The 144179-nt window shown below is 40.7% G+C and overlaps 2 protein-coding genes across 3 annotated transcripts; both read right to left on the bottom strand.

Annotated features, from left to right (window-relative positions):
• Nucleotides 1-51381: 51381 nt before the first annotated feature.
• Nucleotides 51382-60133, bottom strand: FASLG (Fas ligand). The gene is made up of 4 exons (XM_033092012.1): nt 58421-60133; nt 57805-57850; nt 53654-53710; nt 51382-52548 (listed from the first exon to the last, which is right to left on the bottom strand). The coding sequence occupies exons 1-4, from the start codon at nt 58757-58759 to the stop codon at nt 52154-52156; spliced, it is 837 nt and encodes a 278-aa protein (XP_032947903.1). The 5' UTR covers nt 58760-60133; the 3' UTR covers nt 51382-52153.
• Nucleotides 60134-83789: 23656 nt separating this feature from the next.
• Nucleotides 83790-143661, bottom strand: SUCO (SUN domain containing ossification factor). 2 transcript variants are annotated; one of them, XM_033092760.1, is made up of 24 exons: nt 143458-143661; nt 127767-127875; nt 125996-126106; nt 123766-123920; nt 122204-122341; nt 121830-121980; nt 120629-120752; nt 119773-119909; nt 118628-118695; nt 117495-117602; nt 115321-115426; nt 113363-113383; nt 113099-113154; nt 112531-112622; nt 111641-111706; nt 106502-106570; nt 105647-105740; nt 101807-102970; nt 99186-99273; nt 96428-96532; nt 94581-94735; nt 93923-94014; nt 87046-87101; nt 83790-85799 (listed from the first exon to the last, which is right to left on the bottom strand). In XM_033092760.1, the coding sequence occupies exons 1-24, from the start codon at nt 143517-143519 to the stop codon at nt 85356-85358; spliced, it is 3771 nt and encodes a 1256-aa protein (XP_032948651.1). In that variant the 5' UTR covers nt 143520-143661; the 3' UTR covers nt 83790-85355. The 2 variants fall into 2 exon arrangements, with proteins under 2 accessions (XP_032948651.1, XP_032948650.1); XM_033092759.1 differs by having other exon boundaries at nt 119773-119897.
• Between the last annotated feature and the right edge of the window lie 518 nt (nt 143662-144179).

Raw genomic sequence — 144179 nt, 5'->3', positions numbered from 1 at the left:
AAAAGAGAAATCCCTCTTTTGAAAATCCTCATCTCATTTCATCTTGTACCCATCACATTTCTTACTGAGGTTCAGGAATGAATTATCTCTGAAGTTGCAAGAATGGAAAAAAAGAGAGAGAGAGAGAGAAAATGACTAGTGATTACATAACTCCAACGAGAAATGCAGTAAATTTGAGAGACCAATTCCCTCTCCCGACACACTACACCCTCTCCCGACACACAGAATGAAAATCACTCTAATGTCCACACTGGAGTATTATCATTTGCTTGTTATGACTTTATGTGGTTTCTTAAAAGCCAAGGGACAGTCATTGTGTCACAGTACTTGTAAAAAATGGGGAAGAAAGAAGAGGAAGCAATAGAACTCCTGGAAAGCTACAGCCCAAGTGAGGAATGAAACTCAGGGGACGCTGGGACGTTGGGGAAATTCCTCCAAGGCTGGAAAGCAACTGAGACGACACCAGATTGCAAATTTATGGTTTACAGCCCATTCGAGTTAGAAGTTTAAGTTAGAGGTAGAAAAGAGTGCTGGTATAGGAGTGAAATATTTGTGATCAAGAGCCTTCTCTTTGACCAATTTGCTTCTTTGGAAAGTGTTGCATCAAAGATAAGATGTTCATCGCCCTGTTTATAGTGGTGCTATCAGGTGTGCGTAGGAAGCAATAAAGATGGAGAAATCATAAATCATCGTTCCAATGAGAGTTAAAGCTTTGATAGACCATTTGAATGGGGGTTATCAATGCCTTTCACGCTTCTAATCCATTCTAGCAGACCTCAATGAGATCACTGATTTCTCTCTGGAACAGAGAGGTCAACGAGGCAAAATATCAAGAGCTCCGCCCTAAGAATCATAACCTTCTGTACTGTCTCTGTGAATAGGAAGAGCAAGATTACAACTGTCCCTTCTCAACCTTTCAAGAATGTCCTCGATTCAGGTCCTGCATCCCCGGGAGGTAGCCAGCCCAACTGCTTCCTACTCAGGTCTCTGGGTACCCATGTTTTCTCCATCTTCTCCTCCTAGGCCTCTGTCTACTCTAGGGAGCTCTATGCTGTGTTCCAGCTAGATAACCAGGGTTACTGATGTCTCTGTACTACCAGGCATCTCCTCTGAATTCCCTGTGCTCCTTTTCAAATAAAGAGGTGTGAAATAATCAGATACAAGGAAAGAAAAGTCACTCAGTGAGGATTAAGCAGCCAGTTAGGGTGAAGTGAGACAGTGTAAGGGCGAAACAGAAAACAATCTAAATTGGTAGTTCTCAATCAAAGTGTAAAAACACCCAAATCACTTTGAAAGCATCTCCAAAATAAATGTGCCCAGGTATCATCCCAGATCCAGTGAAGAAAAATGGTGGAAGGTGGAGAGAAGAATGCAATTTTTTAAAATGTTCTACAAGTGATTTTGTTTTGCAACCCTGTTTAAAGCTGTTGGTTAAATACAGAAAGGATGTGGAACTGACCAGAGCATTTATTCTTGGGGCTGTTTTCTTTGTGTTGGCTTTGAAATAAGGTGTGAAGTAATCAGAAACAAAGAAATGAAAGTTATTCAATGAATATGAAGCAATAATTTAAAATATCATTCTTGTGCATTTGTTAATTGAACAAACTTTCTTTTTGGACCTGTGAAACACTGCTTCTAAGACTTTCTTTTTAATAAAGAAAATATGTAAGAATGCATGAAGTTTTACAATAAAAAAAAATCAATTAACCCAAATATATAGAAGATAATTTCCAAGTTAACGCGATGGTTGTCCCCTTTTTGTTTTAATTTTTATTGCTCTAATATTTCTGGCACTCAGAAGTACACAATATCAACAATCAAATTTTTTTTCAGGTCATCAGTCTGATCATAATCACATATATCGAACTATAGATATAAGAATAGAGTTTTCAGAAAATAAACTGAATTTGGATGGATCCCCTGGAAGTTTAATTTTTGTCATTTGGCTTTTTCCCAAAAAACTAAAATGTCTCAAAAATGAGTCCATTAATAATTCTTTTCAGTTTTAGACTTCTTCATGAGCATTTACTGCACATGAACTTTAAAAGAAAACCGCTATACATGAGGAGTGAGAACGGGTAGAGGACAATTGGTACATATCTATGGGGGTGTCCCCCATAGGTGTTTTGACACCCTATTAAACACTCTGAAAATCCCATAGGGCTCTAAGCCTCATATACAGTCGGATCCTCAGCAGGGGTGAGTTTACTGGCATCACCCAGCAAAAAAAAAAAAAAAAAAAAGGGCAGGTCTGTGTGGGAGAAAGGGTAATTGACAAGTGTGACTGGAGACTTTGGGGGGCGCTGAGTAGTCAAAGCTGTGGTTTAACTACCAATTTCAGTTTTGAGTTGTTGGGGCCCCCCTGAGAGCTTGAAAAGTGATATTTGGTGGAGAGAATCAGCCAGGCACTTGCTCTGAAGACCTCCCACCAGAACCTTCAGATCACCTAGGAGCAGGAAATGCTCTGGCAGAACCGTTGGTGCCCTGGAGTCTCTAGCTAGTCAATTTCTTAAAAGCCACATTTTAGAGATGGAGTCAAGCTTCTCTCTTGTTTCCCAGTTCTCAATCTAAGTTTTCTCCCCGCTCCCCACATCTAATTAAGGTCAGCAGAGGAACTAGTTTAATCTATGTGACTTCTAGCGGTTATTTCTTGGAATCCATTCAGTTTGAGTTTTTAGTTTATAAGTTTAAATAATCCACTCTTAAGACTTTTACTCATTCTCCAAGACTCTGTTCCAGTTCCACCTACAGTACAAATCTTCCTCTAACTACTCCCCATAGCTAGGCACTCGTGCTCTATGTTGCCACTGAATTTTATGGACATCTTCATTATACCAAAATTTATAACATGTCTAGCTCCTTGAGGCAAAAGCCATGTTTTATTGCTATATCTTCATCCGTTGATTGATTCTAAACCCAATAAACATTTCTTGGGAAAAATAATGTAATGCGAGAGAAGATAGGAAAAAAGAAGGGAAAAAAGAAAGCAAAAGGAAATTACTTCTCTACCTTAGATTCAAACAATTATTTCTAGATGACAAGAATTCAGTTCATCTTGTACTTGCATAAAAAGTTACTGGAATGAACCAAAGTATACCTATACATAATATAGGACAAAGAGTAGGTCAACTTTTCTTCCTATAAAGCCATATCTCAGAAGTTGTTTATGTCTTAGAAATGCCTCAGATTACCATGTCTGGGAATGCTCTAGTTCCTTTCCCAGGGAAAAAAGATCAGGCTGTCTTTCCAAGCCAAAAGATCTTAGGAATGGCCCAGGAGATGCACCCCAGTTCTCCAAGTAAATAAAAGTATAAGACTCTACATATAAAGCATCTGCTCAATAAACACTTACCAAAATTATACAGGAATGCCTTGAAGAAAGAGACAATTGTGATGAAGCACATTATATTTTCACTTGAGGGAAAAACAACATACACCAACTGCTCTAGAAAGACAGTGCAAGTCTGGGCTCAGCTCTCCCAGTTAGAACTGCTGGCTGGTGTTCTGCCCAGGAACCATGAATTCCCAGTGAATAAGTAGCTGGTTTTAGCAGAACTGGAAAGGGAAAAAAAAAATGTTTTGACAAGGAGACCACACAGGAGTGATCTTCAAAAGTCACTTGACTATGAATAGAGACTTGTGCCCTTCTGAAAGAACTGGCTACAAGTTCAGGAACCTAGAATTCTAGCTACACTGTGGACTAAAAACAGATGGGTGACTTTAACCTAGTTATTTCAGTGTTCTGTGCCTCAGTTTCTTTATCTCTTCAAGAGGAATCATAATAAACTCCAGTATATCTCAGGGTTGTAATTCCAAACACTTGTGTGATCCAGTTCTCACCAGCTGACTCTCCTAAGAGTTCTCTAGCAACAATTCTTAGTGCACAGACAATCAAGACAAAAAGTGGACTGAATGGAGTGGAGAGGGACAAAATACATTTTCTGAATTTGAAGCAACTGAACCAATCATTTCTGATCAATGAGATGCAAAGCATTCAGCAAGACTCAATAGCTTTTCAAAGCTCGGGTCATTGTGAGAACTTCTTCTTGTTGCTGTTGTGACTGTTTTGAATCAGCCAGGTATTTTAAGGAGTTTTTCCCTATGACACATTTCGATATTTGACATGGGTTTGTTTCCCCATATTTCACTCTGAGATAAAGATGGCAGGAAGGAGGTACATAAAAATGTTCCATCTGTTAAGTCATTTCTGGTTCTCATTTTCTCCTGGCTATTAGATCAGGTCACTAAGTCATAAAAGAGGGCTTTGGAGCAAAAGCATCACAGATGCAGATTTAAGGATCCAAGTAACAGGCGGTTGGGTTATTAAAGGGACAAACAATACTTTAATTCATCAAAAGAAACCCTTCAAATATTGGCATACTGAACTTTTATTGAACACTTAATAAGTACGAGTTGCTCAATTCAAACTTAACAGTATTATAAACAAGAAATAATAGGCAGCTGGAAGACTGAATAGCTGAAGATGGACTCATGGGAGATAGAAAGAAACCCTGTGATAAATGAAGGAAAATGACAGAAATACAAAGACAGAAAATAATCGTGACTGCCTGGGAAGGAGTTCTTTTCCTTTCCTCAGAGGAATGTTTGTTGGACAATGGCTACTGTAAAACCTGTGTCCTTCCAGGGGACAATATTAGAGAATCACTACCCATGCCATTCAGGAGAGGAGACAGTTCCCCTCGCGCAACCACAGAAAACATGCTCCCTAGCGTTCGACCCATGTGACTGGGGAAAGGAATAGAGTGTAATGATTGCAGAAGAAGCTGAGTGGGTCTTTTCCATTCAAAAGTAACCCAAGAATCATCAGTATTGAAGGATTATCTGCCCAATGTTGGGATCTGTTGCTCCATTTTTCAGATACTTCCATGAATGCTTGGACAAGGGAATATTGTTCGAGTCAAAGAACCCAACCGCCTAGAGGAACATGTAGAGAACTTCCATAAATGGAGATAACATACAAAGCTAAACAAGGTACAGATCCCCCCCCTTTCGAGGAGTTCAAGGTCTAAAACAGGAGTTTTTAACCTGGAGTCTACAAACAGAATTAAAGGGAATCCATGAAATCAAATTGAAAAAACATACACAATTATTTTTGCTAACTTCTAACTAAAATGTAGCGTTTCCTTCCATTGTGAAGGTAAGCAATAAACTCACCTCAATAGTATTACCAGTAATTGTGATCTTGTCCCCAACTGAAATCACAGACATTTTTATATTCTTATTGGCATTGCGGACGTTGTAAGCTATTGAGCTAGTGGATATCCAAGATCCATTTATGCTCATCACTCCTGAAGTGACATTAGTAATTAGAGCCACCGGTTAATTTTATTTAATGTATTAGCAAAGAAGTACATGTATTCCTATGGCACATACTTGGGATTTTTTAAATAGTTGATAATTATATTTTAATCTAATTGGTTTCTTTTGTAATCCTATGTGATTTATTTTAACACATACTGAGAAGAGGGTCACAGGCTTCATGCGATGGCCAAAGGGATTCACGTCACGAAAGATTAAGAACTCCTGGTCCCATGAGAAGTCAGACCGGCACACAGTTCCCATACCAGCCTGGCATAAGTACGGCGAGTGTCTTTTGTTGACAATCTGGTTTCTAACCTTCGAGTTGTTTCTCTGAGCTACTCTGGGTCCCTCCAGTAAGTCCCTCTTCTACTTGTGTAAGCTGGAGTTCATATCTATTAAGTGCAACCAAGACTCTCAGCTGACACAGGACATAATTAGTATTTTAGTAAGTATATTTATAGAATAGCATAAGTAGCTATCACATGCCAATCTAAAATATTACCAGTTTAATAAGTTTTCTTAATGAATATAATCTGCCCTCCTAGATGCTACCGCCTACCTTACAGCAATTGTCAAATGACAGACAGACCTAGTACCTAACAAGAACTGAAAATGGAATTGCTGTGAAAATTCAGCTCCACATGGAGCTGTGGTTTGGCAGTGATTTTTACATACTTACAAAATATAAGCTGTCTGGAATGATTTATCTTACTAATGATTTAATGCATCTTTCTCTACTACTAGGCTTTTCTTGTCATTCTCTTACCCATTCTCTATTGCCCAAATGACTAAGCACGGCAAGAGTTCGTGATTGATGGCTCAGTGATGCAGAATCAAGGAGTGATTTTTTTCCCCACTTTCTTCAACCCAGAAGGATTTGCTTATTGAGGAAAGAAAGGTGATCTCCTCAGTGTGACACTCCCCTGACTTGGATACCCAAGAGCAAAGTTCAATTGAGATTCTGGCACAGACATAGAAATGGGCCCCCTGGGATCTGGTGGCAGTGGCAGCCTGGAGCGTCTTGAGACTGCCACAATTAATGTCACAATTAATTAACAACAATGCTGCTCAAGGGCACAGAAGTGGTGACATGAGAGCTACATATCTTCCACCCTAGCTCGACATGTTTTCATGAAAAATTACCCAGATGGGACCACACAACAGAGTTAGACTAGAAGAAAGCTCTTCCTCTGTGTATTGGCTGATTCTCTGTGAGTTCCATTTTGATTCTCAACAGGTCTGCTGCGATTTCTCAGGGACTGGGTTCGTGGTCCGCTATCATGAGCTCATTAGTAGCCGTGGGAATCAAAGACAGTAATCGCAAATAATCCTCTTGGGAGCTTTCCCATCATGCACTAGCTGACCAAATGCAAATGTGTTGGAGTCCATCTATAGATCTTGAGCTCTTCAGCCATCATCATCATTCCAAGTGATGAGAATAAAGAAAGACTTCAAACCCTGGCAAAGATTCAAAGATTCAAAACCAAATGCCTCTTCCTAGTGTATCGTGCTTACAGAGATGACGCATACGACTCCCAGAAACCAGTGACTACCTACATTGTGTAAACACTCCGGCACTGGTGGCCTCTGGTGTTTCTTCTTTCTAGTCAAGTCATGTAGTCCTCTTGAGCAAGGGTCACTCTTACTCCCAAGAGGAAAAGTCAACATGACTCACACTCAGAAACCGAAAGCACGCCATGTCCACATGAGCAGGGCTGTACACTGTATAACCACAAAACCACATCAGAATACGTCAGCTAGTTAGGAAGGAGAAGAGGCAGGTGGCTGAGCAAACTCTCCCCTCCCCCTACCCCCACCCCCGTTCCAGACGGCCAGTCTTCCGGAAGACCCGCTGAGCTAAGCAGAGACTTAGAGCAGAGGACAACTGTCAACAGCAAGTGTAGTCAAGGTCCTTGGCTTCTGATTACTGAACACATGGAGACAAGGGCCCTCTCGAGACCTCGTGTGAACAGTGAGGTTTTGGCCTCATTCTTCTTTCCCTTCCTCGGCACGTTTTCTTAGTTTATCCTCTTCCTAAGCATCCAGTGCTCTCTTGCCAAACCTGGTGTTAGGTGATTTGGGGGAGGATTTAAGGGGCCTCATTCTGGATGGAATGCTGCCAGGGTTCTAGGATTGGGTACCCTAATCATTCTTACTTAGAAGGTATGAGGAATGAAAAATAGCTAAAGCTTTCATTGGGAAAGCAGCAGCAACCACTCATATCAATCAGAAGGGGAGCATGCTGGGTCATTTTTGTGGTCACTTTTGGATAATGGCCCCATTTTTGTGTTCACACATGATTATAGAGTAGTGCTGTTTTGCCTCACTGCACTGTGGTCACAGAGTGGTCTTGTCAGATGTCCATATTCTGTCAAATGGTTTCTGTTTAACAGGAGAACACCAAGGCCTGGCCACGAGTGCGGGGCCAGCCCAGCAATCCAAGGCCAGATTGTGCAATATAGACTCCTATCCTTCCAGTGTAGACACTTCCCCTCACGTTTAGCTTCAAACTATTGTGTTTCCCATCCCCTCCTTGGGGACAATTCATGCTTTCAAAATGGTAAAAATTAATCAGAAGAGTTCTTCTCAGTTGACAAGGGTTAAAATTTCGTCCCGAAGGAGTTGGAGGGGTGTCTTATACTGGCATTATAATAGTGGCCTTCTAGAGACAAAAGCTGACCCCCAGATAAGCTATAATGGCGAGACTGAGCTAAACTGCGAAGAGAATACATTCAGGACTTCTCCAGTTAAACGAAACAGGCAACTGGCTCCACCACTACCATACAAAGCTGGGCCTGCATTTCATATCCACCGTCGAATGTCCAGGTAACCAACACAATGAGACACACACAGTCCAGCCATCCCACGGCTGATGTGCACAGCGATGGGCGTCCTCCCCTCACTCAGAGTCTCGTCTCATCTGGCTGACTGGTCTGTACTAGTTTTTGTATGGAGGTGCTATCTCTGAATTCAGACTGAAGCTTGACTTTCCAACCCGAATGAGTTGCTTTCAGAATGACAATGACTGTTCTAAGCAAGACACCTTCTCCTGCTTGTCTGTCAGCTCTTCCGTGTGCCCCGTAGGACACCAAAGTCTTGCGACTTCTCTTCATAATACTCTGTTGCCACCTGGTGGTAATTCGTAACCAAACAGACCTCTAGAGTTGCCTTTGACTTGCAACTTGTACACACCCTCACAGGGACAGCAGCCAGCACTCATTCACTGTCAGTCCAAGACACCCCAGGCATCCAGTGCTCCCAGGGAAGTCCGCAAGGACTTCCAGCCAAGCCCTCATCCCCTCCTCCCTGTCCTAAGGCCATAAGAAGGAATCCACTGAGAAGAATGCATTTCTTTGCTAAGAGTCCACACTGAGACTGGAAAGGAAATGAGAATAAAAAGGGTCTGCACCTCTGCAGGGGCCACAGTCAACCCTGAGAGGGTAAGCACAGCTAGAATTCTTGAGGAACTGTCACTGACCCTACACAGTTTTGTCTATGATTGGTCTTAAGAAACAAATGCTATGGCAACACTCATGTCAAAAAAAGAAACAAATACCCCTTGGTTTATCTCTTGCTTACATTGGGCCAGACATTTTATTTAATCTTCAGAATAGCTCCTTGAGATAATATATTAATATCCCCACTTCTCAGATGAGGAAACGGAGGCCCAAAGTCACCTTATTAGGGGGGAAACTGAGATTAAACCTCAGAGAGTCTGGCTTTGGAATCTGTCCTTCGAACTGCTGGCTTTTCTGACTTTCACTCTGCCCCCTAGAGCACTGATCACGGGAGAAAAGAGAAAGAGAAGGAAAGACACGTCCCATTGTCTTCCTGAGCCTGTACCCTGCGCTGGTCCGGTGTCCACGTCACAGGTTCCCTTGTACCTTGCAAAGTCCCAGCTTTCAGGGCCTCAAAGAACATGGAATACCGATCACCCTTTTTCTGTGATCCGGAGAGCTGTGTGTGATAAAGAATCAGCAAGAAAAACACAGACTATAAATTCACACTCAGCTCTAACTACTAAGAAATAATAGTGATTAAAATCTGGATGTAGATATGTACGTAGAATACAATACTTGACACGAAAACCTGAAAGCTCAAAGAAACCATATTTTAAAAGACAATTAATTTTGAAAACCAAAGGAATTACTGAGTGGTATTTTCTGTGCACCAACGAACCATATTTGAGACATAAGAAGGACACGAGGAGTGGAGAGCTTGGATCCCAAAGGTCCAATACAGAGAAGGCAACTGGGAGAGCATGCTGGTGAGAAGGGCTAGGAAGTGTCATTCTGTGTGACGCTCCCAGGGGAAGCTTTGCACACAGAAGGGGGAATTAAGAAAGGAGGAACTCCCTCGAGGGACACTTAGGTCTGGACCTGGGCCACCGCAGAGAGCAGGAAAGGAACCCCCAGATGACTCTGGAATAGAGGTCACAAAGCGTCTGCCAAACCCACTTCAGCCCACAGACGCCCTCTGATTGGCTCATTCAGGGCTTTCTGAGCTGTGAGTCAGTGCTGGCACTTAGGAGTGAGGAAATTTCACAGAAGTGTGTATTTCCGACTTTTCTTGCAACATGGGAAGATATAGTACTTTGGGGCTCACATGCCCACGTGGTAACACCCTGAGGCCATCCAGGCCCTTCACAGGGGCCCTGAGTCTGGCATTGCGCCCACCAGGCCAAGGGACTCAGTCAGCCTCTTCTGGGAACCTAGAAGCGGTTGAATTTGTGGCTTCTGATGCAGTGGTGGCCATGCAGGCCTCTGGGCCAAGCTACACCTCCACAAAGGTCACTATACTGTAGCTAACACTGCCAGCCTCCCGGAACACTCAGCCCTCAGACAGGGGCCTGACCATAGGAATTAGAGGCGACAACAGGACTATGGCCCTTCACCCCACTTAAAACTCCCATAATTTGATGCCAACTGAGCTTCCCAACTTAATTCCCTGTTATTTCTATCATAGAGCCTGCATTCCAGCCACACCTCAATATTTACTGTTCTCTAAACATTCTTCCCAGACTTGGACCCTCTATTTGAAATGCCTCCTCTTCTCCCGGCATCCCATCTCCAACTTCAAGGTCCAGTTCAAACTCGACTTCTGTGAAGCCTTCTTCAATTTCTGAGGTCAGAATGAATCCCTCCCTCCTGTCTTACTGTAATATTAGTTTATAGTCCAACTGTAGGATTACCACAATCTAATTCATATTATAGTTAATCTATCTTTCTGTGAACTTGTGAACTCCTGAAAGGCAGAAATTGCCTTTTATTATCTTTGTGCCCCATTCCTCTCTCCAATGATTCTAACAAACTACCTTACCCACAGTATCCTGTCAATCATTATTTAATGTATTTTTTAAAGATCACTAAAGTGGGCATTTGCGTCTACTGCCATCTAGTGGCCATAATGTAGAATTATGCCTACAGACATTGCCATCTTGTAGGAACCACAAACATTTCAAATCCATCTATTTTCTTTCTTTCCTTTATTGCTTCTTCATTCCTTCTTTTTTCTCCTTTTCTTCATTTTCCTTCATGTATCCATTCATTCTACAAACAATTTTTGACCATCTCCTAGGTGACAGACACTGTGAGCAATTAAGAATTAATGTAAATGTGAATAGTTACAAAGGACTCTTACTGCCAGCCAAGGTAGAGCAAGCCCCTTACAGCCTACATCTCCCACTGATGACCTTCCAGTCCTGCACCAAGGGCAACCTAAATCATGAACCGTAATGTAGTCACCACGTTGCAGCAGTGGCTTTAACACCTACAACTCTGAGGAAAACAAAAATCCAGATTTCTGGCCAGTGGAAACAGAGAAAGGGAATCTTGTGGTTCAAAAAGAGGAGAGGAGTCACTTTTGTTCCCCTCTCTCTTTGCTCTCACCATTTTGCTCTGCGGGTTCACCCCAGTGGTGCAAAATTATGGGTAATGTGGTCACTAGCACTTCAAGTTAATCCTTATCTTTCTAGTTAGATGATCCAGGAAAAGGAGCGGAAGTCAGAGGGTTTGGGGGAAATATAGACGAGGAAAGATTTGAAGAAGTAGGTCTAAGTCTGTGGATAAAGCAACATGTCCTGAATTTATCTCTGAGTACACAGGATATAATATGTATACCATATATGTATATACACACACACACACACGCATAGGTCACATATATAAACACAGAGAACCTTTTAAAAACAACACAACAGTAATTTAAGAGACCTGTGTAGACGTGGGGATACACTGTGTTTATGGATTGGAAGACTCACTATTGTTAAGATGTCTCTTCTTCCCAAACTGACGTATAGATTCAATGCAATCCCAGTCAGAATCCCAGCAGGATTTTTTATAGAAATCGACAAGCTGATCCTAATATTTACATGAGAATGAAAAGGAACCAGAAGAGCCAAAACAGTTTTTAAAAAGAATTAAGTCTGATTTTCAAGATTTACTATATAAATCAGTGACTCTCTACCCGAGGTGTTTTTTTCCCGCCGGGTGATATATTTAGCAATGTCTGGAGACTCTTTTGATTGTCATCATTCAGGGGATGTTCCAGCATCCAGTAAGTGAAGGCAGGAAATGCTGCTAAACATCCTATGATTCCTCCCACAATTATCTGGCCCAAAATGTCAACAGCGCTGAGGTTGAGAAATCCTGCTATAAAGCTATAATAATCAGCACAGTGTGTTACTGACAAAGGGTCAATATAACACCTAAATCAACGGAAGAGAATAAAAAGTCAAGACATAGACCCATCCATATGAAATTAATGGATTTTGACAAAGGGGTACAGTTCACTGGAGGAACAATGCTGTTTTTATCAAATAGTACTAGGAAAATTGTACATTCATATCCACAAAAATGAACTTTTTCTCATACCAAATATATGTATATGTATATAAAGCTTAACTCAAAATGGGTCAAAAACTTAAGTGTATAATATAAAACCATAAAACTTCAAGGAGATCTTTGTGACTTTGAGTTAAAGAGTTGTTAAATATGGCACTAAAAGCATGACCAAAAAGGGAAAAAATGATAAATTGGACTTCACCAAAATTAAAAATATTTGCCCTGCAAAAGACACTGTTAAGCAAAAAAAAAAAAAAAAAAAAAAAACAACAAACAAAAAAAACCTACTGACTAAAAAAGTAATTGCAAATCATATATTTGAAAAAGAACTTATATCCAGAATAAAGAACTCTCAAAACTCGACAATAAGAAAACAACCCAGTTTAAAAATGTCTTTGGTGAAGACATTTCACCAAAGAAGATCCAAGATAGCAAATCAGTACATGAAAAAATTCACTATATCATAAGTCATTAGGGAAATGAGACATACTTACTCACCTAGTGGAATCCTAAAATACAAAATACAATCATAATTGACAATACCAACCGCTGGAACACTCATATATTTCTGGTCAGAAAGCAAATGATTCAGCCATTTTGGAAAACAATTTGACCCTGGCTTACAAAGTTAAACACAAACATATCATACAATCCAGCAATCCCACTCCTAGGTATTGATGCCCCCCCAAAACAGAAAATGTTCACAGTAAAAACTGTTTGTAAATGTTTACAGCAGTTTTATTCACAATCACTAAAAACTGGGGGGAAACCGCGTGTCCTTCAGTTGGTGAACAGATAAAGAGATTGTGCTATAACCGTAAAATGGAACAAAAAGGAACGTATTTACTGATACACACAACAGCATGGATAAGTCTCAAATCAGTGCGCTCTGCTAAGTGATGGAAGACAGGCTGAATACTGCTTGATTCCATTTCTATGACCTTCTGGGAAAGGCCAGACTACAGGAACAGCGAACACAGCAGTGGTTGCTAGAGGGTGATGGTGGGAAGAGGAGTTGACAATACCTGAGATGTGCGAGGAATTTTGGGGGTGATGGAACCATACTATATCTTGATTTTGGTGTTAATTATGGGACTTCATTTGTGAAAACTCAGAACTATATACTAAATAGACTGAATGTTAATGTATGTGCATTTAAAACAATACGGGGAAAAGTGAGGGGATATAATTATATCCTTGTGTTTCTCCACTGTTAGAAACTTACTGTAATTGGGATTCGAGCAATCTTTATGAAATAAAACGAGCTGGTTTGAATATGGTGTCCCTCAAGCCCGTGTCAGCTCTGAAATTCTACTACTAGTATTCTGTGATTTTATACTATGTAGAGAACCACAGAACATGGAAGGACGTGTCAAGGAGATCACCGATTTCATTTTTACTGAGAATGGTGATGAAGATGACATGTTGCCTCTTTGGGTGAAATAAATACGGCGACTTATCCCAATAGATCCAAGTCTTTACTATTCAGAACAATTTGGAATGCACAATTACATGCCGAATAGGAAAACTAGCAAGTCCGTCTTCCCCATTTCTAGGTCTTCCTGCAGAATTTTGCAATAGCTTTTATTTAAGAATTTCCCTCTTTGATCCAAATAAATATGATTTGGAAAGGGTATCCTTTTCTCTTTCCGAGGAAGCATTATATTAATCTAAGACTCCTCTATAGTATTTTTGAAATACTGGCATAGCATGAATCAGACCAACAAATACAGCTTTTGTGCCAATTCCTGACAAACTGCAACTTCAGTAAGAACTCAGTAGAAAGTGCAAACAAGCATGTAATCTATTCGCACTTATAAACCACTCTATTATTTTATGTAAGGTATTTATACCATTTTGACATTAGTATTCAGAGGAGCTCCAGAAATAAATTTATGAACAGGGTAAATGAGCTGAACTGAGGAGAACCACCGAGAATCAAGCAGACTTGGGTGTTATTTGGTTCTAATGCTTCAATTTACATAAGGTCAGAACACTGAAGCCCCACAGAAGGAAAATGACTAGTTTGTCAAGGTTATGAAACATACACATTGACGGAGCCACAACTTTAGAAATCAAGTCAGAGAAGCAGTTGCAAATCTTAACAGTTCACATTGAAATCTCAGGATCGCTTCAATTAAATTGATCAAGACACTTAAGTGACTATTCGCCTTAATTTTTGGTTTTAAAGGCAAATCACCAACAATATTTAACAGCTGCCCCTATTCATTGTCATAAATATAAATCAGACAAAAATCACTCAGAACTTAAATCAACACTGAAATGATCAAAAATAAGGTTTTGTATGACCAGTCTTATTTCACTTTGTCTCGTTTCATCCATTTATCACATATTTCTATTTGACGGTCTAGCAGGTACTTAAACTCAGTTCTCCAAAAAGATTGTTTCAAAGCCCTCTTCAATTTCAGTGACCTGTTTAATTTCTCCGAGCTGCTTCATTCATATGACAAGGGTCATAATTCCTACATACTGAGATCACAGAGAATAGCCTCAGTTCAAAGTCAGTTCTGTCTGAATACATCCATAGAATCCACCAAGTAACCTCAAATACAAGGGAAGTTTTCCAAAATCAAACGAGTCCATGAGCTTGAGCCAGGTCCAAAGGCAACATTGGACACACAAAACTGTGTGTCTCCTTGGCAGGTGGCAGGTCCCCACCTGTCGTGCCAGAGTGTTTGAGAGGAGGACTCTAAAAAAGAGAGGGTTGGAAAGGAAGTGAATCACTTCCCCAAAATTTCTGCTGTTACATCAAGAGTACTAAGGATTCTGATTTGAAACACATGGTGCAAAATGGGGATGAAAGGGACTTTCATAACCTACTTTTATTTTTTAAAAAATAAACAATAAAGTTAAATCCACTCATTATATTATCACATGAAACTTATATAAATAAAAACATATTCCTTCTGTTCCCGGCACCCTTTTAGCCTACTTGTCCCAAGAAAACCACAGTTACCAGTTTGTTATATAATTTCAGACACAGACAGACACACACACACACACACCGTTTTTTAATGAGATCATACTATGCATATTAGACTGAAATTGATAAAAACATATCATAGTCAGGTTTTCAGGTATTTATTTTGGTAGTTCGTGACTTACTCTGCCATTTCTTCATTGGTAGACAGAGAAGTCATTTCCAATTTCCTAACTAAAGATTCTGGCTGGGGTTCCCAACAAGGTTCCAGGTCAGGAAGAGAAATTAGAGAAACTCTCTCTTGCTGACACACATGAAACATTCATAAAATGAGCAAAGGGTGCAGAGGACGTTAAGGACGCCTGGGATTCTAGTAAACCCAGACCTAACTCTACCCCAAGCATTGTGGTAAGTAGCAAATAACATTATAAAGCAGCTACCACAATGTTTGCTTACATCAGAAGCTCAGTAAATGTCAGTTTCCTTCCTATAGTTCTTTTTAGTCTCCAGCAGTTACAGCCTATATGGGGAAGAATTTAAATTCCTGCCTTAGGGGATGCAGGGAATTCAAGGGACCGCTCTGGTGTCATACCGAGAGCCACTGCTGACCAACAGAAACAAGTGTCCAAGACAAAACACAAGTTCTCTCTGCACAGCCTCAGGGTGATTTTCTCACCATCCTGGGGAATTCTCCACCACCCCCTACAGAGATAGACAAAGGTAGCCTTTGTCTCAATTCTGGTTCTGAGGATTTCCATCTCAGTGCCTCAGGGACCCAGGCCTCTTTACATCTGCTACCCAATAGCCATGGGCCATCACACTAGTAGGACTCCTGGGAGGCCCCAGTTATTTCAGAGTGCTGAAAACATCACTGCTGACATGAGAAGGTGTCCTATAAAGCCTTCCTTTACCCCATTCGGGAGGAACAAATGCTCTCTTCTAACGTTTTCCCAAAGCACATGTGCTCCTCCTGTGATTATTATATCTCTTATCACATTCTTTTAGTGCCATTTGTTAGTTCCCTGTTTCCTCCACTGAAGTTCTTACTGGAAAAGGCCTTCCCTACTCTTCTTCACCCCTGGACGGCCCAGGACCTAAAAGAACATGAGATGGGCAGTCAGAAGATCTGAGTTTTACTCTTATTCTGTTAGTAAGTTGCCTCTGATCTTAGAGAAGTCACATCACCTGCGTGGATCAGTGTCCTCATCTTTAAAATATCTTCACAGTAAAGGAATGAGACGGACTCGATGTCCTGTATGGCTCCTCCAAGCTCTAACATTTGAAACCCATAACTGATATCTACAACCAGAAATCATGTTAGCACAAGGGAAAATTGCTTACAATCTTACTCTTTTTGTCTGTGATGAAAATGCACAGTTTAATCAGTAAAAATTCGTTACATTTAACTTTCCTATTTGTACTTGGATATTTCTTAAATTTGCATCAGCAACACAGAAATTATTCCTTAGAGGAGGCTACTTTTCCAAGTGGCTTAGCAAAATGCACCAATTACCAGTTGACTTTCTTTTTTCAAAAGTTGACTTTTCCTGACCCTATACGTCAATTCCAGGTGTTTCTACACTCCACACTGGTTAATTATTCTGAAATCACCTCCAAGTATTACCACTATTACCAAGACTCTTTCTAATAGGACTTCAAATAATCATTGTGATAACAAATCATTACAGGACGCTTTAAAGTTAATCTTGGTCTTTCACACATTCCTCATTTGATTCGTAGATTGATTATGTTAGATAGCTATAGTAAATACTACGACTGTCTTGATTTCGTAGCCTAAAAACCCTTGTGTAGACAAATTAGATGACTTTCCCGAGGTTACAAAGTCAGTCACTAGTAAACTACACCTGAACCTTTAATATACAAGGGTTGTGACCTCAGACATGTAACTTTACCCTCTGGGTCTTTATCGCTTTAACTAGAAAATAAGGATTGTGAACTAAGTGACTTCCAAGGCTGCCCGTAGCATTAACAGCGTGAGTCTAAGAAGGGGGTCCACCCTGTTTGCTCTGCTGCTGGAAGTCCATTTCCATCGCATCACCCTTTCATGGGGTATCTAGGGACTTCGAGGCTCGGCAGCAGTGACGTCTCCTGAGGGAATCCTCCATGCGCCTCCAGGGAGACACCCGAGAGGCAGGTCTAAAACATAAACCAGTTGCTACTTCAGCAGAGTAGGTCTCTGGAGAGAGGTAGGATCAGAACAGTCCTGAAGGTCATCCAGCAGGCACGATCTTTTTGTACAACAGAAAAATGTCACTCCTTCACTAACAGTGGCAGTTAAGTAGGATTGGATTGCTAAAGAGTCACGGGACCCAAAATGACAATGCTCAAAGGATCCGATATGGTGACAGTCGAGATCTCTGCCACTGCCACAGGCTTTCACAGGTAGGGGTCTGGAGAAGTCAGGCTCCTGTCCCTCTTACCCCCACTCTCTAAGGACTGTGGCTGAACACACTTTCTCTTTCCAATGGCACATGCTCAGGACAACTAGGAACCAGGAAGCCCAAAACGAAATCTCAATTGAGGGTTTTTATATTTTGCTGATCACCTGGGCATATCCCTGCTCTGTAACCAGCCCCACAGCAGCGCCTTTCGAAGGTCTCACTAAATCCAGGAGCAAATCATCGCCCTGATTCTTATCAAATGCTGACAGGCCACTACGAACTGTGCCAAAACTCCTTAAAGCAGCAACACCGGTAACCAGTGTGTTTCCTGCCTTTAGCAGGTCAGTGCATGCAGGAACGGAAGCAAAACAGCTTAGGTTAGTTCCAGTCCTGTTGGAATTAACCCTCACGGCACAGGCAGACTTCCCTCTGTTTTATTTTCCACCCAGAGAATAAAAAGAAGTGCTAACTGTTTTGGAAACAGAGAGCATCCTGCATCTTAGCCTTTCTATTACTAAAGTGCGTGGACCTAGAAAAGGATGTAACCCTGCTCGTAAACGTGATAGAACACCATAAACGAATACTATTTCAAAGTCTCTGGAGGTTTGGTATGTTATCAAATTTTTATACTCATGCAGAGCACCCTGTTTGGACACATGGTGGTATCTAAGGGTCTGACCGTTAATGATCCTCGGTCTTGAGGAGCTGGGGAGCTGTCTTACGTGGCCATCTCATCCACCAGCTCAATTACCCCCACTCTCCACCTTATGCTCCCCTCAGTCTTTCAGACTCATATTCATCAGCTCATCTTGGCTTGTTAGGTAAGAACTACTAATTTGCTACAAAGTTCCAGCCTCTGGAACCTTCTCTTGCCCATGAAGCTCCCAAGTGGCAGGGGAATTAAAGGACTATGAGTTCAGGTTTCCCTAGCTTTGAGATTCCCTAGCATTGAACCTCACCCTGGGTGCTCTAGAGTTGGAATAAGGCAGAATCTCAACTTTCGGACTCTGTTCAGCTTCAGGGATCAGACACTTCCTTTGAAGACTGATGACACACCATTTTGATTATTGGAGCTTTGTAATATATTTTGAAATCAGGAAGTGTGATGCCGCCATCATTGTTGTTCTTGCTCAAAACTGCTTTGGCTATTTGAAGTCCTTAAGATCCTATATGAATTTTAGGATTGTTTTTTCTATTTCTATGGAAAAAAATGCTATTGGGATTTCGATAGGGATTGCATTGAAACTATAGATCATTTTGGGTAGTATGGACCTTTTAATGATGTTAATTCTTCCAATCCATGAACATGGGATGACTTCACATTTATTTGTGTCTTTTTTTGTCTTTCATCAACGTTTAAAAGCTTTCAGTATACAAGTCTTTCATTTCTTTCCTAAGTATCACACTTCTGGGAAGATAGCCAAAGGAACTGAAATCACGATCTCAAAGAGAAATCTGCATTTCCATCTTCACTGCAGCATTATTCACAACAGTCAAGACATGGAAGCAATCTAAATATCTATCACCGATGGATGGATCAAGAAAATGTGCATTTACCTACAATGGGATATTACTCAGCCTTAAAGATGAAGGAAATCCTGCCATTTGTGACAACATGGATGAACCTGGAGGACATTTTGCCAGGTGAAATAAGCCAGGCACAGAAGAACAAATACTACATGATCCCACTCACATACGCAATTTAAAAAGTGAAACTCACAGATGCACACAGTAAAATGGTGGTTGCCAGGGGAGAGGGAAATGGGGAAGTATTAGTCAAAGGGTGCAAAGTTTCAGTGACGCAAGATGAAATACGTCCTAGAGATCTACTGTACAGCACCGTACCCAGGGTTCACAATACCGCACTGCATGCTTAACAAGTTGCTAAGATGCTAGATCTTAGGCTGAGTGCTGCTATCACGAAAAATAAATAAGAAGGATAGGAGGAAACCTTTGGATGTGATAGATATGGATATAGCATTGATCGTGGTGATGATCTCGGGGTGTACACTTATCTCCAGTAAGTATACTTCAATAACTCCATAAAGGGGTGTAAAAAAAAAAAAAAAAAGACTGACGCCACTATCAAGCTTAAGTAATACCCACAATTGCCACTAGGTAGTACGAGTGAGCCAAAGGTATGTGCGGGGACAGAAAAAAAAAAACAAGGAAAGAAAGAAATGAGAAATAGAACTGTATATAACCAATATTAGTTGAATATTTACTTATTCTTCGTAACAGCCCTATATGAGATAGATCACATTATGAAACACTACACATACCTTCCTGAATTAGCTTTCCATGCCCTCAATTTAATGTCTTAATATCCCCGAGGGGGAGATATATGTAGTCATCAGACACGTGATAAGACATTAAAAATGAGAGCAAAGGAAATCATCAACATACATTTCTAAATACAAGTCACTATTCTATTTGTGCTACCATTGTATAAATTTCAACTGTGCCTCATTCCAACTCTCTCATGTTCATGTGAGTCAAGCTTGAAAATCAGTATTATTTCCCACCCTTTCCCTTGCGTAGTAAAGGAGGTTAAAGCTCAGAGATAACAGTCCCTCACAATCAGAGCACGAGCAGAGCTGCGATTCAAATCCACATCTGCCTGGCTTCAAAGCCGTTTGTCTTTCCATTAAACCATGAACCTTGTAGACGGGGTCCCTGCATCCCGACTAACATTATATAGTTTCCTGAGGGACCAAAGAAAGAAAAAGGCCCCTTTATTTCTGGAAAGGAGCCTCAGCTCATACCTTATCCAAGCTTCTCTTCTGACAGTCAGGAAGTGAGCCATACGGTCAAGCCCAGCCAGCTAATTAGACACAGAGCTGAGACAAACACTCGGTTCTCCAGACTTGTTAAATAGGAGAGGCAGACACTACAGATGGAAGAAGAAGAAAAGGCGAGGTGGCAGAAATCACGACTCCGGGATGACACCAACACAATCACTGCTTATAATTATCTCGTCCTTCCAAAGGTCAGGCGCCCTGCTCAGCCCGCCAACCACCCTGTGAGGGCACTGTTTCTGGTGACCTCTCAGCATCAGTTCCTCTTTTCCTGGAACAACACGCATGTTTTTCTTTGGGGAAACTGCCTGTCCTGTGTCCTTTGCGTGGTGGCTGATGAGGGTTTGACCCCACCCACCCTCAACTCCAGAAGTGAGCCTGAACTCCCTCATCCCACCCCTTTGGCCCACGATTGTTCCGAGCTAATTGGAGACCAAAGGAGACATTTGCTGAGAACGAAGGAAGTACTAGGAGAGACGCTCTCCTCTTTTAGGGAGTGGGCGGGGAGGATGTAAACTTCGAGAACTGCCACCTCCAAGGAGGCTTCCCTGAGGCAAAGACAGCCTGAAGCCACAGCCGATACAGGGAGGAAGACAGAGCAAGAGAACTGCAGAGGAATGAGACGCCTGATGACATTGTGAATCTCTGGGGCAAACCACACCTGAAATTATACCTACTCGAGGACTTCACAGGTACACAGCCAATACGTTTCCCTTAAGCGAGCTGCAGTTCTCTGTTACTTACAACCAAAGGCGTCTTAACTGATGCATATATGTGCTAGCATTATTCCTGTTGTAAGGACAAGAAAATGGGGACTCGTAAAATTGCCCCATGTCACGTTATTTGTAAGAGTTAAGATCTGACCCAGAGCTCTCCAGCCACCAAACTATTAGCTACTAATACAAATTACAGCCTTCACACGCCAACATCCCAAATGGAGGGAAATGCCTCTTTCCCTCTGGTTTTAGCTAGAAGCTGCTGCTTAGTCCTTTCTCTTAATCCTCGTACTCTCAATGGACTCTCCTTTCAATAACCTCATCTAATCACGCTCACAGGACTAAGATGTCACTAGACAGACAACATGAACTCAGAAGGGCAACTCTGACTGCTTTACTTGATCTCAGAGGTGGGATATATTAGTATAGAATGACTCCTGGCCCAGGAATTGATTACGTTTTTCCCTATGGATTTTTGATTGTTTCCTCTGCCGAGACATAGTCATTTCTGGGTCTCTGGTGACATCACAGAAAAATACGTCTAGTCATTGATGGACATGGCCAGGAAAAGCAGAGTCAAAGCCCACACTGGGACAACGTGGCCTGGCAGACACACTGCTCGCTGCACACTGGCCAAGAAGGAGAGAGGTTCATCACAAACGAACGCGCAGCAGCATCGGGAGACCCGCGTGACGCCGTTTTGGAACTTGTCTGTCTCCAAGCACAGATTCCACCTGGAGAGGGGAAAAGGTCCCCAAATGTCCCTATCCCCAACTCTGCTCAAATTGCTCATTGCTCACTTAGTGAAACTTACAACATCACCCTTTTCTAAAGTGAACTGCAGGATTTAATCATCCTTTAAAAAAAAAAAAAATGTCCCAAGAAAAGGAAACTCTTCAAAATAGTTTCCCGTGAGATCCACCAAAAAGACTTTCCAAAAATGTCTTCTCACAAAGTACGATGACTATACGAAGTCACGTCTGTCCCTTGGAAGCTAAACTCTTTAGTCTCTGGGATGGAAACACTCTTTCTCACATTTGCTATTCAATCTACTTTTTCTTTCTTTCTTTCTTTTTCACTATCACTCTGACCTTTTCTATCTTTCTCCAAACACATCTCCACCTCCATGGCCTCCTCCTTGTCCGTGGCCCCCGTACGAACGGAATCTGAAAGGTGTACCCCAACAGCTGGGCTTTTGATGTGGGTTTTGCTGCATGGTTTTCTCATTGACTATTCAAAATAATTTCAACTATTTTTTTCAATCATGATATTTGGTTTTCTGTTTGTCCTTTAGGTCTCCCCAGAGAGTGGCAAAACAAGATGAGTCTCTGCATTTTTTCCACCACATGAGAGTGGCTCGCAGGAGGGAGAGGATGGGGTGAGGGTAGGAAACCCTGCTGAGGCCTGAGTGGAGGAAGATGAAAGGTAAAGCTCTAAATGACGCCAACACCTCTGCTGTCAAGAGGGAGAAAAATAATACCTTTGGGGAGGTTTAGATATGGCTCTAGGGGGTAAGTCCGAAAATAACTTAATCGTCACATAGACTGAGTACTATTCTATGAAGAGTCATTATTACAGTATATTAACAAGTCCAACTGTTGAACTATGGGTCAGTCAGTTGATCTGAACACACGCAGTTGTGAAAAACACTGGAAGAAGATCGTGCCTGCTGGATGACCTTCAGGACTGTTCTGATCCTACCTCTCTCCAGAGACCTACTCTGCTGAAGTAGCAACTGGTTTATGTTTTAGATCTGCCTCTCCGGTGTCTCCCTGGAGGCGTATGGAGGATTCCCTCAGGAGATGTCACTGCTGCCGAGCCTCGAAGTCCCTAGATACGCCATGAAAGGGTGTTGCGATGGAAATGGACTTCAAGCAGCAGAGCAAACAGGGTGGACCCCCTTCTTAGACTCACGCTGTTAATGCTACGGGCAGCCTTGGAAGTCACTTAGTTCACAATCCTTATTTTCTAGTTAAAGAGATAAAGACCCAGAGGGTAAAGTTACATGTCTAAGGTCACAACCCTTGTATATTAAAGGTTCAGGAACAGAACCTAAACCAACATTTTCCCACCATGGCTTGCTTCCTTTCATCAGTTTTGGCAAATTTCTATAAATCAAACTACCAGATGTCAAAATCCCTGAATTTCAGTGCCGTGTGGGTATTTGTGAGTGGAGGAACAGATTTCTTTCCTGGCTGGTTGGGGGTGGGGGAGTGGGTAGACAGGGGAATTAGATCTACTTTGCCTTAGCAAGAGTCAACCAAGTTCTTCTCTCTCATCAAAATCAGTGGTTCTCCAACTTTAAAGAAAGCTAATTAAAATCCACAATCCTGGGTCCCACACAGATTTTTGATTGAGTAGACTGGGAGGGAGCCCAGAAAACTGCATTTGAAATAAATACTGCAGGTGGTCCTTGGTCTACACTTTGAGATAAGCCATTCTAGAAACCCCACCACCCCACAGATACATACACAGCAGTTCTAAATGATCCATGTGAATGATGAAATGGTAGTGAATTGTCAGCACAAGTAGGGATTACTTTCCTTTTCTTCTCCTCCTACTCTTCCTCTTATGATTACTTCTTCTCACCACCCTTTTTGCTTTCCCCTTTTCCCACTGTTTCCCCATCTTTGCATGTTCAACTATGAATCATGGAAAACAAAAAGGGTAGCAGAAGAAGAGGCCTCACTTGTCTTGAGTTTCTGAACACCAGACTGTCATTTGTTGGTGTCCTTCTTAAATTCAATAATTATTCATGAGCCGAGTACTCATGGTACAACCTCTTCTTTCTTTTTTTTCTCATTGCTAAAAGCTTTTTGAAGCTCTACAAGGCAATAGACTGGAGAGGTAAAAACAAAGGAAATTCAGTCTAATCAATGCTATGGATTGCTTGGAGAAAGACTTATTGGAAGAACTGAAGATAGATAAAAAGAATATCAAACACAAACTTGTTCACTCATTCTTTCATATATTCTAACATCAATAACTATATTTTATCTTTGGGTCAAGGCATGAGATACAAATAAAACAGCTTTCATGGTGGTTAGAAAGTCGTTCAAGAAATAACGAAAAATTAAGAAATCAAAGAAAATCAAGTAGAAGACAGAAAAATGCTTTTATAATATCACATCAACATTGTTTCTTATCTAAAGCTGGTGGATCTCCCTTCATGCACACACAAAACAAATCTTTACTAAAGTCACTCCATCAATCTTGGATTGACTTCTGCCAAGCTCCTGACAAAAACAAATGAAGATGGGTTTACTTTACCTATTTTCATTCCTCTAAGTCGTTGGTCATTAACCTGGCATCTTCTGACTCTCTAGGAGCCCAGAGATAGCATAGAGCGGCTCCATGAAATTGGATGGGAAAAAAAGAAATGCATCTTGATTTTCATTAATTTTGAACGGGTATTTAATGTATTCTTTTATGAACGCAGAAAATAAACCACAGGAATATTAGCAGTATCTTTGACTGTTAATAGATATCACAGATACTTTTCTTACCACGTTAGTTATACAAATGTTTAGTGTTTGCATTCATCACTATATTAAACTCTGTTTGCAAACCAGCCGATATATCGTTATTTAATGTGTTAACATGCATTCATATATCACAACTTTTCATACATAATGACATAGATATACTTCAATATAATTGATTTCCTTATAATCCTCTGTAGCTTGTTTTATGTACGTAAAATACTATTTTAAAAAAGAGGTTCATAGCATAAGAAAGTTAAGAACTGCAGCAATAAACTCTCACTACTCTAATTCTGTGTCAAATTAGATACTCTCTAAAGAAAACATATTAGCTTAGGTGTTCATACGAATTCCTGCAATGAGCACAACTTAATATTATGCCCGTGAATTTTGAATGATCATGCATGGAAGAGACACTGATTTATAGGACAGCTCTTCAGGCGTGCCCATTTCTTTATTCATTATAAAGAAACTCCCTAAATTAACCTCTCTTAGGAATTTCATGCCAAAAAAACAAAAAGTATTCCAATAGATTTTTATGATTCCCTTTATCAAATAACAAGAACTATCTCTGTTTTTTAGCTGTTGTCATCTTGCTGAGGCTGCCAGGAAGATCAGAGCTACTCGATGTGGTATCTGATTTTACAGACAATATCATCCCAATTTTGGTTAACATTGTCTCTATTCCCTTAAAATAGTTTCTGTTATACTATTTCAGCTGTCCTGTGCCACAGGTCTTTTCAAAACATGTTTTGGCAAAACATTTTTTTTTTTAAAGTAGGAAGAGTGAGAATTACGAACAAATCGTTCTTAATGGCTTTGAAGAATAAGTGCTTCCGTCTAGATATTGTCCGAGTTCTCTCCAATCCTAGGGAAAGGAAGATCTTGAGTAGGGTCTTTCCTTTCCCCCCATCTTACTTCTGGAAGCTTCCGGAGTCATCAATGTCCATGAGCACTATAACCCCTAATCAACTGCTAGAAATGAAGGAGCATCTGTCCCGGATGTGACAAGTTGTTATGGGGGCCCAGGTAGGCCCTGCCCACCACAGAAAGATTCCACTAGTCTTAATAGAAATAACCAACCCCCATGACATTCCGGTGATTCAGTCCCCCCAGGCATTGATGAACAGTTATGCAAATATTCACAAACTGCAGGACTTTGCCTTTTAAGGAATTGCTCACAAAACCAGAATCTGATTTTTTAAATCAATGTTAATTGTCACCCACCCACTTTCCTCCTTCTCCCATCCTCACTCTTCCCCCACCCCCCCACCCTCCCCATGCACACATACAATCCAGGTTCACTCACCTACTGGAACCTCCCAGCGACTTCCCAAGGCTTCCAGGAAAATCAAAGGGATAAGGTTCTGAGAGACAAGTGTGAAACCATGGGGATCACTTCAAATCAGGAATGGGACTCCTTGAGACTTACTCTGAAGAAAGCATCCATTGTCCCCACCCACTAAATGTTGATTTGGGCCTGACTCATTGTTAGTGAGAGGAAGTAATGAGTTTTCTTTGTGAGTTCCTGATAAAGAATAAGGAGAGCTGCGCGGTGGAACTTCAGTTCTGCCCTTGACCTTCCGGAGACCTAGGCATATATTTTACCCAGGAGTTTCCCAGCAATTACTTAAATGACTGAGCTACTCAGTACGAAGTACTCAGATATCTTGTGAGGAAATACCACTACCCACAAAAGAGCTCCACTTATAATAGCAAAGGATAGGAATGGTTTTGTGCTTACGGAGTAGTGATCAACTGAAAAAAATAAAAAATAAAGAAGAAAAAAAGGCACAAGAAATCAAAAGGCTGAGGCTGAGACTTAATTTCAAAATTGACTTTGCATATTGATGGGGAAGCTAGCATGAGATGAGACTGGGGAAGTCGGCAGGGGCCAGACCATATGCAGGAAGAAGGCCACAGTCAAGAGTTTGGATTTTATCTTTAGAGCAATGGAAAGTTAGTGAAGGGTTTAACACAGGGAGTGGTGTGATCTATGATTTTTAAAGGACACTCTGGTTGCTGAAGTTAAAATGGAGGAGCACGTGAGCTACTCTGTTTCTCTCTTACAAGCTGTTCATTGCTTTTAGATTGAATTTCATTTTTCAATTCTACAGAGCAATTTTCCTCTGTCATACCAATCCCAAGGGCTTGAATCCCAACTGTAAAAGAAGGATAGCTCTCTCCTCAATGAAACGGGTTGGCCTTTTTCTGATCATTTCATTCTTTAACCTACAGACTACAGAACGGAATTTTTCTATTAAGCAAATGCAGCCTCTCCTGTTGAGACGGAAGTTTCAGGAGGGACATACAAGCAAGGATAAAGAACGAAATTACCCCAAGCAGCCAGTCCCATCTGCTGGGTCCACCCAGCATCCACTGGGTATGGGTGTGGGGAGAGGGTTGGGTACAGACTTCAAAGCCAAGATTACCCGCTCAGGCATTTTGCAGCTATCTTAAAGACAAATGCCTAGGTTAGCAGAAAAGAAGCAAGCAATGTTCTCATCTTTTGTCCCCCACACCTCATTCCCCAACCTCATAAAGAGTAAGAGTTCAGCCTGCAAAGCTGATCTGATTTGCAGCTGCGGAGCCCTGGGACATGATCATTTTAGGTACCTTGGCCTCTGCAAGCCTCCTCAAGTTGTCTGATCATGCATTACTTGGAACAGTAAATAAGATTCCACCCCCATGGGGTTGCCCGATTAAACAAAAAGTAAAAGTTGACAAATAGAGGGAAAGAGTGACAAGCTCTGACACCTTCTATCTGCAGTGGAAATCAAGGCTCAGCAAACAAGCGTGAATGAGAGAGATCAAAAGAAAAGGCTTCAGCTGCTCAGCGTGTTTACCGCCTCTCTGCTGAAGCAGGTGTCTTCCCATGCAGAAACCGGTGGGGCAGGGGATACCCATGGTGACCTCCGCCTCCTCCACCCACTCGGAGAAGAAACAGATATCCCCAATATCTTTCAAGCACTAAGTTGTTTTAGGAACAACAAAATAAATACAGGTAGAAATAAAAGAACAACCATGCGGTCTCACTGAGTTTTAGGCAGGAAAATGAAAAATAGACATGTCAGAGAGAATGACACATTTGGAACCAAATTCCAGGCCTCGAGGCATGGAATACCCTTTGCTCAAGAAGCCACCAACCAAGGACCTTCATTTCATTCACTTCATGATGTCATCACCCAGGAGTTCTTCATTCCACGTGAATTAAGCCCTGGTCACTGCACTTGCCACTTTTTCCCCCCGAAAGTCAATTCTTGTATTTATTGCTGAGATCTGTAGTCTCTCCCTCTCCCTCTTTTTCTCTTCTCAGGTATAATTTTTTTAGAAAAACTTCAATGTTTTGTCAAAGTCAAGGATTTGAAGGTGAACTATTGGTTCCAACAGACTCTTGGAAAAGCACTAAGGCCCTTAATTAAAACACAGGTTTAAGCCCAGCGTACTTAAATTCAAGCTGAAGACAGAGAATAAATGTCAAGTGCTGCTTGTTTAGATTCCACACCTAAGCGTCTCCATAGTTTTCCAAAATGAAAATGAGACGGTAGTTTTCAAGTTACTAACACAGCCAAATACTCCGGAAGGCTTCATACCTCTTTCAGAAAAGGCGAAGGAAACCATTGCTGCAGGTCATCTGTAAAAGGTCATCGAGAGGACGCCACCACACAGTGACCTGTGAGTGGGACCCAGGCAAAAAGAGGCTCCTCACCCCTCCTGTGTCCTTTGAATATAGGTCCTGCCCACCATCCCCACAGTGGGAACCAGTTCAAGGATTCAGCCTTGAACGGGTAATATGGTATTGAGACCAGTGGACTGAGGACGGGACTGACCCCCATGAAGGCCTCTAACGAATCCCACATTTATAAACCCATGGACCATCAGAGTCAGGCAACAGAGTCAAGGGAGCTGCACAGGTACCTGGAGGCCAGATGGGTAGGTAAGCGTCATTAAGAATTTGAGGTTAAACTCTAAGTCCATGAAAAGCCATAGCAATGAAGAGAGAGGCACATCAAGTGTGTGATTGTAAAAGAACATTCCAGGAGCAGGGAAATAGATGGAGGTCAAGCGTGGAGCCCGAAGAGCAGGTAAAAGATGACCAGGGTGGAAAAGTATGTGAGGGATGGAAAGCATGAAAGTGGTGGACTTAATAATGGGTTGGATGGAGGAGTGAAGGAGAGGTAGTCAACACAAATATCCCCAGGATCTCTGGCCTGGCCAAGGAGGTGATGGGCAAAGTCATGCACGGAACTTCAGAAGGGGGAAGGTGGGGCAGGCAGGATGGCAGAGGAGGACCATGAGTTCAGCTTGAGGGATGTTCAATTTGAGAGGCAGCCAAGTTCACTCTCTCTGTAAAAAAGTACGTTGATCAAAGATTTAAGCAGACTCAGAAATCTGGGGACCTAATTTGCAACACTTACGTGGGTACCTGGAATAGTGATACACACACCTGACCCTTGTCATTTTCCAGCTGGTGCAGCTACCGGAACCTCCCACGTGGGTGTGGGGACTCCTCTTTCCTAAAGAGCATCAAAATGATCACAATTCAGGGAGTCTGCACTGCTGAGGTGACTCCAGGTGAACTTCAGGGGCATCAAAAATAAAAGTGAATCTTAAAAATGGGTTCTATTCCACTGCCTGAGCTTTTCATGTTCAATAAAGGTTATCTCCCTCCATGAGAGTCATGCCATCTTGACAATCATTGTTTATTCTGTCCCAAAGGGACAATGCAGGCTATTTCAGCACATGACCTACCACTGGCCCTAATACTCAGGTCCACACAGAGGAAAAGAAAGAGCCACAGAAAATCATGTGGATTCTTCACGTCTGGTCTCATGAGTCCATCAGCACAATTAAGCAACATGACTGTATGCTCAGCTAGAGAAAACCTATCTCATTTCTATGTGCTGTTATGTATATTTAATAACTATCAATCACTGTATATGAGGTACAGGTACAAGCAAACGATCTGAACTATATTTTCCTTGAGAAGGAAAAGATGGAAAACAACCATCAACTGTGTGAAAGTATTAGAAAGTTCCTCCAATCAAGCCACCTCAAGGGAGTGTCCTTTATTTATGGAGCACATTATTTGGAATCTAATTGGATTTTTAAGGTGGTGGTGGGAGGGAGGGAGGGAGATTGGTTGGTTCTGGGTTTTGTTTTTGTCTTTCTCCCCTCTTGTTTTTGTTTTTGGACTGGATAAGGGACACACAGTGAGTAGCTGGCTTCATGGGAGAAGAACGCTATCAAACAAAAAAGAAACAAACAAAAATGTCTGCCTCTGTCCAATGGCTATAACCACAGCATTACGTATAAGGCACAGAAGGGTTATCTCTGTGGTTGATTTCTCCAATAATCCTCACTGCTTTCCTCTTTTTTGTATAATCTCTTGCAATTATGGTAAATGGAACCAGAACATGTTGAGATGAATCATCCACCTGCCTAAATGCCTACTGAGGAGTTGAAGTTACCAGAAGTGCTCTGGTCGAAGCTTCGTTGACTTACAGCCCTGGTTCGTTATGAAAATTCTTGAAACCTCAACCAAAGCCTATCTTCAGACAAGACCACAGCACCCTGGCAGGAAATACCTTTTCACAGGAGGGGGCTCACACAGAAGCAGTTTGCTCTTCTTGTTTCTGGAAGGAAAGGAGCACTTGGCCACTCAGAACGACAGTTCACACAGGTAAGCGAGGAGGAAAATGAGAGGTTGTGAACCGGAGAATTGGTTTTGACAACCGGCACATCCTAAGGTTAGATGAGCAAAGGCCAGTGTCCTGAAATGAAATCCTGGAAGGTACCTGAGAGGTCACTTGGAAAGGGCCATGATAAGGGGCGTGGAGAGACCACTAAGCAAGTGCCATCAAAGTTGGGAGAGTGGTAGTGGAGGGGCAAAGCCAAGGTCCTCTCTTTGCATCTTTCACTCTGGATATGGTGCCCGTGTTGCATTCCTTCAGCACCCTCTACACAACGCATGCTTGTTCCTGCAGATCCCTACCAGGGAACAAGCATTTCACCCGTAAATCACCTAGGTGGCTTTGAGCTGGGTAAGCCAGCAGCTCCTCTTGTGTGCCTTCTCCTGATACAAAGTATAAAAGTTTGGAAGTGGAGAGAAGGAGCATCTATTGCATAGTCCATGGATGTCTTAATTAATATGGGCATTTATACATTTGACTGACCTACAAAAATTCCTTCGCTCTGCACACACGGAAACCGGTAAGACAGAGCCCAGGACCAAAGAACACTCTGAAAAGTCCAGACAGACAGCATGCTCTGACCCTGAGTAGCCGAGCAGTACATCACACACTCTTTCTCTCTGCACAACTCTGGGTGTGCCCTCTGTGTAAGTGCCATCCACCGCAGGGGAAAGATGAGGGTGTCGGGCTTTAAAAAGATGAATAGTTTCTTAGTTTTGTTTCTTCTTAGTGACTCAAAATTAAAGATTCGTTGAGGAGGGATGTCACAAGTATTAAGTAAAATGATATCTTGACAGGATTTGCAGGTCCCATCTGTTAACCCGTTTCCTAGCCTTCCCCTAGCAATAAAACATCTGCTCCGCCATCGTGAGAGGGGTTGATTCTGGGCCTCGACAAGCCAAGATCACAACCCTTCTTTGCCTTTGTCCATCTCTCTTTGCCAGGGCCACCTGTCCACCTTGCAAGGGATGTGAATCCAGTTCTTGACCCCTACTTTCTCCAGAAATGGCTTTGACCACCTTGTCCCATAATGATTGCCCCATCCTGTAATTCAGAGCAGGACAGATCTGGAACTTTTGATTGGCACTTAGCAAGCCTGGGACGGCAGTGGTGCTAAGGCTTTTGTGGTTAACTAATCTTTTATGAGTATGTATAGATCCTATCTTAGCAACTTGACTGTAAACTCCTTGAGGACTGAAGGGCACAGCACTCAGCCCAGTGTTGGACTAATAAGGGCTTTGGTGATGTTTAGAGGTAGATGTCACTACAAGGAGCTTCTCAAATCCTGTCATCTCGTTTTGCAAGTACAACATAAAAGTGAGATGATTTGCCCAAGGTCACAGTGTCAACCAGAACGGAATCTTAACACTCACCTCCCCCCCATTAATCCATGTCTCTATTTGAAACTATTGAATGAATTGATTCCTTGTCTATCCTGTACCACATTACAAGGAACAACCAATCTAGAATGCAGATATAAAGAAAGCTATGATTGAATTCAGTCAGAATCCCACATGTGTAAAAGGCAACTAGTTGACCATCAATTCCAAATAAATTTGGGAAAGGACAAGGTGCCATTATCCTGAATAAGTAGGGAAAGGGGCCCAGATGAGGGGCTCATCTCCACCAATCAGAAGCAGCCATTTGGGGTTGGCTGTGTCCTGTCTTAGAGTTATTCTATTTACAAAAAAAAGGAATGACTTCCATCCAATACCATTTTCATCATTTTTGATTAAGTAAACATTTACAGATGCTTTATCACTCCTTGGAGGCACGTAGAGGTTATGGAGTGTGGGTAGGGAATTTTGTTTTAGTGTTTGGAATTACACACTGACAGCTCAGTAAAATGATGAAAATATCACCTAGGCTATCTATTATTTTTCTGCTAATACATAAATTTCATTAATTTCCATACTCCTCTTTACTCTTCATCTTACCCTATTGCATTGATTTCTTTTCCACTTCTCTCTCAAATTTTCTCTCATGGTCCAGTCCCTCAAGCGAGTCTCTATATACAATCCCCAGTTTATCTTCTTATTTTTTCTTAAACTCATTCCAGTTAGACATCTGTCCTCGTGGCCCCACCAAACCTGCTCTCATCAAGGTCACCAGTGATCCCCATTTTGCTGGCTCCTTTGATCAATTCTCAGAAGTTCTCAGCTCTCATGATACATGACGTACCAGAGCATTTTATATAGGAGATCGTTCCCTACTCCTGGCTACATACTCTTGACCTGGCATCTAGAACTCCACACTGTTTTCCTCCTCCATCACAGGTCATTCGTTCTCCATCTCCTATACTGGTTCCTCTTCTTCCCAACCTCTTACTTAATGCTGGAAGAGTCCCAACTCAGTCCTTGGTCCTCCATCCTGCTTTATCAACGTTCACTCATCTGGTCTCATGACTCTAAGTACCCCCTATATATCCTGACTCCCAAATTTCTATATCCAGCCCAGACCTCTCTCCTGCACTTTAGAACCCTACATCCGCAGTGGCCTACTCCACATTCTCACTTGGAAAACCAACAGAAACAAAACTCTGCATCTTCAATCTCAAACGTGAACTGCTGAGCTTTCCCTCGGATGTCTCCCTCTTAGCTAAGCGAGCCTCCATCCCTCTACTTGTTCAAGTCAAAAACTTTGGAAGCATTTGTGACCCTCTCTTTCTTGCACAACGCAAATCCTACCAGTCGGGCAATTCTGCCACCTTGACCTTCAAAATATGTCCAAGATCTGCCTGCTTCTCGCCCCCTCCATTCCTACCACCCTGATCTGGATCTTTATCATCTCTCACTTTGATTACCACCATAGCTCTTTAATGGTCGCTCTGCTTTTTCCTTCACCCATCCATAGTCCATTCATAACACAGAAGCCAGTGAGATACTTCTAAAACAGGAATCAGAACACATCACCCATAAGCTCAAAACCCTACAAAGGACTCCTCTTTCACTCAGAGTAAAAGCAAAGTCCTTACAGTGGCCCACAAGGACCTACCTAAGTCATCTCCACCTAGTGCCTTACCTCTCTGACCTCTCATCCTCAGACTCTACTCATCTTTTAGTTCACCCTCGACATACCAACCTCCTTGCTACCCCTGGAATATTCCAGCCACTGCACTGCCTCAAATCCTTTGCACCAGCTGTCACCTCTGCCTGGCAACACACAAGCCCTCCAAATCGGCCGGGTTCACTCCCTTATACCCCTCGAGTCTCTGCCCAAAGGTCGCGTTTTCAATGAGACTTACTCTGACCATCCTATTTAGTACTATAATCCCCTTCAACATCATACTCCTACCTTGTTCTACATCGCCTTTTTTCTTAGCCCTTATCACCTTTGAACATATAATATACTTATTCAATTTATTATTTCTGTCTCCATCAGCTGCAGTAAACGCTCTGTAGGGGTCTTCTTTGTTCACCAGTGTATCTCAAGTGCCTAGAATGGTGCTTTCACATGTATGTTGAAGGAATGAATGAATGAATGTATTCAGAAACCCACTCAGTTCCAGAGCAATAGGGACCAGTCTGCTGCATATTGCCCTATATGAGAAATACAAATCCAAAGGGATTTGACTATTAATCAAAGTAGAAGTTCAAGTCTTTGGATCCCATTTTTCCTCTCCTTCTCCCATGTAAGTCACCCATCACTCTTTTCATGTAACTGTGTCATGTAACTTTTCATGTAACTGTGTAGGATAGAATTTTCACATTCCTGAAAAAGCAAAAAGGTATGTGGATTCCACTCACTCACCATAGAACTGGGAAGGAAGGAGAGAATGAGACTATAAATTCTTATCTACTCTCCCAAGCAAGGACAAATTCTCTTCCTTCAATAATTACTAAGCTCTAACTCTGTGCCAGGAACTGGGAACATGCTGGTGAATAAGGCAATAAATGACCCTGAGCTCGTGGGAATTACATTCTAGTGGAATTGCATAGTCTAATCCTCAGTCCTTACCAACGTCTGTGCCCTGATGGCCAGTTACTAGAACTTACATCCCCCCATGGGGGAAAGAAGAAAACCCAGCTATTCTACACCATGTAGCTTCCTTAGAGTCTCGCTGCTCCAAGTGCGGTTCCCCAAAGAGCAACGTCAGCTAGCGTGGGAGCTTGTTAGAAATGCAGAATTTCAGGCCCTACCCCTGGACCAGAAGCTACATTTTAGTAAGATCCCCAAGTAATTCTTATGCATAGAAATAGTTGAGATGAAGCGCCTGGAACTTTCTACTGAATGCAACACCCATTGGCATCACATAAGTTGTGGGCCAGGGAAATTCAAGGAGGAGAAAGGAGAGAATTAAGCTCACTGTTTCTTTTGCTAATGAACAAAGGATATCATTTCGTGCCATGAATGAGAATAGAAATTTTAGTAGAAGATTCTAGATGGATGTCTTCGATCACTTAAAAATCCACAGAACACAAGGCTGATATGAAAATCCTTTGCTAACACTCTGTGAGATCATATACATGTTCAAGGAGCAGCATTTAAAAGTATTAAGCAAAAATGCTTAAGAGAGTAGGTTCTTAGATCAGACTTCCTGATTTCTAAGCTGTTACTCTATCATCAGTTGTGTTTCCTGGACCAATTTGCTTGACCTCACTTAAGTTTCAGTTTTATCTTCCGTGAAATAGGAATAATAACAGTACATGCCTTGTACATTTATTATGGGAACTAAATGAGGTAATGTTTACAGAGAAATTATCATACAGCAGACCTAAAATTTTTCAGTTATAAGAGGAATAATATCTAGAGATCTAATGTGCAGCATGGTAACTATAGTTAATAATTTATTGCGTACTTGCAATTTGCTGAGAGGAGATCTTAATTGTTCTCAACTCAAAAAAAATGAAAGATTATAATTTTTAAAAAGAAGCATAATGCCAAACATATAAGAAGCACTCAATAAATGTTAGCTCTTATTATTATCACTATATGGATCAACATTTAATGTATTAACAATAATAGAGAAAATCAGGGTGAAGTATGAAGACCCAATTAAGATAAGATGCTCTTTGAGGAGAGGATGTGTACCTGATAACCTGTAAGGAGAATGAGAAGTGGCCAGTCACGTGATGAGTGACAGAGTCAAGTTGGAGAAGGCAAGAGCAAGTTCAAGATAGGCACAGATCACACGGGCTTCAGAGTCCAGAAGGGGAGGGTGGATTTTACTCCTAATCAATGGAAAGCTACTGAAACCTTTTAGACAAGGGAGCGAATTAAACATACGTTTGTTGGGGCTCCACTAGGGGCAGAGGTCTAGGAAAAGTCCCTGGTACACGTGCAGGTGAATTGAACATGGTGTCAGCTTCTAAGGAATGGTCATTCGAATACTCTGACTTGCGACTTAATACCAAAGTGGAAAGGTTCTCCCCTCCCATGTCTTCCCACCCTTCGGTCTGCTACCTGAGCTCATCCTCACTGAACACTTTCTTCCAGGGCCCAGGGCACATGGAAGCTTCTTTGGGGAAGTCGTGCCGACATCTGTCCCCTGTGTCCGTGGCTCCATCATCTAATCTCTGACACTCACACATACCTGTGGGCTCGAGCCTCTCTCAGGCCGTCGTAATTAGCTGCATTCCTTCTACACTTAGTTAAGGCTAAATCTACCCTCTCCACCCCTGTAGCCTTCCCACCTATTTAATACTGGCACGTTGGCGCATTGCAGGTACTCAATAAATGTTATTTTGAATGAAAGAGCTAACATTTGTTTGCCACTGCTTTCCTTACAACAAAAAGTGTGTGCCAAATTCAGCTCCTCATTTCAATGACAAACCAGAAACCCTAATTTTTCACTTTCCTCAAGGGGTTTCCTTGAGGAAAATGATCACTTTTAATGACAATCCCCTACAAGAGAAAAATCTGTTTGAAATGGATTTTACTAATACGTGGACATGTATTACACTAACTTTATAGAGTTCTTTTTTCTTTGTTTGTTTTTTAACTTCACCCCAGGAGTATTACCATAGAAACCATATAAGAACTTATCCAGCACCAGTGTGTTGAGTCTATTTTTCTTAGTTTTTCCTCCCCGTAGCCCTCTGCGGTGCTTCTCATCTTACAGAAGGGGAAACTGAAGCACAGGAAGAGCAGGCCACACGATGAGTCAGGCCATTCTGGAGGCATCTCTGAAGCAGGCACATTTACCCGACATCACGATCACCTTTCCACACCTCTCTCTCTCTCCCTCCTACCTACCCTCCCTCCCTCCCTCCCTCCCTCCCTCCCTCCCTCCCTCCCTCCCTCCCTCCCTCCCAGCTCCAGCTCTTCCCTTGTCCCATCAGCCTATGTGTCCTTGGCCAACCCCAGAAGAACCAGCTGCCCCACCCCAGACCTCTCACCTCGACAAAACCACCTGTGCTGTCCCCCTCCTTACTCTCCCTCATTGCTGCTCACCTCCCCGCTGTGGCCATTCTCTTCCTGCTACCCCTACCTGGTCACAGATACTAACTGAACCTTCCTGCCCTGCCTCCCTTGCTCTTGAGTCCTGCTCTTTGAAACAAATACAGGCCCTCCAGTTGACAAACAAAAGGGTCATCCAATCCCACCCATTAAGTTACCTTCCAAAGTACACTCGCTCTCGAACAACATGGGGGGCAGGGGTGCTGACCCCTTACAGTCGAAAAATCTGTGTATAAATTTTGAATCCCCCAAAACTTAACTGGTAATAACCTACTGCTGACTGGAAGACTTACTGATAACATACACAGTCAATTAACAGGTATTTTGTGTTATACGTATTATATACTGTATTTCTACAATAAAGTAAGCTAGAGAAGACAAAATGTTATTAAGAAAATTATGACGAAGAGAAAACACATGTACCGTACTATATTAAATTGATAGTGTAAGTTTGTTCGATACAAAACACTGTAGATGCTATACATATTACTAACAATAGACATCAAAAATGAAGAGATAAGGTGAAAAGAAATTCCCATTTATTTACAGGTGTAAGGTCTCATGCACTGACAATGAATCAGTGGCGATGTGATTGCTTCATGCTAGCCTAGTGTAATCGATACAATTGCTTCATGGCAGTAAGAAAATCTCAAAAAATATTTCTAAATATATTTGTTGGAAAAAATTCCATATATAAGTGGACCCGCATGGTTCAAACACATGCTGTTCAAAGGTCAACTTTAATAGTAACTAATCTGATGAATCAATTTGTGCTAACAAGAGGTTCAAGAAAAAGAAAGGCCAACACTGAGAGGAGCCACAATCAAATACAGTTTCAACATTCACCGTAACTTAACGACTACAACTGATCGCTACCAAACCTGTTCTTGGACCTGAGAAGACAGGTCCCTACTGATGAATCTGTTCCGTGAACATATAGCTTTTTGCTGGGGAGGATCCAGGTTTGGGTGACCAAAACCTTATACAAGTTGTATAGCTTCTTTTAGGAAAAAAATAAAAAATTGCAAATATGAAATTAGGTACAAAAGCGAACATTTCCTTAGAACGAGAAATCGTCACACATTGCACATTTTGAAAAAGGTGACGGATCTCACAAATATCACAAAATCCAAGGCATACCAGGGCCAGAGCCCTGGCGATCGTTTCACCACCCAGCAGATGGTAACTCCAACTTCAACCCTGACTTTTCTTTTTCTTCTTTGTTTCCTGCCTACGTTTTTTTTTTTTTTTGAAACACTGTGTGTCTTTCCCTCCCCCATTTCCTCACCACTGAATCACTCCCTAGTCACAGGCGCTCGGTTCCAGTTCACACCACTCCACTGAAACTGTCTTCTCAAATGTCCCATGGCTCTTTCTTAGTCACCAAATCAGATGGCTTTTACTCCGCTTTCATGCTCCTGGTCTCCGTTTAGCTGTAGAAACTCATAACCACGCTTGCCCTCCCAGAATCCCATCTGCCTTGCCATACAAGAGGCTGTGTTGTCACAAGTCCCCTCCCGCGTGTGCTCATCCGCCTCTTTCACTGGCATCACTACCTCCTTTCATCTGCCAAGTTGGGTATAACCCCAGGCTCAATCCTTAGCCCTTGCTCTCAGCAGCCCATGCGCTTCCCATCACCTCCATAGGTTTCAAACATGCCAGTCACGCCCAATTCTGTAACTCCGGCTCTGACATCTGTGTGTGTTTGTCCTGCCAGTTGGAGTTGGTCATCGCCCCATGGAAGTCCCCTGCTTCTCAAACTGAGGGTGCTCAAAGCCAAACGAATTACATGCACCCCAAAACTGGCTGACCTCACTCGATACTGCAAGTCAATGTTTCTCAAATTAAATGCATCATCTTCCCCCATAACCAGCTATCAGAACTTTCCCCGTGGTGGTAAAGGTCTGACCTAAATGGATGAGTATCAAGTCGTGAAACTCAGCAAAGGAAATGATACTCTCCTTTTTTTAGTTGTCTTTTCTGCGTAAAGTAATTCCTTCCAGTTTGTTCCTCAGGAGAGCAGGAAGTTGCTCTGAAAGGTTGGCTGGGAGAAAGAGCTTCTGCAATCCACTTCGTGAGGTTCGGTTTGAATGCAATTCTGCGTCTGTCTCCCTCCAGACTCATAGCAGAAGCTCCAGACCCCAACGGAGTGAAAGCATGTTTGTGGTTAGTCATGCTAACAGGAACTGTGGTGTTTGAAAGGAAGGTGAACACTGGATGACTAGCAGAACAAAACAAAACAAAAAACTAACAAAACAAGCACCTTTGTACTTGGGGAGTTGGGACACAAGAGCAAAAACAGTTGTTCACCGTCTACTTAGTACCTTGAGGAATTAGAAAACGTCATTGCAAAGGAGAGCAAAATGGCAGTTAGTGGGGATGCATTCAACGAAAAGAGTAGGAGAGAAGGGGGGAAGGGGAAAGAAAGAAAGGAGAGAACCTGAACACAGAACAGGAGCCTCTAACCTCTGCAGAATACAATTGACTTTTCAGGGCTCGAAAGGAAAAAAAAAAAAATTTCCTCCACTAAATTATCAAGGAAAGATGGCCAGAAGTTGACTAATCAGTCTCTGAGACAGATACAGATGGTTTCTAACAGAAATCAACCCCAAAGTCTGGATAGATATTTTGTTGCAGAGGCAGAACCCACCAAGAAAAGAAGCTGGAATAGAAAATCAAGAGAAGCAAAATCCATTTCCCTTCAAAGTCAAAAACATTAAGACCTACCCTGGGAGAGAAAGTGTCTTATTCAGGAAGAGAAGCACAGATTGGTTTTTATCTTGTCTACATAACTGAGTGTACACGTGCGTATAACAACTCTAAGAGACTGGGCAGCAAATACAGAGAATTCTTATAGTAATGCCTATACTCGTTTGTATTTTAAAGTAGACAAACTCCATCACAGAACAAAGACGTACCTTCAACTCTCAGAATTGCATGTGTCCCAATGGCAAATGGTCAGGATGTTCACATTGCCTAAGGGTCTGTCTTTGCTCCTTCTCTGATTGGGTTCCTTCTCCCTGTGTGGTCTCACCTCATTTTGAGACCTGCATATTCAAATCCCTATTGTATATTTTCACGTGTGTCCCTCAGGTTTTTTGTTTCCATCCTATTGCCACATAGCAAACTACCGTACGTTCTACAGTGTAAAAAAAAAAACAAGGCATGATGAAGCCACAGGTTGTAGTTCAGTTGGCCGACCAGCTCTGCGCCAAGCTGTGGCTTAGACTCAGATCTGTCCCCTCTGTTTGTTCTGGGATGCAGACTGAAAGGACTTTGCATTTTCGCATAGGCATTGGAAGTTCCTTTCCACACAGTGCCTCTCGGGCTTAGGCTTCAAAAGGTTGCTCAGCCCTCTGAAAAGTACCATTTTCATCCACATTCTATACGTCAAAACCAGTCCTGCAACCAAATGCAACATCAAAGGTTCAGGGAAGTGTCATTTTCTCATAGAGACTGAGAAACAGGAAGCGAGTATTTGCTGAATAACGTCAACTACTACAAGTCTCAAATCCGATGCCTCCAAATCGTTCATCCTCCTCATTCTTTTCTTTAATTACTGCCACCAGCATCCACCCTGTCAGAAAACCAAGAGTCACTCTACGTTCTGTCTACCCTCAGTAACTATTACCAAGTCAACCCTTGAGGTCTTATTCATACTTCTACTGCACCCCGCACCCCACACCTGGTACCGAATAAAATCTGAATGAAGGAATGATGGCCACCATCTTGTTCAAAAATTAAGTCCATACTTAATAATATAGCAACGATACAAATCTCAGTCCGAAAATTCAGGAGTGTGCACAACGCAACTTTCTTTCTTTTATGATCACTCATCTTAATTGTTATTTTGTGTACTCATTCCATTGCTGGAGAAAATTTAATCTTAACTTAGTTCATGATTTTCCCAGTTAATTCAGGATTTCTTTCCCCACCCCACCTCCTGGTTCCATCTAAGTATCTGGGGTTGTAAAGGGTACCAAGGCCCAGGGAAGGGGAGGAGAAATAGCTGGCTTTCCATCTTCACTTGGCCCTTTGGCGTCAGCTCAGGCACCACTGGTCCCACGTGGTTGATGGCTGCTAGACCACACAGGACACAGACACATTCTCCTTGCCCTGTCCACAAGGTCTCCTCAGCTTGGGCCCTCTTCTCCCTCAACCACTTCCACACTTCTTGGGCCCCCAGAATACATTTAGTAGTTTCACGTGCCTTATGGGATAAAAGAAAATTCCGTAAGGTCTTCCTCCTTTAACTACCACACACGATTCTCTCCACACCCACACTATGCAGGGTAGAGGAAAATGTCTAAGAAACTGTCACCACTCCTGGCTCCCCTGAAACTGCAAGCATAGTTACCCTCTGTTTTCTGATCCCCCAAATACATATAGGGTTCTTAGCATATGTTCCTCTCATCTCCAGACTGGGCCTGAAAAAGGGCATAGAAAAGGTCCCTTCTCAGGAACATATATCAATACTTAGTGTCCCCGTGTATATATATCACTGCTTTCTGTCACTTCCTCAGAGGTAGAAGAGTTATTTAGTCTGGTGTAAGTGTCACTATCTCTGACTGATCTTCTATTCTTCCAAATCTATCATATTTGTCTTTAACTTGATGACCTGAGCCTTTTGGGACTTAGGCTATTGAAACTCCAGAGCAAGGGTTCTTACAACTCAAAATAAGTTTTTCAAACTCAACAGCCAGGAATCTGATTCTTTTCTTAAGTCAACAACTGTCTACTGAGTGCTACTATGGACCAACTGTCCCAGGTTCTAGGGACACCCAGTCTCTGGGGAAGATAAGTTCTTTCTTCAAAGAGCTTAGAGCAGGTGGAATCTTATTTCCTTGAGTGTTTCCATAATTACCCTTTCCTAAGGCAGTAAACATCCACAATCCTAGCTGATTGTGCAATGGCAGCATGGTTCCTGGGCTAACAGAAAGCGGGACAGGGCACATCAGTTAATTTACAACTAAATGTCATCTCACTATGGGATCCAAAACCCTTCATGAGATGCCTCACACCTGGACTTCCCCTGACTCTCCCCCACAAATATTCTATGCTGCAGCCAAACACAGTGCAGACGATAAGCAAAGTGGTTCATGCTCCCTTACCCTTCATGCCTTTATTCTCTCTTTCCCAAGCAACTTTCTAACTTGCTTCGACTACACCTCCGCAGCAAGCCTTCTCTGACCACTAAGACTGACTTCAGGGCCCCTTGTTGGGGCCGCCATTGCATTTTGTGCTTTACTCCTTCCACAGCACGTGTGGTATTTTCTGTGCATTGAATATTACCTCCTCCTCATTAACCCATGAACGCCCTGAGAACAAGAACAGTTTCTTTTATCTCTGTATCTCCATATCTAGCTCACAGTAGATGGTCAAAGGATTATTTGTTGAATGATACTGTTTAAATGAATATATTTGCCATATTAAAAATTATTTAGTGTGGGTTAAAATTAGAAAAACACTGGAATGATCTTAAGAAACAGCCAAATAAAGGTAGGGAAGGGAAGGTGTCTATTCAAGAAAGTAAAACTCGGAGAAAATCAGAGCTGGATGCCTTTACCAGGCCTTAGGGACCACCTGGGGCAGCACCAAAGGGGAAGCAAGTAACTCATAAGGACTTCTGCCGTCCTCTGCTCCCCATTCTCCCCTGGGCCCCAGAGCCTGGGAAACACAGCCAGTGGGGATCAAGGCAGAGTAGGGAAAATGTGAGGACTCAAATTGAGGCCAAGTAGGGTAAGAAATGAACGTCATTCATGAACTTCCCAATTGTCAGCCGACACCTTAGTTAACAAGTGACATTATCTTACGTATATGTGAATTAATGACCTAACAGCAAGACCCTTCAGAAAGCGATATTGGATGGTTTGGGGCAAAGGAAATGGAAGGCATCAAGGAATAAAAGCAAAAAAAATTCGATTATTGTAAATCTAGCATGTTTAGAACTAAGAGGTTTCAAAAAAGAAGCCAGATATAAAACTATTAAATATACAGACAAAAAGTTAAGGAATGCACAAAACCTGTGTGAAGAAAACTGCAACCATTATATTACAATACAGAAATGTATCCAATTCACACGATCTAGAAGGTACTATGCTGAGATAAGTCAGACAGAGAAAGACAAATACCATGCTCTCACTTATACGTGGAATCTAAAAAACAAAATAAACGAACAAAACGGAAAAAGGCTCATAGGTACAGAGAACAAACTGATGGCTGTCAGATGGGAGGGGAGTTGGGGGCTGGGTGAGAAAGGGGAAGGGATTAGGAAGTACCAATCGGTAGTAAAGTACAGCATGGGAATATAGTCAATAATATTGTAAAAACTATGTATGGTGCAGGTGGGTACTAGACCAGTCGGGGGGGGTCACTTCTTCAATTATATAAATGCGTAAGCACTACACTGTACACCTGAAACTAACAGAAAATAATATTGCAGGTCAACTATAATTTTTAAAAAGTACAGTCACAGAAATGTAAAGTACAGCATAAGGAATATAGTCAATAATCGTCAAATAACTACGTACAGTGTCAGGTGGGTAATAGAATTACTAGGGTTATCACTTTGTGAGGTAGATAAATGTGTCTAATCACTCTGTTGCTTTGTACACCTGAAACCAGTAAAATAATCTGTAACTTTTCTGAAGGAATAAAGGTTACCCTGAATAAATGCTGAGCCATACCATGTTTGCCCAAAAGGGTAGACTTCATAGTGCAAAGCTGTCAAGTTCACCCTAAATTAAAGTATAATAAATGTTACGTAATGCCAATCAGAAGTTCAACAGGATTTGCCAGGGAAGTGGGTGGGGAGAGAGGCATTAGATAAACTTACTATAAAGTCTATTTCGAAGAGTAAATACACAAAAATTGACATTACTTTGAGGGAAAAAGTTATTCAAGACACAGTGATTTAAATAGAGCCCTTGTTCCAGTAAATAGGCAAAGAGATGAAAGGAACAGAAAAAAAGTTCAAAACTAAACCCAAGCATAAAGGGACGCTTAGTCTCAGATAGCACTGTCCTTTCAAATGAAGAAGAGATTAAAAGACGGTGCTGCTTATGTCACTGGCTATCTATTTTTTTCAAAAGTTAAGTTTACTGCCTACCTCACAATATACAAAAATAGATTTTTAGATACATTATGGAGCTGAAGCACAGTGAAAATTTTACATTAGAAGAAAATAGGGAAGAATACAAATAATAATAAGGTGAGGTGAGTCTAAGTGTGACAAGAAGCTATAAAGGAAACAACAGGTTTGCTTTAAAAAAATTAAACACTTCTACGTGGAAAAAGTTAATAGATGACACAATGGGAGGAAACATTTGTAATACATGTAACAGTCAAAGAGTTACATTCATGCCCTGTAAAGAGCTGCTATAAACCGATAATAGAGACAAGAGCTTAATTTTTAAGACTTACTTATATTAAGTAATTCACCAAAGAAGAAATACAAATGAGTCACTAAAACTGAAAATGAAAGAGTTTGGACTTCAAAAAAATTATTTTAATGAAAATTAACAATGAGAAGCCAGTTTTTGCCTGCCAGTGTTGTAACATTTTTTAACAAATGATAAATAGCATAGAGTATACTTACAGTACAGAGAAAAGGCATTCTCTGGTGTGTGTGGAAGTGTAAATTGGTACAACTTTTTAGAGAGTAATGTGGCAGTAACCATTGACAGTTATAACATAGCTTATGCTACCCCTTTCCATCCTAAAGAAATACTAGCAGAATTGCAGACATGGACGTAAACAAAGTCATTACCCAATTTCTTTCTTTTTTTTTCTTTGAAACAGGAAAACTTTGGGGAAAATTAAATGGCCCTTAGTAGAGAAATGACTGAGGATGTGGTGCTGGTCTAAGCACACAGCCATTCAAAAGTAAGAGGCTGGCCTGAGAGTACAGACTAAGAGATGGCCTGTTGTTCTGTTCATTTCTTCAACAGAATTTTACTGAGCTCCAGAATAAAAGCAGACATGGACCTAACCGGAAAAATACACGAAGAGAACAAAAAATAGTCTAGGAAATGATGACAGTGGGTGCTGTAAAGGAAAGAGTAGAAAACAGGCACAATCCTTGATGCATCTCCTTCCCATGCACCCAACACCCAGAGAGCAGACCTTAAATTCTACCATCAAACACAGATCAAAGGGTGCCACTGCCGTCCAGTTCCCCTTACACTGTGCTTCTCAGCGACCCCCCACCCCCGACCCTTCGTGCGAACGATGGACTGTAAGCCCCTGAGCCCAGTTCCCAGAGCCCTACCTTCTCGGGCCTCTGTGGGGACCTCTGCGGCCTCGTCCGTCCTCGCCTCAATCACCAGCCACAAAGCCAAGTCCATCGTGTTCCTGCCACCGGCCCAGCCCGGTCCTGGTTTGAGCCGGCGCCCTGGCCTGCTGGGTGGTTTCCAACACGGAGGGAGACCGGAGCCACCCGCAGAGGGACGTTGGAAATGTACCGGGTGGGGGGCGGGGGAGAGGCATTGCAAGTCCTCACCGAACGTCCTCCCGTGGGTGGCTTCTGGGACCTGAAGCCAAAGGCCGCATCACCAAACCAACTGTATGGCGCGCTCGTGGAGACAAACAAGAGTTAGGTTTCTCCCGCATCTCCTCCACGCGATAACAAAACGACTCCGGGGACCCGGGGACCCAAACAGCGCGACTGGAGAACCCAGCTGCATCTGGCTGCGAGAAAGATGGAGCTGGGAGACGCCGGAGGGAGAGCCTCACACATGCGCCCTCAGAAGAACAGAACTCGACAGCTGAGACTGATTCCCTGTAAATGCCCCACGTGATGGAGACGGAGGCTTATCTCGTGACTGATTGATGAGCATCCGCCAAGAGCCTCCCGGCGTCCTCAAGCCAATGACCTTACTGCTGGAATCCGGCTGGACTGTACGCCCACCCCACACACTCAGCTGTCGCTTGTTGTAACTTGTTTCCCCGAAATGCAATTCCTCTGCTATTCCCCAATAAACTCAATTTCTGGTAACTTGGGCTTGCCTCAGTTTACCTCTTTATGTAGGTTGGCAGTTGTCACAGTGACTACGGGTCTACTGGCATTGAAGTGCCTGAGAACGCTCAGCCTACTGCTGTGTGATTACAGTCCCACACACGAATGCGTTGTTTGATCCAAAATACCATCAGCAAGCAGGCCCATAAAAACTCTTGCCTCTGCTTGGAATGTTCTTTCACCTCATCTCCGCATCCCTGGCTCTTGTCATTTCTAAATGGCACTTCCTCAGAGAGGCTGTCCCTCTAATGTAGTTATCTCTAGCTCAGCACCTTATTTTAATTCTCTGCAGTGTTTATCATTATCTGATAATTTATGTTTATTTATTCGCTTGTTTGTTTCTTTTCTCCATCACCACCTCTACCACTAGGATATAAGTTTAAAGGGAGCAAGGAGCTTATGTGTCTTGTTCATCATTCTATCCCCTAAACAATGCTTGGTACCAGCAGGTGCTTAATAAATGTTCATTGAATGAACAAAGAATCCTGACATTATAACGGGGGACTGTACGCCTGCTTTAAGTGCGTCCTTGGATCAGAAAAGCCTGGTCTTGAATCCTAGCTCTGCTACCCTTTGACCTTAAGAAAGTTACTTAACATCTCTGATACTAAATCAGTTTTTTTCACTTACAAAATGGAGTTAGTAACAATTGATTTATGGAGTTGTGGGGAGAATTAGTAAACATAAATGTAGGGGGCTTTGCAAAATCATTACAAAAAGGGAGTCAATAACTTACAGTTACTATTACTATTTACCTACTTCATGGCTTGGCTTAGGGCAAGAATAAGTCCTGTGGTAAGTATCCTGTTATTTTCAAATGACAGGACATTGTCTTATCTGTCTTGTGAGCCACAAGATGATATAGCCTTGGCTGCAAGGCAGAGAAAAACACACCCTGTATTCACCTCCCTTCAAAAGTGGACCCAGCCACCAGCCACCTCCCCATGCCCCTCCCAAAACAAAGCAGTTTTCTCACGTTCTTTTGGAAAAGTAGGAAGAGAAAATTAGCCGTCGTAGTCAGTGCCACCTGGGACCCCAAGAATAGCGTGCTACAGGAAGTAGAAACCATCTCAGTTCCCCTGCATGGCATTCTCCTCTTTGCCACCCTCCCAGCCCCCTGAAGAAGCCTTCAGAATTTCTTAGAAGCCAGAACACAACCCATCAAATGATGCGAAGAGGATGCTGAGGTTTGAGATGTCTTCACTTGTAGCTCAAATTTCAGAGTTCTGTTTAACACCTTTAAGTCCTTCTCACCAACTGAGTCATGGCTGTTTTTTCTTCTCAATGACGACGTGGGGTGAGAAGAATAAAATGCATTTCATGTTACTAGAATCTCCAGTTTCTTTAATCTACAGTCTTTTATCTCTGTTACGAAGGTCTAGAATCTCAGTTCAATTTATTTAAGGCCAGAGACCTTTGCAGCTTCCTGAATCTTTCTCCTACCCTCTCTTTCAATCAGGAACAACTCCTAGAACCTTCTCTTCCAGGAAATGTGTACTAAGTTCCCTTCCACAGACTGAAAGTGGTGTTGGGTGGGGTGGCGTGTGTGAGAAAACTGAGACCTCAATCAAATGAAAGTAAAAGACATTTGCCCAGAGAAATATCTGAGAGACTAAGAGATGCCTGTCCAACTCTCCAGCCTCCATCGCAAAGGTTCTTGTCTTGCATATGGTGTCTTGCGTGTGTGGATATTTTCAGAGTCCGAGGCCAATCAGGGCGGTCTCTTACTAACTCACGTTGTCTTTATGTGGTTCACCCACAGAAGGCCAGGGCTATGACACAAGAAACAAATGCTATCCCTTCTGAGATGAGCAGCTGGAGGAGGGGAATTCCCCAGCAGCTCACATTCACGGACGAAGAGTTTGTCCAGAGACAACTCTGGGTTAAGTAGAGGATTTTAGCTCCACTGAAGGATAACAAAGAGCTTCAATGTTGTCTCACCAGTCAAATGTTCAAGCATCAGGCTATTTAATTATATTTCAGGATTAAAAAAAAGGGGGGAGGGCATCAAAATGCATATCGCCAGGCTGTGAATGTAATGAGCACAGAATATATTCAATATATTCAACTGACATTTATAGAGAACCTGACACACGCCAACTGCTTTTATGTGTATTGCGTCATATATCTTAAAAGACAGTAAAAGCGAGAGGCATCTGAGAAAACTTCGTAAAGGCTACGGACATGTAAGATCTTTTTATTTTTATATCTCAGCATTAGATGTACCTGTTGTGCTTGTGACTTCCCCCTTGTAATGTCTCTAGTTGGTTGGCTCACCACTTACCAACCACCCCCTCCTCCATTGCTCCCTACCTCCTTACCACTTGCGTCATTTTTCTGTATAGCGCTTACTACCATATATAATTTATTAGATATTTATTTGCTCCTTCTTTATTGTCTATTTACCATCTCTCTATTAAAATACAGCTGCACTGTGGACTTTCTATTTCACCGTATCCACAATACCTATGGCAGTTTCTGGTACAGACATTAAATAAACACTTGTTGAGGAATGAATGATTGAGCGTATGCCTCCTTTCAAGGACTAGGGACTGTTGGTGACGCATTTAAGGACATAATTGTGGCAGATTTGGAGGACGACAATGATACCTACTACCCAATTTTAAGTGTGACTTCTATTATGTGTGTCATAGGTTATCTCTCTCCAGACCTTCAGTAAAATTTGTCTACACCCAACATCTATTGTAGTGGTGCCCTGAGGGAAATAAAGGCATTCCACAATGGGAATGACAGGAGCCTGGAAGAGCATCCACTGCCAGAATGATGACAGCTGGGAAGATGCCAGATGACAGCTGGGAAGCCTGTTATAATGTGGACTTCCCAAAGAATGGGGTTCTTCCCAGAAAACATGGGGAGAACACTGGACTTTCCACAGAATGTGAGATTGAGGTCCATGTCATTCTCTTGAGAAGTAGAAGAAAGGGTGACCCCCTAGGGCTGAAGGAGCCTCCAAGTGGGAGAGGGAGGGACGTCTGCATTGTACTTTTCTCTGAAAATGTACCAGCTACCGTGTTTCCCTGAAAATAAGACCTAACCAGAAAATAAGCCCTAGCATGATTTTTCAGGATGACATCCCCTGAACATAAGCCCTAATGTGTCTTTTGGAGCAAAACTTAATATAAGACCCGGTCTTATTTTCGGGGAAACACGGTAGACTGGTGGAGGAGTATCTCCCAGTAAAGTGGAAGTTTGGCAAAAGTGAGACATTCATCGCTGAGGTGATGCTTTCCTACCTTCTGAGTGAACTATGAGGAACAGAATACCCACTTAGCTCTCTCTGTTTTCAGGGCTGGTTGGTTTCTAGATGAATCCCAGAGGTCCCTGGCTACCATCGATTTGTGACTAAAGTTCATTTGTGAGCCTGAAGACCTAAGGAATGGGGTTTTGATTCTTTTTTCCTAGGATCATTTCATTCTGCCTCCGGATTATCCAAAACCCTGGGAAAGGAAAAAAACACCAACAACAAAAAAACCGGAAAGTAAAAATGTCTCATTAGAACATCAGAACTTAATCAAACTCCTTTGAAAAATATAATTTAACATGTGGACCCGGCTTAACTCCTTAAGGACCTCTTCTAGTCTGGCTCGGAGGGGCCCCACTTCTCTCTCCAATTCTCCTCTTTCAATGAGTTTATTGTTTCAGATTCGTCACTCTCGCAATGATGGTCCTAGCAGAGCTCTTTTCCTGTTAAGCTGTGGTAAGTCGACACCTACTTCAGAGAATATAAAGTCACCACTCTGGGGGGCTTAAAAAAACAACATCGTTTTATGTGTTTTCAGTTGTTTGAAAAGAAAGAAAACCTCAACCTACTGAACCAGGAATAACCCCCCCCTTTTTTTTTAGTGTTCTACTTTGGCTTTAGCATTTCATAAAGGAACAATGGCAGATCCCATTTTTAAAGAGCACATTCAAAAGTTTGGGGTTTTTGACTTTTCTTATGTTACTACCGAGGTAAGGAAAAATAATGTAGGGTCCTAAAGAAACTGTTAACATCTCCCCTGGAGCCAGTACTTAAAGCAGAGTAAGCTAGGACTCTGTCTTCAGAAAATGTCAAAGGTATCTTAGTAGAGCTCAGGCTTAGAGGGATCAAAGTGCCAATACAGCTACTACTACTAGCTTACGGCATCATGTCATCTCAGGATGCCCTGGAGCCATTTCCACTTCCTCTTCGCCCTGGTACCATTATCTAGAAGGGTCCTGGACGACACACACACACACACACACACAGAGTCAGACAATTAAGTTCGTGAACTCATCCTAGAAAAAGTGCTCCATACCTCATTGCTGAATATCACTATGGTCACTTTTGAAGTACTCCCCTTGGGAAGCTATGCACCGACACCAGTGCCTAGTCCACCCTTCAAAGCAATTTTGGAACTCTTGTTCTGGAATGGCCATCAGAGCTGTCATCATGTTACCCTTGATGTCCTGAATGTCATCAAAATGTCTTCCTTTCAAAATTTCCTTTCTCTTCGGGTAAAGGAACAAGTCATTGGGGGCCAGATCAGGGGAGTTGAGAGGGTGTTCCAATACAGTTATTTGTTTCCTGGCTAAAAACTCCCTCACAGAGAGTGCTGTGTGAGCTGGTGCATTGTCGTGATGCGAGAGCCATGAATTGTTGGCAAAAAGTTCAGGTCGTCTAACTTTTTCACGCAGACTTTTCAGCACTTCCAAACAGTAAGCTTGGTTAACTGTTTGTCCAGTTGGTACAAATTCATAATGAATAATCCCTCTGATATCAAAAAAAGGTTAGCAATATCTTTGCAACAAATTCACAAACTTATTTGTCAGACCTCGTAAACCGGGGGTGCCAAAAAAACATATATATGTGACTTGTATTCATCTTTTGTTATCAGTATATATTGAGTATTACAATTTTAATACAGTTTTTTCCTTTCTTATAATGTGTAAACATTTTTTTGGCACCCTCTGCATATATTTGGAGAGAAAATGTTGGGGCAATCAAGCTGCAATAATATGAGATGATGTTGTGAAAATAAGGTGTCTGAAATCAAATTCCAAAGGAGGTATGGTAATTTCTAATGATGACAAAGTCTAGCCGGAGGCTATGGTAATGAGTGGTTGTTGAAGAAAGAAAAAGTTCATTGTGAGTGATCACGGTGAGAATGCAAGAAACCAGGTATTGGATGGATCCCTCTGATCAGTGGCTTCTTCTGGAGAATGAAGTGCCTTCATAGGGTGGCTTGTTAATAATGGTAGACACCATTTTTACATACTACTATGTGTCAGATACTTTATGTCCATATTAGCCCTTTTCTGTCCAAGAGTGGTCAAGGGACCTGCGCAGCGATTGTATAGTTAGTATGTGGAGGACCAAAGATTCAAAATCAGGTTTTGAACCAAAGTCTGTGCCCGTTCCATTGTGCCATGACTCCCCCAGGAATAGATGAGTTGTCATCAAATCTACGGGAAGTTGGGTGACTTTAACACTGGCAATAATACTATTAATGGAAACTTTGGATAATGGTGATGGAGAGGGAAGAGAACACAGCGAGAGGAGGAGAGCCCAGCAAAGAGGGAAAGATTGGCTTCACGGCCCTGCTCACCCCAGCAAGCTCTCCTTAAGGTGGACTTAAGTCATAATGAACGAAGAAGCCATGGAAGGAAGAAATAATACGAAAAAAACCCACAAATCTTCGTGATTTCTAAAACGTACATTCATAATGTTTATCTGTATTCTAAAATATAGTTTTTATTACATGTATTCTTTTCTTTAAAAATGCGCGAAATGTATATAAATACTGGTTATATTATAGGAAAACAGCATCACTAGCTGACAGAGTTTTGAGGACTGTTAGAGTTGGTTACCAAGAAGCATTCAGTCTACCACCAAATGCACATTCACCATTTCCACATCCTCTCTACTGACGTCACTGTAGTCACACACACACACACACACACATGCACACACGCACACACACATTCGTACAATTGCACTGGAAATATACATGCTGTCTAGGGAATGGACTAAGTCCCTGAAAGACCTCCATTGTTCTCTGGTAGCGTCGCCTGGCAGCTCAGGCTATGGATTTAGAAGTAAAACCGCTGCCCATGGGACAGTGGCCCTTCAGTCTCTGTAGCTTATCATGCAAGCTTCTTTCTCCACCCCGTACACACTCATGTCACATCCATATATCTGAAAGACGGCCTCCCCTGAGGTAGATAGTAGACCCACCCCAAGAGGTGGTGAGTTCAAAGAGGTGTCCTTTCCAACATGCCAAACACTCTTGGCCACTTAAGATGGATGCAGGACACCCCGGCAGCTGCTTGTCCCGGCGTCTGCATCTTGACCTGGCAGCCCAAAGGGTTATGTCCGTCAGTTATACTCCTCATCCTGTCTGGCTCACGGACCTTAGGTGAGATGAGGAACTGCAGGCCTGCAGGCCAGACCCTGCAGGGTCAAGGTCCTCAGGGTTTACGTCTCTCTTGACCTCGGATGGGCCTAAGAAAACCTCCTTCAAGACCTGTCACATAATGGAGGGAATCCCAAAGTGCTTTCCTCAGAGCTTATATAAGCCGAAAAATGTCTTAGATTCCTCAAAATTGACCAGCGTAAGCGCAGACACGTTGACGTATAAATGGTCAGCTGAGGTGAGGTTGAACACGGCCCCCAGGTAGCTGCTGCGGGCCCACATCCGGCCGGCGGTGCAGTAGTCCATCATCTTCCCCTCCATCAGCACCAAGTCCTTCGGGTACCTCGAGTTCCTCACGTAGACCCTGTGACTCAGGGGCTGGTTGTTGCAGGCCTGACCCCGGAAGTTCACTTTGGAATACACAAAGTAGGGCCCGGTGTCGTTGATCACAAGGCCGCCCCTTTTATACTTGACCCCGGAGACCAGGGCAATGCCGTAGGTGTCTTCCCACTCCAGAGGAATGGCTCTCGTGCTGGGCTTGCCTGAAACCAAATCAGAAAGGAGCTTTCAGCCAGCAATCCTCACACGCCCAACCAACGGGCATCTGGCACAAAAGGGTGGGCCCTTCCTTTCGAGCAAATGTTGTTTATCTTCAACGCCTTCATCAAATTGTCAGCCTCGATTTTATCATCCACACCACTGGACAGTGATATATACCCCTAATCAAGTGCAGGTAGCACTTACTGGCTCAATGGTTTTAGCTTTCCAGAACAAAGGTTCTATGATCTTCAGAACTAGCACCAAAACTAGGCTTCGAGGTCCCTCCTTGAGGGGAAGAGCCAAATCCAAGGACCTCTAAAGTTCCACAGTTGGAAAGGACCCCAGGGATCATCTGGTCCAATTCCTCACCTTCAGTTCCCCGTTTGGGGCTAAAATCTCCTTTCCTTTGTGTCCCCACACCGTCAGAAGAGGACGCTCTCCAATACCGAACTGATGACTGTTGTACCTGTCTTTCCCTATGAGACTGTAAGCCCCTTGAAGGCAGGAACATGTGTTATTTATCTCCACGTCCCCAAGGCATGGCACAAACACACGTATAGGTGCTCTATAGATGTCTGTCGAGCCAAACTGGATCATTCTACAGCGTCTGCCTAAATAATTGCAGGGACCGTGGCACACTGGTGGGATTCTACTTTCCCTGATACTTAGCCACTTTGCCTGGACTTCACACAGGGAGTGAGTGCCCCACCATATTGCCACCACTTCACTCCATGACACGACGACCTGCTGGGCCCAGGCTGGGCCTCTCCTCTCACTCCTATTTCTACTCTTGGACAAAGCAGAGAGAAGCTGTTTCAAAACACCAGGGAATCACTAACTAAAATAGCTTCTCATTCCCCACCTCCCCCAGCTCTTACTCCATGGAAGAGTGAGCTCCTTGTGGAAATCTCTCCATTTCCCCAGCGGAGAGCTGGGCCTTCTACAGAGTAGGGCCTCACGATGTGGGTGAGTTTGACCTCACGAGAAAGATGTGATCACTCGGGTTTCAAATCACTAGCTCCCCCAGATCACAGGAACAGAAACTGACCGGCGGTTCTGTTTCTCCCAAAGGCTGCCCAGCCCCAACTGCACCTTCCACATACAGACCTGTTAAATGGGCCATTTTCCGCAGCTCCCTTTTTTCAGAGGGTGGGCTGGGTTGACCTGTATCACAGAGAGATGAAAGATATATGTAAACAGGAGATACCAACTGTTCTTCTGGTGGGACTCCAACAGGACATTTAAATAAAAGAGATTGTTTTAAAGCATAAATGACAGCAGTCTAATGTATACGAATCATACAAATCCAACCCATGGAACTCTCAGCCACCTGCATTTCAGAGAGGTAAAAAAGAAACCCAATTAACACTGTCACAAGTATAAATTATAATGTTACAATAAAACAACATAAAGATCGATTTATAAAGAGCTGCCATATCAGTTATTGCATTTAGCCCTGTGACATAGAGATTATTATCCCACCTCATAGGTGCAAAACGAGCTTAGAAGTTGAGTGGCTTGTCCAAGAAGATTCAGCTACTCAGTATCAGAGTGGGACCCATATTCGGGTCCCCTGACTCCAAATCTGGGGCTCTTTCAGGTCTGCTCGGCTGTCCCTAGGACTCTTGGAACTCATCTCCTGACCATTACGTCTTCCCCCAGGGGGCATCCTATGATCTGCCCCAAATATATTATCCTGCGATCTCCAACACCTCGAATGGCTCCTCCTTCAACATGTAACTGTGTACGTTTCCCCCAGCCCGTGATCTCTGCCTCTCTGTCCAGCCTTACCTCTCCTCCATCACTCACAAGGGACTCTGTATACACCAGGGGTCTGGTCTGACCTGAATGTACCTGGCTTCCCTGCCTCCATGCCTTTGCACATGCTGTTCCTTCTGCCTGGAATGGCCTCCCAGATGATCTTGCTGTCAAATTCCTATCAACCCGTCAGAAATACCTCTGTGTTTGAGAAACCCTCCCAAGCCTTTTTAATCGAATACGATGTTTCCCTCCTTTGAAACCCAGAATCACTCTGTCTTCACCTCCCTTGTCAAGTCTGACTCCCCTTTGCTGTGGTAACTGTATAACTTGTCTTATCCTCCCAAATAAATGGCAAATTCCTTACGATGTGTTTAACCCACCAGTGTTTAGCTCAGTTTCTAACATGACCAGTAAATGGTTGCTAAATTAAATTGAAGGAGTTAAAATAGACAACAGTTCTCAAAACAGACACTACTTCTCTGAGTTCAATTATTCAATGAAATAGAACTACCACTTAGCTAATGAGTTGAGCTGGGACATTCTAGAAAGATCCATAGAATGGTGCTTGTGCACAGCAGGCCCAGTGTGATTCACCTGCAAAACTCACCAATGACGTGAGAATGCCCCAAGCAACCGAGAACATCACCCAAGCCATCACTACCTCTGCAGCGACTGGAGACTGCCACCCACCATGAATGAGGAGTTAGTGAACAGGAAAGCAACACTGAGTCTCTTCTGCATTCCTGTACCACAAGCCGTCCGTGCGGCTGATCTGGCATTCAGCCATGTTCTGACAGGAAATGGCACAGAGCACCACATGTCACATAGCTTTATATCCCTCACAGAGCCTTGTACTATGTGATTCTCATAGAAGGTACTCAGTAAAAATATCTCCTGGGTCAATATTGGAATAAAGAAGCTGGAGATATACCCCACTCTGGTGATGACTGTCTCCTGCCCCGAGGTCTTTGCACACGCCACTCCAGGACTGGAATGCTTTCTCCTATCCTCCCCCTACACACACACACACACACACACACACCTCGGAGGGAACTTTCCAGATCACTCTATCTTAGGTCGCACTTAATACAATTAATTTGAAGTGATGCTGCCTGTTTGCTTGCTTTTGTTTATCTCCTCCAGCTTGCTAAAATCTCCATGAGGGTAGGCCCCTGGTCTCTCTCATTCTCAGCGGTCACTTCCCACCCAACACCCAGGCTGACACATAGAAAGCACTCCTAGAACCTCTGTGAATGAATACAAGATTTCATGAGTTGACTGGAAAAATGGAAAATGAAAAAGAAGCACACACGAAAGTTTAAATAATCTGTAATAGTGCCTCGCCGAGAAAAATCACTATTCGTGTGTCGAGGTACAAATCCTCCTAGTTCTTTACTAAGAATATAAAAATATGCATATATGTGGGTATAGTCAATATTAAACTAAACATACTGCTTTATAACCTGTTTTTGCTTATCTAATACTATACGATGCACAGTCTCCATGGCATTAAGTGTCCTGATTCATGGTTTTCAGTTGCTACACATGAGGCTCTCATCTCAATACAATACAGTGCATTTAACTAACCTCCTATTAAGAGACATTTATGTTTCTTCTGAACTGTTTATTATAAATAGGCTGATAAGGAGGTGATGAACACCCTTCCATATAAATTTTCAGGCACATCTTTGATTATTTTCTTAACATAAATTCGTACTGATGAGATTACAAAAGTAAATTAACAGTTTTAATCTTTTGATACATTTTTTCCAAACTGCTCTTCAGAAAAGGTACAGCAATTTACATGACCCCTGGCTGTCAATTTAATGTTTAAGCAGGACCTTTTCTCTCATATTTTTGCCAGTCTGGGCTTTTTCATTTTATGTATTTAACCTTTACTAATTTGATGGATGAAAATGGGTATTCCTTGTTTTAATTTGCATCTCTTATTAGTCAAGTTGCTCATTTGATTTCCATGGGATAATTCACCAATTTCTGGTTGATCTGGAGAAGACAATTGTTTTTTGGAGTTGGTAGACCTGACTCATCTGTTCACTTGACTTTTAATCACTAAAATGACTCCAGAATGTGGGTGAAAGATGAGTAATTAGGTACCTGTGTCACCAGCCACATTCCATTGATTTTCAAAGCTGTTTTAGTTTAGAAACCTTCCAGAGCCTTAATTTTTTTCTACCAAATATTTCTACTCTGCTTGTGTATGTGTGGACTTTCTAACACTTAGGGACTCAGACCCAGAACCGGGACCAGAGCGTCCTAAGGTTGGGCTCCGACAGGAGCTTACATTCGAGGGCAACAGAGAGATGGGTCGCCTGCACTGGGCACAACCTCAGAGACTGGGTGGCCAGTGCTGCCTTCTGCTTTCTCGTCCATTTCTAAGGGTGAGATTTACTTATTGTCTTTGCAGGGCGTCTCGCTTGTCTTCTTTGTTTCTCACTCCATGAGCATCATAGCGAGATGGGAGTTGCCTTATTTCATGAGGCATCAGTCCATATACAGGAGAGCCCTGGAGGTGACAAGGCACCAGGAGCCTGTGTTCCTTCTGGCCCCAGTTCCACACCAGTGGTCTTGGGCAAGTCACCTAACCTGTCTGGTATTTTGTTTCTCTTCTGAAAAATGAGATGACTAGACCAGATGCTCTCTAAGCTCCCTTCCAACTCTTACCAAATCTAAATGTCGATAAGTCTTAGTTTGATGAGCTGGTGAAAATCTTAAATCTATCTCTCCAGTTTCCAAAACTATGTTCTGAAGTTTCATGAGGCCATTGCTCAACATTTCCATCCTCTCCCTGTTCTAGGTCTCATACAAAGAATTTTCCTTTATTGCTAAAAGTAGCTCACGATTGCCTCTGTGCATGAAGCTGGAATACCCTTCGAATAATGGCTGGAGTCTTTCCCCAAGCTTTCTAGTGACTGCAAAAGAACCATCCTACGTGGATGACTGATTTTGCACTTATTTTAAAAAAAGCTTTTAAACATATCCTATAAAATATGTTTTAAAACTCTTGGCTCTTGAGTAACATCTTTGAGAGTTTAAAGAGGAGGAAACCTTTCCTATAAACATCGCTCTCTTCCTCCACTGCCCCTTTTCCTGAGGACTTACAGCCACCACCCTGTGTATGGGAACCAGGAGGCCGGAGGAAGGGGACTAGCCTGGGGCCAGCTGCTCAGGGGCAAAGGTCCAGGGATGTACTTGTGTGCATCTCTTCCCAAAGGCCAGTGGGAATTATTTTGAATGGTGTGCAGTACCCAGATACACTGATTTTGCACAGTAAAATTCATTCACAGGTTAGGGCAGCTCAAGGAACCCAAATGACCAGAGATTCCGAATTCGCCAGGATTGCTCCGTTAGCATGCATGTGCCCGGGAATGGATGCTTTTCCTCATGGGAGCCGCCTGCAATTCAAGGCCTTCCACCCACATGGTTCAGCACGGAGGGCTATCTTTGGAAGCTCAATGGCCATGCATAAAAGGACTCACCTATTTGCTTCTCCAGAGATGATGCTATATGCCTTTGGCTGGTGGACTGGCAAAAAAGAAAAAGACACATAATCAACATGAAGTTCTTTAAGCGAGAGGCAGAATTATCAACTAAACCCAGCCCTGGAAAGGGACTCTAACTACCGCAGAAGCTCTCCTGACTCTGACTTTGGCCGAGCCGCTGTGCCTCCCCATGCCTCAGCTTTGTGATTCGGAATAGTTCCGATATTTTTAAGCATTAAGAAACAAAAATATGAAGATGGGCCATTTGAACAGATTCACTTCTACACAAGACTCAAAGTTCTTTTTCTTTCTCGGATCACCAAGTACGCGGCTCAGCAGGCTGACTTGTCACAGGACACAAGAAGATCTGTCCCTGCCATTCCTATTACAGCCTTGATCCTTTCTTTCCCCAACAGAAAATATTCCTTTTCCTCATGGGAACCACCTGCAATTCTCTGTCGAATAAAATGTCTAGAACGACCCATTTCTGAGACAGGAAGCAAGGATTGGAAAGCCCTGTGCAAGACTGCGGTCCCCGTGGACCCCTGCACGGTGACAGAGCTGTGTGACCCCCCCGTGCCTCCAGGGCACAGCAATCCACACGCCAGCTTACCTCTCTGAGCTCAGCCAGCTCCTTCTGTAGGTGGAAGAGCTGAAACATCCCCAAGCCCAATCCAACCAGGGCCACCAGCACCATGAAAAACATCACAAGGAGACACAGGCCTGCGCTGTGGTCCCTTTGCTTCTTCAGAGGTGGCAGTGGCAGTGGCGGCAGCGGTGGCAATGGCGGCGGTGGTGGTGGCGGCGGCAGTGGTGGTGGCCTCCTTTGACCAGGCCTTGCAGGCACCGAGGACGGACACGGGAGGACTGAGCCTGGAGGGGCCCAGGGAGAGCTGGCACTGCTGTCCACCCAGTAGATTTGGGGGTACGGGTAGTTCAAGGGCTGCTGCATGGCAGCCAGTGACTCGGGACGCCCCAGGCAAAGGTTTTCCTTCTCGATCCCGGGGAGTCCCAGGGATCAAGGAGGGGACCTCTGCTTCTGACTGACCAAGGGAGGGGAAGCCAGCTCCTTCTTTATAGAGTTTCCATAGCCCAGGGAAACACCTCTCTTTCGTTTTTTCTTTCTGCTTCTCAGAGAGAGACACCCACTCACTTTGCATCTGAAGGTGAGAAGCCTCAAGAAGCTCTCAGCACAAAGCCCAGGAAGTTGCCACCCACAATTTTCTGATGAAAGCCTTCAGAGCCCCAATGATTGCTCCTGCTACCTGAAAGGCTGGTGGGATAGGCTGGTCTCTCCAGCCCTGTGAGAGCAGGTGGAACGGGGTGCAGCCCTCTGTGGTTTTGGCCACTGCCCAGCTATGGCGACCGTGGCCATGGGACGCGTTCAGACACTGAGGGGCAAGACCATGGAGTTGTGGCCACAAGCGTCGTTTTCACATTTTACCTTTTGCATGAGGGAGGGAGTCATCGGCCTGCTGCCATCCCTTCCCCGCACCCTGACTTTGCAAAGCACTGTAACTTGCAGGTTAAACACCTTCCCCACCCACTCTGCAAAGATTAGATCAGAGGTTGCAAAGCAGTGGCCCCTGTGCCTTGGGGAACCCACAGACCTGCTCTGTGCCTCACAATGTTTTTGCTTTTCATTAGTCGTCTTCTTTTAAAATTGGGATATTTCACATTAAAAATATATACTTCTCTTCTGTTTGGAAACATTAGAATATTGGACACCCTTGAGGCCATGTCTGCGAACCTGATCAGCTGGAGCAGGGCAGCAGCTGCCCCCAAGGATGAGACATCGGTGCTCCAGGCTGCCCCACCTGTACCACCTTCCACCCGCCACACAGCACCTCCCATGGGTGCCTTCCTGGTCCCATAGGCATTTCTGTTTGCAGCCACTGTTATGGTTATCAGGGGAAATGCATGGGGCCCAGCTCAATTTTCATTTCAGATAAACAAAAAATAATTTTTAGGATAAGTATGGCCTAAATATTACATGGAATATACTTAAAAAAAAGTATTCATTGTTTATCTGAAGTTTAAATGTAACTGATTGTCCTATTTCTTTGTCTTTTATTAAAGATGGCAACTCTATCTGGACTGACCCCACCTTTCCCTCCGGCCTCAGGTACCACTGATATGCCAGTAACTTCCAAGAGCTCAGCTCCAGTCATAATCATTCTTCCATATAAACCTCCCATAAATCCCTATGTTGCCATTTTATTGGAGGGCTATACTTTTCCAATTTCATTAGCTTCTGTATCATGCTTTGGCATCTCTGTGACTAGCATTCTGGCTCTTCACCTGTACCAAACCAACACCAAACATGTTTCCCTGCCATGTTCTGCCCACCCCACCCCTCCCTCACGCCCTGTACAACCTGTTTCACCTGAGGTCACTCTTTCTGGTGACAACTCCCACTCCTCGCTCTTCTCTCCCCCAACATTTAACTAGTCACCCAGGACTGTGGATTTCATCTGAGACATGTTCCTCCCATCGCACCTTCTCCGCTTCCATTTTTCCTGCTGCGATTGCCTAGGTCAGACTTTCATTATCTCTCACCTGAAATATTGCAATGGTACCCTAACTGGTCTCTCTACCACCAGCTTTTCCCAAGCACAAGTCACCCTGCAAAATGCTGCAAGAATGATGTTTTTTTTAAAAAATCTAATTATCTCACTTGCTTACCGAAACCTTCTGTTGGAAGGTTTGACAACAGGAGTTATCCAGATTCTTCTTTAGCATAAGACGGGCTTCCTTATAGTCTGACTCCGACAACTAGTACTCTAACAAATGGCACTGCCCCCTCTCCAGACCCTCTGCCCACATCCTACTCTCCCCTCACACAAGTGTGAGATGCATGAGACCAGAGTGACTGTACAACGTTCTCACTGTATTTTAGAGTTGGGCAGAGTTAATGTGCTTTTGGACTCACTTATGGCTTTATTCACAGTTATGAAAAATGGTAAGTTTAAAGTTAATATGTAATAACCTGGAAATTTAATTGTAAAAATTCCACCATACATGCAACAAGAAAAATAGCAAAAAAAAAAAAAAAAAAAAAAAAACACACCAAAAACCAAAACTAAAAACCAACCTTAAAGTATCCTGAAATAACTCTATCACAAATTACGCAGAACAATGTTTTTTAAACTATAAAGATTTTACCCAAAATGGCAAAGATTCTAATAAATCCCACCATTCTGGATAGGGAGGACAGAAAGAGAGTGTGGCATGATGATTATGGGTGTGTGGTTCTGGACGTAAACTGCCTGGGTTCAAATCCCAGCTCTTCCAACTTCACTGTGTGACCTGGACAGGTCACTTTCCATCCTCTGTGCCACAGTTTTCTAATCTAGAAAAATGTGCACGATCACAATGGTACCCATTGCAGAGTGCACGGTGAGGATTAAATGAGTCAAAGCATTTGATACACTGGAGACAGTCACTAGCACCAAAGTAAGCACTGAACAGAAGCCGTTATTGTCAGTGCAGTGAATCTCCCCACATACACGTCAACTATTGACATAATGTAAGTGACCTTCCTCCATTAAGGATAAAAGAAGAGGAAAGAGGTTGCAGAGAAAAGTATAAGTCAATGCCTGACATCCAGTGTCCTCAGATTCTACCAGTGAACTGATGGACAGACGGACCCCTGTGTTTCAGGCTAAGACCCCCCTCCCCACCCCCTGCTTTTTATCTCACTCTCCTACAGAAACTTCCAGCATTCTTCAGTAAAAATTATGCTGTGTTTTCACATCTCTCCCTGCCCTGATTCTTCTCTTGATTCATTCTGTGATACGAGAAATCAGAATCCTTGTAAGTGCCCGAACCACCCAAAGCCCGCCGATCTCAGGGCGACTCTGAACTGAAATAGTGACAAAGGAGCAGCCTTTCCACATTGGCATCGCTCTTTGGTAATGCCACCAAACATCACAGGATGGCAAAATCATGGGAACATAAACACCCCTGCAAACAATAACAGGCACCCATCATCGTTTGGGGTACTATCAGAACCTTGTTAATTAGCAGAAATAATCTGTGCAAAGTGGATCTCAGCTCTGTGATTGCTGAAGAAGAATATATATTTGCCTGAAAGAGAGGCTTTGAGTTAATGAATCAAAGAGCCGGCAGGCTGGCAGCCCTCCACGTGGGGAACCCAGACCGAAGGGCCTCTCTCAGTCTCACCCTACCTGCCTACTTTGCACCTGTCCCTCTGATTCTGGAACCAGGGTCCTTGAGAATGGACAGGGGAGAGAGATTCCGAGCTGGAGATTTCTTTCAGGGGAAGGGGTAAGATTGCCAGTCACAGAGATTTAATGGCTGTGGGTGAGACTTGGGAGCAAATTTAAGTGTCGGACCGAATCAGAGAACTCGCCTTGTACAAACGTGTTCAAAACTTTTAAGCATCTTACCTCATTAGCTGAAAGTTCAAATGATGTTTAATTATGGTCCCTCTAGAATTGGAATTACCTTCAGAAATGGTCCTGCATGGCAGTAGCATAGAGTGGTGCATGGTGAAAACAGCAGCTGATCGTCTCCCGAGGTGAGCAAAGGCTCCTAGCGGGAGCTTGTTTATTCACAAACACAGACGCTACCCTGTACATTTCACAAAGTACTTCCAGGCGGCTCATCCGAGTGTCTGAGTCTGCTGACACCAACACCAACAGCATAACTGTCTTGTCCCATGTCTGCCTCTCTGTTTGGTGGTATTATCCACCTTTCTAATTTTTTCCAAGCTTTGTGGTTATAAAGCTGTATCTTGCCTATTAATTTTCCTTTTTTTTTTTTTTTTGGTTTCCTGTGAGGTTGAACATCTTGTCATATACTCGTCAGACAGTCAGGTTTTCCCTTTTGTATTTCCTGTTCATACATCACACCCATTTTTTAATTGGATTTATCTCTTCTGCACTGAGTCACAGGATCTCCTTGCACTTCATATTCTAGCTATTAATCTGTGGCTACTTTTCGACATTGAAAATACCTTCTGCCACACTGTCATAAATTTCATATTTAGGCTTCAATCTATCTGGAGTTCACCTTTATTTGTGATGTAAAATAAAAATCCATGTTTGTTTTTCTCCATGTCTGAGCCAGTTTTCCCGACACCATCCATCTTCTCCCCCAGGGAATAACAGTGGTATGTTTACCACATACCAAGCTTCTACATATAGTTGAGTCTTTTTCTGGGCTCTTATTTCTGTTTCATTGATTTCTCTATTCCAGGACCAGGGTCACACAGTTTTCATAATTACAGCCTTGTAGACTGTCTTGAGAGCTAGTTATGGCAAAATTCCCCCTTATTGCTCTTGTTTTTCAAAATTGACTTAGCTGCCTGAGTATATTTAACCTCCCATTAATGTATTAGGAAAAACAAACTACCATGTTCCCAAAATGACCTGCGGCACTGTTTAATTGTACTAACTTGGGGAAAGTGTTATCTTTACAACGTTTCCACCCTATCCACCGTTTTTCATGTCTTCTATATGACCTTTACAATTTTCTCCGGGATGGTCTCACACATTCTTTCTTAGATTAATTGCTTTGTAATGTTGTGATTATACATGGTGTCTTATTTTCTGTGGCATTTTGTTTTTATTCTGTGGTAGGCAGCCTCTAAGATGACCCCCTTGTTTCTCCTACCTCCTGATATTTGTGCCCTTCTAGGATACCCTCCCCTTAAGTCTGGGCTGGACCTATTGATCCACTTCTAACTGACAGAATATAGCAGAAGTGATGGGACAGCACTTCTGAGACTAAGTTATAAAAAGACTGCGGCTTCTGGATTGCAGATGGCTGGCTTCTCATTGTAGCCTCACATTGGGGGAAGAGAGAGAGGCAGCAAGCTCTCTTGGGACTCTTAAAAGGACACTAACCCTATTCATGAGGACTTCACCTTCATAACTTCATCTAATCCTAAATATTTTCCAAAAGCCCCACCTCCTAATACCATCGAATTGGGATGCAGAGTTTTGAGTATGATTTTTGGAGGGACACAAACATTTAGTTCACAATACCCAGTTAAGTCTAGCTTGGACTCACAAACCTTGTAAGATAATAAATACACGTTATTTTAAGCCATTACATTTGGGGGTTATTTGTTAGGCAGCAATAGATAACTAATACAGATGGCTGTTACTGGTTTAAATAAATGCTCCTTATTTCGTAATAAATAATCTTGAATCTTGCAAACTTGTGGAAGTCTCTTTTTACTTCTGATTAGTGTGTCTGTGGATTTCTGATTTTTTTTTAATGTACATATATATTATGGGGGGGGGAAATGACAATATTTAATCCTCCCTTCCAATGCTTATACCTCATTCTTTCTCTTTTCTTTTTGTATTGTCTCAAACCTTGAGAACTATATGAAACAATAACTGTGATCATGAGCATCTAAAGTTTTTCACAACAAGTGTGATGTTTTCCTCAAGTTTTCGTTTTTTTGACGTATCACTTCTGTCAATAAGCTTCCTGTTCTAGCATCAGGATTTCATCAGCAAACAGATGGAACACTCACATGAGGGCAGGTTGAAACAGGCTTAATAAAAGGGACTGTTTACAAACATATAGGTACGTTGTAGGGAAATCATAAGGCATAGTATGATGCTCTAGAGCTAGAAGAAACAAGCTTCTTGTGACCACTAGGCAAAGGAAGAGACAAGTTACAGGAACCGACAAAGGGGAGAGCATAGTGTGAAGGCACCTAAATGTGAACTGCGACTTCCAGTCAATAACTGCCACCAGTCCACGGTGCCTATTTGTTCACTGGGTAAAAGTCGCAACAAATACATGCTGACCGAATTCATGAAGGCAGGAGGGTCCCAGGTCAGGAACGGGACTCCTTGGGGGGAATCAATGCAACCTCACTCAGTGACACTATGTGCCCCATCTCCTGATGACACTGCAGGTACCACGGGCCTGCTGCTGACTTTACGGTGGAAGTTTGACAACATTGCATTTTTCTCTGCCTCTCTCTGAAAAGGGCCTTGTCACTCGTTTAATTGCCACTAAATTTGATCATGTGGGTCTGCTGTTTAAAATACACTTTTGTGGCTTCCCATTGCCTTGAGAATAAAATCTGAACTCTTTCTCATGATTTCCAAGCCCTTGTGTTATCTGGGCTCTTCCTAACGCTCCAACTTATTTCACTCTACTCTCTTCCTCTCTCACCACACCATGGCCACACGGGCCTTTCCGTTCATCATGGTCAGTGCTTGTTGACCTCTTTGCCTGAGACACTGCCATTACCTGGACTGCTCTTTGCCCCATCTCTGCCCCACTTACGAATGACCAGCTCCCAGCATCCTTCAGTCACAGACCAAATATCTGTCCACTTACATGAGATAAACAAAGTTAGTATTCTCTCTCATAATACTCTGGGCTTGTTTCTCTTCTGGGACTTACGGCAGTTTTATATACACACACACACACATATAATATATATATTAGGTATATTAGAGACATATTTACATATATTTTTCAGACATGTAATATGTATTTATATATTATTTATATATAACATATGACATATATAAATAATATATATGTATATTTGTGTCTCTCTCCTGCACTCTATTGTATCCCTTGCCTAGCACAGTGCCTGACTAATATGCACTCAATACATAAATGTGGAAAAACTGTAACAGACTCCCCAAATAGTGGTTTTAGAGCACCCTCAGGTTACAACTCATTCACTTTCTCAATTTCTCATCGATTGTTGGCTCTTAAACCCAGACACGTCAGAAGACCTTTGGGAGGAACCACCAGGGTTACCCCCCCAGGCATCCATTCCCATTGTAGCCCAGTGGGGTCCCAGGGTCTTTGGTCTTTCCTGCCTCCAGATGTCCTGTCTCCAGATGACCTTCTGGCAACCCAGGGCACGTCCCAAGAAGCCAGGGGGACACTGTCCTCCTGGCTCCATGTTTCAATTTCATTCAGCGCACTCACTGTTTTTCTCATGAGGTGCATCATGTTCTGTTGCAATTAGTATCTGGTGGCCGCCTCTGACCTGGTCAAGTTCACGCAGTGGGTCTGCAGATGGACTGTCTTTTCTTCTCAGCTCTCCTATGCAAGCACAATAATGCATGTGCGCAGCTGGAACAGTGACGAAGCTCACATCTTGCTTACTGAGTCTTATCAGTGACTGACAGTCTCAGTTTCCCAAAGAGAAAATGGCCCAACATGAATTCCAAACCTAGAAGAGTGCCTGGTATTAGAGACACGCAGTAAGTCTCTGCTCTTTGAATATAGATGAGGAAACTGATGCTCAAATAAGTTAAGTGACTTGTCTAAGGTCCCACAGCCTGTTGGTGTTTGAGCCAAAGTTCTAAGCCAAAAAGGGCACAGTGTGAGAGCGACGATGAAACAAACATGCTTCGCGGTACCCGGGAGCAGCGCCCCCAAGTGCATAGGGCTGGGGGTCCACTGCCTGCAGGGCAGGGAGGAAGTGGGATGGGGTGTGAGGCTCACCCCAAACAACATCTTTTAAGACTGGAAATGCCTGGGTCTTGTGGGCTCTTTCATGAGCCTCTTACTCATGTTTCAGATGCTTCACTGCAAAAACATGTGTCACGGTGGGTTTGTGGGAAACTCAGATGCACCCAAGACTGGCTTAAATGTCAAAGTCGTTGTTTTTGTCACCCACTGTTTCCTTTGAGAGTCTGGCAGATGTTGGCCAGGGCCGTGCAGCTGGATGCCTCGAGAGCCTTCCATCATCGGGGTCTCAGAAGAAGCACGTTTTGGGCACACAGCCTTCGTCCGGCTCTGGGATGTCGTTCAGGGACTTTGCGACATCAGGAAAAGGAGAGCCTCAGCCCAGTGAGTGACGTGCGCTGGGCCATGGGCTTGTTTGTTATTTCACAAGTGAAGCTCTCTGCCCTGAGCCTGGTTTGCAATCCAGCTGCAATTCTCTTTTATTGACCCAGAAGCGTACACGGCTCCAGACTCTCCACGCCAATGTGGACATCAACCGATCAGGTCCCTTATTTCACAGATGTGGACCCGAGCCCACGGAGGTGACAGGATTTCCCCCAAGACCACAGCTGGTGTGTGGAAGAGTCAGGATGAAAGCCTGTTCCTGTCTCCTCGAGCTCCCTCTCCCCGCCCCCATGTTAAATATCAGGACATGGAAAAGAGCTCTGGTTGCCAACAGCTCTGGTTGACGCCATCCATACACGTCTTGAGCACCTAATGTGTACACAGCACGGTAAAGGGTGTGAAGACACAGCTGTGAACACAGCACAGTTTTTAAAGGAGCTCGGAGTTTGGTGGGTTGTGCCCCTCCGCTGCCTCCACGTTTCCCCAGACGCACGCAACCTTTTCTGCCCCTCAGAGTCAAAACCCTAACTCATGTTCTGTTGAGGGGAGGGGAGGACAAGGGGACGGAAGCATTTATTTCTCAACGACTACACGCCAGACACTGTGCTAGCAGCTCCACGCGTGCCCTCATTTGGCTCTCAAGCAGCATTCTAAGATGAGTAGTGTCACGTCCCTTGTGCACGACTCAGTTAAAGAAGCACGAAGTGGCTGAATTCAGGTCTTCCCACCAGATCACACTGTCACTGCAGCTTTTCTGCTCCTCTCCGCTGTCCTCTCCTCCCTCAGAGTCTCAGGTGCCTTGGACCAATGAGTCCCCCTCCCCCAACACACACCCTGACTTCCAAGCCAAGTTTCTCTTTCTCCCTTGCAAGCCCCCACACTGCCTCCCCTCCCCCCGACGCCTCCTGTTCTCACTGCTCTGGTGTTAACAGGTCACCCTGCCCCCACGGCCATACCCTCCACCACGAGCTACTCTTACCACCTGAAAAATACTGTGTTCCAGGCACTGAGGCGTCCAACCTCCCTTCTTCCCACCCCCTACCACAAGACAGGCAGCCCGGGTGCTGCCACCTTTCTAATGACAGAGGAGGCAGTGGGCCCAGCAAAGACTGTGTCCTTCCATAGCAGGAGTCCATAGCAGGACTCCAGGGGTTCCTGCCCCCAGCCCCCACTGCCCCTCAGTCTGTGTGGGGGCCCCGGGCCACGTGGCATGGGATTTTTCCCCATTTCCTGGGCCCCCCACCGTCCTTCCAGCCCATTTCTCAGTTTGTTCCCCTCACTCAGTGTTATCTTATTCTAGGCGCCTGGTTTAGCCCAACGTCCCCACGTGAGGCCTGGGCATGCCCTCTGGCCACCAAGTCTTTTCCTCTTCTGGAGAACTCTTCCTTCCAAAGCCACCCTCCAGCTCAGATACCCTGTCTTATGAAGCCTTGTGAGGTTAAGTATCCCCGTGGGCAGAGAAGGACACTGAAGCTCAGAAAGTTTAAATAATTTTTCCAAAGTTACACACAACCCTATCAAACAGCAGAGCCCGGATTCACACCCAGGCTGTCCAGCTCCAGGGCCCATAGCACAGCGCCACCCAGGAGTGGAGTCTTGTTCCCGTGTGCCCGGGTCCTACCCATGTCCCTTCCTCTTACACTCGGGGACCGCTTGGCTGGCTGCTGTCTTTCCAAGGCCTGCCGCCAGCCCGACTCTCGTCCCTGTGCCCCGGCCCCAGCCCCTGCTTGAATCCCCTGATGCAGCCCCCTGACAGATGCCCCGCCAGCCTACCCAGGCACCTCCCTAGCTGTCTGCTGTCCCACGCCTCATGGCCGCAGAGGCCAGCTTGCCAGCCCCCTGTTGGCAGCTTCAGAAACCCGCCCCTATCACCACAGCAGAGGTTCACCTTTGCATACTGCCATCCACATCTGGTCTACCCTTCTGCTGACTAAACAGGTGTTCACAAACGCTGAGACACCTGGATGCACCCCCGGGACGGTGACTATCCGAGTCAGCTCCTGCTTTGCAGATACCTGGCCCACGAGTGGCCCGATCCCACAGGGTACTCCATCCTTGCACGTCTCCTCTCTTATGTATCAAGGTCACTGGACTGTAAAGAAAGGGAGCTCTCGCCCTGGCCTGGCACAGCTCGGGCTCGCATCCTCTAAGGGTGGGGGTCCAGCCGAGCGAGCAAAGGCCCTGGGGTTCCTTTACCTCGCAGCTCTGCACCTCCCGTATTCCTCTATAGCAAGTACTTCTCTCACAGCTGCACCCTGACGTGTGCATGTGTGCGCGCATGCGTTCTTCTACAAAGACCCTGCTCATTCTCCGTGGGCTCAGGTTAACCACACTGCATGAAGGAACGGCCTGCAGAAGGTCGGGGGAAAGAATAAAAACACAGGTAAGGACCCCGTAACGGCGGTCCCTGAAGCAGTTTCATTCCAGACACTCCTTCGGTTGGTTCTGTGTCAGCTCCAGCTCCACAGAGTGAAGGCGTGGGGGGCAGTGGGGTGAGTAGGACACTGAGGAAGTGGTCAGAGGGCGGCAGAAAGCACTTCCTTTCGCAGAAGGCCTTGTGGCAGTAGCTGCATGTCACGACCTCAACTCTCAGAAATTTCTTCTCCTGCCCGACAGCCCCTTTCTCTAGTTCACAGACACATATTTTCTGTTCTCCATTTCTTTCGCATCTTCCAGAACGTACATATTCCTTTCACTCCTGGAGCAAGATCCCTATGTTCACAGTCATGGGACTTAGAACTGAAATTAATCTTAGCACTCAGTCATCCGTTCATTCATTCATTCATTCATTCAGTCTGCATCTACCACGTGAACCTGTGTCAGGCATGACCCAGCCTTGGGTTTCAACAGAGTGTGGTCATCCAGTATAACTTTGTCATTGTCCAGTTGGAAATCTGAGATGAAAGACTTCCCCAAACTCTACTGAGTATCATGGCTGCAACATCTCATTTCCATTAACGAAAGATCTCAGAGCGATTAGATGCTGCATACATTAAATTCAGAGATTTCCTCTGCATGGGTGTCGTTCTCTTTCCCTCCCTCATGTCCTCCAAGTTTCAGGCATGTAGGGGGCATCTGTTCATGGCTGGTGGGCAGCTTCATGACACAAGGTCAGTGGACACTTGACAGTTGATTGAATGTGTCCCAGAAACTATGTGTAGTCCACGTGGGATCTGAAGATATCCACGACCTAGTGACATCTCTTGTCCTGAAAGAAGGATGGAACGTTATTGTCTCACACAGTCCTCTTCTTGAATCAAGCTGTTTTAATTCTTATGGTGCCGACGTTTTGCCGTCTACAAACATGGGGAAGGTGCAACACAGAATCCTGTGGTTTTTGAGTGTTCGCCAAAAATCAAGTACTTTAGAAAGGGAATGACTACTCTAGAGAAAGCATCTAGTATGAAACCTGAGACCCAGAAAACACTGAGTCCCTCAGGCTCACCCAGGTTGTGAGTGGCTGAGCCAGGGCCACCTCTGGTGTCTCAACGTCCGTCAAGGCCAGTGTGTCCCACAGCAGGCTCCAAATGCCTTGGAGATAGGGCTCAAACCACATGTCCTTGGGGTTCCATTCAGATCAATTTATGATGCTCTTTTGTTCCCAGATCATTGGTTTTAAAAACGTTATTTTGTTTCTTGATTATTTCTCTGGACTGGGAAAAAAAGAAAGTGATGGTATCTGATGGCTGTGCTCCACAAGAAAATATCCAACTTGCTAAAAAAAAAAAAAGAAAGAAAGAAAGAAAAAGAAAAAAAATATTAGCTCCTATATGGAACTGGGAGGGTAGTGAGGAGAGGGAGACCCCATTTTAGGAGCCCAGCCCTTACAGTTTAGATCAGGGGTGTCCAAACTGCGGCCCGTGGGCCAACTGCGGCCCAGGATTCATTGTTAATTGGCCCGCAGCAAATTCCAAAAATATATTTAGTTTACTTCAATAAACCAGGTGAGGCAATACGTACTTCACCTCGAGTGAGTGGCCCGGCTGTTTGTGCATTTTACTGCATATGGCCCTTGGTGAAAAACGTTGAAAAAAGTTTGGCCACCCCTGGTTTAGATGGAGAGAAATGAGTGTTGCTGTGTGAACACTCTTACACGGGAAAAGATGCAGAAATCCTCAGAGGGTCTACCTATGCTCACTGGGATGGAAACCGGTCCTGCATCTGCCCGTTTTTGGTAACAACAGTCCAGTTTTCTTTGAGGAACCACTTGTCCTCCCCCTCTGTTGATGTGGGTGATCGAAACTGGTGATACCTAGACATCCCCCTGCTCCAGGGATGGGCACAGGAAGACTCGGTCACTCAAGCCTGAGTCTCACAAGCCTCGGTGACTGGATTAGAGCTGGCCAAGCGCCCCGAGCTGTGCCATCACCGGGCAGTTCTGGGACCTGTGTGGGTCTACTGAGAAAGAAGTGCTCTTGGGCTGCCAGGCTTGTTGTAACACTGAGGGGAGGTCTGGACTGGTGGTCTCCGTGGGTGTGTCTGAAGACAGCGGCGCTGAGAGATGGGCAAGACGTACTTGGTGATATCATCTCACCGCCTGATTCTAGCGGGTCTTCATCTTGGAGATCTACCCCCACATTTTATAAATTGTGGAAGCCATCCAGTTGTCTTTCTTTCCTTTTTTTTTTTTTCCTTCTGTGAAGGCCTTTTTGAGTTGGGTTTCTGTCACTTGAAACCAAAAGAGACCTACTAAACCCACAACAAGGACACTGAGTGGATGCTGAAAGAGAATAAGAGTTTCAGTGACAGGGCGGTGACACTGTTCTGTCACTGGCCTGAATTCTGCCAACTCGTGAGATGAGGAAATGTCAACCCCACCCAAACGGGGGTGCTGAATCCAGTTAGGGTGCCCAAGTGGCAGAGCAGAGCTCCCCAAGAGGGAAGAGCTCATCCTGGGCTGACGTCTCGTCCTCCACCCACCTAACCTTCCAGTGCGATTCAGCTCGAGCATGTGAAACTGCTTTTGATGAGGTTTCGCCTCCTCTGACTCCCACAATGCTTTCCAGGTCCCCAGAATAATTTTTAATTGAGAGGCACCCAAAGGGTTTGAATTGGGGTTCATTGCCAGCCACGTCTGCTCTATCGCTAAGATCCAAGTGTCCTCCCTGTATAAGTGACACCCTGATCTCCAGGTCCTTCCTTCTCTGTGATCGCTGTCTGTCCGTCCCGGAGCACACCATCAGCCCTTCGTGATTTCAAAAAGCCTCAGCTCCTGAGTTTTAGTGGATGCCTTGATCTCTTGTTGCCTCTCCTGGTTGATTTCCAGGTAGTTATCAGCCCCTCCTCCCCATGTGGCTTTGGAGGAGGGGGCACATGGCAGGCTCAGGAGCCGCCGCAGAGCCAGGAGCTACCTTGTACCAAGCCCCACTGAGCCCTGGGCCCCACATAGCATTGTGGGCACACAGTAGAACACAAGGTACCCTTGTCCTCAAGGAATTTACCCAGCCGCCCAGGTGTGTGGCTCGCAGGCTGTACGATGGCTGTGAGAGTTAGGGGCAGTGAAGGCACAGCACGCCTTTCTGAACCTCATGCCATATCGTGGGCTCTACCAACCTGATCTGCGCATGATCGGAAGCACGTTGAGGTCTCCTGGCAACGCCCCTCCCTGCGTGTGACCCGTGCAGGCCGTCAGAGTCCAGGAGAGGGCCAGCGACAGGCGCGTGTTGCGGCGTCCTTGGGGTGTTCCGTGGACCCCTGAGCAGCCGCCTGTGTCTGAGCTCTGCGCTGCCGTCCCCAGCGGGGCAAAGGCAGCAGCCAGTCCTCGTGCTCGGGGCATCCAGAGCACGGACAGCCTGAAGCAGAGGGCATCACGGAGCAGTCACTGCACTGCACGGAGGGGGACACTCTGGAACCCTCCACATTACTGGGTGAAAAGGAGAGAAATCTATTAGGACTGAGAGGGGAGGAATGGCCCGAGTGGGAGCTGAGGAAATACTGTATGGAGGCCGATGAAGGTGAGATGGGGCTTGAAGAGGGATGTCCACCCATTTATTTGAACTTTATGTTTAAAAAAAAAAATGTTTGGGCCCATTCAACCGAAAAGCTCCCGTGAAGCACGTAACCAATTCAAGAGAAATTATCGACCTGATGTGTGACCTGGTTCCCATTGCTCGTCCAATCAGATTCCTCTAGGCACTGCTGCCAGCCTGGCTCAGCCTGTCCACTGGGCAGCGAGCTTTGCTGCAGCTGCAACCCAGCTGTCCCCTTGCACCACCAGCCCTGCTCTCACGAAATGAGGTACACACAGTGGTGCCCGCGGGTGGGCCGCCCCCACAGCCACCCTTCCAGGGCACCAGCTTCCTGGGCAGCCACCTGTCGCGCATGGCTGTTCCTCTCCTCACAAAGGGTTCAAGCCCGGTCACTTTCTTTTGGAACGGCTCTGACACAGCTTGAAAGTCAGGGTTTCCAGAGATGAGACAGATCAGAGGGCAATCTGCCCACAGCCCTCTGCGGTCTGGGCTCGAGAGCTCAGGCGTTCCAGAGTGCAGTGGAACATGTGGGTACTCCACACCCCAGCAACAGAAATTCAGCCCTCATCTTGTTCCATGGGGCGGCACCACACAGGCAGAGGGAGCCTTCGCCGTGGATCTTCTAGAAAACTGAGCCAGCCTCCAGGCACGCTGGCTGGGGTTCTCAGAATGTTCGACAAAGGCGGCTGTGACCACTGGAAACTCGGGCAGCAGGAGACAGACAGATGCACAGAGCACAGCAAGTCAGAGGTGCTGTAGGCGGGGCCGTGCAGGGGCAGCCTCCAGGGCCTGGTTCTGTGCCCCCCCACTCACCACGGTTTTCTCCGGTCTCAGTCGTCTTGTATCAGGCCTTCCTTCCTCATGTCACCTACCTACTCCGTCTACATAAATGAGTTTGCAACCTCTAGCCTGGGTTCAGGACGTCTGATTGAAAAACCCCCCCCGAGATGCAGTCGCCAAAATCACCCCCGAAGGAACCACGCTTCCCAATATTTATGTCCCCTCCCCGAGGAATCTGAGCTGGGCCTGTGTAACTACTAGAATGCAACGGAAGAGACACTGCCAGTTCATAAGAAACTAGTCATACATCTGACTACCTAGAGGCCTCCATGCTGTGAGGAAGCCCAAGCTAACAACGGGGGCGGGGGGTGCCATGTAGACAGAGAGATGCCCGGCAGCCATCCGCTCTGAGAGGCCAGACATGTGAAAGTCATCTTGGAATGTAGGCCAGCTGCCATCCAACCACAACCATATGCAGTCATATGAGAGACTCCAAGAGAGAACCATCCAGCTGAACCCATCCAATCCACAGAACCAAGATAAATAATGAATGCTTAAAGTCGCTATGTTTGGGGGCCTTCTATATGGCAACAGAGAACTAAAACACCTGCATCCTCACTTACTGCGAATGTGTCCTTGGGCACATTGTTTACCATCTTTAAGCCTGAAAGTCCTCGTCTTTAAAATACAGATAATAATAATAATACTGAATTCAGGGTTTTTTTAAAAAATTCAAAATAGATCATGAACGGAACGTACTTAGCCTGGAAGCTAGCACACCATAAGTGCTCAAAAAATGTAAATCATGGTTTTATTTTAGTTCTCATTACGTGGTTGTTGAAGCCTGTCTCGTGGGTAGCAGCTCTCAAAACCAGCCTGCTGGGGAGGGAGCAGAGGCAGGGAAGGCACTGACGGACAGGCAAGGTCAAGGACGGTGTCCACGGAGAAGGCTGTTCTCAGTGACACATGTGCCTTGTTCTCCCAAACACTGGAGTGCCAGGCAATGGCTACTTACCTCCACTTTGGTGTCTGTACCAAGGATTCAGAAAACTCCTATCAAGTCACAATTTATTGATTTAGAACTCACTCAAAAATACGTATGGATGCTGACTGTATGTCAGGCATTGTTCTGGGTCTGAGGACATAGCAGGGAACAAAACAGATAAAGACCCCTGCCCTCATGGAGCTTCCACTCTAGTGTTGGAGAAGACAGAAAACAAGTAAGATGGTGATAAGTATGATGGAAAAAAAGAAATAAAGGTAATAATGAGTGTGAGGTGGAGAAAACTGGGTTATAATTGTAAGTAACTAGGTCAGGAAGGGCCTCCCTGAGCATGGCGGGAAGTGGAAGAGGTATCTGGGCTGGGGAGGGACATCAAACAGAAAGGTCCAAACGCAGAACTGAGCTGGAGTCTCATATTGTTCCATCTACCGATTATCAATCACACTGATGGGTAAATAACGTCATCTCCCAATGACTCTGACAGGCAAACGTTATTATATGCTATCCTTAGTTTATTCAGTCACTTTACCCTATTGTACTATATTTCTCTTTAAGCTACTTCAACTCCTTTTGGAAATAAGACAGGACTATGTATTAGTTAAGTTAGGTTAACTAACAAACAATGCCAAAATCTCACTAGCATAACAATAGTGCATTTCTTGTTCACACAAAGTCCACAGTGGCTGGTACCTGGCCACCTAAGGTATCACCATGTACACTGCCAACCTGCAGCCAGGAGAAGGAGAGATGGAAAATTGGTACAAGCTCTTAAATGCTTCTACTACAAGGGACACAAGTCATCACCTCTCCTCATATTTCATTGGCCAGAGCAGGCCATGTGTAGGTGTGAGTGTGTGTGTGTGTGTGTGTGTGTGTGTATTCATCCTAATGTATAGAAGTAAGACGCACAGCTCCCCCCTTCCTGTGGCCTTTCTTTTAATCGTCATACTTGTTTGCACCACGCTTCTGTGGTCATGCATAAAACCTCCTGCTTCTGTACAGGCACCATTTGTAAGCCCGTGCACAAACACAGGCTTCTACAGAGGGTGTCTTCCCATTTCTTCTTCATTAGCATAATCTGTGATTATTACCAGAACTTTGAAAGTAAGAGGAAATGGATACTGATGAATAGTTTAATGTCTACCACAGATGGCTAGACGGAGCGCTAGAAATAATGACAGATGGCAAATGATTGATAGAAAATAGATGATAGATCATAGATGATAGATGATATAGATAATGTAGATAAAAGAAAGGGAAACTGAGACTTAGAAATAGTGAATAATTAGCCCAAGGTGGAACAGTTTTAAGGAGCCAAGTCAAGGTCAAAAGTGAGATCCGTTGGTTTCAAGTTGGTCTCAGTGCCAGGGCACGCGCCATCTAGGGTGCTGGGCACAGTTTTCTGGTCCCAGGTCAGACGCTGGTAACTCCATGTGCCTCTGTGACTGGAGGTTAAGTTTATCTCTGACTTTTGTCTTCACGAAGCACAATTTGAGGACGTCTGCACTTCTTTTCCAGCAATTTTAGAAACTCGCGTTATTCAGCTACCACAACAGAGGACCTGAGTCAGCTGAGCAACACCGGTGTTCCAGAAGAACACAGTTTGAGAATCACCATGAAGAACGCCTCACTCTGGGGTGTCTTCCAGTACCAGCAACCAACGCTCCCATTCTCCAGACACCAACTGGATGTTCAGCAATTCGCTTCAATTCTGACACTAACTTCCGGGACTTCCCAACAGCTTAGGCACCCCGTCCCATGGACTTCCCCCCGACTTCAGAGGGTGGCTCAAAGTCAGGCCTCCCCTACTTCTGACTGAGCAGCTACAGATCAGGGGTGCAAGCCTCCAGGCACCCTCCTCGCACCTCCACGTGTTTACCAACCCCAAAGCTCTCCAAGCTCCATTGTTTAGGGTTTTTAATGTAGGTTTCATGATACAGACAGAATGAAGTCAATCCTTGGTCATTCGGTGTTTGAATCAGTCTCTAGCCCCTCTCTGCCCTCCCCAGAGCGCCGGTGGAGGGCTGCAAGTTCCAACCCTGTAGTCATGTCTCGGTCTTTCTGGCCACCAGCCCCGCCCCCCAAACTCTGAAGCCAACTAGGAGCCCCCATCCACCAATCACCTCATTCAATTACAAAAGATACTCCTCACTCTGGAGATCCCACAGGTTTAGGAGCTGAGTGCTGGGAACCCAGGACGTGACCAAACATTTATCTGTATTAGTACGTCACATTCACCAGACTCAGACGCATCTCATTCCTGAATATCCGAAACCTGTCCCTTTGAGTGTGAAGACAATATGTAACTTTCAAGAAACAGAAACTAACCTAGAGAACATTATGTTAAGTGAAATAAGTCAGACAGAGAAAGATAAGTACCATATGATCTCACTTATTTGCGGAATCTAAAGAAAAGAATAAGTGAATGAACTAATCAGAAACAGTTTTGGAGACAAAGAGGAAAAACTGAGGGTTGCTAGATGGGCGGGGGGGGTGGGAGTAGGGGGGAGGGGGAGGGGATTGGAGGGCAGTCGGTGACCACAGGATGGCCACGGGGTTTGAAAATTAATCTGGGGAACGTAATTTAGTGGTTACCAGAGGGTAAAGGGGTTGGGGGGTGGGGGATGAGGGTAAGGGGGATCAAATGTATGGTGATGGAAGGGGAGCTGACTCTGGGTGGTGAACACACAATGTAATTTATAGATGATGTGATACAGAATTGCACACCTGAAATCTATGTAATTTTACTAACAATTGTCACCCCAATAAATTAAAAAAAAAAAAAAGAAACAGAAACTAGGAGTAGGAGACATCTGAAAGCAACAGATGTCCTCAGTATTTTAAAAATTGTCCAACTGAATTGATTCTGAATAGCAATACCTAGACAATTTCTGCAATGATTTTCAATAGGTGGTATGTGCATGTTTTCTATAGAATATTTTATACGTTGAGTTGCAAAGACCTGTACATGTATGTACGTATGATACAGATCTGAAATCCCTCTTCCATGAAGGCCTAAAAACTGGGAATTTCTCATAACTCACTTGGCTGTAAGCCCTAAATTGAATTCATTTGGTGACAATTTTTGACCTGACTCGCCATGAGGCAAGAGTATTTAGAGTCTTTTCCTACTAGCGTGACTATTTACATAACTGTGAAAAGGTGAATCATGATCAAATATTAGTTTGACCACAGAAAGCTGACCCATTTTGGGGGTGTTATACCATAGCCAGGCACGCACTCATTTCTTTGTAAGAAGAAAATATTTGACCCCGCAGATTTGAATCAGAAATTGTGACCTAGATTATTAACTTTCCTGCCAATGAAATTGTCCAGGTCTTTTGCCCAATCAACAAGTGTGAGAGCCAGAAATCTCCCCTTATAAGAGGTTTGTTTTCTTACCTCCCCAGGTGGAGACAAGATGTGGCTACTCTGCCACTCTCTGTCATCAGTGAACTTCCACTTGTCACAGATGTCTTCTTCTAGAAACAAAAAAAAGAGGTCCTTGTAGTTCGATGTTGCATTTTTGCAAGCTTGGCCTCGTGCACAACTCCCCCCTTCTTGCGGCCTTTCTTTTAATCGTCATACTTGTTTGCACCACGCTTCTGCGGTCATGCATAAAACCTCCTGCTTCTGTACGGGCCTCATTTGTATCTAAGCCGTGCACAAACACAGGCCTCTATCGAGGGTGTCTTCCCATTTCTTCCTCATTAGCATAATTTGTGATTATTACCAGAACTTTGAAAATAGCCTGATGAAAAGGGTTCTGATGTGATTTTTCCCGGGTCCTTCAGATCCCACTTCAAGGGAGATGTGACTAACCATCAAAGGGAGGTTTCACCATTTTTTCCCTCCCACCACTAAATCCCCTCCCACCCACTCCCCCCACAAAAAGGAAAAAAAGGAAGGATTCAAAGCACAATTGTACAAAACATGGGAGTTTTAAACCTGCTTGCGAGTGAGAACCCTTTGCAAACTTGATGAAAGTCAAGACCCCTAGACAAGTAACAATAACTCAAAATTTGCATAGAATTCCAGCTTTCTCAGAGACCCTCTGCCAAACTCAGATGAAGAAGGTGCATTTTAGGCCAGTGACCCCCAGAGAGGAGGGGCCCTGGCAGGTCCATCGGATGGGATCCATGGGCGGGGACGATCTACACCACACTGGCCCCTACTCTGAGACACACCTGGCACACGATCTGAGAAGCAAAACTCTTGAATAACGAGCAGCAGAGATCAGACGTGGCCTCAGTCTCCAGTTACTCAAGAGAAATTATTCCCCCGGGTAGCTTACCTCTTTGATGTGAAGTCTTGTTTTCTGTAAGGGAGAGTCATTGTTTTGCTGACATAAATACCTATGAGGGTCGATCTTTTCCTTGACTCAGTCTTCTGAACTCAGTCTCCCGGGTCATTTGTGTCTTTAGCTTCTTCCAGGCTGATTACTATTTAAAAACTATGTTTTACTCTTATACTTCCTTTGGAGTTGTTTTTTTTTTTTTTTTTGGAGTTGTTTTTTGTTGTTATTTTTATTTATTTATTTTTTTTAATGTCCTCTGTGGAGAAAGGCAATGAAGAAAATGAGGAAGTGATTCATCTTTCCCACTCTTTGCTTAAAAAGGATGAGATGTCCCTATGGTGCTCATAGATTTTAGAAACAGAAGTTGATTAGCCCAGGATAGAACCAATGAGGACCCGCAGGGATCTACAATGACAGCCAAGCCATCGTCTCAAACACAAGCCTACGGTCACAATGAGACTAGACAGGAGTTTGGAGGTCCCACACCTACTAATGAATCTCCATGAGCAGAAAGCTTGTGATGGCGGTTCAGTAATGGCATCTTCATATGACGAGAGAAAGCCAGGAGGAGAGAGAAGAAGAATCTGATGGCCTTGATCCTGGGAAGGAGATTAAAATCCATCTGGTCAACGGCCAGCTCTGGCTATGAAGCGCACTGCACTTTATGCCTCTGGGCTTTGTAGGGCTTTCTCTGGATGAAATGCCCTCATGATGCCCACTTCTAAGCCCTACCCTTCCCGACACTGCCCGTCACCACTGCTTCCACTGCCTGGTAAACTCCTTCTTGTTCTTCAAGACACAGCTCAACACTCTGCTCTGCGCAGGCAGAGCGACACGTTCCTTTGTCCTATAGTTTTTCACCCTACCACTCCTGGAGAATTTAAACACAGGACCTCACTGTTTTGTCAGGAGGGATAGACAGCCATATAAGCAAATGGTTGTCATGGTAACATCACGATTCAATGTTAGAATAGAGGCACGTGTGGAGCGATGAAGAAGCTTCGAACACATTTCTTTAAATGTGTATCTAGACAGTCTTTGTCTGAAAGTGATGGTTTTTTTTTCCTTGGAAGATACACAGACACGCACAAGCATCTGTGTAATCTTTTCTTCTCAGGCCACCACAAAGAATGCAGGACAAGGCTTGACACAGCCAATAGCAGCACCTGGCTGGGCCTGTTGTCCACCCCCCGCACCCCCCAAAGGCTGTTTATGTTGGGAGAATGTGCTAGTGGACTAGAAGATTTGAAAGACCTAGATTGTGCACTCAGGAAAAGTTTTGAAATGGGTTAGACAATAAAAGATCTGTCAGACCCCTTTTGAACTCAGGCTAATACATCAGTTGCTAACAGTTCCTAGATTCCACAGAGAAAGAGCCCTAAGATCTATAAAACACAGGATGAAAAATCAGATTACAGATTTGGGGAAAACTAGTTCACCTCATCACCAGTGGGAGTCTGTGCGCCTGTAATTCCTCTTAGAGGGGGTATGAAATATATTAGCAACGAATGTTCCTCTGTGGAAATCTCGAGAACAAATCATTTCCTTCAATTTCAGGTCTAGGTTGTTTTTTGGTTGTGGCTCCTCTTTCATGAATATTGTAGAATGGAAATACAAAGCCACAGCCACCCGTTCAAAGATTAACTGATAATTTATTGGTCATAAATACCAGTCTATGAATCAGTTCAGTCACCACAGGACTGACTAAAGGTGAGCTCCTTGGCTCCAGGCTCAGGTAACAAAGGCTCCTGATAAGAAAGGCTTACGAACAACCTTCAAATAGCCAGCAGAGATGGCTCTTACTGCAGGGAAAAGAACACACACTCTGAAATGCCCAGTTTTATTTACCTGACGTAACTATTCCTAGGCCAACAGCCATGTGCCACAGCTGGAATAGGCACTATGGCCCTGTGGTCACTATTGCAGGCATTTGAGTGACGTCGATGCTATGCTCTGGGGTAGACTGCCCCCCCCACCATTAGTGCTCATCAAGCTCGGGTGGGGCTCTTGCTACACGTGTGCAGGGTGTTCTGGGGGTGTTGGGGGAGATCAGAGACGCTTGGGGGGAAGGAGAGCCACAACTTCCGCTCTGCTGTGCTCGTCATGATTTTGAAGTACGGCCTCTTTGATGGTCATTAGCATCTCACGCTCCCTTAAATCAATATTCTTTTTCATGTGGGGATTTTGAGTCATTTTTGTACTTCCTCTTTTAAAGTTCCATAAACCCCAATAAATAAGAATTGTGATTGCCTGCTGTTGGGGACAGAAGACTTTTCTTTACCACTGATGCGAACGAAGGCCGTTCATTTCTCCTCACTGCTGCCTGATTCTTAGAACTGGACTCTGCCGACTTCTTCAAGTTAAGGGCGGCGGTGGTCCCGGCCTCATGGATAGTGCTCATAAAATATTCACTTCACCTCACTGAACGAAACGCCTTTGGGAAGGACTCATATATGTATTTTATCCGGTAGTTACACACTACAGGTATTCTTTCTACGTCCATGAGACAGAGCACCTCCCAGAAAAGAGCTGGACTTGAGCAGATGTGAAGCGAGGATACTGCGTTGCATTCTGGGAGGTAGAGCCCCTACACTTGACGTAGGGAAGAGCAAAGACAGGAAAACTCCACTAGAAGTGCGTGATGGAATCAAACATCATAGCCTCCCCTGGGTCAGACTTAGGCAGTGTGACAAGGAAAGATACTAGTTGGAGGAAAACATTATGCGTAAGAGTACTGGGGCAAGAAAATACCCAGGCCTAAACGTGATTGCGTCACCACTTTTAATGGACAAAAAAGAAGGGCCTAAAACAATATAAACACCCAGACTGTTAAAAGTGCTGACTCTGAATGTATCTTCTTACACAAATGAGTTAAGAAGAGTGTCTTATACTCTGCAGAGGAAGGGAAAGAAAAAGCATCCTGAAGATACAGACACAAAATTTGTCTTGGAAAATTATGACTGAAAACGATGCTTCAGGAAACTGTGAAACAGATCTTCGCATCCCTATAGAAGACACAGGCTGACAGACAGATAGATGTATAACAGAAGAATTTTAAAGACTCTTTGGCAGAGACAGTGACCTATGTTCACACACTCCCTCCTTCTTGGGTACGCAGAACTTTATTTCCCAGCTTCCCTTGCAGTTGGGCTGGGACAATGTCACTAAGCTTACATTGGAATGTGAATGTAAATAACGAGTCATTCTGAGGTAGTTAAGACCAAGTGTGCCTTCTCCATACTTTCTTCCCCTATTGCATCAACCTTTGAGACACTGTGTTCCAAGTATCACTGTCTTAAGATTGAGAAGGGCCCACCACCCTGCGTTGGACTTTCCACAAGTGAGGAACAGATTTCATTGTGTTAATCCACTGAGATTAGAGTTGATTTGTTATTGAAAGATAGCCCAACCCAATCTGACCAATACAGAACCCAAAACAGAACTATAGATTTAAAAATCACGTTGATTTATCGAAGGATGAATCAAGGATGACTTCACATTAGACAATCTATCAGAATAATTACATAAGAGAGAATTTTAAAAATTGCTAACTGGATGTTCACAAGCATCTGATAAAATCCAAATTCTATGCCAACTGAAGAAAAAAATTTAGTAAAGGCATTAAGATAAATATCCCTCTCGAACGAATAGCCATTTCTCTTAATGGGGCACTAAGGGCCGGCTTGAATCTGTAAGTGGAAATCGAAGTGAGTACAGTCCCGGTGCCGCGACCTGGCCTGCTGTGACTTGTGGATGGTGTGCAGTAGGCAGGAAGCTGGATCTAACCAGGGTTGTGCTTTTGCCCAGCAGGTACATCAAAGCAAGAGAGAGGCAAGAAAGCTGAAAGTGTATGTAAAGGAGTGATTCTAAGGACTGACCATGGAATCCAAGCTAGGGCTGATACTAGCATCATGGTCATGTAGGTAAATGTCCCGATTCTTCGAAAACACACGCTTAAGTACTCAGAGCTAAAGGGTCATACGTCTCAACTAACTTTCAAATGATCCACCTGAAAAATGTGTAGAGTAGCTGTGTGTGTGATGTTAACTGTTGAATCTGGGAAGACGTACATGGTATTCAATTCAACTTTTTGGTGGATTTGAGATTTTTCAAATTAAGAAGTTGGGGGGAAAGCATGAGGTTTTTAATAACTTTATTTTATGAAACGTAGAGTTTCTTTATTCTACTGAATATGAGTAACTTTATTCTATGAAACGTAGGGCTCAGTATTTCTATATGGACGTTATTTAATATACTGTGAGGTTAATTAGATGTGTTCAGGTGAACAAATATAAGTTTCTGTTTCATATTCATGCCTACAAGTTGATGTATCTGAATTGGGGGTAGATCTAAAACTGGAAAATCAGTAAGTGGCAAAATAAGCACACTAATTGGAGATAAGGAGTTGGACACAGTAGCTGGTGGGGAGCAGGAAATCCCTGGTGGTGGGGGTGGGGGTGTAGCGGCAGAGAACAGAAAACTGCTTTTCTGTATAAGCCTTATAAAGCTATTTAATTCTTCAAATTATATGTACGTGTAACTCAATATTTTAAAAAGTCCAATACAAAGAACTGTTTGACTTGTATTCTTTCTCCTGGTGAATCCCTCTTTCTTCACAGTGTTTTAATTCTTTACCATTCGAAGAATGAGGAGGTAGGCTATTGAACACTGAACGCCGTTTATATATACATGCAGCTCTGCTGCATACCACGCACAAATCTACTATCGGCAAGAATTTTCACTTCTTCTCTTTAGGTAGGTATAACATCAGAGAGGAAAAACAAAACCCAAGTTGTAAAGTGTTTCCATATTAGACATGGAAAAAATTAAAAATGAGAAATCTTAAAGATGGCACCTAACGAGAGAAAAAGCACATACGTGTATTCTCTCCAGTAAACAGAAATTCAGAACACTCATTTTAGCGTTTGAAATGGTGAAATTATGATCGTAATGGGAACAGTATGTGTGAAAGTTCAATCAGTTTGTAGTTGGGTGCAATGTGATAATTACGTAACAAGGCACTGCTGAATTTAGTTTTTAAAGTGGCAAAAACTTAAATCTATGTTCAGAACAACAAAACTGTAAGTTCTCCTTCAAAGAACAGAAGAGCCAGTAATTAAAAGACAAGTGTTCAGATTTATTTGGAAATTCACAGTTTCTAATGGCACTACAGCTCCGTAGCTACAGTGAAAAGTCACCTTCCCACGACACGGGGTGCTGCCACGGGGTGACTTCCCGCCCCGCCTGCACTCTGGACCGCTTCTCAGTGGGTTTCTATACAATCAGGCCTCTTGCTCTGAATGGCTAATTGTACAGACTGGAAAAAAATGTAAATCACCTAGAACATACTGTCAACCTAAAGCAGCAACTTAAACAAACAAAAAAGGCTTTAAATAAGTCACATTACAAACAATACCCCCAGAAAGGTATTAGAGAAGTCTAAAAATAGTTATTACTAAAAGTGCTCAATAAGTTAAGTCTTACAACACAAAATGGTCAATCCTCTCCCTTTCAGAAAGAAATTTTCCACTTTCACTCATTACTGTACAAACACATACTAACAAATCATTTTACTCAAAGACAGTCGCTGCCAATTAAAGGGAAAAAAGGACAAAATGAAGACAGACACATGGACCTCACACATGGATACCTCTGCACGTTTGCAGCCACTACAAAGCAAGCAAACATCAAGGACTATACAATCCCTTTCGACTTGACCGATGGACAAGGCTTGACGCTCACTGCTGGTTCCGTGCACGTGTCCACACGCTTTGATTCCGTCACGTGAGGCCTGCACTCATCTGACAAACCTTCACATTTTCTATATGTAGTAATGGAAACGCTGGAGAATTACTGCTTATTGCAGATGTTCAAAATGTAATGTAGATAAAGAAAACCTGTACAAGTGGTTAAATGTGTTTAAAAGGTGAATTTATAAAACAGTTATCTGCAAATATCAGTCATATGTAAGAAAAGATCTTGTGGTTGTGTTTTCCTCATTGAATTAATAACTGAAAAAAAGCTAGTGTGAATAAGTTAAAAGAAAATAACATTATCACCATTTACCTAAAAGAACAGACTTAAAAATTCCAGCAAGCATTTGTTTCAAGTGAGTTGGCTAACCAGGTCTTGCTGACAGGTCTTCAGGATCTTTCCACTGTCTGACCCCACTGCTGAACTTCAGGTGCAGATAACCTTAAAGCCTTGTAGTGTTTGCGGCTTCAGAAAACTAACAAAGTTATAAAAAATAAAAAATAAAAATCAAATGACAGAAAAAATTCCCCCTCCTCTTCCAGTGGCATTATAAATAGACAAAAGGCACATAAATATGGGAAGGTGCGAGAAATAGGAACAAAGCTAAAGGAAAAGGTTTAGGCTTCCGTTCCTATCCCACCCAAGGACTGGGCTTCCACATTACTTTTGCCCCAGTAATTAATCTGTGAAAAAACATCTGTATAAAACGTTTACCGGTGTCCTTGCAAGAACTGATCAGCCTTGTAGAACTGCAGCTTGTTAACCAAGATTGACACAATCCCACCTACTTTTTAAAAAGGCAGAAATCATAATTTCTGAATACTTTTCCCGTTACTATTTTCTCCCCCCACCCCCACAAACCCTTCAAATACCACAGACTGTTCTTCAAAGAACAACAATAAAGTCTCCAGTATGAAAAGTTCGATTAATTCTAGGTATGTCCCGAGACTGCTGTAACACCTAATGTTCCCACGGTGATCTCTTTGTTTCCTTTCATGATGTCATGCAGGCTCGGCAATGACCCTGACTTAGTCTGTATCAGAGCTTTTATCAACTTTCCTTGGTCTTGGACTTTAGAGCGCCTTCGTTTTAAAGCCCTCTTCTCAGTCTTTGTCTTTTGGGTCTGTCCGTTGCACAGACTTGTGCAAGCTGAAATGCCACAAAAATAGGACTCTTCTGACTGTGACGAAGTTTCCGAGCTTCCTTCAGATGGAGGACCCTTATAAGATGAGTGATAAACGCCTCCCATATTAGAAAAATCTCTCTGGTTCGTAAAGGGCTTCCTTCCTTTTATGTCTCCATTGGCTATAGGGTGCAATGGATCTGCTGGCTTTACGGTCTCAATTTTTTCTGTTTTGTACTTGCAGCGTTTCTTCTATAACGTGAGTAAAAGAAGGGGTAGGAATTAGAGCTCCAGTAGCTAGTTACCAAATCAAACATCTAGAGAGCTGAGCTAATGGAGGATAGTGCCACCTCCTGGTGAAAAGTAAAGCGTGTCATGAACAGCAAAACACACCATTACGTTCTGTACAGACATCAATCATCATGACCTTCTTACCGTGTTTCCCTGAAAATAAGACCCAGCCGGACCATCAGCACTAATGTGTCTTTTGGAGCAAAAATTAATATAAGACCCGGTCTTATTTTACTATAATGTAAGACCAGGTCTTATATAATATAATATATAACTATAGTTATAATATAATACAATGTAATATAATACCAGGTCTTATATTAATTTTTGCTCCAAAAGACACATTAGAGCTGATCATCTGGCTAGGTCTTATTTTTGGGGAAACAGAGTATTTAGTAACTACTACTCAATCAAAACTCTCACCTGCCACCTCTGAATGCAGACTTAGGGGGCACTAACCAACATCTGAGTATCTACTATCCTAGTTGTTTTCACGTATATCTTACTTACTAACCCTGAAAAGTGAGGATTTTATTCCTGGTTTTTGAGTCCCTGCCCACGTCAAGACATAGTCAGTGCCAAGCTGGGATGGAATCCGAGGCTATTTGGCTCTAAAGCCCCCGTTCTGTCACCCACAGACAATCACCTCTAATCAAAATACTTGCGCACAACCTACTTTGTGAGGCGAAATGGAAAAAAGCACAGGCTTTATAACCAAAAGGCCTACGTATATTCTGAGATCTGCCACCTACTGAATGGGTCATTTAAAGAAGACAAAACTTTGGGTTTCAGTTTTCTCTTGGAAGAACTCAGGTTGTTGGGAAGATACAGGATAGGGCACCATGGTAACTGACATGCACTGATACTCAATAAACACTGATTTTCAGCCAGGATCGGCAGGCTTTTTCCCTGGAGACCACACAGTAACTATTGTAGGCTTTGCAGGTCACATATTATGTCTCTGGCATATTATTTTAATTTTACAATCCTTTAAAAAATGGCTCCAGGCTCATATAAAACATGCCACAGGCCAGATGTGGCTTATGGATTGCAGTTTGCTGACGCTGTAAACATTTTTTTCATCACCATGACTAAAAAGAAACAGTTATGTAAGGACCACTTAAAGGTTATATTAAATCTTTCAACCTACTTCTTCATCTACTACCACAAAACACACCAATACACTTGAAAAGAAATAAAATATTACCTTTTTTTCTGGAGAGAACTTGAGGGGTTCTACAATGTACAAAGCATTTGGGTCTACTATAAGTAAAAAAATAAAAAAGAAAAAGCAGATGTAAAGCAGAAAATACTGTGATTAAGCACTATAAAATATTATATTAGCCCTTAGTGATTTTTCCTAATAGAACCAACAAATACTTATTTGTACCAAGTTAACCATATATTCATGCAATTTAAATTAATAACCCAAAACCAACAAGGTGGGAGGTGGTCCCCTTCTTATTTGGGGCTTGGACACCTTCACATAACTTCCCTAAGTGTTCACCTCACAGATGCTCCTCAGCCAGCACAGTAAGGTTCTCCTGGGGGCCTAGTCCTACGCTCTTTCCTGATGAGAGCAGTACCATTCTCGGGTAAGCTAATACCAAACCTACTGATCAGCTGAATGTTTCCCTAAAAGACTACACGACACTGTGTTGCAAATGTGGGCTAACCGTGTACAACAAGCAGCTGTGACCATGTAGAAAAGTCACAGGAACATACAGACTAGAACAGGTCTGAGAAGTGTTTTCTAATTGTTTATTACTATGATCAAAACTATGAACTCCACAACCTAAAAACTGCGTGAACATGCAATATAAATGACCAAGCAGTAATGAATAAACACTTCTGGCATGGTGAGTCAATTAGAAATATTAGTTTTCAGTTTCTAAAATTTCATTCCTTTTAAGCACATTCCAAACAGCCCTAAGCCACCCCACAGTGACAAGATAAACACATACAAGAGGCGCTATGAGACTTTAGTCCTATTCAAACAATTAAGAGTAAATGACTTATGGTATGATAGAGGCTGAAGTTTATAAGAAGTAAATTCACTAAAACTTCACATACCGAAAATTAACTTAAAACATCATTCAACCAATTATGTTTTTACATTATGTCCTAGAAATTTGTTGAGAAAGCCATCAAAAATATAAAAATATGCAAACATTCCTCCAAATATCCTTTCTATTGGATTACTAACCTCACTCAAATTGCTTCTTAAAAAAGCATGATGTCTACTTTTGGAATGGCTGTCAGCATTACTCAGACCAACCTCTCCAGTAAAAGCAACTAAATATGATGGACTTTTTTTTTTTTTTTTAAATCACTAAAAGCACCGAAAAGCTGCCAAGTTTAAGTAAGCAATCTCTAGGCCAAAGCTGAAGGAAAAGTAGGAATCCGAACACTCAAGTGGACCACAGAAGTTATTTTTGTCCTGAAAGCATTTGCCAAAGCAAGAATATCAACTTAGGTCTGATGGTATCAGAAGGGAATAGGTGAGAAACTGAACCTCAGGGCCCAGCCAACGTAGTGGTTTATAAGATACCGGACAGGAATCTGTCCCCACAGGAAATAAACTGGGACTCCAAAGGACTATACCCTCAGGGAAAGAGTGAGCCAGTCCAAATTCCCATCACCTGATGGTCCAACAAACCTCAAGTCATGAATGTAACGTGTTTCTGAATGTAAAGCAAACAGAAATTCTCTCTGGAATAAGGACCTACATTCTAGCCCTCAAATTGTCCCTACAAATAATTTTTCAAAGAGAATAACTAGCATACAAAGATAACCAAACACACAAAGACACAAAGCACCGTGAGCAAGAGTCTACAAAGACAATTAGTGAACAAATTTAAAAAGATTTACAATATCAGAATTATCACGATACACTATACAGTTATACTTACTATATTTAAATAAAAACAGGCTTTAAAATATCTGCAGGAAACAGAAAATAAAAGGACCTAGATGCTTTAAAAAAATACTAAAAACTTCTAGAAATGGAAAATGCAGTAAGTGAAAACTCAATGGATAAATTTAATAGAAGACTATATATAGCTACAGAATGTGTGGCCTAGAAAACAGATCAGAAAAAGTCATCCAAAATACAGCACAGAAAAGGCAAAAGATGGGAAACAACAGTAGTTTAGGAGACAAAGGCGATACAAGGAGAAGGACTAACATTCAATTAAATGGAGATTCTAAAAGAGAATGATGCAGAAGTAGTATTTTTTTTTTTTGGAAAAAGTAATAGCTAAGAATTTTCTAGTATGATAAAAGACATCAACTCAGGGAGTCAAAGAGCCCAACAAATTTAAACAGGGATTTAAAAAAAAGATGGCCTGCATTCAAAGAAAATCCAAAATAACCTACAAATGACTAAAACGTGTAAGATGCTCAACTAATCAGTAATCAGGTAAATGCAAATTACAACTGTAATGAGGTTAAACAAACACTTTAAAACTTGACAATTCTAAGTATTTGTTGGCAAGAATGTAGAATAATGGAAATTCTCATAGTACCAGTGGAGGCATAAACTGACAAGACCACTTTGGGAAAGTTTGCCATTACTGTGTAACATAGTTAAGCATACCCTACAACACAGCAATTTTACGTCTAGGTAATATTCCTAGAGAAACTCATGCAACTATGTTCCAATAAACAAACAAAGGAATGTTTCTCAGCCCCAAAATATAAGCAACAGTAGAATGAATACACTGTGATTTAGTCAGTTACTGAAATACTATATATACAGTATTGAAAATGGATTGCAATCATGTATGTGAATGTTACGAATAGGAGGCTGAAGGAAAGGAGAAAAGAGAGTACATATAGTATGATTCCATCAAAAGCTCAAAACCAGACAAGACTCTACTCATATTGTTGAGAACTCCAAATAATGGTGGTGAAACCATTAAGAAAATAAAAGTATGATTATTTCAAAAGTCAAGATAGTTACTTGTGGAAGAGCAGTATCTAGAGTGCTGGCCTTGTTCTACTTCTTCATCTGGGTATTAGTTACACAAGTGTTCACTTCATAACTACTTGACAAGCTGTATAGTCCAATTTTATGCACTTTTTTGTATTTCACAATAAAAGGTGTCACAAAAATCAAAGTAATTTTGGTCCACCCGGCCAGTCAACACAAATGACAGAATTGCAAATCAAAGTAAAAACACACAACTTTAAATGCTTAATAAGAAATTATGTAATTTGTCAATTCTGTATTAATATATATCAACTTTGTACAAAGTACTAAGCTTTATATAAAAATAAGACATGGGACAGTATAACCAATGCTACAGAAATAAAAAAGATTATAAATGACTACTATAAACAACTGCACTCCAACAAACTGGAAACCTAGGAGCAATGAATAAATTCCTAGAAACACTCTTACCAAGACTGAGTCATAAAGAAGTAGAACATATAAACAGATCAATAACAAGGAAGAAGATTGAATGAGTAATCAAAAACCTCTCATCAAACAAAATCTCAGGACCAGATGATTTCACCAGAGAATTCTATCAAACGTTTAAAAAAGAATGAACACTAACCTGCGGGAATGCTTCCAAAAATTTGAAGAGGAGGAAATATTTCCAAACTCATTCAATGACGCCAATATCACCATGATACCAAAGCCAGACAAAGAAACTACCAATATCCTTGATGAATATTTATATGAAAACTATAGACCAATATTCCTGATGAATATTTATACGAAAACTATAGATAAATATCCCTGATGAATATTTATACGAAAATCCTTAACAAAATACTAGCAAACAGAATTCAACAGCACATAAAAATTATATACCATGACCAAGTGAGATTTATTCCTAGAATATAAAAATATTTCAACATATAAAAATCAATCAACGGGGCGGCCGGATGGCTCAGCTGGTTAGAGCGCGAGCTCTCAACAACAAGGTTGCCAGTTCAATCCCCACATGGGATGGTGGGCTGAACCCCCTGCAACTAAAGACTGAAAATGGCAACTGGACTTGGAGCTGAGCTGCACCCTCCACAACTAGATTGAAGGACAGTGACTTGGAGCTGATGGGCCCTGGAGAAACACACTGTTCCCCAATAAAATTTAAAAAAAAAGAGATCAATCAATGTAATATACCACATTAACAGAATAAAGGACAAAAACCACATGATCATTTTAATTGATGGAGAAAAAGCACCTGATAAGATTCATAATAAAAAGACTCAATAAATTAGAAACAGAAGGAAACTACCTCAGCGTATTAAAGGCCATTTATGAAAAGCCCACAGCTAACATAAAACTCAATGAAAGATTGAAAGCTTTTACTCTAAGATCAGGAACAAGGCAAGAATGTCCACTTTCATCGCTTCTATGTAATACAGTATAGGAAGTCCTAACCAGAGCTATTAAGCAAACAAAGGAAATATAATGCATCCAAATTGGAAAAAACGAAGTAAAATTACCTCCTCAGAGTTGACATGATCTTATATGTAAGAAAACCCTAAAAATTCCACAAAAAAGATATTAGAACTAATAAGTGAATTTAGCAAACTTACAGAATACAAAATGAAGATGCAGAAATCAGTTTTTTTCCTACTCAGTAACAATAAACAATCTAAAAGGGAATTAAGAAAACAATTCCATTTACAATATTATCAAAGAGAATAAAACGCTCAGTGATGGATAAGCCTAACTAAGGAAGTGGACTTGTACACTGAAAACTATAAACACTGATGAAAGAAATAAAGAAAATACAAACAAATGGAAAGACAGCTCACGTTCATGACTGGAAGACTTAATACTGTTAAAACGTCCATACCACCAAAACAATCTACAGATTCAGCATAATCTCTTATCAAAATCCCAACAGCACTTTTTGCCAAAATAGAAAAATGTATCCTAAAATTCACATTGAATCTCCAGAGACCTAAAATAGACAAAATAATTTTGAAAAAGGTGAGTGAGTTAGAGGACTCATACCTCCTGATTTCAAAACACACTACAAAGCTACGGTAATCAAAACAGTGTGGTGGTACTGGCATAAAGACAGACAAGTAGACCAATGGAATAAAAGAAGAGCCCCCAAATAAACCCTTACACATATAGTCAAATAATCTTCAACAAGGATACAAAGACCACTCAACAGGGAAAGCCCAGTCTCTTCAACAAATGGTGCTGGGAAATTGGGTATCCACATTCAAAAGAATGAAATTAACTCAAGTGGATTAAAGACCTAAACGTAAGACCTAAAACTATAAAACTTCTAGAAGAAAATACAGGGGGGAAAATTCATAATGTTGGACTTGGCAATGATTTCTTGAATGTGACATCTAAAGAACAGGCAACAAAGCAAAAATAAATGGGACCATACCAGACTTTAAAACTTTTCTATCAAGGGACACAAAAGGCAATATATGAATGGGAGAATATATCTGCAAATAATATATTTGATAAGTTAATAGCCAGAATATCCTTTATGAACTCTTAGAATGAAAACACACACACACACACAATCAAATAACCCAATTTAAAAATGGGCAAAGGACTTGACCATGATTTACAAATGGCCAACAAGCACATGAAAAGATGCTCGACATTATTAACCATGAGAGAAATGCAAATCTAAACCACAATGAGGTAACAGCTCACACCCATTAGGATAGTTATTATCAAAAAACCAGAAAACAAGTGTTGGTGAGGATGTGAAGAAAACTGGAACCCTTGTAAAATGGTGCCACCACTATAGAAAACAGTGTCAAGGTTCCTCAAAGAACAGACCTGCCATATGATCCAGCAATCCCACTGCTGGGTGTATATCCAGGAGAACTGAAAGCCAAGACTTGAGGAGACGTTTGCACACTCATGTTTACAACAGCTAAGGAGTGGAAGCAATCCAAATGCCCTTTAACTGATGAGTAAACAAGATGTGGTATGTATACGACAGAGTATTATTCAGTCTTACAAGGAAGGAAATCCTGTTGCATGCTACAACGTGAATGAACCTGGAGAACCTGGTGCTCAGTGAAGCAGGCCAGTCACAGAAATCAAATACCGTGACTCCATGATTCCACTCACATGCGGTACGTAAAGGCGCCAAACTCATAGAAACAGAAAATACAATGACTGTTAACAGGGTCTGGGGGGAGGTATAAAAAGGGAGCTGTTTAATGGGTACTGTTTCAGATTTACAAAATGAAAAAGTTCTGAAGATGTTTCCATTCAAAATTTCAGCTATAAAGATGTATCAGCCAAAAGAAGAAAAAAAGAGGAAGGACAAGATTTACTCGTCCCAAGTCAACACACATGTAATGGGGTGGCCGAGTCTGTAAAGCTCTGTGATTAACGGCAAGCAGCATAGCTCAGGAAGGACTACCAGAATGATTTAATCAATTGAAACATGCTGCTCAGTTACTAAATCCTAAAGAACGAGAGACGCCAATGATTAAGAAAGCACTCCTAATGGACATGCACAAGTAGTTTGGTTATTCGGTATTGCTATGAGGATAAGTCCCTTACTACGCACTAATAAAGCACTATGTATAGAAGTACTGATACAGGAAAGTAGGCACTCAGTACACATCCAGCCAGTTAAGTGTAAGTATCCACTGAGTGTTAGACAATGGAATGCTACGACAGACTCTGGGCTATAAAAAAAGAGGAAGACCAGACTGTTTTCCAGAAATGCCTCACAGTCCTAAACTAGAGACAAAAGGAGTCCTACCTGTACAGGAAGAGGAAGCAGATAAGCACAGGATGCTATGCGAGCACATTCAGGTTTTCCATATCTGTTGAACTTTCTCAAACATCCCTTTCTAAAAAGAAATACTTCTAAACAGGAGCATGTGCAAATAAAGCTACCAATGGCTAATTAAACTCAGCCCCCTCCCCACCTTCCGTGCTTTTAGGAGCAAAGATACATATAAAGTGTGAAAATGGTACAGTGGCTTGGACAGAGCACAAACACAAGGTTACTTATACCCATTATTTGTTGCAGGTGGTCTCGAACACAACACTGACGTTATACTTATGCGACAAGTAAGCCAGATTCGTGTTTATCTATACATAGTGCATATCCACAAAAACCTACCTTCTTTGCCAGTTAACTGTAGAGACTTGGATCGAATGAGTGGGAATGAAGTTCTCCTTTTCAAATTCATATCATCATAGGATGAGAAACACCTAAGACATTAAGAAAAACCAACATTGCACACAATGAGTATACTACATATAATTAATTTAGTCTGTAGCTGGGGCTAGACGGAAGCTACTGAGAATTGCACGTGCCACCAGGACTGATCCCAAAGGTAACACTCCAGTTATTGCTAAGACATGTGTAAAAAAAAACACATAAGAATCATTCTCTAAAAAATGCAGTATTAAAATACCCATTTTCCTCCCCCTTTGAATTCCACATTCAAGCATCTCTCACAGGGAAAACATTTCAAGGGTTTTTATGCACTTACTATTAGTGTTTTCTCTCTTACAGTCTACAGAACCTCCCAGGCATAGAACAATCTCATGAGTTCCAATGATGTTAACATTTTGGTTTCAAGATAATCATATGATCTCAGTACCCCTTTATTTGCTCAAATTTCTCAAAAGTATAAAGAGCATAGTAAAAAATATATATTATATATTATATATATACATATTATATATATGTATATAATATATGTATATATATATTTATAAAATGCTGAAGAATATAGTAAAAAAAAGAAAAAAATATATAATGCTGACATTACCTTTTAGGGCTTGGATACTGATTACTTTTAGGAAGTTTTGAAATGTAATCTCCATCAAACTGAGAGGAGTTTCGACAACGCTGCATACAAAGCATCAGTCCCAAAATAACACAGAGAACCAAAGATATGATGAGATAGCTTTGTCGATCTGAAACCTGAGATGAGAGGAGGCAATAACAATACTTTAAAAATCATATTATTAAAAACATAATCAGATTTAAAATTCAAAGGACACATCATTTTAAACATCTTTTCAATGTGCTTCAAAACCATAAATGCAGGGAGGGCATGGTCTTTGAAACTGGACTACGAAGGCAATGTTGTACTTTTTCTTCTTTTTCCCACTAATTCTTTGAAAATTTCCAACCTATGGAGAAGTTTTAAAAATAGTACAATGAACATACTTATGACTTTCACCCATGTTCACCAATTGCTACCATTCTGTCACATTTGCTTTGTTTTTCCACAAATCATGCTCTTACCTAGTCTTTCCCATCTTGTAAAAGTGGGACCACCAATCACCCAGTTATTTAAGCCAAAAACCTAGGGATCATCCTTGATTCCTCATCCCACAGATCCAATCTTTCACAAAGCTTGTCTTTCCACCTCTTAAATACATCCTGAACCCAACAATTTCACTGTTCTCCACATCTGCACACCTAAAATCCTAGTCCAAGCCAGTCACCTCCCCAAGTTACTGCAATTGCCTCCAAACTGGTTTCCTGTCCACTTCTGCTCCTGCTGGTCCCCAAGAGGCAATTCTCCTCAGAGCAACAAACGGAGTTTCTCAAAGTGCTGTCCATGAGATCGATCACCTGTCACTTCTTTACTGACCGTGTTTCCCCGAAAATAAGACCTAGCCGGACCATCAGCTCTAATGAGTCTTTAGGAGCAAAAATTAATGTAAGACCTGGTTTATATTATATTACATTACATTACATTGCATTATATTATAGACTCGTAAAATAAGACCGGGTCTTATATTAATTTTTGCTCCAAAAGACGCATTAGAGCTGATGGTCCAGCTAGGTCTTATTTTCAGGGAAACACAGTAATACTGTCCAATGACTTGCAATGATCAGAGTAAAATTCAATCTCTAAATTGCCTACCAAGACCTACATGACCAGGCCTCTGCCAATACCCTGAACTCGTTTCTTACCCTGGCTTCTCATGCATTCGGCTCCAGTCACACTGGCTTTCTTTCTGTCCTCAAACACATCACAGTTTCTAATTGCGGCTCCTCTGCCCTAGTTCAGCTAGAAATGAGTGTTCTGACCCCAGCCAGCCTCTGCGTGGCTGCTGACTCCTCTTGAGCAGTTCTAATGCCACCTCCCTGATGAGCCTTCCAGTGTCACTCTAGCTGAAGCTGCACCCTTACCTCCACCCCTCACACACACTTCATTCTCCATCCCACTCTCCCTCACATGGTGACTGCCTGTATTCCCTCTCTCGCTCTTTCCATTGCTGTACATACCAACTGGGGCTGTATGGCTCCTGCCTCACGTGCACTGGTTGCTCAATAATTACGTGTTCAATCAGTGACATTTTAGCTTGGGTGAGCACCTTAAGCCTTTTGAACTAAAATGAAGTCTGTGTTGCAACTATCAATGTTGACAAAAGGCCTAAGAGAACAGCTTTGTAACTAACTGCATTTTACGTGAGATCTGAACTATGAAAGCCATGTTCCCAAAAACGTGTGTAATATGTTCCTAAAACTTTAAAATGCCACATTCTGGAGTTCTGAAAAGTTTTATATAACTGACAATTTGTTTGGTTAAAGTTCTTAACAAGCCTGCCTTTATGACAACTCTATATATCCACTGGTCCTACCAATAATAACAATTACCTCACGTTTTAATTCTGCTACTGTTGCCGATAAGTTGGAAACAAGCTGTGTCATGTTGGTCAGCTGTGCCTGTAGCAACTGGATGGATTCAGTTTGCCGCTGATCCTATTATAAAGGAAGAATTAAGTCTTAGTTTTCTATTGTTTCATCTGTACATTAGCTGTAATAAAATCAAGTAAAATAATCTGGAAAAAACTATTAAGTTCTTCAGGGGCGAAAAAGTATTAATAAGGAAAGCTCCTAATAAATGATCATCGTAAACTTTGAACAGAAATTTAAAAAAAAAGCTTCAAGAATCTGAGACAGTTCAAACCTCCAGCCCTCCCCACAAAAATACCATTTTGCCATTCACTGCCACCATGCAGAATACTGTCTAATAGAAGTTACTTTTCAAGTTAATATGGACTCCATATATATATATGTATATCTAAACCACCGTATAGCCCACTATATGCAAAACAGTCACTTTGTCTAACGTGTGCTTTTAAACCAAAGCAGCTGGCACACAGACACTTTGAAAATTTTTGAAGCATATGTTTGGATACAAAGCAGGCTCATAATAAGGCTTTAAAAGTTCTATTTTATAGCATATTAGGATGGAACTCAGGATGCCACAGTCAAAAACCTACAATTGATCACGAAGTCAATGCTAGAATATCACCAATGAAAAGAAATTCATTGAAACACTCATCTGTTCAGCTCTGAATTTTAGAAACTTTAGTAATCAACAAATGTCTTTATTTAAAATATAATTTGCATGCATATTTTAGGGACTTACGCATCATTCTCATGGTTAAAAACTGCGGGTTGGGGGGGCAAGGTGGGGTAGGGCGATACATAAAACTGTACCCCCCCTCACTGTCATCCACTGTGGGACTTTCTAACCTACTTCATCTTTTTAAAGTGCTGAATGTGATGACTCATTTAACTGTTTCTTTTGACTTACATTTGACAAACATGGACAAATTCTAGACAGTTATAAACATTTAAAAGAAGCTATTCAATTTAATAAATCAGATAACACTTCCAATCAAGATGTACTTCCAATAGTGTTAATAATACACATGATTATTTAAAAGTACTTAAACAAGTCTTTAAGACATAAGGCAGAGATGTTACATATAAAGCAAACAGAAAACACTGAGAGGAAATCACCGTATTAAAATTAACAAAGAAGTAAGTAAATATATTGTGCTTATGGGTCAGAAGACTTAATACCGCTGAGATGTTAATTCTCCAAATTGATTGATAAATTCAAAATAATCCCAATGAAGATACAAACAGATTTTGTTTTGATTTTTAATAAAGAAAGTGACAAGCTGATTTAAAATCCATCTAAGCCAAATCCAAAACAATTCCGGAAAAGAAAAAAGTTGGAGTCACACTACCTGAGTTCAAGAATTCCTATAAAGCTACAGTAATCACAACAGTGTGGTATAAACATAAGATAGACAGATAAACAGAAAAGGAGCCCAGAAACAGATATATATATATATACACACACACACACACATATATACACACACACACATATATACACACACATCTATATAATTTATATATATACACACACACACACTATATATATATATATATATATATATATATATATATATATATATATAAAATATGTATACGGTCAATTCATTTTTATCAAAAGTGCAAAGAAATTCAGTGGAGAAAGGACAGGTCTTTTCAACAAATGATACTGAAACAAAGGGATATTCATGTTTCTTTTCCCCCTAACCTCCAAAAAAGAACTGTGATCCATACTTTGCAACACATAAAAATTAAAATAAATCATAAACCTAAAATTATAAAACTGCTAGAAGAAAACAAAGGAACAAATCTTTATGACTTTGGGGTAGGCAGAGATTTTGCAAAGCGAAGAGAAAATGTGTAAACTGAGCTTCAACAAATTAAAAACTTGCGCTCCTGAGAAGATGCTTTTAAAAGAATGAGAAACAAGTAAACTGAAAGAAAATACTTGCAAAGCGTATCTCGGTGAAAGGACTGGTAATCAGAATACGTAAGCAACTCTCAAACCTCAATAATAAAAAGATAACTAATAAGGGAGGAACTTTGTATGGAACCACAATCATACATAATGTGTCACCAACTGCGAGTAAGATGCATCTAAACTCTGCAGCATGAGGCCTCCTCAGCTCACCGCATTTCACCATCCCCTAGTCCCAAAGAAACTTTCAGAGGAGTATACAAGTTTTTGATCATGGGAGCACACTATAAAAACTTACTAATAAACATCACAGTTCGTGGTGAAGTACTGAAATCATTCCCTTAAAATCCACAAAACGGGAATGACCACTATGACCAGTCCCTATTGCATCACTGTACAGCTCTAGGCAAGACACGAGCGGAGGAAAAAAAGAAATAAAAGGTACAAGAATTAAAAAGAAGAAACACAGCTGTTCTTATTTGGAATCAGTAAGATTATCTACATAGAAATCACAAAAGACTTTAGTTTAACAAAGTTGCACAAAAGCCCACTGTACTTCTACACACATATATACACACACAAATCTTGAAGTGTAATATGAACAATGCTCAAGAAAATCTTCTCTAAAGGAGGTATTAATGCTAACAGCTAACTTTCCAAACATGACATTCTATAACAGGCTTAATCATCAGTTCTCGGGAAAAAATCAGCCAATATTACTTACTCATCCTTACCAACGAGATCCTACAAGAGTCAATGGAAACACATATAAAAAGTAAGTAAGGCATGAAGATGACCAACCTGCTCCTCTGCTATTCTCGAAGTATTCTGAAGTTTTATTATTGTTTTATTGAAAGCCTTTTGCATTTCTTCCATTTGTTTTCGGTACCTGTGGAGTAAGAATCAGTGTACATTAACTTTAATTTCTTCTTTATAATTTATTGTTGGAAACACTTCTGGTTTCAATATATGAGACAAGTCCATGTTTCTGAAAGTGACTCTTACTGAGGTGGATGCAATACAGGGCCACTTACATACGTAAAATAAAGAGGTAGGTCATTTGAGGTATTTGCTATCTCAACATCAATTCTACGCATCTCAGTGCTACGTAAGATTTATTAGTTCCACAAATGGTCAATTAACTTACGACAAAGGAGCCAAGAATGTACAATGTGGAAAGAATAGTCATTTCAATAAATGGTGTTGGGAACACCGGACAACCACATGCAAAAGACTGAAACCGGACCACTCTCTTATACCATACACAAAAATTAACTCAAAATAAATTAAAAACTTGAACGTAAGACCTGAAACCATAAAACTGCTAGAAGAAAATATAGGCAGTAAGCTCCCTGACATTGATTTTAGCAATGTTTTTTTTTTTTTAATTTGTCACCAAAGCCCAGGCAAGAAAGGAAAAATAAACAAGTGGGACCACATCAAATTAAAAAGCTGCACAGCAACGGAAATCATCAACAAAATGAAAAGGCAGCCTATGGAATGGAAATTTGCAAATCATATATCTGATAATGGGTTAATATCCAAAATATATAAAGAACTCATACAGCTCAATAGCAAAAACGAACAAAAAAATATCTGATTTAAAAATGGGCAGAATAGACAGTTTTCCAAAGAAGACATACAGATGGCCAACAGGTACATGAAAAGGTACTCAACATCACTAATCATCAGGGAAATACAAATCAAAATCACAATGAGATATCACCTCACACCTGTTAGAAAGGCTATCATCAGAAAGACAAGAAATAACACATCCTGGCCAGGTTGTAGAGAAAAGGGAACCCTTGTGCACGTTGGTGGGAATGTAAGTTGGTGCAGTCACTATGGAAAACAGTGATTTTCAGTTTTTTGAGTAGGTTCCTCAAAAAACTAAAATAGAACTGACATATGCTCTAGCAATTCTACTTCTGGGTATTTATCCAAGGGAAATGAAAACACTAACTCAGAAAGATATATGCACCCCCATGTTCACTGCAGCATTATTTACAATAGGCAAAAGACATGGAAGCAACCTCAGTGTTCAGTGATGAATGAAAGGATAAAGAAAATGTGGGACACACACACACAGGATACTCTTCAGCCATAAAAAAGGAGAAAATCTAGCCATTTGCGACATGGATGGATCTTGAGGGCATTATGCTAAATGAAATAAGTGAGACAACGAAAGACAAATATTGCGTGATCTCACTTATATGTGGGATAAAAATAAGTAAAGAAAAATTGAAAAAGAAAAAAACCCAAGTCCAAACTCTTTAGATACGGAGAACAGATTGGTGGTTGTCAGAGGCAGGGGTTACAGGCTGAGCAAAATGGGTGACGAAAAGGTATAAATTTCTAGTCATAAAATGAATAAGTAATAGGGATGTAATGTACAGCATGGTGACTATAGTTAATCCTACTGTATTGTCTATTCGAAGTTGCTAAGAGAGTTGATCTTGAAAGTTCTCCTCACAAGAAAATACTTATAACTGTGTGGTAATAAATGTTAACTAGACTTATTGTGATGATCATTTTGTAATATATACAAATATTCAATCATTATGTTGTGTACCTAAAACTAATATAATGTTATATGTCAATTATATCTCAATTTAACAATGGTTTATTAGTGATTTCTGTGGTTCCCTTTGTGGGGAGCGGGAGAGAGACAAGGGCAGGTACGTGTAGCTAAGCGGGCATGCATGCAGACACACACAATATGCCAATAAATTATATGTATGGATTAGGAAGAAACCCTCTTTGGGATATAATGACTACCTTGGTGACATCTATCAGCAGCATTTTGATTTAAGAAGAGTAGGAGAAGGTCGTGTTTCAGGAACTCCAGGCATTCAGTGCCCAGGTGGTTACAGTGTTGGAGGAGAAGCTCGTACATTGCACACGGAAGGGATGAGAGAGAAGATGGGGCCGTGACCCCTGCACAGGCACACTGGCACCGCCTCTGCACGCATGAGCACAGCTGGAACTAGGAGCCCAGGAGTGCGTGCACAGAGTGCAAATATTGCCTCATCATCCAGTTCAGTCCAGTCTAGTCTTCACTTATTTAAGCCCTTAAAAGATATCTTGCCAAGTTCCACTACGAGCTTTAAGGTCTACAGACTATAAATTTCCCCATAAGCGCTCTGGGAATCAAACAGTAAAAGTGGCTAAAATTAAACAACAGGAGAAGCTGATTACAGATCATGCAAATTTATTAGCCTCGTAATAAAGGTGTAGCATCACTTAGTACTTCTAAACAAGAAAAGCAATGCTTTAAGTCACTGATCAGCGTCCAAGTAACTGTCTCTCTCTGTCCAGCTAGATGGCGCTTACTCTCGTTATGTCATAATTAGTCCCAGTTCATACTCTGCTACTTACTTCACGGTGCAAAGTGGACTGTGCTAATTCATAATAAAGCTTACCTTTGGCTAAGCTCCTCCAGATAGCGACCACTGAGAGACATGTTCACTTCTAAGGCTTTAATACGATTATTAAGTCTCATAAACACGGACTCCTTTTGGTTGGATCCATGTACAAGATTGCCATTAGCATATCCTAGATCTGTAGAATTTTGCAACTCTGCATAAAAATCTGTAGCTGTCCTCTGTAACCCTCTTAAAAGAGCATCTTCTGGAGACTGGTCTTCCTCTTTTACTTCAGGCAATGAAGAAGAATCCACAACAGGAGTCACAGTTTGCTTTGGCGTGTCAGCTACGTTCATGTTGCCGTCCCCATCTTCAGTGTCTGGCACAGGAGCTGTGCTGACAGGTGGCACTATTGTTTCTGACGGCTTTGCGATAACCTGCGTGGACTTTATGTCTTCTTTTGCAGTATTATCCATTACTTCAGTAAGTTTATTTGTTTCATAGATCGCAGTTGGCTTCTCGACAGAACTAACACCCTCAGACTTCTTTTCCGTTTCGGTATCAACCTCAACAGAACTCTCCTGGGGAATCACTTGGGATGGTGTGTGTCCCGCCTCATATTTAACAGGCTCAGATACTTCTATCTTAGACACTGAATGAATTTCTGGAGTGACATCTAAGAGAAGAGACTGAGGAAGAGTCTGAGGAAGGCTTGGTTCGAGTTCAATTGCATCTGCAGTGTGATTAACCGGATCACTTTGGTGCGTGCTCCTCACGTCACCCAGAACATCAGTCTCAGCTTCCTTTTCCTTCCTCTTCTGGTCCAACTCTCCCATAGGAGGCTGCAATACTGGAACATCTGCTGATTCGGCAGGAAGCAGTGAAGGTGGCTGAGCCAACACAAGATAACCCTTCTCTTGACTCAGAGCAGTTGTGCTGCGTTGCCAATAAAGAGCAACTCGAACTGAACACCACTTATATATGTATTCTGAGAAACTAGAAATACAACAAATTGTGGTCAGTTCACTGCAAAATATTTGTGTCTCTGACTCAAACCAGGGAGATGATTCCTCCTCCTGTTCACCACTCCCCAGAAGGGTCACTGTGGACGGACTTGCCTCCTCTTCGTCCTCTTGAACTAGCTGTACAATGGGGCTCTCTTTGGGAGTATCTGGTGTTGGCTGCTCTGTGTCACGGCCATGTATTTCAGTGGTTACAAACCTAGAAATACATATCATAATTCCAAATCACTTTAATTAGAAATCGAAAGTTAAAATTATGGTTAAGGAAAATAAATGTATCACACGTCAGATAAAAGGAAGCGTAGAAATAAAGACAAAACTCAAATATTTTTGGATGACTTTTCCCCCTCAAATCACTTTCATTACAAAAGCAATTATTATTCAGACCCTTTATCAAGTGAGGAGCCAGATGGCTCAAACTACCAAATCAACCTTGCTTTTCTTTAATCTCTGTTTAAGAATTGTTTGAATGTGACTACTACTTCCATTTCCTATATGTATCATGTGCCTTTCTTCCCATAAATATTCACAAAATCTTTACAAGCCTCATCACCCCTTATATCAGAAATGAGCTACCCAAGGGCTATAAAATCTCAGAGCTAGAATTAGAATCCAGGACTCTTAATACTTATGAACACACTTTGTGCTTGAATATCCTACTTTCAAAAGGCAGTGAGATTTCTCAAAGATAATTTTTCTGTGGATGATGTGAGGAATTCCAATGTAACATTACACACACACACACACACACACTCACACACACACACAATCTGCTTTAGAGAAAATAAACATCCCTCCCTCCCCAAAATAATCTTAATGTCATGTGGGCTAATTTTCTATTATTTAAAGCCAAATACTTAACAACTTCCATGAAAATCCTAGCTAATGATAAAAGAATCGTGCCACTAACTCAATCCCAGCTTTCAGCTTTCATCTTTGGAGTATGTGTGTAGTAGCGTAGGGGAGAATGGGGTAACACAGCTAGTGGAAATAGTGTTGTAAATTATGTCTATAGTTCCTTCCAAGATAAAGATAATACATTGCTAGGTGAGGGCCTTGTAGCACAAAAGGGGCAATCTGAAAAAATAAGTCTGAATACCAAAAAAACACGTTCGTATACAAATGTTCCTATGCCAGGAAATGTCTTCAAGTAGAGACTAATATCATAAGAGCAAAGGCAGGAATAAAAAAGACAATATCTAAAGGCTGTACTTTTATTTTTTTGACAGAGAAATACTAAATGGTAACAGAAAGACCATTAGGTCATCATAATAACTTTAATTGTGACACCCTATCATGGGTTCTTTTATTTTCATTTATTTTATTCAGATGATTGCTATATCATTATCAAAACGAACTTAAGATAAACATACATGAAAAATCATTAAGTAAAAAAATAAGTAATTAGGCAAAAATATGTATTAAAAACCAAACTCTCTAATATAGATAAGTAAAAACTGTTACATTAGCCTGATCTTCCAACAAATATTCATATCTATCTATCTATACCTATACCTATATCTATCTATCTAAATATATATGCAGAGGTTGCCAGATATACACATTTTAAGAAAGGAAAACTGTAATACTCAATATATACCGATAACAAAAGATGAATACAAGTCACGTTTGACTTCTGCGATTACAAGAGATGCTCAAAGTCCTTACCATCAGCGTCCAGACACTTCTGATTACGGCAAACTATTGCTTAGGCAACATTGACCAAAGTATCCACTTGTATACATTTTTTGGGCATCCCCGATATACATGGGGTGAATGTGTATGTGTATGGGTATGTATATATGTAAAATATAATTAATTTCATTTAGTTTTGAAAAATAAGAGAAACTACGTGTTGTTAGCTAAAGAAGCATAGTTACAAAATCGGACTAGCAATCAAGGCTCCACGTAAATAGAAACACCAAGAACGTTTCAATGCCAAATAGATTTCTTAGGAACCAATGCCACATAATGCTGTAAAAAAATACCTTTAGTCACTTTCAGGATTAACACAGGAGAATACAAAATTTGTCACTGAACACTTCACCACACAAAAATCTCATTTTTGAATTAGTATGGTACTTAGGAATTACAGCTCAAAGCATACCCATTGCATGTTTCATTATATACATACCTTGAACTGTTTCATGTTCAAATATCTTATCTTTTTAAATAGAGTGCCTCTGCAAGAAAGGCCTTTCAAAGTTTTACAGAAAGCATATCCAGTGAAATATACATCAATTAAATTTATAATAACTATACCCAATTATCCAAATCATTAGGAGCTTATCTATTATACACAAGAGCTTATCTATTATACACAAGTAGTAGAGGTGCCAAAAACCTTAATTATGTCTGGTAGAAAGGAAGAGAATATTTTATGTCACCTACATACACACACCCCTTCCTGAAGTATCTCTCTGCAACGTGGGGAAGACCTACATCATTCAATTTGAGAAACTGAACACTGTAAGAGTTTGCCGTGTGACAAGCAGACATGTAAGAATCACCGCCTTAGGTATTCCTTTATAGCTTTTCAGGCATAGCACAGATAAATGTAATCTTAATAAAAACGGGTCTTTAAAATTTTGTCCTGAAATCTATACTGCATTTAGGTCAATTATTTGCAATAAGGAAAAGATTCAGTATTGTGAATAATAAAATACATAACATCAAAATAACAAACATGTGGTCCGGAGAGAAGCATATTCCTAAAGCAACTCCAAGGTGTTTCAAGTGGCTGTGGAACGTCTGCCCGACGTTTCAGAGCTTTCTACAGATAATCATTTCCCACATAAATTACAGGTACCTTACTATGTGCTAGTATACTTAGCTCTCCATTTTAACAGAATTCTAATATCACAATTTAACTTACTCAGTTGATGGAACCGGAGTTGAAACAGGAGCTGCTGGTTCAGGCACTTTCGGTGCAGCTGTGACAGTGGCATTCTCAGATACACTTTTATTTCCTATTTTAAGAAAAAGTCCCATGTTGAGTAATTTTTAAAAGCTAGACCATGAAAATATTTCACACTATAACAAATAAAGAACTTCAGTTTCTCAGGGGAGAAGAAAAAAGTCAAATAGGCTTGTTAATGCAGATTGTATTTATTTGCAAAGTTCTGACCATCCTAGGTCCCAACTACAAGTAATGCATATTTTTTCTCTACTTCTCAGATAGTTAAAGCAAGTCAGATAACTATGAATTGGGTGTAAGCTGAGATGATTAATGTGCCTAGACACCTGAGTTTCTAAAGAGAATGAGAAGAAATAAATGGGTCTATTTTAAGTTTGCACTTAGAGCTAAGTATTTTTTGGAAACAAAAAAGGCAAGATTATTTCTCCTTGCTAATAATATTCTTACTTGGCATTCTGTAATGGGGGAAAAAAAATCACTTTCTAAATTGAGTAACCATTTGATAAATAAAAGAAAAGCATACTTGAAGTACCATTAGGGCATCAAAACCTCAGGAAAGAGAAAAGGTATAAAGTCACACTTGTACAGCAGGGAAGAGTCAAAAAACAAATCCATGAGTTTTATCTAGACAGGATCCTATATAGAAGAGAACCTGTGCAAGTCAAATAAACAATGAAGAACACAGAAGATTGGTAAGTTCCTCTGGATTTTTCCTATATTTCTAAATGAAAAATCAAATTGCCTGGCTTACTAATTCATTTTCCTAACTAGGAAGTATCAGATATTTAAAAGACCCATAAAATTATTAGGTACCTTCTGTCAGGTCTTCAGTTTTTGCTCCCAGAATATTAGCGGCAATATTCACCATATTTAGAATGGCATCTAAAACAAAATTCAATCAGAAAAAAACACCAAGACACCTAAATATTCTCATATAACTTAATGTCAGATAGTCAAAAAACCATTTATAATGGTCTTTTTGAAACTTTGGACAAATTACTTTTTTATTACTTTTTTATTCACCTTACTATTTAAGTCCAATATAGGACACAAATTTCAGCCAAAAAGTGTAAAGCATAAATCTGAATTTTTATGTTCAGAAGGAATTTAAAATTTAAATACAACCTTTTTTTGTAAACCTTCTCCAACCTTTTACCAAAACACTGTCTTCAGCCTATTACAAAATTCAAGTATAATTTCCACATAGTCAGGAAAGATATGTTGACAACCAAAACTTGTATTTTACAAAAAAACTTGTTTTTTTTCCAAACAGGTGAGTATCATAGATAAAAAAGAAAAAAAATGGGAAGATTATTATCCAAAGGACAGCAGAATGATTTTGTTATTTTCAAACATAAACCTAGAATATCTATTGGTAATATGATTAAATCCCAAAGTGGTACTGTATAAAATCAAGTTTCTTTGCTAACTTTTAACAGTGTTTTATGGATAACAAATCCCAAAAATCTTTTTGTGAACTGGGTGGGTATGGGTATGGGCAGATTAATTCAAAGTCAAAGCCATAAAACTCCAAACTAGAGCAATCTGCACAATCGCTAATTCTGCCTCTTTCCAAAGTGGATCTCTGGATGACGAGTAAACGGGTACGAACCTTCATATCTATCTGAAGAGCTGAAGGTACCCGAGGAGCACAAAACAGAAGAACTCCATAAAAAGCTGGTGCGGGGAACGGAGGCTCCCTTCCAGTAGTATGATGTAACTTCAAGGGAAATTACTTCTATCCCCAATCTAATCTCTGAAATTCCATTACAAGTTAATTCACCAGCATCAGGTTTTTCTCCTATTAAAATACTAAGATCAGGCTGGGGCTACATATTAAGCCCCAGCAGCTATTTTTGTCTTAGCCTCCTTTCCTAAAAAGGGATCCACAGGGTTTTCAACTCATTTTAAATGAAAACCACAGGTGTGAAAAGTAGGCAAGGATCTGTGGAGGAAAAGCTAGCACATCAGCAAGGTGGGAACTGTCACCTGGAGCTGATCCTGCAACTATGAGCTTTACGGTAGGAGAAAGTAGTAGGAAATTTTAGACTGCTTTAGAAGTGATGACCAGTAGACAGTTATTAATGTTGTTCTTTACATAACTATGAATCTATAATCTGAAAGACAACAAAGCAGCGGTACTTTGTTTCCAATCATTAGTATAACACAGAAAAGCTTTCTATTTGCTTTTCAAATGTCTAGGATTATAGGCCAACCTTGCCAGTTGACCTGACAAATTGGAAAAGAGACGTGGCCTTGGTTCTTAGGGCTAAGGAGATCTTCAGCCTGAGATAAAAACAGGAATGGAAAAACTCTGTATTTCCTCATAAACCAGAATAAAGTAGCAATGGAAGCTCTATTATTTCGTCATAAATCCCCTTTAATGTCAACCAATATTGCAATAATAGTATCTGATCTTCTACTTAGCCTGCTGGCTAAAGTTTGGTCAAAGCTGACTCCTCCAGAGAACCCAATTTTTGGAATCAAGTCTATACTCTAAGTCCCTTGTGCTTCAAAGGGAGATCTTACCTCACATTTCAGATTTTAGGCATTTATTATTAAAGAATTCAAGAAAAGAACACATCTAATCTGCATAAACAAAGTAGCTTTAGAGTTATTATTTTTTAACCTCAATTTTAATACTAACACATACAATAAGGAAGATTTACACTATCCAACATTTAAAAATATTATTTATCATCATTTCAGGGCCCACTTAGTAACAGAAGCAAAATTTGGCAAATTTCTACTTTTTAAGCCCACCTAACCTATAAATAATTTTGCTGTGTTCACAGAACACTGCCAAATGTAATCTTTTTATTTTATTTTATTTCATTTTTTGTATTTTGAGAGAAAGTAGCTTCGTGAGTATTCTATTCTGCCCATTCTCAATTTGCTTCCAAACACACGACAGCTGGTCACGATGACAATCTGCCCACTAGCAAGCCTTCAGTACAGGCAAATGTAACAACTTGGAATATAGTGCCAAACTGGGTATCTGTCCCCAATTTCTCCCAACCCCCGCATCTTTGAGTTGGGCAACTATTCATCCCATCTCATTCCTTAAGGACTAAATATCAACATGTTATACTCAGTCTCCAGAACACCAACGGCTCTTTTTAACACAGAAAACAAACTACTTATGCGACAACAGAACAAGACAAACCAACAGAAAAACTATTTCTTCCTGTGTATTGGGCTATGTCTGCAGCACGCCCATCCCCACTCACTCTTTTCCTTGTAGGACCTTAAAATATATACATTCATTAAAAGTACTTTGACTTGAAATAAAAACTATATTTTGCCTTAAACATATACACAGAAACTGAGCCTTTAGCAGATCTGGCAATTCTAACAAAATGCAGACTATATTTAGGGGTAAAGGCAGACTTGCAAGAATATCAAAGTAGAGAGAGGTCTGGAAAAATCCACGTGACAAAGCACATGGAAAGCAGAGTGATGTGAAGAATTCTCATTGATGTAAAATGTTTACAAGTTCTGGTTCAAGAATGTAAACAGAAGAATCAGGGAGAACAGTTGCCAGAACGGGCATACACACAAAGCCAAGAGTGCTGCTCTAAGTAATTTCTCCCTTTCTGGCAGTGAAGTAAATTATATAATATCAAGAATGTCTCAATATGCGGGACGCATGCTCTGTGACAACCAAGTCCCATCAGAAGCCACATACTCTGGGGACATGTATTTCTTATAGCTACTAATTGCTCAATAGCAAAAAGAAAAAGGAGTTTCTATTAAGATTAAAGCCACAGAATTGTTTAGGAAATACTATGTAAATATTAGAAATAAAGTAGGTTTAAAATTGGCCCATTTTGAGCTAATTTAGAATGTGGTGATGATTCTAGTCAAACTCGGACATTCTAGTGCCAGAGACCAGCTCCTTGGCCTGATTCCACTCTGTCATTTACTCCTTAAAGCGACACCACCTTGGAGGCCATAGAAAACTAGGAGGACACAGGCACAGAAGGCGGCAGTGTTAGGTCACACCAGCGAGCTCTATGACAGCAAAGACTTCTCACTTTGCTCCTCCTGCATCTCTCGTTCTGAAACTACAAGAGTGGAGACCTTTTAAAACCCCATTGTCCATGCTTAGGCTCAGCTGACATGCTCCTATCCGTCTAGTCTCACTACACAGATTCTGTCAACACCTAGAACACTGGAAGGTAAATGGACTGCCCTTCGAGAACCATATAAAGAAAAATAAATGATGGGTCACCAAGAAACACACCTTCAAAGAGAAAGATCCACAAAGTAGGATCTAAAGAAGATTCTATGTCTAATTAGTTCACATAATACACTGGTCAGAGAAGTAATGACAAATAAGGAAATGTCCTCCACTAAAATATAGCTAGGTTTTAGTAGTGTCTAGGCATTAATCCCACAAGGAGATAGAAAAAGAAACTAAGAATAAGAAAAAGAAATGAAGATAAGAAAAAGAAACTAAACAGTGTCTTCCTTTCTCTAAAACCATGGCAAGGCACGACTTCCCTAAGGTGCCCCTGGCCCTTCCCAGTAGCCATCAGGACTACAGATCTTTTAGTCTGAGACTATTTTCTGACCCTATTAAATAATGATGTTAATTCAGCATCCCTGAGCTGTGATGACTATTAGGTAACATAACATTTTTAAATACAAATTTAAGGACACCAACAATACTAGTATCCAGATAGGCAATATAGCATCATTTTTTCACTCCTAAAAAAATACATCCCATAGCAGTAAGGCACCTATTTTTAATGCCAGCATCAATTAGATAGCTAAGGATCCTACTTAAAAGTACTCACTAATATCCAAAAAGCAGTTGACTAGAATAGAGTAAAACAAAATATATTGAGCTAATATGTAACAGTTAAATATCACATAAAAGGATTCTCCCCATGGAGGTTTTTTAAACACTTCTTCCTGTTCCTTAAAAAAATCCATCCAAGTCTATAGTCTTCTACAGAGAGGAAGAGGAAATAGAGGGAAAAAGAAAAGATAAAGAGATGTGACTGTTAACTCCACAGACTGTAGCTTAGGTAAATATACCTAAGCAGATGCTCCACTGGTTGAGTATTTAAAAAAGCTATAAAGACAATGTGCTGTGAAAATGGAATTCAAGCAATGCAAGCCACTAGAATCAACAAGGGAAATGCACAAACAGCTAATCTTCTATTTTACTAAGACTTACTTATCCTAAATTCAATTACTAATATAATCTGAAGTTTTATATTCTTCAGGAATAAGCAAAAACAACAGCCATTAAAATATACACACCCACATTCTAACAGTAAAAAACGAAGTGTCAGTTGGTAACGGTCTTTTCCAGGAGTCTCCTTAGCTAGCCTACCACTAGGTTTGGATACTAGGCTGGAACGACACGAAACGAAACCACTAGTATCTTAGTCATTGTTTCTTTGGTTTACCAAGAGTATATTATTATTATTATTGTTATTGCTTGGGAATCATTATTTTTATGGATAAAAATAGCCTTTAGAGTTTGTAATAGGAAACTACTCAAAGCCCGATTAAGGAATCCTCAGTTTGCTAGGATTTCGCGGATGCAGGCCACCTCTGAAACGCCATTTCCCATCCAGTATGACAGGCTCACATGGCTCCTCCTCATATGGTCCAGGGTCCCTTGAATAATTCTTTCCCCAAGTACATTCGTAGCCCTGTCTTCACTCTAAGGAATTTGCCTAATATTATGAGCACTTAAGCAGAGTAGAAGACCCAATTTACGTATGCTTGGGTTTTCTCCTCTCCTCTTTCTTCCTCTTTCATCCAGCCCTCCTATTTTACTTCCACAGAAATACTTTTCAAAAGCCAGTATCTAATTTCAACTCCAAGTTGAGCACTGGGAAGAGTGCTGACACAACAAAATGTCCATCTATGTCAGGGGGAAAAAGTGGAGAACCACTTGAACAGTCACTAGGAAAACCCTAAAATACTCACTTGTAGCAGAACCAAGAAGGTTTTTTGAGGATTTATCCTCCCCAGTATTATAATCCAGTGGGTAATCTGTTTAAAGAGAAAATGAAGGTGCTTATACTGAGAACTATCTCCAACAATATGATTAAAAGCTCAGATTATGCCCCATCCAAGTCAGCATTTAAGACAAATTTTATAATAAATATTCATTATATTAATATATCTAAAATATGTTCACAGAAAGAAAATGAGATTTGGAAGCCATTTATCAAAACGGAGGTGAATCAAAGAAAGTAATTCTACTATTTACCAAAATTTTAATCACATGTATAGGACTCTTATCCAGGCTTCCAATGTACTTTACCAACCCCTTGTAAATGTTTTCATTTATGTGAAAACTAGTGAAGGGTAAATTTAGACTGATTGTTCAGACTATGATTTAAGACATCTTAAAACTAGGACTTGATGAAGTAGCAACAGAGTGTCATAAAATCTCCTACTCCTTCAGGCTCACAGGCGGGTCTCAAAGGCTCAGGCCTCTAGGTGCTTGCTCTTAAGTTCAAAGCAAATCCCAAGTAGAATTAATGCTCAATTCTACGATTTCGGTTACCTTATGAGTTTAATGGCTCTGAGGACTGGCAGAGGAACATAATCAACTTTATAGCACTGACATTATGGAAGGGAGTTCCAGTTACAAATAACTGTTAAGCGTGGAAAACAACTCGGCACAAAATCATTTTAGAAAATGGCTTTAAGAAAAAAATTAGTTATCAGGATTAAAAGCAAGAAAACGAAAAAGTCTAAAGACAACCATCATATTAATTTTTTAAGTGGCCTATACTTATCCATTACTATTCAATTTACAAAAGCAAAAAAAGATATACATAGTTGTCACCTGTTTTAAAGTCACTTACCATAGTCCTCATCAAATAGTTCTTGACGTTCTGACTGATACTGGGACTCAGCAATCTCCTCGTACTCTTCTACCATGCTAGTACCGAATACCCTGTTAACGACAAGGTCATTCAAGACTTCAAAATGAACCAGAAATGTTAAGACTCATCTCTTCACAATAAATAACAAAATACATTAACTTTGGTCATGTTTTGAGGGCCATTAGCTTTGGATTGCAATCATCCACTGTTTTCTACTACAATGTCAAATTCATCTATTTAAGGCATTTAAAAATATAGTGACCAAGTCTTGATACCAGTCTAAAATGTTTCCATATGTATTATCGTGACAGCAAAATAGTAAGCAAACGGAATCAAACACATCAAATGAGGTTATTTTTACTTAACAGAGGGAATTTTTGACATTTTCTAAAATGTATTCAAGAGCAAGAAAGGCTTAACAGCTTATATTGCTATGGCATGAACTTCACATGACAGACAATTACTGCTTCACCTTAAATATATTGGGGTTTTTGTGATACCGCCTTTTTAAAAAACCACTCAGTAGTTGTATTTTGTTCTGTATTACCTTATAAGGCTTAATGGACAGAAGTGCTCTGATCCAAAATGGGATACCAGCTCCACCTAAAGAATAAAAGCACATGAAATGGGAAGCTAGCCCCATGCCTGTGAGATTACCGAACAGATACTCAGGTTTTCATTATAACATTTCGAAAAATAAAGTCGTCATTTCCCCCAAAATCAGTACTTGTAAAGTTTTGCTTTTTTTGCCATGCAGTAAGTAATATGCCAAACCCTGTTATCCAATATTGCAAAAGAGAAGGTTGCTAACCTTTATGTACTTGATGAACATCTGAAGCAAGAGAAAGGAAAAGAAAAAGAAATCAGTTCCAAAGTTTGGATAACATGCCGTAAGCAACACTTAATATTTGTAAATTATATTGCATAATTAAAGTACAGAAAGCAATGTGCTTTGATGGATAAAATTGTAGTACCTTTAATTCTATTCAGAAATCAAACCAATTATTTAAATTTTGACCATCACAACTAGCAAAGTCAATCTAACTGTAATGAAATAAACGTTCAGGTTATTGAGTTAAATAACCTAAAATTCATTGCTGCTGTTTTATTTATGTTACTTAAGAAAGCTTTCTAAATTTAACAGTCTCTAGAAACAACCTCCCATATTACTTTAAATATTATTGATATGTATCATATTATCTATCTGAATGTATATACTGATACATATATAGATATTATGTATCTATGTACATATTGATAAAAATATTAACTAGCATAATATGAAATTATATTTATTCTTGTACAACATTGTATACAAATTGTTTTGGGGAAAGCATGAATTTTTTGGTATGCTATGTTATTTCAAGTATAACTTAAAAGAACTAGAAGATATGTATCAATCCACTTTTAAAATGTAAAATATTAAAAAGTAGCTTGTAGATTCGGGTTTAGTTCTTTTGGGATAAGAAAAATCCACATAAACTTATATAACATCTATTACTATAAAATAAGAATTAGAAATAAATGATTTTTGCTTTTAGACTTAATTCTACCAGAAAGGGCTTTTTAGAAAACTGTCAAAATGATCTAGTCTCCCACCATGAAAGGGATGAGGTAGGGAGTTTTTCTGGCATATTTTTAGGCCACCAGTAAAATGTTCTTCCATTAACAAAGTAGATGGTATAGAGAGGGATTCTTGGAACTATTTCATAAGATGAGAGTTGTCTGAATTGTGAAAGTAAATACAATTGTATCATTTGCCAAATAATTTTTAACATGATTTTCCTTAACAGTGTAGAAAATGTGCTATATGAAAAGGCCGTTAAACAATTATCTCAGTATTCATTTTAAGTAACTGAAAATGTACCTTCATTTTTCTGAACACTATTGAGTCCTGAAGAGAGAATATCAACTATTTTAAAAACAGAATTTAACATGTTTGTACTAGGAAGATACTACAAGTTTACCCATTTATAAAAGCCAATTTAATACATGCTTAACAAGACACAGACAGTAAAATCACAGAAGACAATTAGTAGCTATAAGTTTTCACATTTAAGAAAGAAGAGAGAGAAAAGAGCTGCTGTCATTTCAAAAGATCACATTACTAGCACAGTGGGATGGCTATGATTTTCTTAAAAAGAAAGAGGGAGGAAAGGAATAGAAAATTCCCATATTCTGTCTAAATCTAATGCAAGAGTGATAATTCTACTTGACTTATTGGTGGAGAAAACAGCAGGAATACTGAATAAAAATATTTAAAAGTTAACTTTATTTGAAATCAGTATTTGGACACAGAACATTTTACTTGGCCATAAAAGAAAAGGCAAAATCTATGATAATAACAAATATTTGGATGTTAAAATTGAAATGACCTAAGAATCAGACTCAATTAAGAAGTCAGACCTGCTTTAAAGACTTCAGTGACTCACAATGATTTAGGTTTTGAAATGGAGAGAAATATAACACTATGAAGATGAGGTTATATTAATATATAAAGACTCAAAAAAATTAAAAGTTATAATCTAAAATTTCAGCAGAGCCACAAATATAAAAAAACTGGCCCAGGTTTCCAGTTGTACAAAAAGAAATATATTAGTATTTGTCTCATAAAAAAATATATCCAAGTAAAAATTATTTTATTAAATGGTATATTTCAGTAAATTCTTTCTTAATTTTTCTGATTCCTAACCAGGTGGGATGAAGTATAAAGTCTGCCTAAGCGGTATGTTTTCATTCTAGAATATGAGTCCGGAGTGTAAACGTCACCTTCACATATTTTGCATACATCTGTTCATCTAAAGGGAAACTCTGGACATTCCTCTCATCTCTTCCATGGAAAGTACCCAGCTTAATCCACTTATTTGTGGGATATCTAGAAAATATAAAATGTAAATATTCTTTTTAAAAAATCATGAAACACACAGTGAACAGTCCCATTACATCTTCAAAATATATTCTGTGCATTTTTTTCCACTCCAAGTAAGCATACTGACTTAACAGTTTTAATATGAGTTAAATATTGAGTGGAGTTAAATACACTTTATTTTCCAACTAAAACTCTTACAAATTCCTTTTTATAGGGAAAGGGTATCTTGAAAACAATCACACCATTATCAAACAGAAGGGAAGACAACAAGACAAAAGTGGGACCAGGACCCCTTCTTGAGACGGCTTCCAAATAAAATGGAGTTTTAAAACAGAACATAGCCTACAGATACTTTGGAAGAAGGAGGTACTACGCTTCCTGTGATGACATCAAGTACAAATAAAAATGCTGGTGGACAGGGAAACTGAAAAAATCCCTTTAAAATCATAATTGAATTTCACAATCTTACACAGCTGTACCCCTTTAAAGGGAAATCTAATATAAAAACCTAAGCTTATTTTTACCATAGCATTTATAGAATTCCTCCAAGTAATGAGAGCTCTCTTACCACATGAAAAAAACATGCACATACTTTAATTGTCAGAGCCTACATGGCCATTTGACATATAAGGAAATCACAGCTGAGAGAACAGGAAGTGATCTGAGCAAGGTCAGTGAAAGAAAAATGGATGGAGTTCTCAAAAGGTCTTGAGAATTTATTCCAAAAACTGTGTACATGCAATGCTAAGTGTACGGTGGGGGAAGAAACACCAGGGAAAACCCTTCATGACCAATGATAGAAGAATGGTTAAATAAGTAACAGCATTCTACATGGCATATCGTTGGCATTCAAAAAGTATTTATAGAATGAATAAGCTCCTCCATTGGGGAGAAAAATATTAGTACTCATTTAAAAGCCTGTGTTTAAAAGACAAAAGAGTATCTCACCATGTAAGCAGTAAAAAGTGATTTTTTCTTTTTTTTAGGATTAGTAAATACATAGAAAAGACTGGAAGGAATATACTAAAATGCTAATAATAGTTATCTTTGGTTGACAGGATTGTGGTTCTTTATCACATTCCTTACAATATATGGTTAGTATTTATAATCACACATGCCCACAAGGTTTCAAAACATACTTTAACAAAAATACACCTCATGATATAAAATCAAGTATTCACGTAGGCATGTATGTTTTTTAAATAACTTTTAAAAGAAATGTTCGGAAGCATGGTGCATGAGAATTAAAAGTAAGGACTTTAAAGTCATACAGATCTACGTTTGAATCTTGTTTCTCCAACGCACAAGTCACGTGACCTGGGTGAGCTACTTAACCTCTCGCTGTCTGTTTGCTCATCTTACAAGGGAATAGCATATGGTTGTTATAAGCACTGCATGAATTAACAAAAGCAACCTGATTAGTAAGTGGCAACACTATAGAGGTATCACTACTGTTCTTACCAACTGATGCATTAACATAAAAACTGAAATGATTAAAGTTTTAAAAAGTGACCCACTTAAAAATTTTTAGGGGCCAGCCCGGTGGCTCAGGTGGTTAGAGCTCCATGTTCCTAACTCCGAAGGCTGCTGGTTCGATTTCTACATGGGCCAGTGGGCTCTCAACCACAAGGTTGCCAGTTCAATTCCTCAAGTTCCGCAAGGGATGGTGGGCAGTGTGCCCTGCAGCTAAGATTGAACACAGCACCTTGAGCTGAGCTGCCGCTGAGCTCCCGGATGGCTCAATTGATTGGAGTGCATCCTCTCAACCACAAGGTTGCCGGTTCGACTCACACAAGGGATGGTGGGCTGCGCCCCCTGCAACTAGCAACAGCAACTGGACCTGGAGCTGAGCTGCGCCCTCCACAACTAAGACTGAAAGGACAACAACTTAAAGCTGAATGGCACCCTCCACAACTAAGATTGAAAGGAAAATAACTTGACTTGGAAAAAAGTCCTGGAAGTGCACACTGTTCTCCAATAAAGTCCTGTACCCCTTCCCCAATTAAAAAATATATATATATATTTATTCTGGAGATCCAACATGAATTCTATAGAAACCAGCATTAGAATTTACCTGTCACTGATAGAAACCAGAAAATCTTTAGGAGTAGAAGAAAATAATTCATAATTTGCAATATCAAACTGCTTTACTTGAATTGGTTCACAAAGTTCAATAACAAACCTTTAAAAAGAACACAAGACAATTATTTAGATAAACCAACCAAAACAACAGTTCATATCAAACATTACATTAACAGTCAGCATAAACTAGACATCCATTAAGTGACTCCTTGAAATAAAGGAAGGGGGAGGATTTGCAGCCTTAGTTATCCGTAAGGGAAGAGGTGTAATTCCCAAGTGTATCTGTCACCCTCTCTTGCAGTTACATATCATCTCTGTTCCTATAATACAAGGTGTGATCAAAAAACACGGGGAATGTTTAAATTTTAAAAAATTTATTATAGTTAAAGACTCATTGCCATCAATCCGCCTCAAAATACTCCCCCTCACTTCAAACACCCTTATCCCATCGTTCCTGCCACTTTCTGAAGCAGAGCTGGACATCCTCTTTCGTGTTAGTTGCACTGTCATGGCTGCCTCAATGTCCTGAATCGATTCAAACGTTTACCTTTCATGGTCATTTTGACTTCGGAGAAGAGCCAAAAGTTGCGAGGTGCCAGATCGGTCAATAAGTTGGATGAGGACTCACTGTAATGTTTTTATCTGACAGAAATTGCCGCACCAGAAGCGATGTGTGACACGGGGCATTGTCATGATAGAAGATGAAGACACTCATGAAAGAGGACGTCCAGAACTAATTCAGAAAGTGGCAAGAACGGTGTGTTCAAAGCGAGGAGGAGTATTTGGATTAATGGCAATGTGTCTTTTACTGTAATTTTTTTTTATTTAAACATTCACCGTTATCTTTGGATCATACCTCGTATACCCTTTCAACAGTACTTTTTTACACTATGTTATAATTGTTTGACTAGACCCATCATTGTTTGGTTTTTTTGACCTCCTTAAAAGGAAAAACATTGTTTCAATTTTGTATCCCAGGACCTAAGCTAAGTGCAGTATCAGCACCAATCAATCATAAATGCTTATTAAGTGACTACATGAATAAATCAACTTAATTCTAACATAAAAGTTTAATATAATACGAACATATATAGAATGTGCTTTATTAAATTTTATATTACTTACCAAATTTTAGTGCTGCAAGGATTCAACATATAAAGATCCATATTTTCTATAAGAATAGCAGATGTACTCTATTTTAAAAGGAGAAAGAGAATAAATTACTTAAGTAAAAATATTTATTTCAAACCTAAGTTTTCTAGGATTTCTGTAGTTTTAGATCTTAAAATACACCTAAGACTGAAACACTCATTTGGGAAAAAATGTTCATTTGGTTCAAATTTATCACTTATGGTTATAGCACTGTTGACCTTGCAACAAAACATTTGAAATTAAACGTCTGTTACTATAAAGGAAAAATAATTTTCTAGTAGCTATTTGCTTTTCAAAATTTTACACAGGTTTTAAAAGTTAAAAACAGAGTACGTGCCCTGAAGTAGGTAAATGGATAAATAAATAGTGACATACTCGTACATTCAGACAATGGAATATTATTCAGCACTAAAAAGAAATGAGCTAGCAAGCCATGAAAAGACATGGATAAAACTTAAATGCATATTACTAAGTAAAAGAAGCCAATCCGAAAGGCTACATAGTGTAGGATTCCAACTATATGACTGACATTCAGAAGAAAAACTATTTAGGTACTAAAAAGATCAGTGGTTGCTAGAGCATGCGGGGAAAGAGGGATGAGCAGGCAGAGCAGAGAGGATTTTTAGGGCAGTGAAAATACCCTGTATGATACCATAATGATGGATACATGTCTTTATACATTTGTCCAAATCCACAGAATATATGATTGAACTCTAATGTAAACTATGGACTTTGTGTGATAATAATGTGTCGATGGAAGTTTGTCAACTGTAACAAATGTATCACTCTAGCTGGGGACATACTGATAATGGAGGAGGCTGTGCACAAGTAGGGGCAGAGGGTACATGGGAAATCTCTGTACCTTCTCAATTTGCTATGAACCCTGAAACTGCTCTAAAAAAATAAAGTCTTCAAAAGAAAAAAAAAGGTAGAGGGTACAATGTATCAACCAATATAACTAAGAATTTATACAAGAAAATGTCTTTAAAAGCATAATCCTACATTTATTAGTGAATTAGGAAAAAAGCTCATGTGAAAATATAGTCCCCAGAAAATCACTGCCCGTATTTAATAAAGCTACTAATTTCCTATATGCATAGAATTTTATACTTAAGTACCTTGGCTTCTGGATTAGCTGCCAAAATTTTGGCACCACATTCTACTGAGGCATAATTATTTCGATTTTTCTGGACCTTTTTCGTGGCATGTAGACCTCCATTAGAAGATGTATGCATTGACTGACCTGCAGACAAACCTTATTATAAACACATATATGATGATTATGATAGAAAATGTGCCAGCAACACAATGATCTCAAAAGCAACAGGCTGCTCTCTAGAGAACAGGTTTTAATGCTTAAGAAAATATTTTAAAAACCCATTAAGAAATTCAAAATGTTTTACCTCCATTGCTTTAAAATATCCTCAATAAACAAATTAGCTACAAAAATCCACATTACTTGATTTATGTCTTAGGTAATATAACTCACAAAATGAAGCTTATCCATGAAAATCAAAGCTTTTTAAAATATAAAATACATATTTTATTCTATTAAGGATGAATTCTATTCTGCTATCTTAACCCCCATATTAAGAATTCTTAACTCAGAACTATTCTACAAAAGTAAAAAGAGTTACTACTTTAGTCCAACTGTATTTACAGTTTAAAACTTTATGACTCAGAACTTTCCAGGCCCCAATTTTCTGCTTATAAATTAGATGCAAATCACCACTCTGCCTTCTTTATCTTATTTTATCCTCATTTAATAATTTACAAGAATGAATTTTAAGATTGAAACTGTATATAATTACATACAGGTAAACTACATATGGGTAATTAACAGCATCCTGGTTAAGTTTCACCTTAAAAAAGTTTTCAGTTTTATTTTATTTTACTAATTAAAATAAGAAAAACATATTTAAACCAGTCCCTTTACAAAAAGAAAAAGAAAAAAGAAACATGGTGCTTTCTTACTTTTTTCTTTTTCTACTTCCATAACTTTCTTCTTCCATTCATCGAACGTTGGTATATCTTCTGGATCTTTGGGACTTGTTACAGATGTAGGGTCAGTTTCTTCTGGTTTTGTATAATCAGAACTCTGAAATAAACAGATTTCAACTTTCAAAGAACATAGGAGTATTCTTTGGAACTTAAATTGTTCCAAAGAAGACATTTTTGTAATGGTTTGTCTAATTTTATTTATGGCTGTGGTATTTGACAACTGAACTGTAACATATGATTGACTTGGTTTCACTGGGAAAATTCGTTCCTTCGAGATATTGGACTACGAAATGTTCAACTCCCATATTTATAAGAAGCATCACAGATACAGTAGAAACCTCCAGAATGAAGTTTAGTTAGTTCTGAGTAAAGACTCACTGAAAATATGTGAAAGAGAAGGTGGAGAACAGAATACTCAAATTAAAAAGAAATAAATGTGGACGTAGTACTCAGTACTTTGAACTACTCTTTCATTCCATGTATTTTGTTTCTGTTAAGTTCATGGAATGGCCTTCATCTTTTACATCCTTATTTCTTATCTGAAGGGAGCCTAGACTTCTCTGTCAACAGTTCCTTCAGGAAATTCTGTACTGGCTTCTATCTGAAGTCAAAGCAGAACTAAGAAGAAAAAAGGAAAATAAAACTGCTACACCAGAATAAGCCCTGTCTTTATTGTAAGAATCATGCTCTTCAATATAAGCTGGTCTAGTTGTATTTTGACATAAATAACGAACGGTAAAATGTCCCTTTGAAATAACTCTGGTTGAAGTGCCTAACTTTAACCTTGTATTATTGAGTTGAACTTGTAATACTTACATTCAATCCTCATAGCTTCCTCTATATAGTTAAGATCCTGCTTAAATAAGGACTTTATGTACATGATATCAAAGAGGTGACGGTGGCAGAAAGCCATTTAATTGAGTTCATACTAAGAACAACTTTACATATAAACAGTATATACTGGCCACAATGCCAGGATGTCACCACTTGCTCTCAGGGTCTCAAGTGGTGACATCCTGGTATTGTGGCCAGTATATACTCACTTCTGTTCCACGTTCATCATTAACTACTTAACCCCTGACTTTATTGCAAATACGGTTAGCAAATTACAACATTAGCTAATAAGAAAAATGCATCGTATAATGAAGTAAGAGAGTGCAAGTTATATACCTACCTCATTTTTTAAATTATCTGAAGCATTCAATGCAGATTTTGGATCACTGCCACCTTGATCATTTGCTGAAACTTTTGATTCAAATTCTGATTTTGTTATCTTTCCTTTGCCATGTGAAGATGACACATTTTCTATATGCTGGCCAACAAGACTATTTGAAACCAAAAGACATATTTAAACAAATTTTAGCTGAAAAACGAATTTATACAATCTAAACTTATAATTATCATGTCCAAAGTAAAGCAAGAAAGGAGCACAAAGGGATCAGCTTTCTCTCAGTGATAAAGTGGAATCCAGCATACACCTAAGTCCACTCAAGTGTGATATTGCTGCTACTCCAGAAGCACACAGGGTTATCAGCTGCCCACACCCACCTTTCATGTGGACGGACAAAGGAAGGCTGGTCAACTGCAGCATGTGTGTCAGGAGCCTCGCCAACGTCACAATCAGTTTCAGGCTGCTCAGTCTCATGTGGCTTGGCTATAGAAATAGTACCAGAATTTTCTATTTCACTAAGAATAGAAACAAACAAACAAAAAAAAACAAGCTGGTAATTTAATTGACATACTGTAGCATAAGCTAAACATGGCATTAGTGATTTCCAAAACATAATCTTAGCCAGAGAAGAATGCTTTACAGTTCTGCAGACTGCTTTCAAGAATTCACTTATTTTAAATCATGTAAAGTCAACTGCCGACGCTTAATCTGTGAGTGCCCTTGGACTCTAAATAGCTAATTACCAAATTTTAAAACAAAATATTTTAGGTTGATATTTGGTCTTACAAAAAAATAAGATTTTTAAATTATTAGGTTGGTCCAAAAGCAACTGCAGTTTTTGCAATTATTTTTAATCTTTTAGACTGCAATTACTTTTGCACCAACCTAACATTTATGCTAAACACATCTCTAATGTTTCACTTCTACCATGTTAGAGTTGTTGTCTATAGTATCAAAAAATCATCTATTATTACACGACAGTTAAGGTGCTTTTTTACAATTTCATTTTAAAAATATACACCCTATTATTTTTCCCTACATCACTTCCATTTCATGAAAGAGTCATGTTCAATATAATGGGAAAATAATGTACTTTTTATAAGGTTCAATATAATGGGAAAATAAGGTTCAATATAGTGGGAAAATAGTATTTAGCCTTAAATTCTTTCTGGAATGAGTATTTCATATCTAAAACTTTTAAATACTAAGCAGTCGTGTGTTCCTCTGTCCCTCACGAGGACAAACTCCTTCATGGTAACTAGAACATCTTGTGTACAGCCCTTACATTCTTGAGGAGAATAAGTATTTAAAAAGTGCCTGTGGTAAAAAACAAAACAAAAAAACACAGTAGTGATGATAATCTATTCTTACTGTATGCCAGATGCTGTCCTCTGTACTTTATATATACATTAACTCAATTGATAAAGGAAATGCTTAAAATATTATTAAGAGAAGGAAATTTTTATTTTGTTCTTTGTAGTGTTGCTAGGAGCCAGGAGACAAAATAGGTTTCCTAAATGAAGGAAACCTTGAGCCTAAATATTCAGAGTATTTATTATCAAGTTTGAAAAACGTAGCTATTCACACAGACATAATTATGAATGCAATGCTGCAATGATAATGAAAATGAAATACATGACATTTGAATTTTTTATAATTATAGGAAAGATTATTCAAACAGATATAATGTTTCTGAAACCCCTAAAACCTCACTGCTGGGAACTAACTAATCAGCTTCAATGAGTAAAGCAGCAAAATACTCATATTGTAAGATCATTAATTAGATTAAAAAATAATAAACACACAAAACACACGCCTTGTAACTTAGGTCCACTACATAGCCTAAACGTCAAATTTGAGTATCAAGATGCCCTTTCCTATAAAAAGAATTTTTTCTACCATTATCTAATGAGATTTTTTTTTCTTTGTAATGACTTACTCAAGCTTTGAGATTGGAATGATCTCTGAGGTAGATGAGCTGGAAATATTTTCTATGTTTTCACTGCCCACAACTGCACCGGAAGAATCTTCATGTAGATCAACTGTAGAGAGTGTCTCAATCACCGGTGGACTTAACTTTTTTGACTCCGTATTCTGTTTTAGAAAAAGTTGTAATAAATGTTGAGATTAATAAATTATCTCTTTAGCTGAACAGGACTATATAAAAAGTTACATCTCTACAAAGTGACAATATAAAGAATGTTTGCTGAAAAAGAACTTTTATAAAACCACATTCTTCCAACATTACCACCCTAAGGAATACATTTCCTATTAAAATACAGGTCTACACATTTTTCATGGCATTTCATAAACCAGAGCAAAGGAGTTTGTCTTTCTTTTTTCTTATTTTGTACCAGGACCTACAAATATTTCCCTCTTACTGTGATCAATGTAGCAGCAACAGAGAAATCCGATGTAATATACAAAATAGTATACCTAGTTCTTGCCCGAGTGGTGTATTACTAAACAACAACACATACAAGTAACATGCAAAGCAATGCATGAACCTTGCTGCTCCTTCAGTCCTGGATGCTCTGGGTCATTCGCCCCTCCCAAAACAATCTGAAATCACCTAATAGCTACTCATATTTGAAAACCCTATCAGTGCATCCTCCCCCACAACCAGCCCTAAACAGAATTAGCCGTCCCTTCCTCGAGGCCTCCACTGTTTCCTGTATAGACTTTTATCACAGCAGCAACTGCCCTTATTTACGTCTCCTCCTCCCCTTCAACTCTATATAAGCGTCTTGAATAAGGACTCTATTGCTTTGGTCTTCATGTTCCAGTGTCTAGCAAAGTACCTGGCACACAATGGACACCTGAGGCCCACTAAATGAGTATCACATGCAAGGTACTCACGCTCAGTTCAGGGAAAAGAAAGACTACGGACTATTACGGACCAGAAGAACTAGGACTCTGATGGGGGTATGGGAGCAGAAAGAAAACACAAGACATGGAGTCAGAAGGATACAAAATGTGATCATTTGGGGGAATTATTTACAGTGGAATGAAAAATTCACAAAGGAACACAAATAGTTTGCATTATATGGTAGAGACACTGAGAAAAAGGGCTATTACATTGTTAGCAAATATTGTATTATCATTTCAACATGTATTCAATGCAAAACAAATTTACTTTTTTTTTTCTTTTACAAAATCTCCAAAATCTGATATATATTTTATGATTATAGCAAATCTCAATTTGGACTAGCCGCATTTCCAGTGCTCAAAAGCCACATGTAGCTAGTGCCCACTATATTGAACAACCTGGGTCTACAAGATGCCATAAACACTTCAAAGTATTTGAGCAAGAGTATATATACCATGACGAAAAATTCTAGAAAATGAACACTGGTAGGACTGCTCAGGATAGTCATATAATTAGAAGGGTTACAGAGATCACTTTTCTCTTAGGCACAGGAGTTTGACAAATGCCCTCCAAATCCAACAAAATGAAACTCACTGTATCACCTTAGATAACCCAATTAAGTATAAACTAGCTCTGGCAATTTAAAAAAGAGAACTGTCCTTCATTTTGAGCTGAAATTTGACTGTTAATATTTGTGTTTTCCTTAATCCTTCTTCCAGCTCAAATCTCACCAGTTCCTTCAGCCATTTCTGAAATGAAATGGCTTCCAGATGCCTCAGCATTCTGGTCAGCTTACATTCTATCTAGTTTTTAATATCTGTCATAAAGCCTGGTGTACAAAATGGAAAATAATAGTGAGGATGTAATATGAGAGAAAAAGGGAAAAACATATTTTAACCTATTATTTATTCATTGGTATTCCACAAAGTGATAAAACTTTGATATCAAAATACTTTATGTATTCATACTACAAATACTTTCTTTTGCTATGTTAGAAGAAAAATGTCCTCTGAAGAGACAACATGCATTACAGTAAGCCAAAATAAAACCTAAGAAGAAACGAGGACTTACACGCTAACTTTTACTACAAAGAAAATGGTCTCATTTATTATTAAATCAGTAATTGTACATTTTCTCAAAAGCGGTACTTAGCAGGTAAATAGTATTAAGGCCAGTTGTATGGTACTTTAAAAAAAAAACAAAAAAAACACTACCCAAGATGATGACCAAACAGAGGTTTTCTATCTTATAAAGTAGTATGAAAAGGCTTATCATTAAACATCAAAACAAAGTCGCTTACTTGTACTTCCACAATGCCTTCATCTTTTAATTTATGTTCTTCTGGAGGAACAGGTAAGTTTGAACCCACTTTTCCTGATAACTCAGTACTGACAGGTTCCTCTCTTTCATCCTATATTGCAACAAAGAAAAAGAATGATAAAAACTGTTGCACAGAACAGTCCCGAAGCAATATTAAAGACCATCTCTTTCTATACTTAACAACAAAAACACTGTCTTGTATGCATTTGACTCTTAATTACTTTTATTGGTTTACATGTTTCTTATCTATCTTCCTGCATTCCCTTCCTTGCCCCGACACTAGAAGTGCAGCACATTAAATGAGTTCAAGAACCTCATCTGATTTGTTCATAAGCACGCTAGTCCTACGACCCAGCATTATGTGTTAGGCACACAGTAAGACTTCAGTAAAGATCGGATAACTGAATGTACTTATGACTGTGTCATCTCTCTTCTGACACTTTCTTTTAAGATAGGACTGCAGATACCTTTATGCCTTTAAATGCATTTTCCAGACTATAAGTTTCATAAAAGGAAAGTTCACATTCATCTTTATTTAACTAAGCCTGTATAGCACATAATAGGCACCTAAATGTTTATTGAAAAAATGTTTTTCCCCTTAATGCTTTGCTTAAATTCGTTTACTTGTAACATTTAGTCTTCAAATTTCTCATTGAAGAAGAAATCAGATCTAAGTCTTATAGATTGTGGGTGAAAGCATAAAATTATACTCTTTTTAGAGAGATATTCAGCAACAGTTTTCAAAATTTTAAATGTTTCATCCCAGAAATATATTCTATACAACTCAAAAATTTAAATAATCCACTATAAATACGCCAAAAATCCCCCCAGCAGTAAGTATGTGTGTTTACACAAACACACACACAAATGTACACACACACATTCACACACACAGCTGAGACACAATGCAAAAAGACAATTTAATGATGTTTAATAAATTACGACATGTCTATGTAATGAAATAAAAATGTAGCCATTCAGAAGAATAAAACAATAGGAAAAGGTGTCCATGAAATATTATTGGGGAAAAGAGGAAGTCAATTTGCATATTATTAATAATATGATATTTTAATGAAACTAAAGATATTAATTTGCTTGCTACACAACGGTATATCTATAGCTAAGAGAATGGTCTGCACATTTTCACAAGAAATTGTAATATAAATGTTTTATACTCAGTATAAATTCCTTCTGTATTTTAAAATAAATACACTGACTTTTAGGGGGGAAAGCCAAATCTAGTCAATACTCATCTTTTATCATTTACAATGATAAAATAATAAATCAGTTAGAGACCATTAGGTTTCTTGGACTCTGTCTAGTCATCCCTCCCAGTTATATAAAACTACACATCCACTGATTGCTGACTCTCCCTGTAATCCTTATTTCTAATCGTTTTTAATTTATAAGACTGGAGTTTCTTTAGAAATCCTTTAACTTTAGTGCTAATTTAGTGCATTAAAAAACAAGCCACTAGTTTTCAGTTCTCTGAATAAGTGCTGTTTTTCTCCCTACTGTAGGATTAAGGATGTCATAACATTCCAAATATAAGCAATAAGAATATATAAGTATCTCAGAGGTGGTTTAATTTCACAATTACCTGATTAATTCCTCAGATTATAGCAAGGAAATTGACAAATCTGTACCAAATGTTGTCAAAGTATTTTTGAAATTAACTTTTATTCTGAATGTTTTGAGACAGTCTTAGAAAGTTGACACACAAATTACGTTGTCAACTTTATTTAAGGTACCTTTTTCTGGAATTGCACATCTTCATTTTCTAGCGCGCAACTGTCGTCATGAGAGTAGTATGATGAAGCTGAAGAACTCTCTTTACAACACACACGCCAACTGGGGAGCCTGTAAAACATCCGCCACCACCACACACAAAAAAAAAAAAAAAAAAGAAGAAGGAAAAGTTGTTAAGCTATGGGCTAGAATTTGAGGCAATAAACACACAGATGGTTCCTATCTAACACCCTTAAGAATTTAATGATGACAAACGTATGTAAGGGTTTTTATTTAATGCCCTAAGAAAAACATAGACCGTTATCAGCATTCCAAGTCAGGCATTATGAATTTCATGCAAGTAATACAGGAAAGACTTCACAAGAGGAGTATTTGATCATCATCACAGAAGGAACAGAGAAGGTTGTTAAAGAGCTAACAACCTCCTCAGAAAGCACCAGATGCCAATGATATTCTAAATTCTACCGAACTGTTAAGAACAAATAACTCTAAAACTACCTAAATTATTTCAAAGTATAGAAGTAAGCTTCCAGTTATTTCTATATGGGGAACATAACAGTGACATCAACAGTAACAGAAATAGCACACACACGTGCATACCACAGGTTAATAATACTTGTGAAATCAGACACAAAACTTCTAAAGAAGACAATAAAAAAGGCTCTAGGAACACAGCAAAGAAATAACGTACTGCTGTTATGATCAAGTAGAGGTCAGCTCTGATATTCAAAAGTGGTTTAATATAATAAAATCTATTCGTTTAGTTTGCTAAGTAAAAACATCTTATGATTAACTCCATAAGCACCGAGAGACATCTGATAAACTTACACATCCATCAAGTCAATAAAATAAGTAGATATTTAACATGGGAAAATTATAAGCATAATACACATGCCTAAAAGCCAATACTTAGTGAAGAAAACTAAAAATACCCCTATTTATAAGATCTGAAACAAGACAACAATATCCATTATCACTACTATTACACAATAAAAGAAGACAAAGGAGGTGTAAAAATGGAAAAGGAGACAGTAAAATTATCATTAATTGCAGATAATGACTTTACATAGGTGGAAAACTTAAAAAGAAATCACCTACTAAAGGAAGTCTTGGGCACAAAAATTATATTCCTAGATATAAAATTAAGAAAAAAATCAATAGACTCTCTACTCAAACCATCACCACCAGTTATAAGATGTAACAGAAGAAAAGCCTGCATTTACAATAGCAACAACAAAATACTAAACATAAACTTAGCAAGTACTATTAAGTAGAACTGTTTGAAACTGCAAATATTAGGCAATTTTTAACTTGAAAAACAACTCAATTTTACACAATTCAAGCTAATTTATATGGAAGATTGGAAAACCACATTCCGAAGAGGTGAAAAAGGAGACTATGTTTTAATTAGATAGGCTGACTCTAAAAGTTCATATAAACAGTAAGAACAGTCAAGAAGCTTTTAATGTGAGGCAACCAGATGTCAATGGAACCACAGTAATTACACCACCACGGTACTCAGATGGGAGGGGGAAAGGGTGTCCTCAGGACGACTGGAAAGAGAAATCCCAGGACGACAGCTGGACACAAAGGACAGAAGGCAACCCCGTCTAAGGGGGAGGTTATCCGCTCTGGAAGAGCCTGCTTTAGGAGGACGAAATTGACAGAGCACCTGATAGGTCTTTGAAAATCTCGAGTACAGATTTCATAACTGGCAGATAGTTTGTAATCAAATAGAAAAATAAGCAACCTTAATAAAATAAGACAAATATTAGTTCTAGGAAAAAGGAAAAGTAGTACAGAAAAGGAAACATAATCATGTTTTATAATAGTACATGGCTCAGCTGTGAATAGCATTTATAGTCATAATAATAAAAATAATGAACACTGATCTAACTCAAATTATGACACAACTATATTATTACCAGCGCGTAGTTAAGAGAATCTGATCATCTGCAATAGAATAATACCTAAAACTAACATTAAAGCAATAATTTAGAGACAAAGAAATAAATATAAAATTAATCCCTTGGAAAGGGAAAATGGGAAAAGGGAATGGACTCTTTGCAAAATCATATAAACAAAAAACCTTTTAGAGCTATCCGATAAAAACTAAAACTAAAAAAAAAAAGGAGAATAGCAAGGTACATAATAATATGTACATATGTTATGTTACTATGTGTGTACATGTGTACTGAAGGTATTTATGTGCATAAATGTCTCTGAAAGAACTAAAAAGAAAAGCACCACCTTGGTTGCCTCTGGGAAGGAAAACTGGATGACTGGGTGACAAAGGAAATAGAAAGATACCTTTCATTCGGTAATATTCTGTGTCTTGAATTTTGAACCGCAAGAATATATTGCCTATTCAAAAACTTCATAGACATATATCATTACTCATTAAATATTCCTTTATTGACAGACTTTTGCATTGTTTCTCAGCTGTCTGTATGTGTACATGTGTGTTTGCAGGTGCATTTGCATGTGTGTAAATATACATTTGGGACAGCAAAATGTTTCTGATATCCAAAACTGTGGGTATTGGAATTTTGGTGATTATACCACTCTGGAAAGAGACCCTAGTCACCAAGTCTCCCTATCAGGAATTCCCAGATCATCTTGTAAAGACTCACACTGGAGTTTCTGTGCCGAGGACCCAGGCTCCAGCTGTGGCCACCACATAATTTATACAAGAACAATAAAGTGAAGTGGGCCTGTTAAATAAATAAACAAAAAAGGAAGAAAAGCTTGCAGCAACCATCAAGTCAGTTAACAAATTTCAAAAATAAAAATAATTAGGTCAAATTTCAGCTGATAAAAAGTCAGAATGACATAATATTAAAAAATGCATCCAAGAGCCAAAATTGTCACATAACTTCCTCAAGGCCTTTAAACATCAACAACTCTGGTCTATGGAAAATAATCATTAGGGTCTGATGAGAGGTGGAAAGCAAAAAAAAAAAAAAATGAAATTTAAGATGGACTAGCATTCCAAGAAAGAACATGTCTAGAGTGAGCATGGCTATCTTTCACTATTCTTCTTTTATTTAACTGTTTTCTAAAGAAGTGATTCAGAACAAATATTATATAAGCAAATGAATTACCACCCCATCAACTATATTATGGTGTAAAATTACAATTGCTACTACAATCTACAGGCAACAGATTTCAAGTCATGACCAATGATGCTGAATTTGCTACCCATAATTAATGGAGGAAAAAAGATAAAACTTCATAAAAGGGATATAGTAGTGAAAATCTTCCCATTCCTTCCGGAGTCACAACAATGCAGGTGTGTGGCAAGGATCTGCAGAGGTGGATGATACTAGAATATACAGTCAACCGTCAACCATGACAGTTAATTGGCCTAGAGCAATGGTTCAAAGAATAAGGACTAGAATCACAAGTCTGTACGATCTAGGGTAGGTTCATCAAACAAATATTTATTTATCTGTGCCTATTTTCTTCAAAATAATATTACCTATTTCATGCGAATGTTTGAGGATTCAATGAGAAATCTGGACAGCATATAGTAAACACACAATATAAGGCATTAAAATGCTTAGGGGAAAAAATATTTTAGATTCTAAGAGAAGGAATAAAAATAGGTGCTTTTGTCTGTGAACATCGTCCAGTGAGAATAACAAACTGATAGAGACTGCTTCAAGGTAACTTTTACTTTTGAATTATTCCCTTATTCTTTCATTCTCTACCCACTGCTGATCAGATATAAAACTATTATAAAATGTCCTTGACACTCAAATTTTACCCTATCCTATAATTTCTACAACATTGAATAATTGAAAAAACATATTTTAGAGACTTCTATTTGCACATGGTTTCTAGGGCAATTTACTGGATTATGTTGTTAAATGCTGGGTTCTGGCCTTGACATGAACAGAATTATACTAAAGAATTTAAATCAGTGCGTTGTTAGTTAGGTTGGTAACCTTCACATGGAAATACCTCCATACAAATGCCTTCAAAAATGTGTTCACTTTTACTGAAGTATTTATAAGTGAAACTATAGAATGTCTTAGTTTAAAAACACTCTGCAAGACATATGCTTAATGTATATTAATAGATCACATATGTAATCATCTATTTTAATGAGAAATATTTATTTGCTTATTAATTTCTACAAAACCTCTCTCATATATGGTCCTAATGGTTTCTAGATTTAAAACAAACAAAAAACCCTACAGGTACAGAAGGAATGAAAGCCTGCATCCAAATGACACTGAATAAAATGTATGCCTAGGTTCAAAGGGCATACTTTAGGGATTTGAATCTTTTCCTAAACCCGATTGCTTTCATTTTATATTATTATTTTTTTCTTGAAGCAAAGTTTTCAACTTGAATGTGTAGTGACTGAAGTTTGTCTTATAGTGGCAACCTAGAGTCTAATATGGCCAGGCACCTGACGTTTTAAAGGGTATGAGACCATGGTTAAGGTTTAAGCGTTAGGGTAGAAGAGGTATCAATCAGTTCCTACCAAAGGGAACAAGAGAAGGACTCAGGAAAATTTTTCTAGAGGATATAGCAACTAAATTAAGTTGAGTGCCAAGAAAGACTTCATTAAGAAGGGAGAAAGCATTCTTTAATCTGAAATAACTGAGGAAACACCATGTTTCAATGATACCAATGGCCTTAGAACGGTAGCATTTTACATCTGTCAAGCAGAAAAATATTGCACTGGCTATCTTTAACAATTGCATTTTATAATCTTATCAAATAAATCTAACGAAACAATGCAATAATAAACCTGGGACACATTAATATATAACAAAGAATATGCTAATATGCAAATGAACCAAGTCTAGTAATTGTGGGGTTGGAGGCAAAACTACATTGTAGTCTGTCAAACTTTCAAATGAGTTAAAGTTGTTTCCCTCTGAATTATATACAAGAAACTACATAAAGCACTCAAGACTACCTAATAGGTACCAGATATTATGTTACATACAGAGCCTTGTTAGAAAATGTTAGGTATAATTTTCAACTTATTAAAAATTTACCAAAAGATATAACAAAACAAAAAAACAAAGCAGCAATTTTAATTAAATAAACAAAATTGAGTTTAACTGAAAAACATTGTCACTAAGACAGAAATTATCTACTAGTAAAAAGATATAATGATTATAAATATATATGCACCTAATAAAATCACTTCAAAATATGTAAAACAACTACTGACAAAGCTTAAAGGTGGAAAGAAAATAATCAAAAATTATGGCTGCCTATTTTAAATTACCTCTTACAAAACAGATGGATAAAAGCTAAGGAAACATGAAATTTATATATAAGAAACAAGCTTGATCAAATATACAGAACTCTATAACAAATACAAATTAAACATTCTTTTCAAGCACACATGGAATATTTCCCAAATACTGACCACACACTAAATCTTCAAATTCCAAAAACTCAAAATCTAATAAACTATACTAACTACATTGCAACAAAATTTGAAAAAAAAAAAGATAGCTAAGAACATCCTAATCTTGGAAACAAAAATTATGCAGCAGAATAATCTTTTCAGTTAAAGAGGAAACAATAAGACATATTATGAAATATACCGGAAGACTAGAGGTCAAAATTGTGGGGATAGAGATAAAACACAGGAGAAAAAGTATGCTTTTGAACACAATTGAAGACAAACGCTGTAAACAAAAGAATTAATCTTTTAACTCAAAAAGATAAAAGACACAGTATAAATCCAAAGAAAAAAGGAAGGATATAGGGCAGAAATCACTGAAAGAGAAAACAAACAAAAGGCAAAGATGAAGGAAACCAAAAGCTGGTTCTTTGGAAAAAATATTAAAAAGGCAAACCTCTGGGAAAACCAATTAAGGAGAGCTGGTGATGCAAATTAACAAAATATGATATAAACACATGAAATAACCCCAGATAAAACAGATTTTTAATTACAAAACATTACAAACTATAAATTTATATACATATGTGTGTGTGTGTATATATATGTATATATACATATACGTATATATGTATGTATCAATGCACTTTAAAACTTAGGAAAAATGGGTATTTCTAGGAAAGTAACAAAATTGGCATAAAGTATACAAAATTGGAATAAGCTAATAATAAAGAAGTTTGAGTGGATTCATCAATTCCTCACACAGAGAAGGGGGAAATCCCAACCCAGTTTTTTCTTTTCCACTTTTTATTTCGAAATAATTTCAAACTTTTAGAAGAACTGCCAGTATAGTACATTCACATTTTACCATATCAACCTATTGTTAACATTTTACCCATTTGTTCCATCACTTGCCATACGCTCACTGCATACCCACCCACTCGCTCAGCCTCCCTGTCTCCCCTTTGCCATGTAATTTATCTCTGACCATCATAATGTCTATTTCCACAGAATGAGGCTATTCTCTTACATAACCACACTACAGTTAGTTACCAACTGCAGTGAACGTTACACTGACACAATCCTTTATCGTTCATGCGCAATTCTGTCAATTAACCCAGTAATGGCCTATAGCATCCCCACTCCCCCACCCCAAGTACTGAATTGAGTCTAAGATTTTGCCCAGCAGTGTTCAGCCACCTTTAACTTGAAAGAGTTCTTGGCCTTTATCTTATGTGGCACTGACATTTTTGAAGAACACAGTCCTTTTATTTTTATAATAAATAGTGTGATCGTTAGTTGAGATTTATCTGATGTTTCATCATGACCAGATCCAGGTTATGTATTCCTGGCGATGCTGTGTCTTTTTCCGGGTCATACATCCAGAAGGAGCATATAATATCCATCTGTTTCAGCACTTGCAATTCCACTGCTAGGTACTTCTCAAAAAAAATGAAAACTAAGTCCACAAAAAGCCGTGTACAAAAATATCCCCAGTAGCTTTTACTCCTTAATAGGCAAAAGCTGGAAGCAGCCCTGATGTCCAACAACAGGAGAATAAACTGACTATGGTATATTCATACAATGTACTTACTACTTTCAACAAAAAGGAACAAATTACTGATGAATGAAACAACATGAATGAATCTTGGAAACATTACCCTGAGTGAAAGAACCCAAGCGCAAGAATGAACACTGCATAATTATTCCATTTATATGAAGTTCCAGAATTAGCAAAACTAATCATGTTACACATCAAATCACTGGTTGTGTTTTGGGGGATTTACTAGAAAGGGACACGAGAGAACATTCTGGGGTGATGGAAACGTTCTACAGGTTGATGGAGTGTGGGTTAATTAGATGTACACATTTGTCAAAACTAATCCAACTATATGTAGTTAACACATGTGCACTTCATTGTATGTAAATTATCTCAATTTAAAAACATTAAGAAACAAAAGTCAATATTTTCCTCCCCAGTAATAACAAATAGAAAATAGACCACTAGCAATAAAAAATTATAATAATTTAGAAATTAATCTAAATAATACACAAGGATTTATAACTCCAGTAACGATCATAAAATGAAGAGATAAGTAAATGAAGACCTAGTATGTTCACAGATGGAATGCTGGTGACAGCAATGTAAAGACAGTAATTCTCTCCAAAGTAATTCATCACTCAAATATAACTCCTGTCAAATACCTGAAGGATCCTATTGTTCTAAATATTAATATGATATAGAAAAAAGTGGTCCAAGAATAACTACATTAACCAAATAAGCAAAGGCATGTGGTTCACCTTGCCAGATCATTAAATTTACTGCAAAACCACTCTAATTAGACGATAGTACTGGGAGGCAAAAGACAGGCAACTGGAACAGAATACTCCCAACGCATTTGTTGGCCCAAAGTCTCTTTAAAAGCAGCCTACACACAAAGCGCTCAATCAATACCTACTGAAGGAGTGGATGACGTCAGGCCTTCCTGAAGCCATCCACAACATCACTAACTGCCAGAATTCATTTTAATAATGATCTTAGCAACGAAAGCAAGTAAAAAAAAAGTGGTAAGTGGAAAAAAGTGGGAAAAAGAATGAGATTAACAGCATTATACCATTTATGTAAATGTTAAAACACAAAAAATATTTTGGAAAACAACACCTCTAAATAAATACACAAATATTGACTGGAAAAACGCATCAAATACATTCTAAGGTAAATGCCTAAAACGGGGGTACCTAGGAGTGAAACTGAAGATAGAAGATAAAACAGTAATGATATAAAGTGGAGCAAAAAAGGATACCCATGCAGAATGGGCATCAACTAAGTATGAACAACCCAAGCCTAAGCATCTGATGTCTCTAGAAGAGAAAACAGGCATTTTTTTTTAATTTGCCAACACCTTTAAAGTATTAATCCAACTTTTACAAATACACAAACTAAAGTTCAGAAGGACACTTGCCCACTCAACTTGTGACTGCAAACCTAGAACCAGCTATGTCCAAAACCTACGATCTTGCTGTATTGCTGTATTTCATATTTAATATTCTCGGACCAACAGATGAAGGAAAAGGTGAGAAAAGACTGACCCATTCACCCAAGAACTGATGATATTAGCCAAGGCTGTCAGAGCGTAACATAAACATATAAGAATTATCACGAAGGAGAAGCAACGTTTATGCATGATTTAGATAGCAACAACACGTGATAAAGATGAAGCTTTGCAGTGTGCTGGCCAGGGCATGGACTTGCTCCTTTTCCTTCCCCCTCGTCCACCATCTCCAGTTTATTTCGCGACAAATTTATGCAATCCATTTCTCCATGCCTGTTATGATTACCTTAGCTCAAGCCCTTATCTCTTTTCTCTTACCTAGAGCAACCCCTACTTCCTAGCTTGCTACCCCCTGCAATTCAATCTTTCACACCATTGCCAAAAACCTAATACTAAATTATCAGGATACCATTCCCCCACTTAAGACCTTTTACATACTCCACATGACAAAATTCAAGCTTCCCTGAATGATAGCTAAAAATCTGTAAAATTCTTCTATTGCCTACGTCTTCAGCTTTGTAATCCCTGCCACTTCCTGCCTCCCACTTTATGCCTCGGTGTACAGAATTACTTGTGTGTTCCTTGAACACATATCATGCTGTCTCCCTCTTCCAAGTCTCTGGCTCACTGTTCCCTCTTTCAACGTCCTGCCTCTGCTTCCACTCCCCACCATCGAAAACCTGACTAAATTCTTATCACTCTTTTTCTGGGGGCAGGAACGAACTAATTAGAACTCGGAGACTTCCCTTGTTTCCACAAGCTGGGGTTTGGTGACCCTCCTCTAAATTCCCACAGCCCTCGGCGTATCTCTATCTGAGCACTTACTACAACCCTGAACTAAAATGAACCATTTCTATTTCTGTTTCTCACACAACACTGAGCACATTTAGGCCAGAGAACGTATGCCCTGTCCTCAGTGATCTACTGAGCTCTTCCTTTCACTGGATTGGAACAGCTTTTGACAACATCTTAGAAAAGAGACAGTCCAGTAATCAGAGACTTCGTGGTAAAAGAAAGAACTGAACTGGGCAATGAAGAATTGCTTCTTAACCTAAGTACAAATCTAATCCCCAGTACAGAAACACAGCGCCAGTCACTGAATTAGGGCAGTAAGTTAAGTAAAGCCCTGCCCACGTCCCCCCTCCAAAACAAGGCGTTCCAGGAAAGATAACTACATGAAACACCGAGGTGGGAAAGTACAGTGAAAATTATGGGGTTTTTTGTTTTCTTTTCTTTTCAAAAACATTATTGCCTGAAAACTTGAAAAAAAATTAACAGAAATTCTATGAAGTACTGAGAGACTTGTGGGAAGTGGGTAAATAATATGGAAGCGACTTTGGTCAAAAGCTGGTAATAAAACCAGACCAAAAGATCACTGGGCCTCCAATGCCTTTGCTCAATAAGCACCCTGCTTTCTTTCTATCACAATGTATTAAAAGACAGATAGTCTTCTTAATCTATTATCAGCTTGGGGGCTCTCTTAATGTTGCTTCTATTCTGCTAGGTCTATCTGCTGGTAGGAAGAGGTCACACTGTGCACCTTTTCTCCTCCCAGTTTGTCTTCTATCTGGTTGCCTCAGTAATCCCAGCGAAATCACATGGAACTGGAGAGCTTAGCTGGAGAAAACTCTATATCCTAGTGTTGGCTTCTAATCAAACCTTTAGATTTCTGAAGTTCTGATCTTTAATCTTCACTTTGACGTAGGATCGATCTTGGGTTCTCTTAGCTTAAATATTCCACATATCAAAATCTAGTAGAGGACTGTTTCACTAAATTGGCCTATACTCGTAAGTTCATAGATCCAACATGGGGAAGCACTTAATAAACAATGTGGAATGTTCTGTTTTAACATCTTAATATACCATTAGAATTCAGCCAATACAATTTGTCCTCAACACTGCTGGAATTAATCATATACTAAACTTACTTGGTGATGATATAGTTTAAGAAATTGCATAAGGTGTACTTAGCCTATAAAACTCAAGTCACAATACCTTTGCTACTTTAATTTCCAATTTGAAACTACAAAGATAGTCCCCAAATAAATAACTACTTGGCTAACCGTTAACCATGCTACAACAGGAAGCCTACCTAAGGAACAATGGAAAAGAAAAAAAAGCTACAAAAGTAGGTTTGGGCCAGACTTTAGGCCTTTAACATGAGGGTTTAAACTTTTACCCTTCAGGCAAAAAGGGAGCCTCTGAAAGATGTTTTAGCAAGGGACCGACAGAACCAAAGTTGTGTGTTTACTAGTAAGATAAATCTCGTGGCACTATGCAGAATGGGTTGAAGCACACATCCTCTTCTATCTGTTCTGGCTGCAAACAAATGTGTGAGAACTCACACCGACCAGCTCTGGAAAATACCTCCTATTTCCACTCCCAAAAGCTTATCAATCACTTCCCCCCTTTTGAAAACAAAGCCCTTTTCTCAGTTTTTAGCTTTTCAGCCTTATCTGAGACACTTTGTATCACTGACCATTCAAATTACCTCTTTAAACCTCTTGCCATCTTTCACTTCAAACCAGTTTCCTCCTTCACTTCTGAGCTCTATCTACTTTGCGTGGCACCTTTCTTTATTCTAAGTATATGCACAAGCTCCCTGTTCAGTCAAACATTCTGTTTCAAAAATGATCCCGTGTATGAGGGCAACTCCAGCCCAAATCTTGTCTGCACTGAAGTCTAGATTTTTAAGTGCCTATATAATGTCTCCATTTGGGTATTCCACTCACCTGAACAGCTCCTTCTCCCTGCAAATCCTTTACAACTTTTCCATTTCTTTCTGAACTTCCAATTCTCCCAATTGCCCCAGTTTCAAAAATTTAACTTTTCTTCTCTTTAAAATTTATTTCAGATTGATAATTTTAGACCCTAGAATGTATTCTCTTAACCACAGTAGGCTCCATGAGAGCAGCGACTTTGTTTTATCCACCAGAATCTTGCACAAGCCAACAAGAAAATGGCAGGGCTAAGATTCGTAACCACTACAAGCAATTCTTTATCCACACAGTGATGTAATATAATCTAGTCAGTCTCTCACCAAAAATTACTATTTTTTTGATGAGAGCAAAAAGGTAGTTAACAGAAAGTGTTAAGATTGCTTGTTTTCTTTCTCATCTTTCTTAAACGTCTCAATGGTGTAATTTATTATGTATACTAATATCATATTGGCACGTGTATGTAACTTATACACAATTAAGTATTAAAGGTACATGCAGAAGGTTTTACTGATTGGCGGGCACACTCAAAAAATTCTGAATCCACTGCTTAAGGCACAGACCAAATCTTTTTCCTCTTTCTAGTGACATCAATCTTCCCAGTTTGCCAGGACTGAGGGGGCTATATTAGGCTGCACAATGGCCCCCCAAAGATGTCGAGTCCTAATCTCTGAATATGTTCCTTTACATCGTTAAAAGGTCTTTGCAGATGTGATTAAATTAAGGATTTTGAGATGGAGAGACAATCCTGATTGTCTAGGTAGGCTCACCGTATAACAATCTCAGGAGTCCTGGGAAAAGGAAGCAGGAGGACCTGAGTCAGTAGCAGATATGAGGACTGAAGTGAGATGATGTGAGGAAGGACCCACAGAACAAAGGCAGCCCCTGGAGGCTGAAAAAGTCAAGAAGCAGAGTCTTCCCCTCAGAGCAGCAAGAAGGAACCAGTCCTGCCGACACCTTGACTTTAGCCCAGTTAAGACTAATTTTGGACTTCTGACTCCCAGAACTATAAAATAATAAGTGTGTGCTGTTTTAAGCCATTACATTTTTGGTAACTCGTCACTGCTGCATTAGGAAACTAATACATGGGATTCTGGGGACGTGGGATCTCAGTGCGAAAACTAGAAGTTGGTCACCGTATTTTCAGGTTTTCAATGCCCATAACATCTGGTACATAATATGCATGAGAAAAAAAAATCTTTGTTGAATGATTTTATGATGAAATATGTAGATAACATACATACGCTTGCTGTTTTACAAAGATCTGTCTGATGTGTCATCTCATTCCATCCTCCTAAGAACCCTGTGAGGTGTGAATGAATCAGTCTTCCCACTTTTAGGACGTAATAATTAAGATTCAAAGAAATGACATAACATGTCCAAGGAAGCACACCTAGTCAGAGGTGGAGCCACCACATATGGGCCTTCAGACCTAATGCCAAAGGACCCCAAAGCATCCATCCTCTGCTGCAGATCAGGCTGCCTTATTCACATCCAAGCTCCAAAACTTAATAGTTGTTTAACCTTAGCCAAGCTACTTCTCTACATCCTTAACTACAAAATGCAAAATGAGGTTAAAATAATACTTCTGCCGTAGGGTTGTTGTGAAGATTAAAGGTGCTAAAATGTGTAAAGTATACAACCCAGACTGACACAGAGATAGTTGACAATAAATATCAGCTATCATATTACTATGTTTCCCTGAAAATAAGACCAGGTCTTATATTAATTTTTGTTCCAAAAGACGCATCAGGGCTTATGTTTAGGGGATGTCATCCTGAAAAATCATGCTAGGGCTTATTTTCCAGTTAGGTCTTATTTTCGGGGAAACACGTTATTCTGTGCTACAGCTATAGTACATTTACACCTAAAATACTCTGTACTACTTGATAAAGAATTACAAAAAGTATGCAAAAGTAAAATATAGCAACTGGAATGAATAGTAAGATGGATAGGACTGTTTTCTGTGAAAGTAATCTAAGGTTAGGATTCTAGACTGGAAAGACAAAGAAGAGGGGAAACATTCAAGATCTCTAAAGGTGTGACAGGATAAATAAGGTCATCACAAAACTTGGTAATATTGGTAGGATGAGGGACAGAACATTAGAAACTAGAGTATTGTAGTTTTGTAGTTTTGGGACAACTTATGAATGACAAAGACGATAAAAAACGGCTACTAAGAGGAGCTTACTAACTCTTCTGAAAAACTTTTGTCTAACTCTACAATGGCTTTACGTACCTGTATTGGCTAAAGGGGAATGGAAATGTTGGGAAATAACACTCGGCCAGGCTGTAGCAAAAGTAAGACCTCCAGGCTGAGTCTGTGCTATAATTTCAATATTTTAATTTCCCAAGGAAGAAGAGCCTCAAAAGACACAACACACACTTTGCCAGTCACTACCATGCACCAATCCTCTTCCCCAGTCTCATCACCTTTCCAAAAAAAATCTCAAACCTAAATATCCTAATTTAATGCCTTTTAATGGCTTCACTAAATAATTAAAATGTCTCTAAATTTAGCAGTCCGAACAAATCTCGAAATACCCAAATGATTTTTAAGCTAACATTTCTTAAACTTTTCACTTTTTATTTAAACCCTCAATATCCATTTTTCACTGTGGGAGTCAGAAAACTTGACGAAACTTTATGAGTAGTATTTGCAATAGTAGGCGGGCTGACATTTTCCCCCTAACAGGTCATAATCTTCTCACTATTGCTATTTAGTAAAGTTGAGAAACCATATTGAGGTTAGCTGAAGCAAAAGATACTGAGAAATTACACAAAGTAACAGAAGCATGGTTAATTTAAATCCACAAATGATTTTAAGAACCACATTGTAATACTTCATCTCCACCGTCCAATTAATTGTTTTAAAATCATGTTTTAAATCATGTTTAGAGGTACAAACTTGCAACTAGTAGATAAATAAGTCCCAGAGCTCTAATGCACAATTTAGTGCATTAGATCTTTATTCTCACCACACACACAAAAAATGAGGTGACATGAAAGAGGTGCTAACTATGCTACAATGGCAATCATATTACAATTTATAAATGTATCAAATCTACATGTTGTACACCTTAAGTTTACACAATGTCAAATATAATCAAAAAAGAAAAGAAAGAAAGAAAGAAAGAAAACAGAGGTACCGGTGCACTTTAAATTTGAATGAAAAATGTAGCCTCTCAGCCCTATCAGCTATTTCAGGAATGGCTGACGAAGAATAATATGGACTAAAGATGGGCAAACTCAAGGAGAAAGAGGAAAGAAAAGCTACATAATCTACAAACAACTAAGCAGCCCCCAGAAAGAGGCAGATATGAATACAAAGTTTTGGTATCTCCTCTACAAATTTAAATTTAAAATGGGCTAAGTGGACTCATCTCCTACATGCACTTCTTGGTACCCAACATGATACGAAAAAGTAGAAGGAGGGGATGACATTGGTCTTATTAAAAAGGTTTAGAACGAAAGGCAAGAGGCCAAATTTCTTGTTCTCTAAACTTCTACCAACCTTCCAATCAAAACCCCTCAACCCGGTGCCACAACTCTACAACTTCAGTGTCTTCGGAATCCATTAGTTACCCATAAAAAAAAAATACTGTTGGTGTTTTGCAGAAATAAGCTAAACAAGAAACTCAGTTCACCTGGATTTTAATAAAGGTGGAGAAGCACCTTTTAAGTCAGCAAATGTCACACATCCCTGAAGAAAGTCCCTAGGAGAGGGGAAGAAGGACTTTTCCAAGTACAGTGACAGCAGTCCTTTGACAAGCTCTCTTTGCTTCCCCCAAAACATCCAAATGTGTCGGGGATTCACTGAAACTCCATAAACTTTCGAGACGAAGCACGGTCCTCGCCTTTCACACACAGGACTTATCCTCCCATGACGAAGGGACATTCCCCAAGCGACACCGCCACCAAGCACGGTGCACATTCCACCTGAGACACTTTCTTCGGAACCCACGGCTTCCCATCACCTATCCCTTTGCAAGTGCTTCGTGACGCCCCCCAAAGTTCCCAGGAACGGCAGCCCCCAGTGCACTGCAGGCCAAAGGCTCCGAGCAACGGCCAGAACCACCGCGTGTACGTTCCTCTCCCCGCCTCCGGACAACTCGCGTTTTTAAAATCGCACGTCGGGGACGTCTCACGTCCGACACGCTTTGTGACCTTACCGCACGGCGACAGCCAGGGGCCGGCGGGCCGTGAACCCGGGCGACATACCGAGCACCCCCGAACACCCCCAAACACCGCACCGTCCCCAAGGGGCAGGGGAACGGAGTACAAAGGCGCTCCGGGGGTCCCTTCCACCCAGGCACCCCTCTGTCCCCCTTCGTCTCTGTCAATTCCCAGGCACACCTTGAAAATCTCCGCGCAGACCGCTGCCGGGCCGGTCCGCGGCAGAGTCGCTAAGGACTCGGGGTGTCGCTTCCTAGGGACCTGGCAGACACTCACCCTAAAAGTCGACATGATCTGGGGGTGTGACCCGGGCTGCTCCCCTCCCCGGCCCTCCCCTCCCGGGAAAATCCCGCGCGGTCGAGCCACTCACCAGACCAGGGAGCACAGAAAGAGGCAGGAGACCAGGGCCAAGGCCCGCCGGTACTTCTTCATCTTCTCCTCCTTCTTCCCCCGGCCAGAAGGCGGCACATCCTCCCGGCAGCCGCCACTGCCCAGGCCAAGATGGAGGAGCCGGCGCCGGAGCGCGAGGATGGGAGCGAGAGTCCTACAGGCTGCGGCGCCGGGGAAGCGGCTCCTCAGGGGCTCGCGTGCCGGCTGCCCTCTCCAAGGGGCCCGCGGCGGCGCCGACAGGGGCGCTTCACAGGACTCCGGGGACTCCCGCGGCCGCCGGCTCGTCCGCGCCCGCCTCCTCCAGCCGCCGCTGCCGCCACTGCCGCCCCATGTCCCCCCCGCCCGTCCCGGCTCTCGCTCCGTGCCTCCGGCGACCAACGGGCGCCGCGTACTCGCCTCCCAACAGCCAATCGCCGACGGGGCCGCGACACCTCACACACAGCTGAGCTGGAAGGAGCCGCGTCACCCACGTCCCGCGGCGCTCACACCCCCACCAACCCCCGCGCGGGCCACGCCTCCTCTGACGTCTCCGGCCCGCCCTCCTCAAGTCCCGCCCAGTCAGTGGCCCACGTTCAGGAAGTCGGAGAGGAGCCCGGGGATGTTCTGCCTCCTTCCTTACAACGGCCCGCCCCCTCGCCCGGGACGCGCCGAGCGCGCCCAAGGCCCCTTGGGAGTTGTAGTTTGCTTTCAGGAACCCTCCTA

This window comes from Rhinolophus ferrumequinum, chromosome 22 (genome assembly GCF_004115265.2).
Source record: "Rhinolophus ferrumequinum isolate MPI-CBG mRhiFer1 chromosome 22, mRhiFer1_v1.p, whole genome shotgun sequence".
NCBI classification, from domain to species: Eukaryota; Metazoa; Chordata; class Mammalia; order Chiroptera; family Rhinolophidae; genus Rhinolophus; species Rhinolophus ferrumequinum.
This window is presented reverse-complemented; position numbering and strand designations above follow the sequence as displayed.

Excerpts from the sequence above, each read along its gene's own strand:
- SUCO (XM_033092760.1), bottom strand. The coding sequence starts at position 143,519 with ATGAAGAAGTACCGGCGGGCCTTGGCCCTGGTCTCCTGCCTCTTTCTG. Across the intron at positions 127,876-143,457 it reads TTTCTGTGCTCCCTGGTCTG|GCTCCCCAGTTGGCGTGTGT; the intron begins GTGAGTGGCTCG and ends GATGTTTTACAG. Across the intron at positions 113,384-115,320 it reads TGTATGCAAAATATGTGAAG|ATGTTCATCAAGTACATAAA; the intron begins GTGACGTTTACA and ends CTCTTGCTTCAG.
- FASLG (XM_033092012.1), bottom strand. The coding sequence starts at position 58,759 with ATGCAGCAGCCCTTGAACTACCCGTACCCCCAAATCTACTGGGTGGAC. Across the intron at positions 53,711-57,804 it reads ATCTCTGGAGAAGCAAATAG|GTCAACCCAGCCCACCCTCT; the intron begins GTGAGTCCTTTT and ends TCTGTGATACAG. Across the intron at positions 52,549-53,653 it reads GAAAATGGCCCATTTAACAG|GCAAGCCCAGCACGAGAGCC; the intron begins GTCTGTATGTGG and ends ATTTGGTTTCAG.